Source organism: Salvelinus fontinalis, chromosome 19, assembly GCF_029448725.1.
Source record: "Salvelinus fontinalis isolate EN_2023a chromosome 19, ASM2944872v1, whole genome shotgun sequence".
NCBI lineage: Eukaryota > Metazoa > Chordata > Actinopteri > Salmoniformes > Salmonidae > Salvelinus > Salvelinus fontinalis.
Genome location: NC_074683.1, coordinates 50,100,600 through 50,218,099, shown reverse-complemented (window position 1 = coordinate 50,218,099; position 117,500 = coordinate 50,100,600). Strand labels below are relative to the sequence as shown.

The 117,500-nt window shown below is 49.3% G+C and overlaps 7 protein-coding genes and 1 pseudogene across 7 annotated transcripts in view; 7 read left to right on the top strand and 1 right to left on the bottom strand.

Annotated features, from left to right (window-relative positions):
- fam117bb (family with sequence similarity 117 member Bb) overlaps positions 1 to 5,923 on the top strand; it is a 198,547-nt gene extending 192,624 nt beyond the window's left edge. The window contains exons 6-7 of the mRNA XM_055871899.1: positions 3,219 to 3,342; positions 3,824 to 5,923. Coding sequence (XP_055727874.1) covers positions 3,219 to 3,342; positions 3,824 to 4,274 — 575 coding nt within the window. The 3' untranslated portion in view covers positions 4,275 to 5,923. The remainder of the gene's footprint in view (positions 1 to 3,218; positions 3,343 to 3,823) is intronic.
- Positions 5,924 to 23,844: 17,921 nt separating this feature from the next.
- Positions 23,845 to 56,052, top strand: carf (calcium responsive transcription factor). Its single transcript, XM_055871896.1, has 15 exons — positions 23,845 to 24,305; positions 24,847 to 24,996; positions 26,801 to 27,064; positions 27,345 to 27,462; positions 28,164 to 28,950; positions 29,054 to 29,135; positions 33,341 to 33,530; positions 39,467 to 39,587; positions 39,688 to 39,831; positions 39,934 to 40,200; positions 42,488 to 42,641; positions 45,286 to 45,349; positions 45,450 to 45,562; positions 45,667 to 46,009; positions 55,064 to 56,052. Exons 2-15 carry the CDS (start codon positions 24,874 to 24,876, stop codon positions 55,117 to 55,119), a joined length of 2,826 nt encoding a protein of 941 aa, XP_055727871.1. The 5' UTR covers positions 23,845 to 24,305; positions 24,847 to 24,873; the 3' UTR covers positions 55,120 to 56,052.
- On the top strand, positions 47,963 to 49,157 carry LOC129816921 (repetin-like). Its single transcript, XM_055871898.1, has 2 exons — positions 47,963 to 48,027; positions 48,082 to 49,157. The coding sequence occupies exons 1-2, from the start codon at positions 47,982 to 47,984 to the stop codon at positions 49,155 to 49,157; spliced, it is 1,122 nt and encodes a 373-aa protein (XP_055727873.1). The 5' UTR covers positions 47,963 to 47,981.
- Positions 51,179 to 55,039, top strand: LOC129816920 (fibrinogen alpha-1 chain-like). The gene is made up of 2 exons (XM_055871897.1): positions 51,179 to 53,137; positions 53,246 to 55,039. Exon 1 carries the CDS (start codon positions 51,372 to 51,374, stop codon positions 52,713 to 52,715), a length of 1,344 nt encoding a protein of 447 aa, XP_055727872.1. The 5' UTR covers positions 51,179 to 51,371; the 3' UTR covers positions 52,716 to 53,137; positions 53,246 to 55,039.
- A 2,892-nt stretch (positions 56,053 to 58,944) lies between the features above and the next one.
- LOC129816222 (minor curlin subunit-like) lies at positions 58,945 to 60,447 on the top strand. Its single transcript, XM_055870456.1, has 2 exons — positions 58,945 to 58,978; positions 60,053 to 60,447. The coding sequence occupies exons 1-2, from the start codon at positions 58,945 to 58,947 to the stop codon at positions 60,445 to 60,447; spliced, it is 429 nt and encodes a 142-aa protein (XP_055726431.1).
- A 22-nt stretch (positions 60,448 to 60,469) lies between these two features.
- LOC129816221 (uncharacterized) lies at positions 60,470 to 62,750 on the top strand (annotated as a pseudogene).
- Positions 62,751 to 65,227: 2,477 nt separating this feature from the next.
- On the top strand, positions 65,228 to 95,117 carry LOC129816918 (small ubiquitin-related modifier 1). Its single transcript, XM_055871895.1, has 5 exons — positions 65,228 to 65,378; positions 68,770 to 68,844; positions 69,021 to 69,098; positions 89,381 to 89,452; positions 90,565 to 95,117. The coding sequence occupies exons 1-5, from the start codon at positions 65,367 to 65,369 to the stop codon at positions 90,631 to 90,633; spliced, it is 306 nt and encodes a 101-aa protein (XP_055727870.1). The 5' UTR covers positions 65,228 to 65,366; the 3' UTR covers positions 90,634 to 95,117.
- A 17,733-nt stretch (positions 95,118 to 112,850) lies between these two features.
- fzd7a (frizzled class receptor 7a) lies at positions 112,851 to 115,863 on the bottom strand. Its single transcript, XM_055871894.1, has one exon. It carries the CDS (start codon positions 115,396 to 115,398, stop codon positions 113,722 to 113,724), a length of 1,677 nt encoding a protein of 558 aa, XP_055727869.1. The 5' UTR covers positions 115,399 to 115,863; the 3' UTR covers positions 112,851 to 113,721.
- Positions 115,864 to 117,500: the final 1,637 nt, after the last annotated feature.

Here is a 117,500-nt window from a genome sequence, read left to right as displayed (position 1 = left end):
ATGCACAGAGATACCGTGACGAGATCCTAAGGTCCATTGTCGTGCCATTTATCAGCCTCCATCACCTCATGTTTCAGCATGATAATACACGGCCCCATGTCGCAAGGATCTGGACACAATTCCTGGAAGCAGAAAAGGTCCCAGTTCTTCCATGGCCTGCATAATCACCAGACATGTCACCCATTGAGCATGTTTGGGATGCTCTGGATCGACCTGTACGACAGCGTGTTCCAGTTCCCGGCAATATCCAACAACTTTGCACAGCCATTGAAGAGGAGTGGGACAACATTCCACAAGCCACAATCAACAGCCTGATCAACTCTATGTGAAGGAGATGTGTCACGCCGCATGAGGCAAATGGTGGTCACACCAGATACTGACTGGTTTTCTGATCCACCTGATCCACCCCCCTACTTTTGTTTTTAAAGTGTCTGTGACCAACAGATGCATATCTGTATTTCCAGTCATGTTAAATCCATAGATTAGGGCCTAAGTAATTTATTTAAATTGACTGATTTCCATAAATACATTTTCTGCAACTCAGAAAAACTTTGACATTTTTGTTCAGTGTATAAAGCCCTTATTACATCAGCAGTTTACAGTAACCCCACTAGCAACTAATGGTACATTCAAAGCAGCCAGAATAATTACAGAGAGCAACGTGAAATACCTAAATACTCATCATAAAACATTTATGAAAAATACATGTTGTACAGCAAATGAAAGATAAACATCTTGTGAATCCAGCCAATATTTCAGATTTTTTAAGTGTTTTAACAGCGAAAACACAATATAGCATTATATTAGCTTACCACAATAGCAAAACACACAACCGCATTTATTCGCCGCATAGATAGCAAAAACCAGCAAAATATATAAAATGAATCACTAACCTTGACCAACTTCATCAGATGACAGTCTTATAACATCAGGTTATACAATACACTTATGTTTTGTTCGAAAATGTGCATATTTAGAGCTGCAAACCGTGGCTATACATTGTGAATACGTGGCATCGATTCACCAGAATGTCCGGAGCTATTTTGGACACTCACCTAATCTGACCAAAGAACTCATCATAAACTTTACATAAAAATACTTGTTGGACAGCAAATGAAAGATACACTGGTTCTTAATGCAACCGCCGTGTTAGATTTTTTAAAATAACTTTACCATAACAAACAGCTTACGTTATTGCAAGACAGCGCCCGCCAAAACGGCAGAGAATAGAAATAACATTTTCCACAGAAATACGAAATAACATCATAAATTGTTCTTACTTTTGCTGAGCTTCCATCAGAATCTTGTACAAGGAGTCCTTGGTCCAGAATAAATCGTTGTTTGGTTTTAGAATGTCCTTTTCTCCTGTCGAATTAGCAACCTTAGCTAGCCATGTGGCGCGAACATGCCCTTCTTCTCTTGGGGCAAAGAACGGAAAATTCCAAAAGTCCCAATAAACGTTGAATAAACTGATACAACTCGGTTGAAAAAAACTACTTTATGATGTTATTATCACATCTATCAAATAAAATCAGAGCCGGAGATATCCGCCGTGTATACCGAACGCTTTTCAGAAGACAATGTCAACGTACTTCGCGCGCCAGAGAAGACAAAGACATTTCCAGACCTGTCACTCCAAAAGCTCTTGTTCGGCCTCAGATCAAGCTAGACACCCCATTCAACATTCCACTGCCAGTTGACATCTAGTGGAAGGCGTATGAAGTGCATGCATATCGATAAATATTAGGCAATTGAATAGGCAGGCCCTGGAACAGAGCATCGTTTTCAGATTTTTCACTTCCTGTATGGAAATTTGCTGCAAAATGAGTTCTGTTTTACTCACAGATATAATTCAAACAGTTTTAGAAATTTGAGAGTGTTTTCTATCCAATAGTAATAATAATATGCATATTTTACGATCTAGAATAGAGTACGAGGCAGTTTAATTTGGGCACGATTTTTTCCGAAGTGAAAACAGCACCCCCCTATTGACAAGAAGTTGTGACGTTAACGTGAGTGACTCGTCAGTAGCTTTAGAAACGGTTAAGAGACGTTATTTTGACTCTCTAATTTGCATACCAGTAGGCTTTTTGGCATTTACCTGCAGATAAGTTATGAAAACATTTAAATGAGTATGGTGAATCCTCCTCAGCACAGGAGGCTGGTGAGGGGAGGACGGCTCGTATTAATGTCCGGAACGGAGCAAATGGAACGGCATCAAAACACCTGGAAACCATGGAAACCAGGTGTTTGATGTATTTGATACCATTCCACTGATTCCGATCCATTCATTACCACGAGCCAGTCCTCCCCGATTTAATGTGTCACCAGCCTCCTGTGGTCCTCACTGCAGGAACAATAGGTAGGCTAGTGGAGATATAGCCTCACACTCTGGTCCAAAATATGATCAAAGAAAACAGATGTAATGTGTTTTAAAAGCTAATGATACTCTTATGGCATTTACAGATATTTCTATAAGGTTTACTGATTTAATAAGCAACGTGTTGACAATGGAGCCTGTCAACTGCTGTTTTCTGTGTAGCAAGGCTCATGATTAACACCAGCTTCGTTCTTCAATCATACCTGTATTACAGATAGCTGAAAAAATACATCTTAAAAGGAAGCTTTAAGCAGACTCCCACAGGAAGTCAGCAGAGAAAATATTCCTAATCATATAGGGCTGGACGATATCCAAAACAAACAAAAAAATACATTGAATTCATACATTTTCAGTCATTGAAATTGTTAACACAATAACAAAAATTTTCCAATCTGGGAGGTATACTTAAAACAATTTTCTATATTTTCTCTGTGTATTTTGGATGGAATCAAGGCATTAAAATGTGCCAGAGGCCATCAAAATAGAGCTTGTTCGACAAAAATGTGTCATGTCCTGACCTTCGTTCCTTTTCTGTGTCTCTATTTTAGTTTGGTCAGGCCGTGAGTTAGGGTGGGTGATTAATTTCTGTTTAGTGTGTGTTGCACCTGACGGAGCTGTTTTCGGTTGTCACTTTGTTGTTTTGCTTTGTAGTGTTCAGTTTACCATTAAAATGACGAAGACTTACCACGCTGCGTTTTGGTCCTCTCCTTCTCCAGACGACAATCGCTTTTTTATTTGACCTGGCTACTCCATGTGCTTGTGGAAAACACTGTGCCGCCCAGGCTGATAACTGGTCATGTGTGTTATAATTACTCATAATAACAATGACTTTTCCCAGACCTCGGGCCCAGCTCTCCGCTCCCTAAATACGCCTCCTCTCCTAAACCCAACAACAGCTACATGTTCAAACGAGAGCCTCCCGAGGGCTGCGAGAGAGTCAAGGTCTTCACCGAGGAAACACAGTCAGTACTTTTTTTTTACTCCTGCTCATTTCAATGATCACGTTGTTGTTTCTTAACGTCTTCTTCTTCTTCTCTCTCTCAGTAGTGCCGGAGCCTGCAGAGCACTAAGCCGTGAGATTATGATAATGACCTCAGACTAGCTGAGTCAGAATGTGCTGTTTATGTTTAGTGACACTTCTGTTCTCTCTGTGTGTTCGCCGCTGTCCTCCTCTCCTCTCTTCTTGCCTCCACTCCTTTCCCCTCCTTTCCCCTCCTCTCCCCTCCTCTCATTTGCTCTCTTCTCCCCCCCTCTCCTCTCTTCTACCCTCCTCTCCCCTCCTCTCCCCCCCTCTCATTTGCTCTCTTCTCCCCCCCTCTCCTCTCTTCTACCCCCCTCTCCTCTCTTTTCCTCTCCCCTCCTCTCTTCTCCTCTCATTTGCTCTCTTCTCCCCCCCTCTCCTCTCCTGTCCCCCCCCCCCCCCCCCCCCCCCCCCCTCCGCAGGTCCAAGCCTCCCCAGCAGGTCCCTCAGTTCCTCACAGGTCCAGACAGGAACAAGGTCAACTTCATCCCCAACAGTGGCTCGGCCTTCTGCCTCGTCAGCATCAAGCCCCTCCTCCCCACGACCACGCAGGAACTAAACCTCAAGCCCCTCCTCCCCACGACCACGCAGGAACTAAACCTCAAGCCCCTCCTCCCCACGACCACGCAGGAACTAAACCTCAAGCCCCTCCTCCCCACGACCACGCAGGAACTAAACCTCAAGCCCCTCCTCCCCACGACCACTCAGGAGCTCAGCCTGAAGAGCCCCGGGGCCGGGCCAAACCTTACCTCGTCCCCCGTCAGCACACCTCTTACTGGGGCTTCCCTCAGCCTTTCTCCCCTGACCCTGGAGCAGCAGGAGCAGTCCCCTACCAACATACCAGCTAGAGTCCCTTACCAACAGACCAACTAGAGTCCCCTACCAACAGACCAGCTAGAGTCCCCTACCAACAGACCAGCTAGAGTCCCTTACCAACAGACCAGCTAGAGGCCCTTACCAACAGACCAACTAGAGTCCCTTACCAACAGACCAACTAGAGTCCCTTACCAACAGACCAACTAGAGTCCCCTACCAACAGACCAGCTAGAGTCCCTTACCAACAGACCAGCTAGAGCCCACTACCAACAGACCAGCTAAAGTCCCCTACCAACAGACCAGCTAGAGTCCCCTACCAACAGACCAGCTAGAGTCCCCTACCAACAGACCAGCTAGAGTCCCTTACCAACAGACCAGCTAGAGGCCCTTACCAACAGACCAGCTAGAGTCCCCTACCAGCAGACCAGCTAGAGTCCCTTACCAGCAGACCAGCCAGAGTCCCCTACCAGCAGACCAGCCAGAGTCCCCTACCAGCAGACCAGCCAGAGTCCCCTACCAGCAGACCAGCCAGAGTCCCCTACCAACAGACCAGCTAGAGTCCCCTACCAACAGACCAGCTAGAGTCCCCTACCAACAGACCAGCTAGAGTCCCCTACCAGCAGACCAGCTAGAGTCCCCTACCAGCAGACCAGCTAGAGTCCCCTACCAGCAGACCAGCTAGAGTCCCCTACCAGCAGACCAGCTAGAGTCCCCTACCAGCAGACCAGCTAGAGTCCCCTACCAGCAGACCAGCTAGAGTCCCCTACCAGCAGACCAGCTAGAGTCCCCTACCAACAGACCAGCTAGAGTCCCCTACCAACAGACCAGCTAGAGCCCACTACCAACAGACCAGCTAAAGTCCCCTACCAACAGACCAGCTAGAGTCCCCTACTAACAGACCAGCTAGAGTCCCCTACCAACAGACCAGCTAGAGTCCCCTATCAACAGACCAGCTAGAGTCCCCTACCAGCAGACCAGCCAGAGTCTCCTACCAGCAGACCAGCCAGAGTCCCCTACCAGCAGACCAGCCAGAGTCCCCTACCAGCAGACCAGCCAGAGTCCCTTACCAACAGACCAGCTAGAGTCCCCTACCAACAGACCAGCTAGTCCCCTACCAACAGACCAGCTAGAGTCCCCTACCAACAGACCAGCTAGAGTCCCCTACCAACAGACCAGCTAGAGTCTCCTACCAACAGACCAGGTAGAGTCCCCTACCAACAGACTAGCTAGAGTCCCCTACCAACAGACCAGCTAGAGTCCCCTACCAAAAGACCAGCTAGAGTCCCCTACCAACAGACCAGCTAGAGTCCCCTACCAACAGACCAGCTAGAGTCCCCTACCAACAGACCAGCTAGAGTCCCCTACCAACAGACCAGCTAGAGTCCCCTACCAACAGACCAGCTAGAGTCCCCTACCAACAGACCAGCTAGAGTCCCCTACCAACAGACCAGCTAGAGTCCCCTACCAACAGACCAGCTAGAGTCCCCTACCAACAGACCAGCTAGAGTCCCCTACCATCAGACCAGCTAGAGTCCCCTACCATCAGACCAGCTAGAGTCCCCTACCAGCAGACCAGCTAGAGTCCCCTACCAGCAGACCAGCTAGAGTCCCCTACCAGCAGACCAGCCAGAGTCCCCTACCAGCAGACCAGCCAGAGTCCCCTACCAGCAGACCAGCCAGAGTCCCCTACCAGCAGACCAGCCAGAGTCCCCTACCAGCAGACCAGCCAGAGTCCCCTACCAGGAGACCAGCCAGAGTCCCCTACCAGCAGACCAGCCAGAGTCCCCTACCAGCAGACCAGCCAGAGTCCCCTACCAGCAGACCAGCCAGAGTCCCCTACCAGCAGACCAGCCAGAGTCCCCTACCAGCAGACCAGCCAGAGTCCCCTACCAGCAGACCAGCCAGAGTCCCCTACCAGCAGACCAGCCAGAGTCCCCTACCAGCAGACCAGCCAGAGTCCCCTACCAGCAGACCAGCCAGAGTCCCCTACCAGCAGACCAGCCAGAGTCCCCTACCAGCAGACCAGCCAGAGTCCCCTACCAACAGACCAGCTAGTCCCCTACCAACAGACCAGCTAGAGTCCCCTACCAACAGACCAGCTAGAGTCCCCTACCAACAGACCAGCTAGAGTCCCCTACCAGCAGACCAGCTAGAGTCTCCTACCAACAGACCAGCTAGAGTCCCCTACCAACAGACCAGCTAGAGTCCCCTACCAACAGACCAGCTAGAGTCCCCTACCAACAGACCAGCTAGAGTCCCCTACCAACAGACCAGCTAGAGTCCCCTACCAACAGACCAGCTAGAGTCCCCTACCATCAGACCAGCTAGAGTCCCCAACCAACAGACCAGCTAGAGTCCCCTACCAACAGACCAGCTAGAGTTCCCAACCAACAGACCAGCTAGAGTCCCCTACCAACAGACCAGCTAGAGTCCCCTACCAACAGACCAGCTAGTGTCCCCTACCAACAGACCAGCTAGAGTCCCCAACCAACAGACCAGCTAGAGCCCACTACCAACAGACCAGCTAGAGTCCCCTACCAACAGACCAGCTAGAGTCCCCTACCAACAGACCAACTAGAGTCCCTTACCAACAGACCAGCTAGAGTCCTTACCAGCAGACCAGCTAGAGTCCCCTACCAACAGACCAGCTACAGTCCCCAACCACCAGACTAGCTAGAGTCCCCTACCAACAGACCAGCTAGAGTCCTCTACCAACAGACCAGCTAGAGGTACCAACCACCAGACCAGCTAGTGTCCCCTACCAACAGACCAGCTAGAGTCCCCTACCAACAGACCAGCTAGAGTCCCCTACCAACAGACCAGCTAGAGTCCCCTACCAACATACCATCTAGAGTCCCCTACCAACAGACCAGCTAGAGTCCCCTACCAACAGACCAGCTAGAGTCCCCTACCAACAGACCAGCTAGAGTCCCCTACCAACAGACCAGCTAGAGTCCCCTACCAACAGACCAGCTAGAGTCCCCTACCAACAGACCAGCTAGAGTCCCCTACCAACAGACCAGCTAGAGTCCCCTACCAACAGACCAGCTAGAGTCCCCTACCAACAGACCAGCTAGAGTCCCCTACCAACAGACCAGCTAGAGTCCCCTACCAACAGACCAGCTAGAGTCCCCTACCAACAGACCAGCTAGAGTCCCCTACCAACAGACCAGCTAGAGTCCCCTACCAGCAGACCAGCTAGAGTCTCCTACCAACAGACCAGCTAGAGTCCCCTACCAACAGACCAGCTAGAGTCCCCTACCAACAGACCAGCTAGAGTACCCTACCAACAGACCAGCTAGAGTCCCCTACCAACAGACCAACTAGAGTCCCCTACCATCAGACCAGCTAGAGTCCCCAACCAACAGACCAGCTAGAGTCCCCTACCAACAGACCAGCTAGAGTTCCCAACCAACAGACCAGCTAGAGTTCCCAACCAACAGACCAGCTAGAGTCCCCTACCAACAGACCAGCTAGAGTCCCCTACCAACAGACCAGCTAGAGTCCCCTACCAACAGACCAGCTAGAGCCCACTACCAACAGACCAGCTAGAGTCCCCTACCAACAGACCAGCTAGAGTCCCCTACCAACAGACCAACTAGAGTCCCTTACCAGCAGACCAGCTAGAGTCCTTACCAGCAGACCAGCTAGAGTCCCCTACCAACAGACCAGCTACAGTCCCCAACCACCAGACTAGCTAGAGTCCCCTACCAACAGACCAGCTAGAGTCCTCTACCAACAGACCAGCTAGAGGTACCAACCACCAGACCAGCTAGTTTCCCCTACCAACAGACCAGCTAGAGTCCCCTACCAACAGACCAGCTAGAGTCCCCTACCAACATACCATCTAGAGTCCCCTACCAACAGACCAGCTAGAGTCCCCTACCAACAGACCAGCTAGAGTCCCCTACCAACAGACCAACTAGAGTCCCTTACCAACAGACCAACTAGAGTCCCTTACCAACAGACCAACTAGAGTCCCCTACCAACAGACCAGCTAGAGTCCCTTACCAACAGACCAGCTAGAGCCCACTACCAACAGACCAGCTAAAGTCCCCTACCAACAGACCAGCTAGAGTCCCCTACTAACAGACCAGCTAGAGTCCCCTACCAACAGACCAGCTAGAGTCCCCTACCAACAGACCAGCTAGAGTCCCCTACCAGCAGACCAGCTAGAGTCCCTTACCAGCAGACCAGCCAGAGTCCCCTACCAGCAGACCAGCCAGAGTCCCCTACCAGCAGACCAGCCAGAGTCCCCTACCAGCAGACCAGCCAGAGTCCCCTACCAACAGACCAGCTAGAGTCCCCTACCAACAGACCAGCTAGAGTCCCCTACCAACAGACCAGCTAGAGTCCCCTACCAGCAGACCAGCTAGAGTCCCCTACCAGCAGACCAGCTAGAGTCCCCTACCAGCAGACCAGCTAGAGTCCCCTACCAGCAGACCAGCTAGAGTCCCCTACCAACAGACCAGCTAGAGTCCCCTACCAACAGACCAGCTAGAGCCCACTACCAACAGACCAGCTAAAGTCCCCTACCAACAGACCAGCTAGAGTCCCCTACTAACAGACCAGCTAGAGTCCCCTACCAACAGACCAGCTAGAGTCCCCTACCAGCAGACCAGCCAGAGTCTCCTACCAGCAGACCAGCCAGAGTCCCCTACCAGCAGACCAGCCAGAGTCCCCTACCAGCAGACCAGCCAGAGTCCCTTACCAACAGACCAGCTAGAGTCCCCTACCAACAGACCAGCTAGAGTCCCCTACCAACAGACCAGCTAGAGTCCCCTACCAACAGACCAGCTAGAGTCTCCTACCAACAGACCAGCTAGAGTCTCCTACCAACAGACCAGCTAGAGTCCCCTACCAACAGACCAGCTAGAGTCCCCTACCAACAGACCAGCTAGAGTCCCCTACCAACAGACCAGCTAGAGTCCCCTACCAACAGACCAGCTAGAGTCCCCTACCAACAGACCAGCTAGAGTCCCCTACCAACAGACCAGCTAGAGTCCCCTACCAACAGACCAGCTAGAGTCCCCTACCAACAGACCAGCTAGAGTCCCCTACCAACAGACCAGCTAGAGTCCCCTACCAACAGACCAGCTAGAGTCCCCTACCAACAGACCAGCTAGAGTCCCCTACCATCAGACCAGCTAGAGTCCCCTACCAGCAGACCAGCTAGAGTCCCCTACCAGCAGACCAGCTAGAGTCCCCTACCAGCAGACCAGCCAGAGTCCCCTACCAGCAGACCAGCCAGAGTCCCCTACCAGCAGACCAGCCAGAGTCCCCTACCAGCAGACCAGCCAGAGTCCCCTACCAGCAGACCAACCAGAGTCCCCTACCAGCAGACCAGCCAGAGTCCCCTACCAGCAGACCAGCCAGAGTCCCCTACCAGCAGACCAGCCAGAGTCCCCTACCAGCAGACCAGCCAGAGTCCCCTACCAGCAGACCAGCCAGAGTCCCCTACCAGCAGACCAGCCAGAGTCCCCTACCAGCAGACCAGCCAGAGTCCCCTACCAGCAGACCAGCCAGAGTCCCCTACCAGCAGACCAGCCAGAGTCCCCTACCAGCAGACCAGCCAGAGTCCCCTACCAGCAGACCAGCCAGAGTCCCCTACCAGCAGACCAGCCAGAGTCCCCTACCAGCAGACCAGCCAGAGTCCCCTACCAACAGACCAGCTAGTCCCCTACCAGCAGACCAGCTAGAGTCCCCTACCAGCAGACCAGCTAGAGTCTCCTACCAACAGACCAGCTAGAGTCCCCTACCAACAGACCAGCTAGAGTCCCCTACCAACAGACCAGCTAGAGTACCCTACCAACAGACCAGCTAGAGTCCCCTACCAACAGACCAGCTAGAGTCCCCTACCATCAGACCAGCTAGAGTCCCCAACCAACAGACCAGCTAGAGTCCCCAACCAACAGACCAGCTAGAGTCCCCTACCAACAGACCAGCTAGAGTTCCCAACCAACAGACCAGCTAGAGTCCCCTACCAACAGACCAGCTAGAGTCCCCTACCAACAGACCAGCTAGAGTCCCCTACCAACAGACCAGCTAGAGTCCCCAACCAACAGACCAGCTAGAGCCCACTACCAACAGACCAGCTAGAGTCCCCTACCAACAGACCAGCTAGAGTCCCCTACCAACAGACCAACTAGAGTCCCTTACCAACAGACCAGCTAGAGTCCTTGCCAGCAGACCAGCTAGAGTCCCCTACCAACAGACCAGCTACAGTCCCCAACCACCAGACTAGCTAGAGTCCCCTACCAACAGACCAGCTAGAGTCCTCTACCAACAGACCAGCTAGAGGTACCAACCACCAGACCAGCTAGTGTCCCCTACCAACAGACCAGCTAGAGTCCCCTACCAACAGACCAGCTAGAGTCCCCTACCAACATACCATCTAGAGTCCCCTACCAACAGACCAGCTAGAGTCCCCTACCAACAGACCAGCTAGAGTCCCCTACCAGCAGACCAGCTAGAGTCTCCTACCAACAGACCAGCTAGAGTCCCCTACCAACAGACCAGCTAGAGTCCCCTACCAACAGACCAGCTAGAGTACCCTACCAACAGACCAGCTAGAGTCCCCTACCAACAGACCAGCTAGAGTCCCCTACCATCAGACCAGCTAGAGTCCCCAACCAACAGACCAGCTAGAGTCCCCTACCAACAGACCAGCTAGAGTTCCCAACCAACAGACCAGCTAGAGTCCCCTACCAACAGACCAGCTAGAGTCCCCTACCAACAGACCAGCTAGAGTCCCCTACCAACAGACCAGCTAGAGTCCCCAACCAACAGACCAGCTAGAGCCCACTACCAACAGACCAGCTAGAGTCCCCTACCAACAGACCAGCTAGAGTCCCCTACCAACAGACCAACTAGAGTCCCTTACCAACAGACCAGCTAGAGTCCTTACCAGCAGACCAGCTAGAGTCCCCTACCAACAGACCAGCTACAGTCCCCAACCACCAGACTAGCTAGAGTCCCCTACCAACAGACCAGCTAGAGTCCTCTACCAACAGACCAGCTAGAGGTACCAACCACCAGACCAGCTAGTGTCCCCTACCAACAGACCAGCTAGAGTCCCCTACCAACAGACCAGCTAGAGTCCCCTACCAACATACCATCTAGAGTCCCCTACCAACAGACCAGCTAGAGTCCCCTACCAACAGACCAGCTAGAGTCCCCTACCAACAGACCAGCTAGAGTCCCCTACCAACAGACCAGCTAGAGTCCCCTACCAACAGACCAGCTAGAGTCCCCTACCAACAGACCAGCTAGAGTCCCCTACCAACAGACCAGCTAGAGTCCCCTACCAACAGACCAGCTAGAGTCCCCTACCAACAGACCAGCTAGAGTCCCCTACCAACAGACCAGCTAGAGTCCCCTACCAACAGACCAGCTAGAGTCCCCTACCAACAGACCAGCCAGAGTCCCCTACCAGCTGACCAGCTAGAGTCCCCTACCAACAGACCAGCTAGAGTCCCCTACCAACAGACCAGCTAGAGTCCCCTACCAACAGACCAGCTAGAGTCCCCTACCAACAGACCAGCTAGAGTCCCCTACCAACAAACCAGCTAGAGTCCCCTACCAACAGACCAGCTAGAGTCCCCAACCATCAGACCAGCTAGAGTCCCCTACCAACAGACCAGCTAGAGTCCCCAACCAACAGACCAGCTAGAGTCCCCAACCAACAGACCAGCTAGAGTCCCCTACCAACAGACCAGCTAGAGTCCCATACCAACAGACCAGCTAGAGTCCCCAACCAACAGACCAGCTAGAGCCCACTACCAACAGACCAGCTAGAGTCCCCTACCAACAGACCAGCTAGAGTCCCCTACCAACAGACCAACTAGAGTCCTTACCAACAGACCAGCTAGAGTCCTTACCAGCAGACCAGCTAGAGTCCCCTACCAACAGACCAGCTACAGTCCCCAACCACCAGACCAGCTAGAGTCCCCTACCAACAGACCAGCTAGAGTCCTCTACCAACAGACCAGCTAGCGGTACCAACCACCAGACCAGCTAGTGTCCCCTACCACCAGACCAGCTAGAGTCCCCTACCAACAGACCAGCTAGAGTCCCCTACCAACAGACCAACTAGAGCCCCCTATCAACAGACCAGCTAGAGCCCCCTACCAACAGACCAGCTAGAGTCCCTTACCAACAGACCAGCTAGAGTCCCCTACCAGCAGACCAGCTAGAGTCCCCTACCAACAGACCAGCTAGAGTCCCCTACCAACAGACCAACTAGAGTCCCCTACCAACAGACCAGCTAGAGTCCCCTACCAACAGACCAGCTAGAGTCCCCTACCAACAGACCAGCTAGAGTCCCCTACCAACAGACCAGCTAGAGTCCCCTACCAACAGACCAGCTAGAGTCCCCTGCCAGCAGACCAGCTAGAGTCCCCTACCAACAGACCAGCTAGAGTCCCCTACCAACAGACCAGCTAGAGTCCCCTACCAACAGACCAGCTAGAGTCCCCTACCAACAGACCAGCTAGAGTCCCCTACCAACAGACCAGCTAGAGTCCCCTACCAACAGACCAGGTTGAGTCCCCTACCAACAGACCAGCTAGAGTCCCCTACCAACAGACCAGCTAGAGTCCCCTACCAACAGACCAGCTAGAGCCCCCTACCAACAGACCAGCTAGAGTCCCCTACCAACAGACCAGCTAGAGTCCCCTACCAACAGACCAGCTAGAGTCCCCTACCAACAGACCAGCTAGACTCCCCTACCAACAGACCAGCTAGTCCCCTACCAACAGACCAGCTAGAGTCCCCTACCAACAGACCAGCTAGAGTCCCCTACCAACAGACCAGTTAGAGTCCCCTACCAACAGACCAGCTAGAGTCCCCTACCAACAGACCAGCTAGAGTCCCCTACCAACAGACCAGCTAGAGGTACCAACCATCAGACCACCACAACAACCATCAACACCAGACCCATTCAGGTCAGAACCACCAGAATCCTGGTGCACAAACTCCCAGCTGATCCTTTTCTAATCATATGGCAGAAAAAACATGTCTTCTGAAATGTTCCTCCTGGAAGACAAAAAGGACTTTTGCTCTGCAGCTTTGTAGTTGATAAAGAACTAGCAAGCAGACGTTGTAGGGTAACACCCTTCTGTTGCGATGTTTATTCAGGATAGAGGTAGATCTGTTTACTACTACCACTCTATAACCTCTGACCCTGTGACCTCTGAGGGTTGACAGGACAACGGACACATGGCCCTGCCACTCCTCTCCGTTCTCACTCCTCGTAGGGAGCAGACAAAATGGACACCCCGCAGCCAGTGGTTTGAAGTGAACTGGTCTAAACAACAGAGACTCTCATTAATCTTAGAGATGAATCTAAACCTAAAGATTGTTCCGTACCCCGTTCATGTTTACCCGTGACAGTGGTAGTAGCCATCTGCATCTTTCCTGGAAAGAAAATAAGTAGTCTGTATTTTGTCATATTTTTTTGCAGTGGAGCTTTTATATCAGAAATGTATTTTTATGTAATGCGTGTAATAAACAAACAATGATATGACTGTTTGTTTTTTTCAGTTCAGTTCTCAGTGAGACCAGGAGACCTGGTGACGATCACAATGCTCTCAGGTTGATAAAGGTCCTAGATCTCCTCAGTGACTCAGACGCAGAGCAGCGTATTATGTGGTGGAGGTGGTTCCATAGCTTTCCAAGAGTTCTTGGACCTTCCAAGAGTTCTAGAACCTTCCAAGAGTTCGAGAAACTTCAAAGAGTTCTAGAACCTTTAAAGAGCTCCAAGAGTTCTTGGACCTTCCAAGAGTTCTAGAACCTTCCAAGAGTTCGAGAAACTTCAAAGAGTTCTAGAACCTTTAAAGAGCTCCAAGAGTTCTTGAACCTTCCAAGAGTTCTAGAAACTTCCAAGAGTTCTAGAAACTTCCAAGAGAAGTAAAGAGGAAAGTGAATGTGCCTGTTTTCCAACCTGGCCCATCGAGGGTCAAGAGTGTAAAATGTCCTTAGCCTCGTCTGTCTGTCTGTCTGTCTGTCTGTCTGTCTGTCTGTCTGTCTGTCTGTCGACAGGGAGAGAAACCGAGTTGTTTGAATATTGTCTGTCTTATCTGTTGGACACACAACCAGTGTCACCATGCTGGAGAGTTTGTGTCCCAAACGGTACCCTATTCCCTATATATAGTGCGCTACTTTTGACGAGAGCCCATAGGGTAGTGCACTACATAGGGAATAGTGTGCCGTTCATGACGCATACTGACCTTTCAGATACATCAGGGAACCAAGGGAGAGATGGGGAGTAGCAGAGCAGCATAGACCTCCACACGTTTCTTCTGTTTCTTTAAAAGGGAATAGAAAATGACGGAAGGAATGGAAGGTACCTCGACCCTACAAGAGAAAGGTTGAAATAAAGAATATAGAATATGGTTCAGCTGTAACAATTTGTATGATAAGTAACCAATTAGATTTAACAGGAAATGTGGCTGTTGCTGCACTAGCTAACCAGATTCCATTGGCTCCAGGATGAAGTTTCCCCTAGGTACAGATCTAGGATCAGCTTCCCCTCACCTTAATCCTAACCAGTTAGAAGCACGGTGGCTAGGAAAAACTCCCTAGAAAGGCCAGAACTTAGGAAGAAACCTAGAGAGGAACCAGGCTATTAGGGGTGGCCTATGAGGGATAACAGAACATGGCCAAGATGTTCAAATGTTCATAAATGAACAGCAGGGTCAAAGATATACATTCACTAGACTGGCTGCTGGGCCATAGATATACATTCACTGGACTGGCTGCTGGGCCATAGATATACATTCACTAGACTGGCTGCAGAGCCATAGATATACATTCACTGGACTGGCTGCTGGGCCATAGATATACATTCACTAGACTGGCTGCTGGGCCATAGATATACCTTCACTAGACTGGCTGCTGGGCCATAGATATACATTCACTAGACTGGCTGCTGGGCCATAGATATACATTCACTAGACTGGCTGCTGAGCCATAGATATACATTCACTAGACTGGCTGCTGGGCCATAGATATACATTCACTAGACTGGCTGCAGAGCCATAGATATACATTCACTAGACTGGCTGCTGGGCCATAGATATACATTCACTAGACTGGCTGCTGGGCCATAGATATACATTCACTAGACTGGCTGCAGAGCCATAGATATACATTCACTAGACTGGCTGCTGGGCCATAGATATACATTCACTGGACTGGCTGCTGGGCCATAGATATACATTCACTAGACTGGCTGCTGGGCCATAGATATACATTCACTAGACTGGCTGCAGAGCCATAGATATACATTCACTGGACTGGCTGCTGGGCCATAGATATACATTCACTAGACTGGCTGCTGGGCCATAGATATACATTCACTAGACTGGCTGCAGAGCCATAGATATACATTCACTAGACTGGCTGCTGGGCCATAGATATACATTCACTAGACTGGCTGCAGAGCCATAGATATACATTCACTAGACTGGCTGCTGGGCCATAGATATACATTCACTAGACTGGCTGCTGGGCCATAGATATACATTCACTAGACTGGCTGCTGGGCCATAGATATACATTAACTAGACTGGCTGCTGGGCGATAGATATACATTCACTAGACTGGCTGCTGGGCCATAGATATACATTCACTAGACTGGCTGCTGGGCCATAGATATACATTAACTAGACTGGCTACTGGGCCATAGATATACATTCACTAGACTGGCTGCTGGGCCATAGATATACATTCACTAGACTGGCTGCTGAGCCATAGATATACATTCACTAGACTGTCTGCTGGGCCATAGATATACATTCACTAGACTGGCTTCTGGGCCATAGATATACATTCACTAGACTGGCTGCTGGGCCATAGATATACATTCACTAGACTGGCTGCTGGGCCATAGATATACATTAACTAGACTGGCTGCTGGGCGATAGATATACATTCACTAGACTGGCTGCTGGGCCATAGATATACATTCACTAGACTGGCTGCTGGGCCATAGATATACATTAACTAGACTGGCTACTGGGCCATAGATATACATTCACTAGACTGGCTGCTGGGCCATAGATATACATTCACTAGACTGGCTGCTGAGCCATAGATATACATTCACTAGACTGTCTGCTGGGCCATAGATATACATTCACTAGACTGGCTTCTGGGCCATAGATATACATTCACTAGACTGGCTGCTGAGCCATAGATATACATTCACTAGACTGGCTGCTGGGCCATAGATATACATTCACTAGACTGGCTGCAGAGCCATAGATATACATTCACTAGACTGGCTGCTGGGCCATAGCTATACATTCACTAGACTGGCTGCTGAGCCATAGATATACATTCACTAGACTGGCTGCAGAGCCATAGATATACATTCACTAGACTGGCTGCAGAGCCATAGATATACATTCACTAGACTGGCTGCTGGGCCATAGATATACATTCACTAGACTGGCTGCTGGGCCATAGATATACATTCACTAGACTGGCTGCAGAGCCATAGATATACATTCACTAGACTGGCTGCTGGGCCATAGATATACATTCACTGGACTGGCTGCTGGGCCATAGATATACATTCACTAGACTGGCTGCTGGGCCATAGATATACATTCACTAGACTGGCTGCAGAGCCATAGATATACATTCACTGGACTGGCTGCTGGGCCATAGATATACATTCACTAGACTGGCTGCTGGGCCATAGATATACATTCACTAGACTGGCTGCAGAGCCATAGATATACATTCACTAGACTGGCTGCTGGGCCATAGATATACATTCACTAGACTGGCTGCAGAGCCATAGATATACATTCACTAGACTGGCTGCTGGGCCATAGATATACATTCACTAGACTGGCTGCTGGGCCATAGATATACATTCACTAGACTGGCTGCTGGGCCATAGATATACATTAACTAGACTGGCTGCTGGGCGATAGATATACATTCACTAGACTGGCTGCTGGGCCATAGATATACATTCACTAGACTGGCTGCTGGGCCATAGATATACATTCACTAGACTGGCTGCTGGGCCATAGATATACATTCACTAGACTGGCTGCTGGGCCATAGATATACATTCACTAGACTGGCTGCTGAGCCATAGATATACATTCACTAGACTGTCTGCTGGGCCATAGATATACATTCACTAGACTGGCTTCTGGGCCATAGATATACATTCACTAGACTGGCTGCTGAGCCATAGATATACATTCACTAGACTGGCTGCTGGGCCATAGATATACATTCACTAGACTGGCTGCAGAGCCATAGATATACATTCACTAGACTGGCTGCTGGGCCATAGCTATACATTCACTAGACTGGCTGCTGAGCCATAGATATACATTCACTAGACTGGCTGCAGAGCCATAGATATACATTCACTAGACTGGCTGCTGGGCCATAGATATACATTCACTGGACTGGCTGCTGGGCCATAGATATACATTCACTGGACTGGCTGCTGGGCCATAGATATACATTCACTGGACTGGCTGCTGGGCCATAGATATACATTCACTAGACTGGCTGCAGAGCCATAGATATACATTCACTAGACTGGCTGCTGGGCCATAGATATACATTCACTAGACTGGCTGCTGGGCCATAGATATACATTCACTAGACTGGCTGCTGGGCCATAGATATACATTCACTAGACTGGCTGCTGGGCCATAGATATACATTCACTAGACTGGCTGCAGAGCCATAGATATACATTCACTAGACTGGCTGCAGAGCCATAGATATACATTCACTGGACTGGCTGCTGGGCCATAGATATACATTCACTGGACTGGCTGCAGAGCCATAGATATACATTCACTAGACAGGCTGCTGGGCCATAGATATACATTCACTAGACTGGCTGCAGAGCCATAGATATACATTCACTAGACTGGCTGCTGGGCCATAGATATACATTCACTAGACTGGCTGCTGGGCCATAGATATACATTAACTAGACTGGCTGCTGGGCCATAGATATACATTCACTAGACTGGCTGCTGGGCGATAGATATACATTAACTAGACTGGCTGCTGGGCGATAGATATACATTCACTAGACTGGCTGCTGGGCCATAGATATACATTCACTAGACTGGCTGCTGAGCCATAGATATACATTCACTAGACTGGCTGCTGAGCTATAGATATACATTCACTAGACTGGCTGCTGGGCTATAGATATACATTCACTAGACTGGCTGCTGGGCCATAGATATACATTCACTAGACTGGCTGCTGAGCCATAGATATACATTCACTAGACTGGCTGCAGAGCCATAGATATACATTCACTAGACTTACTGCTGAGCCATAGATATACATTCACTAGACTGGCTGCTGGGCCATAGATATACATTCACTAGACTGGCTGCAGAGCCATAGATATACATTCACTAGACTGGCTGCTGGGCCAAAGATATACATTCACTAGACTGGCTGCTGAGCCATAGATATACATTCACTAGACTGGCTGCTGAGCCATAGATATACATTCACTAGACTAGCTGCTGGGCCATAGATATACATTTTCTAGACTGGCTGCTGGGCCATAGATATACATTCACTAGACTGGCTGCTGGGCCATAGATATACATTCACTAGACTGGCTGCTGGGCCATAGATATACCTTCACTAGACTGGCTGCTGGGCCATAGATATACATTCACTAGACTGGCTGCTGAGCCATAGAGATACATTCACTAGACTGGCTGCTGGGCCATAGATATACATTCACTAGACTGGCTGCTGAGCCATAGATATACATTCACTAGACTGGCTGCTGAGCCATAGATATACATTCACTAGACTGGCTGCTGGGCCATAGATATACATTCACTAGACTGGCTGCTGGGCCTTAGATATACATTCACTAGACTGGCTGCTGAGCCATAGATATACATTCACTAGACTGGCTAATGAGGGAGCTTTAACTCTGATAAAACACAGAGGAACCCAGTTACAGACCAGTCCCTTTTTTTTTTAAAGCCCCATTCAATCTCGGTTTACATTGTCTAATAAAGTTCTTTCAAATATTTTGTAATAGTGGGAATCTGCTGCCTGGACCTCTAGTTGAAGCTGTAATAGTGGGAATCTGCTGCCTGGACCTCTAGTTGAAGCTGTAATACTGGGAATCTGCTGCCTGGACATCTAGTTGAAGAAGTAATAGTGGGAATCTGCTGCCTGGACCTCTAGTTGAAGCTGTAATACTGGGTATCTGCTGCCTGGACCTCTAGTTGAAGAAGTAATACTGGGAATCTGCTGCCTGGACATCTAGTTGAAGCTGTAATACTGGGAATCTGCTGCCTGGACATCTAGTTGAAGCTGTAATACTGGGAATCTGCTGCCTGGACCTCTAGTTGAAGCTGTAATACTGGGACTCTGCTGCCTGGACATCTAGTTGAAGCTGTAATACTGGGACTCTGCTGCCTGGACATCTAGTTGAAGCTGTAATACTGGGAATCTGCTGCCTGGACCTCTAGTTGAAGCTGTAATACTGGGAATCTGCTGCCTGGACTTCTAGTTGAAGCTGTAATACTGGGAATCTGCTGCCTGGACCTCTAGTTGAAGCTGTAATACTGGGAATCTGCTGCCTGGACCTCTAGTTGAAGCTGTAATACTGGGAATCTGCTGCCTGGACATCTAGTTGAAGAAGTAATACTGGGAATCTGCTGCCTGGACCTCTAGTTGAAGCTGTAATACTGGGAATCTGCTGCCTGGACCTCTAGTTGAAGCTGTAATAGTGGGAATCTGCTGCCTGGACCTCTAGTTGAAGCTGTAATACTGGGAATCTGCTGCCTGGACCTCTAGTTGAAGAAGTAATACTGGGAATCTGCTGCCTGGACCTCTAGTTGAAGCTGTAATACTGGGTATCTGCTGCCTGGACCTCTAGTTGAAGCTGTAATACTGGGAATCTGCTGCCTGGACCTCTAGTTGAAGCTGTAATACTGGGAATCTGCTGCCTGGACCTCTAGTTGAAGCTGTAATACTGGGAATCTGCTGCCTGGACCTCTAGTTGAAGCTGTAATACTGGGAATCTGCTGCCTGGACCTCTAGTTGAAGAAGTAATACTGGGAATCTGCTGCCTGGACCTCTAGTTGAAGCTGTAATACTGGGTATCTGCTGCCTGGACCTCTAGTTGAAGCTGTAATACTGGGAATCTGCTGCCTGGACCTCTAGTTGAAGCTGTAATACTGGGAATCTGCTGCCTGGACATCTAGTTGAAGCTGTAATAGTGGGAATCTGCTGCCTGGACCTCTAGTTGAAGCTGTAATACTGGGAATCTGCTGCCTGGACCTCTAGTTGAAGAAGTAATACTGGGAATCTGCTGCCTGGACCTCTAGTTGAAGCTGTAATACTGGGTATCTGCTGCCTGGACCTCTAGTTGAAGCTGTAATACTGGGAATCTGCTGCCTGGACATCTAGTTGAAGCTGTAATACTGGGAATCTGCTGCCTGGACCTCTAGTTGAAGCTGTAATACTGGGAATCTGCTGCCTGGACATCTAGTTGAAGCTGTAATACTGGGAATCTGCTGCCTGGACCTCTAGTTGAAGCTGTAATACTGGGAATCTGCTGCCTGGACCTCTAGTTGAAGCTGTAATACTGGGAATCTGCTGCCTGGACCTCTAGTTGAAGCTGTAATACTGGGAATCTGCTGCCTGGACCTCTAGTTGAAGCTGTAATACTGGGAATCTGCTGCCTGGACCTCTAGTTGAAGCTGTAATACTGGGAATCTGCTGCCTGGACCTCTAGTTGAAGCTGTAATACTGGGAATCTGCTGCCTGGACCTCTAGTTGAAGCTGTAATACTGGGAATCTGCTGCCTGGACATCTAGTTGAAGCTGTAATACTTGGAATCTGCTGCCTGGACATCTAGTTGAAGCTGTAATACTTGGAATCTGCTGCCTGGACATCTAGTTGAAGCTGTAATACTGGGAATCTGCTGCCTGGACCTCTAGTTGAAGCTGTAATACTGGGAATCTGCTGCCTGGACATCTAGTTGAAGCTGTAATACTGGGAATCTGCTGCCTGGACATCTAGTTGAAGCTGTAATACTTGGAATCTGCTGCCTGGACCTCTAGTTGAAGCTGTAATACTGGGAATCTGCTGCCTGGACCTCTAGTTGAAGCTGTAATACTGGGAATCTGCTGCCTGGACATCTAGTTGAAGCTGTAATACTGGGAATCTGCTGCCTGGACATCTAGTTGAAGCTGGAATACTGGGAATCTGCTGCCTGGACCTCTAGTTGAAGCTGTAATACTTGGAATCTGCTGCTGGTAGACTCTGGTCTACAGTAGTGCACTATATAGAGAATAGGGCTCTGGTCTATAGTAGTGCACCATATAGGGAATAGGGCTCTGGTCTATAGTAGTGCACTATATAGGGAATAGGGTTCTAGTCTAAAGTAGTGCACTATATAGGGAATAGGGCTCTGGTCTATAGTAGTGCACTATATAGGGAATAGGGCTCCGGTCTAAAGTAGTGCACTATATAGGGAATAGGGCTCTGGTCTAAAGTAGTGCACTATATAGGGAATAGGGCTCTGGTCTATAGTAGTGCACTATATAGGGAACAGGGCTCTGGTCTATAGTAGTGCACTATGTAGGGCATGGGGCTCTGGTCTAAAGTAGTGCACTATAAAATGGAATAGGGCTCTGGTCTAAAGTAGTGCACTATAAAATGGAATAGGGTGCCATCTCCTGCCCATCCACTCCACATGATCTCCTGCCCAGACCCTCCGCTCCACATGATCTCCTGCCCAGACCCTCCACTCAACATGATCTCCTGCCCTGACCATCCACTCCACATGATCTCCTGCCCAGACCATCCACTCCACATGATCTCCTGCCCAGACCATCCACTCCACATGATCTCCTGCCCAGACCATCCACTCCACATGATCTCCTGCCCAGACCACCCACCCACATGATCTCCTGCCCAGACCACCCACATGATCTCCTGCCCATCCACTCCACATGATCTCCTGCCCAGACCACCCACTCCACTTGATCTCCTGCCCAGACCATCCACTCCACATGATCTCCTGCCCTGACCATCCACTCCACATGATCTCCTGCCCAGACCATCCACTCCACATGATCTCCTGCCCAGACCATCCACTCCACATGATCTCCTGCCCAGACCATCCACTCCACATGATCTCCTGACCAGACCCTCCATTCCACATGATCTCCTGCCCTGACCATCCACTACACATGATCTCCTGCTCAGACCATCCACTACACATGATCTCCTGCCCTGACCATCCACTCCACATGATCTCCTGCCCAGACCACCCACATGATCTCCTGCCCATCCACTCCACATGATCTCCTACCCAGACCATCCACATGATCTCCTGCCCAGACCATCCACCCACATGATCTCCTGCCCAGACCATCCACTCCACATGATCTCCTGCCCAGACCCTCCACTCCACATGATCTCCTGCCCAGACCATCCATTCCATATGATCTCCTGCCCTGACCATCCACTCCACATGATCTCCTGCCCAGACCACCCACATGATCTCCTGCCCATCCACTCCACATGATCTCCTACCCAGACCATCCACATGATCTCCTGCCCATCCACTCCACATGATCTCCTACCCAGACCATCCACATGATCTCCTGCCCAGACCCTCCACTCCACATGATCTCCTGCCCTGACCATCCACTCCACCACTGCTTTGATCACCCATCAGGTCGGAGAAATCAGACAATTCTCTTGGGGAATAGTTTCATCCCTGGGGCTATCACTATTATGAACAACTCCTGATATGTGCAGGTGTGTGGTGGCGTGGGATAGGAGGGTAGGAAAGGTATCTGTGTGTTCCTATTTTTTGTTTCCTGCTCTGTTTTCTAAGTTTTGTTTAGGCTTTGATGTGTGACTGAAGTGCTAAGATTTAATCTTGTAGACAAACGTGAATCTGAATCGGGAATTGTTTTCAGTTTTCCATCATATGACCGTCATGATTAAAATGCATTGATATAGTTCAATGAATTATTTAAAGTTGAATGTTGGTATTGTTTTCTCCTTCATGGCACGAGGAGTGCAATAGCTCAATAGCATGAGGAGTGCAATAGCTGCGTTTCACACCTTCCCAACCCAGACCCAAAATGGAGACTTCATTATCATAGGGTTAGATGTGATGGGTATGGTCCTCTCTATTCGCTACAGAACATTGTTAAGGAATATAGAGACAGAGAGAAGAGAACAAGGGGAGAGGGTTCCACTCTAAAAAGTTCCACTTATTTGTTGATTTTGTTGTGTTTTTAAAGGATTTTTAAATTTGTTTTTAAATTAAATCTTAACAGCCTTTATTATTTTTGTCATCTCTCGTACCATATTCCCATTGTTAACGTTTTGTTATTGCTATTCCGTTGCTATAGTTTCTGTAGTCTGGTGGCCAGGTAGTATATGAAAAGAAAGAAGAGAACAGTATGTCCATTCCTTCCATCACGGACTGGTAGAGCTGCGACACCAGGTGGGTGCAATAACGGTCAAGTAGAACAGAAAAACAGCAATACTCAGAACCTCCATCCATGGACCATTGGCCTTTGTCATCTAAATTCTACTAGAGCAAAATTACTAGCTGATAACACAATTCATGTTTGTATTTACATCATGTAATGTAGTGCTCAGCAGAAAGTATATTTATTGGCGAATTGTAGCAAGCTTTTCCCCCAATGGTTCCGTTAGCTAGCAAATTATTTATGTGGGAAATCAAGTCCAGTCTGCTGTAGAACTCGACGCTGCGTAAAACGGAAACTCGATGTAGTGAACCGGACTGTAGCGTAACTTTTACAAAATCGGTATCCCTTCTAGCCATCACCACCAGTTCATTCTCTGTATGTTCTTTAGGTGGAAATCAGCAACTCGGCGTCACTTCCTGAAAGATGTGGAAATTGCGCCTCTCTGTGGTGAAAATATATAGTACCAGAAGTTAAATATGCCTTCGACGGCGTCCTCCGAGGATCAAATATTTTTCATACCGGATGAAAGGAAAAATCGCGTTTGTTGGTCGAGAACGAGGCGAGCAGAAGTCTGGGCGAAGACGAGGTTGAGTAGACTCGTTTTGAATTTCCAATCCTTGTCCCCCATACCCACAACGCTGTAGCTACACAGTCAGACTAGAGAGGGCTATGTAAAGAGGTAGACTATCCTAAATCATGAGAATTGTTTGACTCAACTAGATATTCTCCTTTACTAGCTAGGCTAGCCAAATAAGCTAACGATAGCTAGCTTGCTACACAGACATTTTAATCCAACATGGCGCTTTAAAGAATGTTTTATGACCAAGACCAGGGATGATGATATGTTTGGGTAGCTAGGAGACTACTCCAGCAATCAATCAAAAACAATCACAAACGACTCTTATAGAAATGCCCCCAGAGTCGAGCATTGAATAAACCGTCTTGCTGTGCACCAGCTGTCTTTGTTATGGTTAACTAGCTAGCAATCTAGATCCAGTGACCATTCTGAAAATGCCAATGAATGGATTTGCAATTACAATACTGATTGATGTTGACACACTTTGCACCCATTTAATTACCTGTACCTGGTCACTCTCTAATAGGGTTATATTGGTTTGTGTATGTAGCTAGTTAGCTGACTGTCTGCTTGGGAGATGGAGGAGCAGGAGAGAGCTATGGAAGAGGATGCTCTGGACTCAAAGCCTCCACTGACCACTGAAGAGGATGAGCCCAAGCATACAGACCTCCACTGGTCTCATATCACTGAAACACAACAGGTGGGACTTGACCCTATGAGTCGGTGGGACTTGACCCTATGAGTTGGTGGGACTTGACCCTATGAGTTGGTGGGACTTGACCCTAGGAGTTGGTGGGACTTGACCCTAGGAGTTGGTGGGACTTGACCCTAGGAGTTGGTGGGACTTGACCCTAGGAGTTGGTGGGACTTGACCCTAGGAGTTGGTGGGACTTGACCCTAGGAGTTGGTGGGACTTGACCCTAGGAGTTGGTGGGACTTGACCCTAGGAGTTGGTGGGACTTGACCCTAGGAGTTGGTGGGACTTGACCCTAGGAGTTGGTGGGACTTGACCCTAGGAGTTGGTGGGACTTAAAACCTAGGAGTTGGTGGGACTTGACCCTAGGAGTTGGTGGGACTTGACCCTAGGAGTTGGTGGGACTTAAAACCTATGATTTGGTGGGACTTGACCCTAGGAGTTGGTGGGACTTAAAACCTATGAGTTGGTGGGACTTAAAACCTATGAGTTGGTGGGACTTAAAACCTATGAGTTGGTGGGACTTTAAACCTATGATTTGGTGGGACTTAAAACCTATGAGTTGGTGGGACTTAAAACCTATGAGTAGGTGGGACTTTAAACCTATGAGTTGGTGGGACTTAAAACCTATGAGTTGGTGGGACTTAAAACCTATGAGTTGGTGGGACTTAAAACCTATGAGTTGGTGGGACTTGACCCTAGGAGTTGGTGGGACTTGACCCTAGGAGTTGGTGGGACTTGACCCTAGGAGTTGGTGGGACTTGACCCTAGGAGTTGGTGGGACTTAGACCCTGTGAGTTGGTGGGACTTGACCCTATGAGTTGGTGGGACTTGACCCTATGAGTTGGTGGGACTTGACCCTATGAGTTGGTGGGACTTGACCCCAGGAGTTGGTGGGACTTGACCCCAGGAGTTGGTGGGACTTGACCCCAGGAGTTGGTGGGACTTGACCCTAGGAGTTGGTGGGACTTGACCCTAGGAGTTGGTGGGACTTGACCCTAGGAGTTGGTGGGACTTGACCCTAGGAGTTGGTGGGACTTGACCCTAGGAGTTGGTGGGACTTGACCCTAGGAGTTGGTGGGACTTGACCCTAGGAGTTGGTGGGACTTGACCCTAGGAGTTGGTGGGACTTGACCCTAGGAGTTGGTGGGACTTGACCCTAGGAGTTGGTGGGACTTGACCCTAGGAGTTGGTGGGACTTGACCCTAGGAGTTGGTGGGACTTGACCCTAGGAGTTGGTGGGACTTGACCCTAGGAGTTGGTGGGACTTGACCCTAGGAGTTGGTGGGACTTGACCCTAGGAGTTGGTGGGACTTGACCCTAGGAGTTGGTGGGACTTGACCCTAGGAGTTGGTGGGACTTGACCCTAGGAGTTGGTGGGACTTGACCCTAGGAGTTGGTGGGACTTGACCCTAGGAGTTGGTGGGACTTGACCCTAGGAGTTGGTGGGACTTGACCCTAGGAGTTGGTGGGACTTGACCCTAGGAGTTGGTGGGACTTAAAACCTATGATTTGGTGGGACTTGACCCTAGGAGTTGGTGGGACTTGACCCCAGGAGTTGGTGGGACTTGACCCCAGGAGTTGGTGGGACTTAGACCCTAGGAGTTGGTGGGACTTAGACCCTAGGAGTTGGTGGGACTTAGACCCTAGGAGTTGGTGGGACTTGACCCTATGAGTCGGTGGGACTTAGACCCTATACATTTCAAAATGATTTGTGATGATAAAGAATAATACAGTCCAGATATCAGGAGACCAAATCAATGTAAATGAGCATAATCACATGCATGTGAAGTATTGTATTGTGTTCCAGGAGCCCAGTGAACCTGAAGAGAAAGAGAAGAAGCCACAGTCCTCAGAGCTCCTTGTCATCAACAGCCTAGCTCCTCTAGACAGCTGGGAACCAGTCCACACTGAAATCAAACCTGAGGAACTGACAAAGACAGAAATGCTGATACTGTCACAGACAGAGAATCAGGCAACGATACAGACACAGGACCAGACACAGACATTATCACAGACAGATGAGTTTATCATAGTTGATCAGAATGGACAGCCCCTACAATGTGAACGCATGGTGAGTAGAGGGGGGGGGGGGGGGGGGGGGGTGGTTTCACAAGAGCATAGAAGCAGATCCAGGCAGCTGCCAAATGGTATCCTGGTGATCCCAGATCTGTTTATGCTGAATAGCCAACTTGTTATCGCCCGATTGGCTAGTCAGCTCAAACAGATCTGTTCAGCATCAGGCTAGACTAGTCAATTCGTTGTTTTTTGTTTTGTTCCATGCTTCTTAAACACAGCCTATGAACTGTTGAGTTTAGGGTCTTTGTGTAACCTAAAGATCTTTGTTCCTCTAGGTGCTAGTGACCAGTCAGTCAGACAACGGAGAGATGTATGTTATCCCCTCTAATCAGCTAGGAGGGGCTCAGGTGTTACTTCCTAGAGGACACCTACTGGACATCATAGACCCTACAGGTATTGTTAACCTGAAAACTCAGCTGCTTCTACAGATACCCTATTCCCTATTATAGTGCACTACTTTAGACCAGAGCTGGCCTACAAAATGACTTCAGGTCAGACTGATGTATGGAGCGATCGACAGAGCAGCAGAGTTCAATTCAGGATGAGTCGTCAGGCAAGCAGGATGAGTCGTCAGGCAAGCAGGACGAGTCGTCAGGCAAGCAGGACGAGTCGTCAGGCAAGCAGGACGAGTCGTCAGGCAAGCAGGACGAGTCGTCAGGCAAGCAGGACGAGTCGTCAGGCAAGCAGGACGAGTCGTCAGGCAAGCAGGACGAGTCGTCAGGCAAGCAGGACGAGTCGTCAGGCAAGCAGAAGTCTGCATTTCTGATGTTCCGTCTGGAAATATACTAGTTATTATATTTCATGTTAGACAGTGTCAAGGAATTTTAACAGAAATCCTTGTACAGTGTTTGGTGTTACAGAATTGAATAGAACACTATCTCTATCAGAGGAGGCTGGTGAGGGGAGGACGGCTCATAATAATGTCTGGAACGGCGCAAACGGAACGGCATCGAACACCTGGAGACCAATGTGATTTGATACCATTCCGCTCCAGTCATTGCCACGAGCCAGTCCTCCCCAAATTGAAGGTGCCACCAGCCTCCTGTGCTCTCTATAGTTTGGTGTATGAAGGTGAGATTGTCTGATCTGTTTAGGATCCTGCGGGGAGGAAGAGCTTCACTCCGTCCCGTTAACGGCTGTTACGGATGACAGAGGCGGTTTGACTACAGTATCAACGGCTGTAACGGATGACAGCGGCAGTTTGACTACAGTCTCATCGGCTGTTACGGATGACAGGGGCAGTTTGACTACAGTCACATCGGCTGTTACGGATGACAGGGGCAGTTTGACTACAGTCTCATCGGCTGTTACGGATGACAGCGGCGGTTTGACTACAGTCACATCGGCTGTTACGGATGACAGGGGCAGTTTGACTACAGTATCAACGGCTGTAACGGATGACAGCGGCAGTTTGACAACATCCACATCGGCTGTTACGGATGACAGAGGCGGTTTGACTACAGTCTCATCGGCTGTTACGGATGACAGGGGCAGTTTGACTACAGTCTCATCGGCTGTTACGGATGACAGCGGCAGTTTGACTACAGTCACATCGGCTGTTACGGATGACAGCGGCAGTTTGACAACAGTCTCATCGGCTGTTACGGATGACAGGGGCAGTTTGACAACAGTATCATCGGCTGTTACGGATGACAGGGGCAGTTTGACTACAGTCTCATCGGCTGTTACGGATGACAGCGGCGGTTTGACTACAGTCTCATCGGCTGTTACGGATGACAGCGGCAGTTTGACAACATCCACATCGGCTGTTACGGATGACAGGGGCAGTTTGACTACAGTATCATCGGCTGTTACGGATGACAGCGGCAGTTTGACTACATCCACATCCACATCGGCTGCAGCTAAGACCTCGGCACAGAGGTGAGCTCACATCTTCTTCTTAGAGTTAAACTCAGTAACTCTTCAAGGAATATTAAGGTTCATTTGACAATAGTTGTAACTGCTACTGTTGTGTTGTGTGTAGCTCTCAGGACTCTTTCACCTCTCTTCTGAAACCTCTCCCATCCAACGCCCCGAACTGGGCCATGAGGCTTCATAATGCTGAGGTACGTCTACCAACTGGGCCCTGAGGCTTCATAATGCTGAGGTACGTCTACCAACTGGGCCCCGAGGCTTCATAATGCTGAGGTACGTCTACCAACTGGGCCCTGAGGCTTCATAATGCTGAGGTACGTCTACCAACTGGGCCCTGAGGCTTCATAATGCTGAGGTACGTCTACCAACTGGGCCCTGGGGCTTCATAATGCTGAGGTACGTCTACCAACTGGACCCTGAGGCTTCATAATGCTGAGGTACGTCTACCAACTGGGCCCCGAGGCTTCATAATGCTGAGGTACGTCTACCAACTGGGCCCTGAGGCTTCATAATGCTGAGGTACGTCTACCAACTGGGCCCTGAGGCTTCATAATGCTGAGGTACGTCTACCAACTGGGCCCTGGGGCTTCATAATGCTGAGGTACGTCTACCAACTGGGCCCTGAGGCTTCATAATGCTGAGGTACGTCTACCAACTGGGCCCTGAGGCTTCATAATGCTGAGGTACGTCTACCAACTGGGCCCTAAGGCTTCATAATGCTGAGGTACGTCTACCAACTGGGCCCTGAGGCTTCATAATGCTGAGGTACGTCTACCAACTGAGCCCTGGGGCTTCATAATGCTGAGGTACGTCTACCAACTGGGCCCTGAGGCTTCATAATGCTGAGGTACGTCTACCAACTGGGCCCTGAGGCTTCATAATGCTGAGGTACGTCTACCAACTGGGCCCTAAGGCTTCATAATGCTGAGGTACGTCTACCAACTGGGCTCTGAGGCTTCATAAAGCTGAGGTACGTCTACCAACTGGGCCCTGGGGCTTCATAATGCTGAGGTACGTCTACCAACTGGGCCCTGAGGCTTCATAATGCTGAGGTACGTCTACCAACTGGGCCCTGGGGCTTCATAATACTAAACTGAATTACACTGCTCCCAACCTAACACATTCTAACACATCACATTTTATTTGTCACATGCGCCGAATACAACAGTAGACCTTACTGTGAAATGCTTACTTACAAGCCCTTAACCAACAATGCAGTTTAATGAAAAATAAGAGGTTAAGAAAAAGATTGACTAAATAAACTAAAGTAGAAAATTGAAGAGTAATATTTAAAATAACAATAACGAGACTATATACACAGGTTAGTCGAGGTAATTTGTACATGTAGGTAGGGGTAAAGTGACTATGTATAGATAATAAATAGGATAGGGGGGGGATAGGATAAAGCAATCCTTCTGCCCCCCCCCCCCCCCTTAAAAGATTTAGATGCACTGTTGTAAAGTGGCTGTTCCACTGGATGTCATAAGGTGAATGCACCAATTTGTAAGTCGCTCTGGATAAGAGCGTCTGCTAAATGACTTAAATGTAAATGTATATAAACAGAGTAGCAGCAGAGTAAAAAAAGGTGTGGTGGGGGGGACGCGATGTAAATAGTCCGGGTAGCCATTTTGATTAATTGTTCACGAGTCTTATGGCTTGGGGGGTAGAAGCTGTTTAGAAGCCTCTTGGTCCTAGACTTGGCACTCCGGTACCGCTTGCTGTGCGGCAGCAGAGAGAACAGTCTATGACTTGGGTGACTGGAGTCTTTGGCAATTTTAGGGCCTTCCTCTGACACCGCCTGGTATAGAGGTCCTGGATGGCAGGAAGCTTGGCCCCAGTGATGTACTGGGCCGTTCGCACTACCCTCTGTAGAGCCTTGTGGTCGGAGGTCGAGCAGTTGCCATACCAGGCGGTGATGCAGCCAGTCAAGATGCTCTCGATGGTGCAGCTGTAGAACCTTTTGAGGATCTGAGGACCCATGCCAAATCATTTCATATTCCTGAGGGGGAATATGTTTAGTCGTGCCCTCTTCACGACTGTCTTGGTGAGCTTGGACAATGTTAGTTTGTTGGTGATGTGGACACCAAGGAACTTGAAGCTCTCAACCTGCTCCACTACAACCCTGTCGATGAGAATGGGGGCGTGCTCGGTCCTCCTTTTCCTGTAGTCCACAATCATCTCCTTTGTCTTGATCACGTTGAGGGAGAAGTTGTTGTCCTGGCACCACACGGCCAGGTCTCTGACCTCCTCCCTGTAGGCTGTCTCGTCGTTGTCGGTGATCAGGCCTACCACTGTTGTGTCATCGGCAAATTTAATGATGGTGTTGGAGTTGTGCCTGGCCACGCAGTCATGAGTGAACATGGAGTACAGGAGGGGTCTGAGTACGCACCCCTGGGGAGCTTGAGGATCAGCGTGGCGGATGTGTTGTTACCTACTCTTACCACTTGGGGGCGAACTGTCAGGAAGTCCAGGATCCAGTTGCAGAGGGAGGTGTTTAGTCCCAGGGTCCTTAGCTTATTGATGAGATTTGTGGACACTATGGTGTTGAACGCTGAGCTGTAGTCAATGAATAGCATTCTCATATAGGTGTTCCTTTTGTCCAGGTGGGAAAGGTCAGGGTGGAGAGTAGCACCTGAACACACGGTGACACACGTTCACACCCCGACACTCGTTGACACCCCGACACTCGTTGACACCCCGACACTCGTTGACACCCCGACACACCCCGACACACCCCGACACCCCGACACTCGTTGACACCCCGACACACGTTGACACCCCGACACACCCCGACACCCCGACACTCGTTGACACCCCGACACACGTTCACACCCCGACACCCCGACACTCGTTGACACCCCGACACTCGTTCACACCCCGACACCCCGACACTCGTTGACACCCCGACACACCCCGACACCCCGACACCCCGACACTCGTTGACACCCCGACACACGTTGACACCCCGACACACGTTGACACCCCGACACACGTTGACACCCCGACACACGTTGACACCCCGACACACGTTGACACCCCGACACTCGTTGACACCCCGACACACGTTGACACCCCGACACCCCGACACACGTTGACACCCCGACACTCGTTGACACCCCGACACACGTTGACACCCCGACACACGTTGACACCCCGACACTCGTTGACACCCCGACACACGTTGACACCCCGACACTCGTTGACACCCCGACACTCGTTGACACCCCGACACCCCGACACTCGTTGACACCCCGACACACGTTGACACCCCGACACTCGTTGACACCCCGACACACGTTGACACCCCGACACACGTTGACACCCCGACACACGTTGACACCCCGACACTCGTTGACACCCCGACACACGTTGACACCCCGACACCCCGACACACGTTGACACCCCGACACTCGTTGACACCCCGACACACGTTGACACCCCGACACTCGTTGACACCCCGACACACGTTGACACCCCGACACTCGTTGACACCCCGACACACGTTGACACCCCGACACTCGTTGACACCCCGACACACGTTGACACCCCGACACCCCGACATACGTTGACACCCCGCCACTCGTTGACACCCCGCCACTCGTTCACACCCCGACACTCGTTGACACCCCGACACACGTTGACACCCCGACACCCCGACACTCGTTGACACCCCGACACACGTTGACACCCCGACACACGTTGACACCCCGACACACGTTGACACCCCGACACACGTTGACACCCCGACACACGTTGACACCCCGACACTCGTTGACACCCCGACACTCGTTGACACCCCGACACACGTTGACACCCCGACACACGTTGACACCCCGACACACGTTGACACCCCGACACACGTTGACACCCCGACACACGTTGACACCCCGACACACGTTGACACCCCGACACACGTTGACACCCCGACACACGTTGACACACGTTGACACCCCGACACACGTTGACACCCCGACACTCGTTGACACCCCGACACACGTTGACACCCCGACACTCGTTGACACCCCGACACTCGTTGACACCCCGACACTCGTTGACACCCCGACACTCGTTGACACCCCGACACTCGTTGACACCCCGACACACTGTAGCCTGAGGATGCTAACAGGAAAGGATTGTGAGAGGTAGCGTCCTCAGGTTTATAGCTTTGCACATTTCTGAGAAGGAAGGACCTCAACAGTCCTCCATGTTGACTTTCTTTGATTTCTTCTTCTCCTTCTTCCTACTCCTCCTGTTCTCTCCCCCCCTCTCTCTGCCCCTCCCCCTCTCTCTCTCTCTGTCCCCCCCCTCTCTCTCTGTCCCCCCCTCTACCTCTCTCTCTCTGTCCCCCCCCTCTCTCTCTGCCCCCCCCTCCCTCTCTCTGTGTCTCCTGGAGCAGAAGATAGGCGACTCGTACCGTGGCTACTGTAACACCGACACGGAGCTGGAGACCGTCCTCCTGCTCCACAAGCAGCAGACCAACAGTGTGTTTGGGACACGCCAGTCCCCCTCGCCTGCCAAGCCTGCCAGCCGTCTGATGTGGAAGTCACAATACGTACCGTACGATGGCGTCCCTTTTGTCAATGCAGGTATACGGTCACAGTACTGGTTCGGTAGCCGACGATGGCGTCCCTTTTGTCAATGCAGGTATACGGTCACAAAACTGGTTCGGTAGCCGTACGATGGCGTCCCTTTTGTTAATGCAGGTATACGGTCACAAAACTGGTTCGGTAGCCGTACGATGGCGTTCCTTTTGTCAGTGCAGGTATACGATCACAGTACTGGTTCGGTAGCCGACGATGGCGTCCCTTTTGTCAGTGCAGGTATACGGTCACAGTACTGGTTCAGTAGCCGACGATGGCGTCCCTTTTGTCAGTGCAGGTATACGATCACAGTACTGGTTCAGTAGCCGACGATGGCGTCCCTTTTGTCAGTGCAGGTATACGGTCACAGTACTGGTTCAGTAGCCGACGATGGCGTCCCTTTTGTCAATGCAGGTATACGATCACAGTACTGGTTCAGTAGCCGACGATGGCGTCCCTTTTGTCAATGCAGGTATACGATCACAGTACTGGTTCGGTAGCCGTACGATGGCGTTCCTTTTGTCAGTGCAGGTATACGATCACAGTACTGGTTCAGTAGCCGACGATGGCGTCCCTTTTGTTAATGCAGGTATACGATCACAGTACTGGTTCAGTAGCCGACGATGGCGTCCCTTTTGTTAATGCAGGTATACGATCACAGTACTGGTTCGGTAGCCGTACGATGGCGTTCCTTTTGTTAATGCAGGTATACGGTCACAGTACTGGTTCAGTAGCCGACGATGGCGTCCCTTTTGTTAATGCAGGTATACGGTCACAGTACTGGTTCGGTAGCCGACGATGGCGTCCCTGAACATAAACATGTATCTCCAGGCCTCTGATAACGAGCCTTCTGGAACATCTACATTTAAAAAAAGCATAATGAATCTATTGAATATACACCATCACAATAAAGCCATGATTTATTTTAGGCAGGTATAAAGAAACATGATATGAAGATATCTTTATGAAGAAGAGAATCTGTATGTTACCTGGCTATGATATAGACTGTAGGCTTGTTCATTTATCAGACTAGATACTGTATGTTATCTATGATATAGACTGTAGGCGTGTTCATTTATCAGACTAGATACTGTATGTTATCTGGCTATGATATAGACTGTAGACTTGTTCATTTATCAGACTAGATACTGTATGTTATCTATGATATAGACTGTAGGCTTGTTCATTTATCAGACTAGATACTGTATGTTATCTGGCTATGATATAGACTGTAGACTTGTTCATTTATCAGACTAGATACTGTATGTTATCTATGATATAGACTGTAGGCTTGTTCATTTAGCAGACTAGATACTGTATGTTATCTATGATATAGACTGTAGGCTTGTTCATTTATCAGACTAGATACTGTATGTTATCTGGCTATGATATAGACTGTAGACTTGTTCATTTATCAGACTAGATACTGTATGTTATCTATGATATAGACTGTAGGCGTGTTCATTTATCAGACTAGATACTGTATGTTATCTATGATATAGACTGTAGGCGTGTTCATTTATCAGACTAGATACTGTATGTTATCTATGATATAGACTGTAGACTAGTTCATTTATCAGACTAGATACTGTATGTTATCTATGATATAGACTGTAGACTTGTTCATTTATCAGACTAGATACTGTATGTTATCTATGATATAGACTGTAGGCTTGTTCATTTATCAGACTAGATACTGTATGTTATCTGGCTATGATATAGACTGTAGGCTTGTTCATTTATCAGACTAGATACTGTATGTTATCTATGATATAGACTGTAGGCTTGTTCATTTATCAGACTAGATACTGTATGTTATCTATGATATAGACTGTAGGCTTGTTCATTTATCAGACTAGATACTGTATGTTATCTATGATATAGACTGTAGACTTGTTCATTTAGCAGACTAGATACTGTATGTTATCTATGATATAGACTGTAGGCTTGTTCATTTATCAGACTAGATACTGTATGTTATCTATGATATAGACTGTAGACTTGTTCATTTAGCAGACTAGATACTGTATGTTATCTGGCTATGATATAGACTGTAGGCTTGTTCATTTATCAGACTAGATACTGTATGTTATCTGACTATGCTCCATGCCATAGGCTGTAGGCTTGTTCATTTAGCAGACTAGATAGGCTTATAAGTCCAATGACATTTTTTTACATTAATGAAGGAGAGAGAGAGAGGAGATGGACACTCACGTGGTGAGATATAAGGAATGAAGGAGAGAGAGAGGAGATATCCTGTAACTAAAGGAATGAAGGAGAGAGAGGAGATATCCTGTAACTAAAGGAATGAAGGAGAGAGAGAGGAGAGATATCCTGTAACTAAAGGAATGAAGGAGAGAGAGGAGATAACCTGTAACTAAAGGAATGAAGGAGAGAGAGAGATATCCTGTAACTAAAGGAATGAAGGACAGAGAGAGGAGAGATATCCTGTAACTAAAGGAATGAAGGAGAGAGAGATATCCTGTAACTAAAGGAATGAAGGAGAGAGAGGAGAGATATCCTGTAACTAAAGGAATGAAGGAGAGAGAGAGATATCCTGTAACTAAAGGAATGAAGGACAGAGAGAGGAGAGATATCCTGTAACTAAAGGAATGAAGGAGAGAGAGAGATATCCTGTAACTAAAGGAATGAAGGAGAGAGAGAGGAGAGATATCCTGTAACTAAAGGAATGAAGGAGAGAGAGAGCTATCCTGTAACTAAAGGAATGAAGGAGAGAGAGGAGATATCCTGTAACTAAAGGAATGAAGGAGAGAGGAGAGATATCCTGTAACTAAAGGAATGAAGGAGAGAGAGAGGAGAGATATCCTGTAACTAAAGGAATGAAGGAGAGAGAGAGGAGAGATATCCTGTAACTAAAGGAATGAAGGAGAGAGAGGAGATATCCTGTAACTAAAGGAATGAAGGAGAGAGAGGAGATATCCTGTAACTAAAGGAATGAAGGAGAGAGAGGAGATATCTTGTAACTAAAGGAATGAAGGAGAGAGAGGAGATATCCTGTAACTAAAGGAATGAAGGACAGAGAGAGGAGAGATATCCTGTAACTAAAGGAATGAAGGAGAGAGAGGAGAGATATCCTGTAACTAAAGGAATGAAGGAGAGAGAGAGGAGAGATATCCTGTAACTAAAGGAATGAAGGAGAGAGAGGAGATATCTTGTAACTAAAGGAATGAAGGAGAGAGAGGAGATATCCTGTAACTAAAGGAATGAAGGAGAGAGAGGAGATATCCTGTAACTAAAGGAATGAAGGAGAGGGAGAGGAGAGATATCCTGTAACTAAAGGAATGAAGGAGAGAGAGAGAGAGAGAGGAGAGATATCCTGTAACTAAAGGAATGAAGGAGAGAGAGAGAGATATCCTGTAACTAAAGGAATGAAGGAGAGAGAGAGAGATATCCTGTAACTAAAGGTAATGTGTCAGTCTATTAATGATGGTAAGTACCAGTAAGGCATGTACAGAGGAGATTACCGTGACTCAACGGTCATGTAGATGTCTACTGCGATCATGACTCATGACTGCCGGTGTGGCCGTACTACGGTCACCGCAACAGCCCTGCTCATCCATGCTCATAACAAGTAATAAAGCATTATACCTGCAGGCTTTCAGGAAAGTGTTACCAATGTAATGACTGGATCATATGAATGAAAGGTTTCTCAGGTCATATTCAGAGTTATAATGGTTTCTCAGGTCATATTCAGAGTTATAATGGTTTCTCAGGCCATATTCAGAGTTATAATGGTTTCTCAGGCCATATTCAGAGTTATAATGGTTTCTCAGGTCATATTCAGAGTTATAATGGTTTCTCAGGTCATATTCAGAGTTATAATGGTTTCTCAGACCATATTCAGAGTTATAATGGTTTCTCAGGCCATATTCAGAGTTATAATGGTTTCTCAGGTCATATTCAGAGTTATAATGGTTTCTCAGGTCATATTCAGAGTTATAATGGTTTCTCAGGTCATATTCAGAGTTATAATGGTTTCTCAGGTCATATTCAGAGTTATAATGGTTTCTCAGGTCATATTCAGAGTTATAATGGTTTCTCAGGTCATATTCAGAGTTATAATGGTTTCTCAGGCCATATTCAGAGTTATAATGGTTTCTCAGGTCATATTCAGAGTTATAATGGTTTCTCAGGTCATATTCAGAGTTATAATGGTTTCTCAGGTCATATTCAGAGTTATAATGGTTTCTCAGGCCATATTCAGAGTTATAATGGTTTCTCAGGCCATATTCAGAGTTATAATGGTTTCTCAGGTCATATTCAGAGTTATAATGGTTTCTCAGGTCATATTCAGAGTTATAATGGTTTCTCAGGCCATATTCAGAGTTATAATGGTTTCTCAGGCCATATTCAGAGTTATAATGGTTTCTCAGGTCATATTCAGAGTTATAATGGTTTCTCAGGTCATATTCAGAGTTATAATGGTTTCTCAGGCCATATTCAGAGTTATAATGGTTTCTCAGGCCATATTCAGAGTTATAATGGTTTCTCAGGTCATATTCAGAGTTATAATGGTTTCTCAGGTCATATTCAGAGTTATAATGGTTTCTCAGGCCATATTCAGAGTTATAATGGTTTCTCAGGCCATATTCAGAGTTATAATGGTTTCTCAGGCCATATTCAGAGTTATAATGGTTTCTCAGGTCATATTCAGAGTTATAATGGTTTCTCAGGTCATATTCAGAGTTATAATGGTTTCTCAGACCATATTCAGAGTTATAACGACTGCGTACTAGCACTGCGGACCCCGGTCAAAATATGTGCACTAAATAGGGAATGGCGTGCCATTTGGAGGGACTAGGGTGCCATTTGGAGGGACTAGGGTGCCATTTGGAGGGACTAGGGTGCCATTTGGAGGGACTAGGGTGCCATTTGGAGGGACTAGGGTGCCATTTGGAGGGACTAGGGTGCCATTTGGAGGGAATAGGGTGCCATTTGGAGGGACTAGGGTGCCATTTGGAGGGACTAGGGTGCCATTTGGAGGGACTAGGGTGCCATTTGGAGGGACTAGGGTGCCATTTGGGAGGCAGACTTCATCTACTATAGGGATGGAATCATCTGCTTTCTCCATCTGTATCCAGGCAGTAGAGCTATAGTGATGGAATAATCTACTTTCTCCATCTGTATCCAGGCAGTAGAGCTATAGTGATGGAATCATCTACTTTCTCCATCTGTATCCAGGCAGTAGAGCTATAGTGATGGAATCATCTACTTTCTCCATCTGTATCCAGGCAGTAGAGCTATAGTGATGGAATCATCTGCTTTCTCCATCTGTATCCAGGCAGTAGAGCTATAGTGATGGAATCATCTACTTTCTCCATCTGTATCCAGGCAGTAGAGCTATAGTGATGGAATAATATACTCTCTCCATCTGTATCCAGGCAGTAGAGCTATAGTGATGGAATCATCTACTTTCTCCATCTGTATCCAGGCAGTAGAGCTATAGTGATGGAATCATCTACTTTTTCCATCTGTATCCAGGCAGTAGAGCTATAGTGATGGAATCATCTACTCTCTGTATCCAGGCAGTAGAGCTATAGTGATGGAATCATCTACTTTCTGTATCCAGGCAGTAGAGCTATAGTGATGGAATCATCTGCTTTCTCCATCTGTATCCAGGCAGTAGAGCTATAGTGATGGAATCATCTACTTTCTGTATCCAGGCAGTAGAGCTATAGTGATGGAATCATCTGCTTTCTCCATCTGTATCCAGGCAGTAGAGCTATAGTGATGGAATCATCTACTTTCTGTATCCAGGCAGTAGAGCTATAGGAATGGAGTCATCTGCTTTCTCCATCTGTATCCAGGCAGTAGAGTCATCTACTTTCTCCATCTGTATCCAGGCAGTAGTCATCTACTTTCTGTATCCAGGCAGTAGTGCTATAGTGATGGAATCATCTGCTTTCTCCATCTGTATCCAGGCAGTAGAGCTATAGTGATGGAATGTCAGTATGGACCAAGGAGGAAAGGCCTCCAGCCCAAGAAGACTGCAGAGCAGAACATCAGTCAGAGCATTGATTACAAAGCGACATGCCCTGCCAGGTAGACACACATCCATACAAACCCCCATCTGTCTACGCTGACAAAACAATATGCTACCAACTCTGTGGACATATTTTCTGACATTGCTCTCCTTCTTCAGGATCTACATCAAGAAGGTGTGTAAGTTTCCCCAGCACCGGGTACCTACGGACCCTAAGGTAGACAAGAGGGTTGTTCGTCAGGAACAGGAGAAAGCCTTCTTCAACCTCCGGAAGACCCTGTGGGACGTGGGCGGAGTCCTGAGGCATTGATTGATTCTGCTATTTATACTTGGATTTGATATATGATTGATTGACGTATTGGTTGATTGACTTGGGTTTCTTTGTTTATTCTCTCTCGTTAACAGGTACTACATGCAGCTCCCCACCCAGAAAGCTCACCTCTATCATGACACGGAAGCTCTCCTCCCGCCTCCTCCTCCAGACCTCCTCTTCCTCCCCATGGAGGAGGAGGTGAAGCAGCAGGAGGAGGAGGAGAGGGGATGTGTCTGTGATGGAGGTGCGGAGGATGGTGGAACCATACCATCTCGCCTCCACCCCAGGGTGGCAGAGAAGATCAGGGAGTTGGTGGAGCAGGGATATCATCAGGTGTACCAGGTCCGCAAACAGCTCAGGTAAGGAGGCCTTCAGGGGCCGTATATCAAACAGCTCAGGTAAGGAGGCCATCAGGGGCCGTATATCAAACAGCTCAGGTAAGGAGGCCTTCAGGGGCGGTAATCAAACAGCTCAGGTAAGGAGGCCTTCAGGGGCCGTATATCAAACAGCTCAGGTAAGGAGGCCTTCAGGGGCCGTATATCAAACAGCTCAGGTGAGGAGGCCTTCAGGGGCCGTATATCAAACAGCTCAGGTGAGGAGGCCTTCAGGGGCCGTATATCAAACAGCTCAGGTAAGGAGGCCTTCAGGGGCAGTATATCAAACAGCTCAGGTAAGGAGGCCTTCAGGGGCCGTATATCAAACAGCTCAGGTAAGGAGGCCTTCAGGCCGTATATCAAACAGCTCAGGTAAGGAGGACCTCAGGGGCCGTATATCAAACAGCTCAGGTAAGGAGGCCTTCAGGGGCCGTATATCAAACAGCTCAGAGTAGGAGGACCTCAGGGGCCGTATATCAAACAGCTCAGGTAAGGAGGCCTTCAGGGGCCGTATATCAAACAGCTCAGGTAAGGAGGCCTTCAGGGGCCGTATATCAAACAGCTCAGGTAAGGAGGCCTTCAGGGGCCGTATATCAAACAGCTCAGGTAAGGAGGCCTTCAGGGGCCGTATATCAAACAGCTCAGGTAAGGAGGCCTTCAGGGGCCGTATATCAAACAGCTCAGGTAAGGAGGACCTCAGGGGCCGTATATCAAACAGCTCAGGTAAGGAGGACCTCAGGGGCCGTATATCAAACAGCTCAGGTAAGGAGGCCTTCAGGGGCCGTATATCAAACAGCTCAGGTAAGGAGGCCTTCAGGCCGTATATCAAACAGCTCAGGTAAGGAGGACCTCAGGGGCCGTATATCAAACAGCTCAGGTAAGGAGGCCTTCAGGGGCCGTATATCAAACAGCTCAGAGTAGGAGGACCTCAGGGGCCGTATATCAAACAGCTCAGGTAACGAGGCCTTCAGGGGCCGTATATCAAACAGCTCAGAGTAGGAGGACCTCAGGGGCCGTATATCAAACAGCTCAGGTAAGGAGGCCTTCAGGGGCCGTATATCAAACAGCTCAGGTAAGGAGGACCTCAGGGACTGATGTACAGGTCATCATGGTCCCCTGTATAACCACTGTCCCTGGTGTTAACCTCTATCATGGTCCCCTGTATTACCACTGTCCCTGGTGTTAACCTCTACCACTGTCCCTGGTGTTAACCTCTACCACTGCCCCTGGTGTTAACCTCTATCATGGTCCCCTGTATTACCACTGTCCCTGGTGTTAACCTCTACCACTGTCCCTGGTGTTAACCTCTACCAATGTCCCTGGTGTTAACCTCTACCACTGCCCCTGGTGTTAACCTCTACCACTGTCCCTGGTGTTAACCTCTACCACTGCCCCTGGTGTTAACCTCTACCACTGTCCCTGATGTTAACCTCTACCACTGTCCCTGGTGTTAACCTCTACCACTGCCCCTGGTGTTAACCTCTACCACTGCCCCTGGTGTTAACCTCTACCACTGTCCCTGGTGTTAACCTCTACCACTGTCCCTGGTGTTAACCTCTACCACTGCCCCTGGTGTTAACCTCTACCACTGTCCCTGGTGTTAACCTCTACCACTGTCCCTGGTGTTAACCTCTACCACTGTCCCTGGTGTTAACCTCTACCACTGCCCCAGGTGTTAACCTCTACCACTGTCCCTGGTGTTAACCTCTACCACTGTCCCTGGTGTTAACCTCTACCACTGTCCCTGGTGTTAACCTGTATCATGGTCCCTGGTGTTAACCTCTACCACTGCCCCTGGTGTTAACCTCTACCACTGCCCCTGGTGTTAACCTCTACCACTGTCCCTGGTGTTAACCTCTACCACTGTCCCTGGTGTTAACCTCTACCACTGCCCCTGGTGTTAACCTCTGCCATTGTCCATGGTGTTAACCTCTACCACTGTCCCTGGTGTTAACCTCTACCACTGTCCCTGGTGTTAACCTCTACCACTGTCCCTGGTGTTAACCTCTACCACTGCCCCTGGTGTTAACCTCTACCACTGCCCCTGGTGTTAACCTCTACCACTGCCCCTGGTGTTAACCTCTACCACTGCCCCTGGTGTTAACCTCTACCACTGTCCCTGGTGTTAACCTCTACCACTGTCCCTGGTGTTAACCTGTATCATGGTCCCTGGTGTTAACCTCTATCATGGTCCCCTGTATTACCACTGTCCCTGGTGTTAACCTGTATCATGGTCCCTGGTGTTAACCTGTCTTCCTGTCTTTTTTTCCAGGCGGTTTGTGGAGCGGGAGATGTTTAGATCAGAGGAGGTCCCAGAGAGACATAACCTCTGCTACTTCCCAACCGTCAACGACATAAAGAACCACATCCACGAGGCCCAGAAGACCTTGCAGCAGGCTGGGGGGGTCACCACTGATCTAACACAGGTAACTAGGGAGACCTTCCAACAAGCTGGGGGGGGGGGGGGTCACCACTGATATAACACAGGTAACTAGGGAGACCTTCTAGCAGGCTGGGGGGGGGGGGGGGTCACCACTGATATAACACAGGTAACTAGGGAGACCTTCTAGCAGGCTGGGGGGGGGGGGGGGGGGTCACCACTGATATAACACAGGTAACTAGGGAGACCTTCCAACAGGCTGGGGGGATCACCACTGATATAACACAGGTAACTAGGGAGACCTTCTAGCAGGCTGGGGGGGGGGGGGGGGGTCACCACTGATATAACACAGGTAACTAGGAAGACCTTCTAGCAGGCTGGGGGGGGGGGGGGGGTCATCACTGATATAACACAGGTAACTAGGGAGACCTTCTAGCAGGCTGGGGGGGGGGGTCACCACTGATCTAACACAGGTAACTAGGGAGACCTTCTAGCAGGCTGGGGGGGGGGGGGGGGATCACCACTGATATAACACAGGTAACTAGGGAGACCTTCTAGCAGGCTGGGGGGGGGGGGGGGGTCACCACTGATATAACACAGGTAACTAGGGAGACCTTCTAGCAGGCTGGGGGGGGATCACCACTGATATAACACAGGTAACTAGGGAGACCTTCTAGCAGGCTGGGGGGGGGGGGGGGGGGTCACCACTGATATAACACAGGTAACTAGGGAGACCTTCCAACAGGCTGGGGGGATCACCACTGATCTAACACAGGTAACTAGGGAGACCTTCTAGCAGGCTGGGGGGGGGGGGGGGGGTCACCACTGATATAACACAGGTAACTAGGGAGACCTTCCAACAGGCTGGGGGGATCACCACTGATCTAACACAGGTAACTAGGGAGACCTTCCAGCAGGCTGGGGGGGGGGGGGGGGGGTCACCACTGATCTAACACAGGTAACTAGGGAGACCTTCTAGCAGGCTGGGGGGGATCACCACTGATCTAACACAGGTAACTAGGGAGACCTTCTAGCAGGCTGGGGGGGATCACCACTGATCTAACACAGGTAACTAGGGAGACCTTCTAGCAGGCTGGGGGGGATCACCACTGATAGAACACAGGTAACTAGGGAGACCTTCTAGCAGGCTGGGGGGGGGGGGGGGGGGTCACCACTGATATAACACAGGTAACTAGGGAGACCTTCTAGCAGGCTGGGGGGGGGGGGGGGTCACCACTGATATAACACAGGTAACTAGGGAGACCTTCCAACAGGCTGGGGGGATCACCACTGATAGAACACAGGTAACTAGGGAGACCTTCTAGCAGGCTGGGGGGGGGGGGGTCACCACTGATATAACACAGGTAACTAGGGAGACCTTCTAGCAGGCTGGGGGGGTCACCACTGATATTACACAGGTAACTAAGGAGACCTTCCAGCAGGCTGGGGGGGGGATCACCACTGATATAACACAGGTAACTAGGGAGACCTTCCAGCAGGCTGGGGGGGGGATCACCACTGATATAACACAGGTAACTAGGGAGACCTTCTAGCAGGCTGGGGGGGGGGGGGGGGGGGGTCACCACTGATATAACACAGGTAACTAGGGAGACCTTCTAGCAGGCTGGGGGGGGGGGGGATCACCACTGATATAACACAGGTAACTAGGGAGACCTTCTAGCAGGCTGGGGGGATCACCACTGATATAACACAGGTAACTAGGGAGACCTTCTAGCAGGCTGGGGGGGGGGGGGTCACCACTGATATAACACAGGTAACTAGGGAGACCTTCTAGCAGGCTGGGGGGGGGGGGGGTCACCACTGATATAACACAGGTAACTAGGGAGACCTTCCAACAGGCTGGGGGGATCACCACTGATAGAACACAGGTAACTAGGGAGACCTTCTAGCAGGCTGGGGGGGTCACCACTGATAAAACACAGGTAACTAGGGAGACCTTCTAGCAGGCTGGGGGGGGGGGGGGGGGGTCACCACTGATATAACACAGGTAACTAGGGAGACCTTCTAGCAGGCTGGGGGGGGGGGGGATCACCACTGATATAACACAGGTAACTAGGGAGACCTTCCAGCAGGCTGGGGGGATCACCACTGATAGAACACAGGTAACTAGGGGGACCTTCCAGCAGGCTGGGGGGGGGGGGGGGATCACCACTGATATAACACAGGTAACTAGGGAGACCTTCTAGCAGGCTGGGGGGGGGGGGGGTCACCACTGATATAACACAGGTAACTAGGGAGACCTTCTAGCAGGCTGGGGGGGGGGGGGGGGTCACCACTGATATAACACAGGTATCTAGGGAGACCTTCTAGCAGGCTGGGAGGGGGGGGGGTCACCACTGATATAACACAGGTAACTAGGGAGACCTTCTAGCAGGCTGGGAGGGGGGGGTCACCACTGATATAACACAGGTAACTAGGGAGACCTTCTAGCAGGCTGGGAGGGGGGGGGTCACCACTGATATAACACAGGTAACTAGGGAGACCTTGTTCCCAGCTCTTTCAGCTAAAACTTGTTTTTCTCCATGTCTGCTTCTACACCTGCATTCTAGCTGTTTGGGGTTTTAGGCTGGGTCTCTGTACAGCACTTCGAGATATTAGCTGATGTACGAAGGGCTATATAAAATAAACTTGATTGATTGATTGATTGATGTCTGCTGTTTCACCTCCAGTGGACTGAAGTGGACCCAATGACTGAGACTGTGACTCTGACCCTCACGCCAGCCCCTGCTGAAGGTAGTAACATTACAGGTCACCTCTAGTCACCATCAAAGACCGGCTCTTATCGTTATCGTTACTCGCTCTGTGTTTCCCCAACTTTATTTGGTCTGTCCAGGTGCCTTCCAGAGAGTAGGAGTGTTGGAGGGGACGGACACGTTGTCTCCCGAGGCCGTACAACTCTTCAGCTCTCTCACCTCCCTGCAACCCAAGATCTTTGCCCAGCTACAGGTGAGGACTACTGTCTGACGTTCTGCATATGTCTTACACACTGATGAATTCCAGTCCAATCTCTTAGGCCCTCGGCAAAAACCGACTATCTGTTTCATTTCCAGGGTATCCAGCTCCAACCAGACCTGTGTTCTTTTGACGGAGGTCTGTCTCAGTCATCTACAGTCACTACAGACTTCCTGGGGCTGCCCAGCCCCTCACCCCCACAGCCTCTCCTGGTCAGCCCCACACAGTTCCTCCAGTCCAGCCCCTCTCTGGGGGAAGCTATGACCCTAGCGGACACCTCAGTGGTTCTGAGCATGGGTCAGGTGGTCCTGTTGTCATCGTTAGGGGACGGCCAGGTGGTCGGCGTGTCATCTCTAGGGGACGAGAGCGTGGGGACACACCATATACTGTTGGAGGACGGACAAACCATCCCTTTTCAGATAGTGGCTCCTGCTAATATTGGTGAGACAGGAGTTGACCTGAGATATTACTGCTGTAGACTTCCTGTGGTGTGCCTCCTACATCGCAAATGGCACCCTATTCCCTATATAGTGCACTACTATTGATGACAGTCCTGATCGAAAGTATCGCACTATATAGGGAATGGGATTTCCATTTGGGATACAGAGAGTCTCAGGGCAAAGTCAGGAGTAGGTAGCCATGGTGACTGGAACACTACAGATCACAGACAGAGTCTCAGGAGTAGGTAGCCATGGTGACTGGAACACTACAGATCACAGACTGAGAGTCTCAGGAGTAGGTAGCCATGGTAACTGGAACACTACAGATCACAGACTGAGAGTCTCAGGAGTAGGTAGTCATGGTGACTGGAACACTACAGATCACAGACTGAGAGTCTCAGGAGTAGGTAGCCATGGTGACTGGAACACTACAGATCACAGGCTGAGAGTCTCAGGTGTAGGTAGCCATGGTGACTGGAACACTACAGATCACAGGCTGAGAGTCTCAGGAGTAGGTAGCCATGGTGACTGGAACACTACAGATCACAGACTGAGAGTCTCAGGAGTAGGTAGCCATGGTAACTGGAACACTACAGATCACAGACTGAGAGTCTCAGGAGTAGGTAGCCATGGTGACTGGAACACTACAGATCACAGACTGAGAGTCTCAGGAGTAGGTAGCCATGGTGACTGGAACACTACAGATCACAGACTGAGAGTCTCAGGAGTAGGTATCCATGGTAACTGGAACACTACAGATCACAGACAGAGTCTCAGGAGTAGGTAGCCATGGTAACTGGAACACTACAGATCACAGGCTGAGAGTCTCAGGAGTAGGTAGCCATGGTGACTGGAACACTACAGATCACAGACTGAGAGTCTCAGGAGTAGGTAGTCATGGTGACTGGAACACTACAGATCACAGACTGAGAGTCTCAGGAGTAGGTAGCCATGGTGACTGGAACACTACAGATCACAGGCTGAGAGTCTCAGGAGTAGGTAGCCATGGTGACTGGAACACTACAGATCACAGACTGAGAGTCTCAGGAGTAGGTAGCCATGGTGACTGGAACACTACAGATCACAGACTGAGAGTCTCAGGAGTAGGTAGCCATGGTGACTGGAACACTACAGATCACAGACTGAGAGTCTCAGGAGTAGGTAGCCATGGTAACTGGAACACTACAGATCACAGACTGAGAGTCTCAGGAGTAGGTAGCCATGGTGACTGGAACACTACAGATCACAGGCTGAGAGTCTCAGGAGTAGGTAGCCATGGTGACTGGAACACTACAGATCACAGACTGAGAGTCTCAGGAGTAGGTAGCCATGGTAACTGGAACACTACAGATCACAGACTGAGAGTCTCAGGAGTAGGTAGCCATGGTGACTGGAACACTACAGATCACAGACTGAGAGTCTCAGGAGTAGGTAGCCATGGTGACTGGAACACTACAGATCACAGACTGAGAGTCTCAGGAGTAGGTATCCATGGTAACTGGAACACTACAGATCACAGACAGAGTCTCAGGAGTAGGTAGCCATGGTAACTGGAACACTACAGATCACAGGCTGAGAGTCTCAGGAGTAGGTAGCCATGGTGACTGGAACACTACAGATCACAGGCTGAGAGTTTCAGGAGTAGGTAGCCATGGTGACTGGAACACTACAGATCACAGACAGAGTCTCAGGAGTAGGTAGCCATGGTGACTGGAACACTACAGATCACAGGCTGAGAGTCTCAGGAGTAGGTAGCCATGGTGACTGGAACACTACAGATCACAGGCTGAGAGTCTCAGGAGTAGGTAGCCATGGTGACTGGAACACTACAGATCACAGGCTGAGAGTCTCAGGAGTAGGTAGCCATGGTGACTGGAACACTACAGATCACAGGCTGAGAGTCTCAGGAGTAGGTAGCCATGGTGACTGGAACACTACAGATCACAGACTGAGAGTCTCAGGAGTAGGTAGCCATGGTGACTGGAACACTACAGATCACAGACAGAGTCTCAGGAGTAGGTAGCCATGGTAACTGGAACACTACAGATCACAGACTGAGAGTCTCAGGAGTAGGTAGCCATGGTGACTGGAACACTACAGATCACAGGCTGAGAGTCTCAGGAGTAGGTAGCCATGGTGACTGGAACACTACAGATCACATGCTGAGAGTCTCAGGAGTAGGTAGCCATGGTGACTGGAACACTACAGATCACAGACTGAGAGTCTCAGGAGTAGGTAGCCATGGTGACTGGAACACTACAGATCACAGACTGAGAGTCTCAGGAGTAGGTAGCCATGGTGACTGGAACACTACAGATCACAGGCTGAGAGTCTCAGGAGTAGGTAGCCATGGTGACTGGAACACTACAGATCACAGACTGAGAGTCTCAGGTGTAGGTAGCCATGGTGACTGGAACACTACAGATCACAGACTGAGAGTCTCAGGAGTAGGTAGCCATGGTGACTGGAACACTACAGATCACAGACTGAGAGTCTCAGGAGTAGGTAGCCATGGTGACTGGAACACTACAGATCACAGACTGAGAGTCTCAGGAGTAGGTAGCCATGGTGACTGGAACACTACAGATGACAGACTGAGAGTCTCAGGAGTAGGTAGCCATGGTGACTGGAACACTACAGATGACAGACTGAGAGTCTCAGGAGTAGGTAGCCATGGTGACTGGAACACTACAGATGACAGACTGAGAGTCTCAGGAGTAGGTAGCCATGGTGACTGGAACACTACAGATCACAGACTGAGAGTCTCAGGTGTAGGTAGCCATGGTGACTGGAACACTACAGATCACAGACTGAGAGTCTCAGGAGTAGGTAGCCATGGTGACTGGAACACTACAGATCACAGACTGAGAGTCTCAGGAGTAGGTAGCCATGGTGACTGGAACACTACAGATCACAGACTGAGAGTCTCAGGAGTAGGTAGCCATGGTGACTGGAACACTACAGATGACAGACTGAGAGTCTCAGGAGTAGGTAGCCATGGTGACTGGAACACTACAGATGACAGACTGAGAGTCTCAGGAGTAGGTAGCCATGGTGACTGGAACACTACAGATCACAGGCTGAGAGTCTCAGGAGTAGGTAGCCATGGTGACTGGAACACTACAGATCACAGACAGTCTCAGGAGTAGGTAGCCATGGTGACTGGAACACTACAGATCACAGACTGAGAGTCTCAGGAGTAGGTAGCCATGGTGACTGGAACACTACAGATCACAGACTGAGAGTCTCAGGAGTAGGTAGCCATGGTGACTGGAACACTACAGATCACAGACTGAGAGTCTCAGGAGTAGGTAGCCATGGTGACTGGAACACTACAGATCACAGACTGAGAGTCTCAGGAGTAGGTAGCCATGGTGACTGGAACACTACAGATCACAGACTGAGAGTCTCAGGAGTAGGTAGCCATGGTGACTGGAACACTACAGATCACAGACTGAGAGTCTCAGGAGTAGGTAGCCATGGTGACTGGAACACTACAGATCACAGACAGAGTCTCAGGAGTAGGTAGCCATGGTGACTGGAACACTACAGATCACAGGCTGAGAGTCTCAGGAGTAGGTTGCCATGGTGACTGGAACACTACAGATCACAGACTGAGAGTCTCAGGAGTAGGTAGCCATGGTGACTGGAACACTACAGATCACAGACTGAGAGTCTCAGGAGTAGGTAGCCATGGTGACTGGAACACTACAGATCACAGACTGAGAGTCTCAGGAGTAGGTAGCCATGGTGACTGGAACACTACAGATCACAGACTGAGAGTCTCAGGAGTAGGTAGCCATGGTGACTGGAACACTACAGATCACAGACTGAGAGTCTCAGGAGTAGGTAGCCATGGTGACTGGAACACTACAGATCACAGGCTGAGAGTCTCAGGAGTAGGTAGCCATGGTAACTGGAACACTACAGATCACAGGCTGAGAGTCTCAGGAGTAGGTAGCCATGGTGACTGGAACACTACAGATCACAGACAGAGAGTCTCAGGAGTAGGTAGCCATGGTAACTGGAACACTACAGATCACAGACTGAGAGTCTCAGGAGTAGGTAGCCATGGTGACTGGAACACTACAGATCACAGACTGAGAGTCTCAGGAGTAGGTAGCCATGGTGACTGGAACACTACAGATCACAGACTGAGAGTCTCAGGAGTAGGTAGCCATGGTGACTGGAACACTACAGATCACAGACTGAGAGTCTCAGGAGTAGGTAGCCATGGTGACTGGAACACTACAGATCACAGGCTGAGAGTCTCAGGAGTAGGTAGCCATGGTGACTGGAACACTACAGATCACAGGCTAAGAGTCTCAGGAGTAGGTAGCCATGGTGACTGGAACACTACAGATCACAGACTGAGAGTCTCAGGAGTAGGTAGCCATGGTGACTGGAACACTACAGATCACAGACTGAGAGTCTCAGGAGTAGGTAGCCATGGTGACTGGAACACTACAGATCACAGACTGAGAGTCTCAGGAGTAGGTAGCCATGGTGACTGGAACACTACAGATCACAGACTGAGAGTCTCAGGAGTAGGTAGCCATGGTGACTGGAACACTACAGATCACAGACAGAGTCTCAGGAGTAGGTAGCCATGGTGACTGGAACACTACAGATCACAGGCTGAGAGTCTCAGGAGTAGGTAGCCATGGTGACTGGAACACTACAGATCACAGACTGAGAGTCTCAGGAGTAGGTAGTCATGGTGACTGGAACACTACAGATCACAGGCTGAGAGTCTCAGGAGTAGGTAGCCATGGTGACTGGAACACTACAGATCACAGACTGAGAGTCTCAGGAGTAGGTAGCCATGGTGACTGGAACACTACAGATCACAGACAGAGTCTCAGGAGTAGGTAGCCATGGTAACTGGAACACTACAGATCACAGACTGAGAGTCTCAGGAGTAGGTAGCCATGGTGACTGGAACACTACAGATCACAGACTGAGAGTCTCAGGAGTAGGTAGCCATGGTGACTGGAACACTACAGATCACAGACTGAGAGTCTCAGGAGTAGGTAGCCATGGTGACTGGAACACTACAGATGACAGACTGAGAGTCTCAGGAGTAGGTAGCCATGGTGACTGGAACACTACAGATGACAGACTGAGAGTCTCAGGAGTAGGTAGCCATAGTGACTGGAACACTACAGATCACAGGCTGAGAGTCTCAGGAGTAGGTAGCCATGGTGACTGGAACACTACAGATCACAGGCTGAGAGTCTCAGGAGTAGGTAGCCATGGTGACTGGAACACTACAGATCACAGACTGAGAGTCTCAGGAGTAGGTAGCCATGGTGACTGGAACACTACAGATCACAGACTGAGAGTCTCAGGAGTAGGTAGCCATGGTGACTGGAACACTACAGATCACAGACAGAGTCTCAGGAGTAGGTAGCCATGGTGACTGGAACACTACAGATCACAGACTGAGAGTCTCAGGAGTAGGTAGCCATGGTGACTGGAACACTACAGATCACAGACTGAGAGTCTCAGGAGTAGGTAGCCATGGTGACTGGAACACTACAGATCACAGACTGAGAGTCTCAGGAGTAGGTAGCCATGGTGACTGGAACACTACAGATCACAGACTGAGAGTCTCAGGAGTAGGTAGCCATGGTGACTGGAACACTACAGATCACAGACTGAGAGTCTCAGGAGTAGGTAGCCATGGTGACTGGAACACTACAGATCACAGGCTGAGAGTCTCAGGAGTAGGTAGCCATGGTAACTGGAACACTACAGATCACAGGCTGAGAGTCTCAGGAGTAGGTAGCCATGGTGACTGGAACACTACAGATCACAGACAGAGAGTCTCAGGAGTAGGTAGCCATGGTAACTGGAACACTACAGATCACAGACTGAGAGTCTCAGGAGTAGGTAGCCATGGTGACTGGAACACTACAGATCACAGACTGAGAGTCTCAGGAGTAGGTAGCCATGGTGACTGGAACACTACAGATCACAGACTGAGAGTCTCAGGAGTAGGTAGCCATGGTGACTGGAACACTACAGATCACAGACTGAGAGTCTCAGGAGTAGGTAGCCATGGTGACTGGAACACTACAGATCACAGGCTGAGAGTCTCAGGAGTAGGTAGCCATGGTGACTGGAACACTACAGATCACAGGCTAAGAGTCTCAGGAGTAGGTAGCCATGGTGACTGGAACACTACAGATCACAGACTGAGAGTCTCAGGAGTAGGTAGCCATGGTGACTGGAACACTACAGATCACAGACTGAGAGTCTCAGGAGTAGGTAGCCATGGTGACTGGAACACTACAGATCACAGGCTGAGAGTCTCAGGAGTAGGTAGCCATGGTGACTGGAACACTACAGATCACAGGCTAAGAGTCTCAGGAGTAGGTAGCCATGGTGACTGGAACACTACAGATCACAGACTGAGAGTCTCAGGAGTAGGTAGCCATGGTGACTGGAACACTACAGATCACAGACTGAGAGTCTCAGGAGTAGGTAGCCATGGTGACTGGAACACTACAGATCACAGACTGAGAGTCTCAGGAGTAGGTAGCCATGGTGACTGGAACACTACAGATCACAGACTGAGAGTCTCAGGAGTAGGTAGCCATGGTGACTGGAACACTACAGATCACAGACTGAGAGTCTCAGGAGTAGGTAGCCATGGTGACTGGAACACTACAGATCACAGACAGAGTCTCAGGAGTAGGTAGCCATGGTGACTGGAACACTACAGATCACAGGCTGAGAGTCTCAGGAGTAGGTAGCCATGGTGACTGGAACACTACAGATCACAGACTGAGAGTCTCAGGAGTAGGTAGCCATGGTGACTGGAACACTACAGATCACAGACTGAGAGTCTCAGGAGTAGGTAGTCATGGTGACTGGAACACTACAGATGACAGACAGAGTCTCAGGAGTAGGTAGCCATGGTGACTGGAACACTACAGATCACAGACTGAGAGTCTCAGGAGTAGGTAGCCATGGTGACTGGAACACTACAGATCACAGGCTGAGAGTCTCAGGAGTAGGTAGCCATGGTGACTGGAACACTACAGATCACAGACAGAGTCTCAGGAGTAGGTAGCCATGGTGACTGGAACACTACAGATCACAGACAGAGTCTCAGGAGTAGGTAGCCATGGTGACTGGAACACTACAGTTTACAGGCTGAGAGTCTCAGGAGTAGGTAGCCATGGTGACTGGAACACTACAGATCACAGACTGAGAGTCTCAGGAGTAGGTAGCCATGGTGACTGGAACACTACAGATCACAGGCTGAGAGTCTCAGGAGTAGGTAGCCATGGTGACTGGAACACTACAGATCACAGGCTGAGAGTCTCAGGAGTAGGTAGCCATGGTGACTGGAACACTACAGATCACAGACTGAGAGTCTCAGGAGTAGGTAGCCATGGTGACTGGAACACTACAGATCACAGACTGAGAGTCTCAGGAGTAGGTAGTCATGGTGACTGGAACACTACAGATGACAGACTGAGAGTCTCAGGAGTAGGTAGTCATGGTGACTGGAACACTACAGATCACAGACTGAGAGTCTCAGGAGTAGGTAGCCATGGTGACTGGAACACTACAGATCACAGACTGAGAGTCTCAGGAGTAGGTAGCCATTGTGACTGGAACACTACAGATCACAGGCTGAGAGTCTCAGGAGTAGGTAGCCATGGTGACTGGAACACTACAGATCACAGGCTGAGAGTCTCAGGAGTAGGTAGCCATGGTGACTGGAACACTACAGATCACAGACAGAGTCTCAGGAGTAGGTAGCCATGGTGACTGGAACACTACAGATCACAGGCTGAGAGTCTCAGGAGTAGGTAGCCATGGTGACTGGAACACTACAGATCACAGGCTGAGAGTCTCAGGAGTAGGTAGCCATGGTGACTGGAACACTACAGATCACAGACAGAGTCTCAGGAGTAGGTAGCCATGGTGACTGGAACACTACAGATCACAGGCTGAGAGTCTCAGGAGTAGGTAGCCATGGTGACTGGAACACTACAGATCACAGGCTGAGAGTCTCAGGAGTAGGTAGCCATGGTGACTGGAACACTACAGATCACAGACAGAGTCTCAGGAGTAGGTAGCCATGGTGACTGGAACACTACAGATCACAGGCTGAGAGTCTCAGGAGTAGGTAGCCATGGTGACTGGAACACTACAGATCACAGACTGAGAGTCTCAGGAGTAGGTAGCCATGGTGACTGGAACACTACAGATCACAGGCTGAGAGTCTCAGGAGTAGGTAGCCATGGTGACTGGAACACTACAGATCACAGACTGAGAGTCTCAGGAGTAGGTAGCCATGGTGACTGGAACACTACAGATCACAGACAGAGTCTCAGGAGTAGGTAGCCATGGTGACTGGAACACTACAGATCACAGGCTGAGAGTCTCAGGAGTAGGTAGCCATGGTGACTGGAACACTACAGATCACAGACTGAGAGTCTCAGGAGTAGGTAGCCATGGTGACTGGAACACTACAGATCACAGGCTGAGAGTCTCAGGAGTAGGTAGCCATGGTAACTGGAACACTACAGATCACAGACTGAGAGTCTCAGGAGTAGGTAGCCATGGTGACTGGAACACTACAGATCACAGACTGAGAGTCTCAGGAGTAGGTAGCCATGGTGACTGGAACACTACAGATCACAGGCTGAGAGTCTCAGGAGTAGGTAGCCATGGTGACTGGAACACTACAGATCACAGGCTGAGAGTCTCAGGAGTAGGTAGCCATGGTGACTGGAACACTACAGATCACAGACAGAGTCTCAGGAGTAGGTAGCCATGGTGACTGGAACACTACAGATCACAGGCTGAGAGTCTCAGGAGTAGGTAGCCATGGTGACTGGAACACTACAGATCACAGACTGAGAGTCTCAGGAGTAGGTAGCCATGGTGACTGGAACACTACAGATCACAGGCTGAGAGTCTCAGGAGTAGGTAGCCATGGTGACTGGAACACTACAGATCACAGACTTCTATTAAAATAAGATATACTGACTGGTTTTTCTCTTCCTGTTTGCTGTGTTCTATTCCTCAGCTCTGAACAGTCCAGATGAGGCCAAGGAGGAGGACACTGTCAACCCTGTAGATTGACACCAGGCCCTGCAGGGGTGTACCGTACTCCAGGGGTGTACTCCAGGGGTGTACTCCAGCCCTCACAGGGGTGTATCTCATTCCTCACAAGGGTGTACTTCAGCCCTCACGGGAGTGTACTTCAACCCTCACAGGAGTGTACTTCAACCCTCACAGGTGTGTACTTCAGCCCTCACAGGGGTGTACTTCAGCCCTCACAGGGGTGTACTTCAGCCCTCACAGGGGTGTACTTCAGCCCTCACAGGGGTGTACTTCAGCCCTCACAGGAGTGTACTTCAGCCCTCACAGGGGTGTACTTCAGCCCTCACAGGGGTGTACTTCAGCCCTCACAGGGGTGTACTTCAGCCCTCACAGGGGTGTATTTCAGCCCTCACAGGGGTGTACTTCAGCCCTCACAGGGGTGTACCCCATCTTCACCATATACTTATTGTAAGAGCTGTTGGTTTTACCTCAGGACGGTCATGTTTATTGATCACGTTTATTGTACAATTGACTGAAAGTGCAATTTATCCAGTGTTTTCTCCTGATATCATCATGAGGAACTTGTTTGCTATCGCTTTAAAATCATGGAATCCAACGAATATTGTATAATTACAGATTTTAAAAAAGACAACTACGAGAACCCTGGATGTAGTAACAAGATATCGTGTATATATTAGTGCATAGGAAATGTATTTTTAATAGTATTTCTAAACCTGTTGCATCGTCTTCTGAAATGATCATGTAATTCAATAAAGGTTTATTTTATTTGTTTAAATTAATTAATTCCTTAATTCAATTGTTTTAAGTGGTTTACGGACTGTTCTATTCATTTGCCAATAAAGATCCATTCATTCTAGTGGGACTTTGTCACAACAATTAAGATTCAATCAGAAGGACAGTAGTCAGATTTGAATGTATTCCCATAAAATAAATAAAAAGGTAAAAATGGAACACTATTTTGGGTATATTCCACAAGACTGAAAATCCACCACTTGAGGTATATGAACAGAACCCACCAGCTACAAATGATTTACCCAGCATCCTTTGCGTGAACGTGACCGGGTCCTCACTAGTTGCCAAAGTCATACACCCCGAAAATTTCTACAATTTCTCTTCTTCAAATGCATTTTTTAAAGATAACCTTAACCACACTGCTAACCTTATGCCTAACCTTAAACTCAAGTTAAGACCAGAAAGAAACAACGAATTCCTGCACGATGTAGGCCATGTTGACATTGTGGCTGTGGTGTCGAGTGGAAACTGGAGATCCGTAAGCGCCTGGTGCCCAGAAGGATGACGAATAGAGTCGGTTCAGTCAGTTGTCCTGAGAGCCCTTCCCCGCTACTTTATGCTGGCAACAACCGTAGCATGGCGCTAGTTATTAAAACTATTAAAGTAACTTGTAGTATTTATCACCAGCTCCAATTTGTCCCAACAAACACTTGATTATATTTCGAGTAGGATAGGCGTATATTCACCTCAACGAAATTGAATAGCTAGTTAGCAAAAGAGACGACTTCAGCAAGACTACTAATTAATCTCTAGCCGATACGGTCAGCTACCGTCCGTGATCAGTGATCCGTGATGAATCCATGTGCTGTATTGAAATTAGTTGAACCTCTTCCGTCTCCTTTCTCTGTCTTAGCTAGCCACTAACTACACTTTAGCTAGCTAGTTAGCAGAGCAGTAGAAACAAAAATAATGTTGTATTACTTCGCCTTAAAGGAAGGAGGCTGCTGAGGGGAGGACGGCTCATAATAATGTCTGGAATGGAGTCGATGCAATAGCATGTGTTTGATGTATTTGACAATATTCCACTGATTCTGCTCTAGCCATTAGCACAAGCCCACTATCAGTCTGGCCATGTGGAGAAGACCACTATCAGTCTGGCCATGTGGAGAAGACCACTATCAGTCTGGCCATGTGGAGAAAACCACTATCAGTCTGGCCATGTGGAGGAGACCACTATCAGTCTGGCCATGTGGAGAAGACCACTATCAGTCTGGCCATGTGGAGAAGACCACTATCAGTCTGGCCATGTGGAGAAAACCACTATCAGTCCGGCCATGTGGAGGAGACCACTATCAGTCTGGCCATGTGGAGGAGACCACTATCAGTCTGGCCATGTGGAGAAGACCACTATCAGTCTGGCCATGTGGAGAAGACCACTATCAGTCTGGCCATGTGGAGGAGACCACTAGAGGTCTGGCCATGTGGAGGAGACCACTATCAGTCTGGCCATGTGGAGGAGACCACTATCAGTCTGGCCATGTGGAGGAGACCACTATCAGTCTGGCCATGTGGAGGAGACCACTAGAAGTCTGGCCATGTGGAGGAGACCACTATCAGTCTGGCCATGTGGAGGAGACCACTAGAAGTCTGGCCATGTGGAGGAGACCGCTAGAAGTCTGGCCATGTGGAGAAGACCACTAGAAGTCTGGCCATGTGGAGGAGACCACTAGAAGTCTGGCCATGTGGAGAAGACCACTAGAAGTCTGGCCATGTGGAGGAGACCACTATCAGTCTGGCCATGTGGAGGAGACCACTAGATGTCTGGCCATGTGGAGGAGACCGCTAGAAGTCTGGCCATGTGGAGGAGACCACTATCAGTCTGGCCATGTGGAGGAGACCACTATCAGTCTGGCCATGTGGAGGAGACCACTATCAGTCTGGCCATGTGGAGAAGACCACTAGAAGTCTGGCCATGTGGAGAAGACCACTAGAAGTCTGGCCATGTGGAGGAGACCACTATCAGTCTGGCCATGTGGAGGAGACCACTAGAAGTCTGGCCATGTGGAGAAGACCACTAGAAGTCTGGCCATGTGGAGGAGACCACTAGAAGTCTGGCCATGTGGAGGTGTGCAGCTATAGTGAGGGACAACCTAGCGGTTAGGTCTGGGCCAGCATGAGGGATAACGTTCATCGTCGGTGAGTATCGCAATTAAGTTAAGTTTGAGCATCTTAACAATATAATGTGTTCTATACAGCTGTTCAACATTCTACAAGGAAAGAGACACCTAATCTATTATATAATGATGCACCAGATTACCACGGTTACCAGACTTAGATGAGTGACAACTCCGTTCTAGAATGTTGTCATTGTTGAGAATGAATCTAAACATCTGTTGACATTCAGAACTGACTTGGTTTAGACATCCAGCCTGTATTGTAGTTTTATGATCAGAGACACATCCTCAAAGGCACGGTGTTTATTTATTCAGAGTGGTACATGGATTCACACTGTTTTGACTTATAGGATCCCTCCCCACTGTATGATTGAAGTGATGAAACCCCAAGTAATCAATTAAAAACTGCACTGCAGTTTATTAAATATTCTACAGCTATAATGTCATCAATCAAATCAAACTTTATTTATATAGCACGTTTCTTACAACAAATGTATTTCAAAGGTTCAAAGTCTTGCATTGAAAGGCATGTAGCTCTTAACCTCCTTCCTGTTGGCAGGTCTCTATAGGTGACCACTTCCTGTTGGCAGGCCTCTATCGGTGACCACTTCCTGTTGACAGGTCTCTATAGGTGACCACTTCCTGTTGGCAGGCCTCTATCGGTGACCACTTCCTGTTGACAGGTCTCTATAGGTGACCACTTTCTGTTGGCAGGTCTCTATAGGTGACCACTTCCTGTTGGCAGGTCTCTATAGGTGACCACTTCCTGTTGGCAGGTCTCTATAGGTGACCACTTCCTGTTGGCAGGTCTCTATAGGTGACCACTTCCTGTTGGCAGGGGATTCTCTCTGCCACATGTGAATGCCACCATGGAGCTCATCAGTGGAGCCATGCAGCCTACTTTGGCGGTTCACAATATTGGCCTTACGAACGTGGAATGCGAGTGGAGGAAGCCAGCCGTGCCCAACGAGGTGCAGTCAGTGGAGGACGTGTAACCCGGACGAAGACTACTCCATATTAGCTGAAGTAACGTCATAGTCAGCATAACTAATAGAACTAACGCGTTAGTAAACCCGCTACAATCATGCAGTAACGTTACAGTGTACAGTCAGTAAGCAGTTACACCGGCGGGCCCCGGGGGCAATAAATTAGTAATACCAAAAGCTTACCTTGGCTTGGAAGAGTTCCAGTGTTGTGTTGGATATTCAGTCACAGCCAGCTAGCTAACATAGCATCCCTCTGTTATAGCCAGCTAGCTAACATAGCATCCCTCTGTTATAGCCAGCTAGCTAACATAGCATCCCTCTGTTATAGCCAGCTAGCTAACATAGCATCCCTCTGTCATAACCAGCTAGCTAACATAGCATCCCTCTGTTTGAGCAGGGTGTTTGAGTAGGCTAAACTAGCTAGCTGCATTTGCTAGCTAATTAAGTGAAACTGGGGGGAAAAAATGACTAAAACTCTCTCTCTCGCTTCTCTTTCAGTTTGGAAGAAATAATTTGTTCAAAACTGTTCAATTATTGTCTCTCTGAGTCAACTGCTCACCACATTTTATTCACTGCAGTGCTAGCTAGCTGTAGCTTATGCTTTCAGTACTAGATTCTTTCTCTGATCCTTTGATTGGGTGGACAACATGTCACTTCATGCTGCAAGAGCTCTGACAGGTTGGAGGACGTCCTCCGGAAGTTGACAGAATTACTGTGTAAATCTATGGAAGGGGGTGAGAACCATGAGCCTCCTAGGTTTTGTATTGAAGTCAATGTGCCCAGAGGAGGACGGAAGCTAGCTGTCCTCCGGCTACACCATGGTGCTACCCTACAGAGTGCTGTTGAGGCTACTGTAGACATTCATTGCAAAACAGTGTGTTTAATCAGTTATTTGTCGACATGATTATATATAGTATAGTTTTCTCTAAAAAAAAAATGTTTAATGTTGTACAATTTTAATTTGTATGAAATTCATAGAGGAGGATGGTCCTCCCCTTTCTCCTCTGGGTGTTAAGCAGTGGAGGCTCCTCAATCATAAGTAATGAGAACCATACACAGAGTATGGATCCTCCTCCACTGTCACGGTGGATGAGTCTGGATCCTCCTCTTCTATCACGGTGGACGAGTCTGGATCCTCCTCTTCTATCATGGTGGATGAGTCTGGATCCTCTTCTGTCACGGTGGATGAGTCTGGATTCTCCTCTTCTGTCACGGTGGATGAGTCTGGATCCTCCTCTTCTGTCATGGTGGATGAGTCTGGATCCTCCTCTTCTGTCATGGTGGATGAGTCTGGATCCTCCTCTTCTGTCATGGTGGATGAGTCTGGATCCTCCTCTTCTGTCACGGTGGATGAGTCTGGATCCTCCTCTTCTGTCACGGTGGATGAGTCTGGATCCTCCTCTTCTGTCACGGTGGATGAGTTTGGAACCCTCCTCTTCTGTCATGGTGGATGAGTCTGGATCCTCCTCTTCTATCATGGTGGATGAGTCTGGATCCTCCTCTTCTGTCACGGTGGATGAGTCTGGATCCTCTTCTGTCACGGTGGATGAGTCTGGATCCTCCTCTTCTGTCATGGTGGATGAGTCTGGATCCTCCTCTTCTGTCACGGTGGATGAGTCTGGATCCTCCTCTTCTGTCACGGTGGATGAGTCTGGATCCTCCTCTTCTATCAGGGTGGATGAATATAGATCCTCTTCTGTCACGGTGGATGAGTTTGGAACCTCCTCTTCTGTCACGGTGGATGAGTCTGGATCCTCCTCTTCTGTCATGGTGGATGAGTCTGGATCCTCCTCTTCTGTCACGGTGGATGAGTCTGGATCCTCTTCTGTCACGGTGGATGAGTCTGGATCCTCCTCTTCTATCAGGGTGGATGAATATAGATCCTCTTCTGTCACGGTGGATGAGTCTGGATCCTCCTCTTCTGTCACGGTGGATGAGGCTGGATCCTCCTCTTCTGTCACGGTGGATGAGTCTGGATTCTCCTCTTCTGTCACGGTGGATGAGTCTGGATCCTCCTCTTCTGTCATGGTGGATGAGTATAGATCCTCCTCTTCTGTCAGGGTGGATGAGTCTGGATCCTCCTCTTCTATCATGGTGGATGAGTACAGATCCTCCTCTTCTGTCAGGGTGGATGAGTCTGGATCCTCCTCTTCTATCATGGTGGATGAGTCTGGATCCTCCTCTTCTGTCACGGTGGATGAGTCTGGATCCTCTTCTGTCATGGTGGATGAGTCTGGATCCTCCTCTTCTGTCACGGTGGATGAGTCTGGATCCTCTTCTGTCACGGTGGATGAGTCTGGATCCTCCTCTTCTATCAGGGTGGATGAATATAGATCCTCTTCTGTCACGGTGGATGAGTCTGGATCCTCCTCTTCTGTCACGGTGGATGAGTCTGGATCCTCCTCTTCTGTCACGGTGGATGAGTCTGGATCCTCTTCTGTCACGGTGGATGAGTCTGGATCCTCCTCTTCTGTCATGGTGGATGAGTCTGGATCCTCCTCTTCTGTCACGGTGGATGAGTCTGGAACCTCCTCTTCTGTCATGGTGGATGAGTCTGGATCCTCCTCTTCTGTCATGGTGGATGAGTCTGGATTCTCCTCTTCTGTCATGGTGGATGAGTCTGGATCCTCCTCTTCTGTCACGGTGGATGAGTCTGGATCCTCCTCTTCTGTCACGGTGGATGAGTCTGGATCCTCCTCTTCTGTCACGGTGGATAAGTCTGGATCCTCCTCTTCTGTCAGGGTGGATGAGTCTGGATCCTCCTCTTCTGTCATGGTGGATGAGTCTGGATCCTCCTCTTCTGTCATGGTGGATGAGTCTGGATCCTCCTTCTGTCATGGTGGATGAGTATAGATCCTCTTCTGTCATGGTGGATGAGTATAGATCCTCTTCTGTCATGGTGGATGAGTCTGGATCCTCCTCTTCTGTCAGGGTGGATGAGTCTGGATCCTCCTCTTCTGTCACGGTGGATGAGTCTGGATCCTCCTCTTCTGTCACGGTGGATGAGTCTGGATCCTCCTCTTCTGTCACGGTGGATGAGTCTGGATCCTCCTCCACTGTCACGGTGGATGAGTCTGGATCCTCCTCTTCTGTCACGGTGGATGAGTCTGGATCCTCCTCCACTGTCACGGTGGATGAGTCTGGATCCTCCTCTTCTGTCACGGTGGATGAGTCTGGATCCTCCTCTTCTGTCATGGTGGATGAGTCTGGATCCTCCTCTTCTGTCATGGTGGATGAGTCTGGATCCTCCTCTTCTGTCACGGTGGATGAGTCTGGATCCTCTTCTGTCACGGTGGATGAGTCTGGATCCTCCTCTTCTGTCATGGTGGATGAGTCTGGATTCTCCTCTTCTGTCATGGTGGATGAGTCTGGATCCTCCTCTTCTGTCATGGTGGATGAGTCTGGATCCTCCTCTTCTGTCACGGTGGATGAGTCTGGATCCTCCTCTTCTGTCATGGTGGACGAGTCTGGATCCTCCTCTTCTGTCACGGTGGATGAGTCTGGATCCTCCTCTTCTATCATGGTGGATGAGTTTGGATCTTTCCGGTTTCCCAATTAACAGTCTGGATCTTTCCGGTTTCCCAATCAACAGTCTGGATCTTTCCGGTTTCCCAATCAACAGTCTGGATATTTCCGGTTCCCCAATCAACAGTCTGGATCTTTCCGGTTCCCCAATTAACAGTCTGGATCTTTCCGGTTTCCCAATCAACAGTCTGGATCTTTCCGGTTCCCCAATCAACAGCTACTTCTCTGCTGAGTGGGTCTTTGAGGTTTACAAGCACAGAAAGTCTGCCCCAGCACATTACTATAACAACGCAGATAAGGTGGCATGAATCTCAGGATTTTTTTATCGTTTAGTCGAGGATTTTCACTCTCAACATGGATCCTGTTTCTCGCTACGTCTGAGATGTATCTCACTCTCTGCGAACCTTCCGTGGTTCAGGAATGGAGGAAAGTTCACAGTGACTACTGCAGGCATCAAGCTCTGTATCAAGAAGCCCTTTGTCTGCCAAAAATCACGTCTCCAGACGCGAAGAGCTTCTCAGACCCAGACTTCTAGACAATGGCACAGATCCTGGACACAGATCACTGCAGTGTGTTATCATTATCCTGGACACAGATCACTGCAGTGTGTTGTCATTATCCTGGATACAGATCACTGCAGTGTGTTATCATTATCCTGGATACAGATCACTGCAGTGTGTTATCATTATCCTGGATACAGATCACTGCAGTGTGTTATCATTATCCTGGATACAGATCACTACAGTGTGTTATCATTATCCTGGATACAGATCACTGCAGTGTGTTATCATTATCCTGGATACAGATCACTGCAGTGTGTTATCATTATCCTGGATACAGATCACTGCAGTGTGTTGTCATTATCCTGGATACAGATCACTGCAGTGTGTTATCATTATCCTGGATACAGATCACTGCAGTGTGTTATCATTATCCTGGATACAGATCACTGCAGTGTGTTATCATTATCCTGGATACAGATCACTGCAGTGTGTTGTCATTATCCTGGATACAGATCACTGCAGTGTGTTATCATTTTCCTGGACACAGAGGGTTTATTGAGAGTTACCTACAGTTGAAGTCGGAAGTTTACATACACTTAGGTTGGAGTCGTTAAAACTTGTTTTTCAACCACTCCACACATTTCTTGTTAACAAACTATAGTTTTGGCAAGTCGGTTAGGACATCTACTTTGTGCATGACACAAGTAATTTTTCCAACAATTGTTTACAGACAGATTATTACACTTATAATTCACTGTATCACAATTCCAGTGGGTCAGAAGTTTACATACACTAAGTTGACTGTGCCTTTTAAACAGCTTGGAAAATTCCAGACCTTCAAACTCATAGGTGTGGGGTGGCATTTCTTTGTGGGGCCGCACAGCCCTCCATGTGCTCGCCAGAGGGTTTATTGAGAGAAGTGTGATTGACTTGGAGTTACATTGTGTTGTTTAAGTGTTCCCTTTATTTTTTTGAGCAGTGTATATTTGGCTAAAGTGTATGTAAACTTCTGACTTCAACTGTATCTATTAGAACACAGAGGGTTTTCGTTAATGGAAGCCTCTTTCAATGCAAATTCAGTTGAGTGTGGTTTACCGCAGGGCAGCAGGTTAAATCATCATTTTTGGAACAAATCACTCGCCCGACGCTGAACTATTATTGAATAATGTGGCTATTGAGCAAGTGGAGAAGACTAAACTGGTGGGTGTAACCCTAGATAGCAAGCTGTCATGGTCAAAACAGATAGACTCAATGGTTGCTCAAATGTGAAGAGGTCTGTCCATGATAGGGCGTTGCTTTGCCTTCTTGACATCTCAGTCGACCAGACAGGTCCTTACAGGCCCTAGTTTTGTCGCACCTGGACTACTGCCCAGCTGTGTTGTCATGTGTGGCAAAGAAGGACATCGGTGAATTGCAGTTGGTCCAGAACAAAGCAGCACGTATCGCCCTTAGATGTAAACGGAGGGTGAATGTCAAGAACATTCATGTCAATCTCTCCTATTGAGGAGAGAGGACTATTGTTCTGGTGATGGTTGTTGTGTTGGAGGTACCGAACTGTCTGTTCAAGCAGTTGGCACACAGTTCAGACACTCATCGTTACAACACAAGACATGCAACCAGAGGTCTCTTCACAGTCCCCAGGTCCAGAACAGAGGCTGGGAAACACACAGTATTAAAGAGTTATTAGGTTATTAAATTATTGCATCGGAGCTCCTAGAGTTCGTGGCTCTCCTCTTCTTTTTCAAGTGTTCTGAAAACACCTCGGCTGAACAGGTGTGCGTTTCTTCCAGAGGAGCCATTGGAGTCAACATGGGCCAGCATCCATGTAGAAGGCTTTTACAGAAAAGTTGACTAACTAATAGCAGAAACATATCTAAATCAGGAAAAACAATGTCTGCACCCCCCCTGTTAAGAATCGTTTAGCCGTCTCCGACTGTAGACTACGGGTCCTTTTTTATATTAGCGGCGTATGTCTCAGATTTTCACATTATCACATAGGCTATAGTCGGACAGTTACTGATGGGTTATTAGCAATTGTGTGGTCGGGTCCGGGTGAACAAACAGCTGACCTGCGCACCACTACAAGGCAGCTATATAGCCTCTCCCCCATCAGGACTGAGTGAACTGAATCCGTTCATCTCCACTCGACTCTCGCAGCGCGACAAAACGTCTTCAATTTGGACACCAGGCGTGTCCGTATAGCCTCTTCCGGGAGATCCTCCTCTTCCGGATGACGTCGCGGAGCTACCGTTCTGGGAGGCATAGGGTTTGTCGAAGAAAAGCGACGAGGTTGTTGTCAACACCACGGGTTTCTACACTGCCCCAGCTAATTTACAGAGAACAACATGTCAGATACAGTAAGTGATAACTATAACCTATACCAGTTACCAACCAAACAGTACAGTTACACCACGAGTGAGTCACACAACTTATACCAGTTCGCACAGACCGCTAGCAATGTTTAACCACAATGGTAGCTGTCGTGTTAGCAGCTAACAAATACATTGCTGCTAGGTTATCAAGCTAGTTCGATAGTAGCTAACTTAACTAGGTAGTTAGAGCAGTGGGCTCATAGTTTTTGTCATTTTAGCTAGCCAGACATGTTAGTTTTCAACTAGAGGACATAAATAGCCAACTATCTATATGTTTCGGCTGAAGTGAAGAGTTTTCAGAGGGAAACAGGTCCATTGTTAGCTGACTGTCGCTAACTAACTAGTATGCGTATCGTTACATCACCGGGTTTCCATCCAACCTTTTTATGCGAGAGTGAAGTGCATGTCGGATAAAAAGTCATGACAGGCCTGATGGAAACTATCCCCCCCCCCCGGTAAACTTTCCAAATGTCGACAAAACAAAATATGTTAAAAAAGATTGGATCTTTTTTTTTTATCGGTAAAATGAATTATGCGAGAAATGTCGGCGGAAACGTTTTTATGCGCAAATATTGACACGACCATCATATCTCTAAGTAAACTTGGAGTCACAAGACATTGTTGTGTGGATCGGTAAACGTGTAGTTACAGATTAAGCTACAGATTAAATAAATTATGTAGTAGTTACAGAATAGGCTACAGAATAAATAAATTCTGATTAACTTCAAGGGGTGGTGAAAGTGAAAGGTGATGAGTTGGCTTCTTTCCAATAAATATTGAGGGTATTATTCTGGTGTCATATCATCGATGCATGCCTGCCATTTTGAAAAATGTAAAATAATTTCGCTCTATTGTCCATAATCCCATATGCCAGAGAAAAGCTATACATGTGCCCCCCTAGCCAACAGCACGCAAATACTTAAGCAAAATAAGGAACGGAAGGGTGTGGTATATGGCCAATATACCACGGCTAAGGGCTGTTCTTAGGCCTGCAACCTGCCATGATAAATCAGACCTAGATCAGATATTTAATTAGGCAAGTCAATTAAGAAAAAAATTCTTATTTACATTGACAGCCATGGTATCGGTAGGCAGTCAGCCAATCAGCATTCAGGACTCGGAACAACCCAGTTTATAAAGTACTTTATAACCATGGCATTGTTGAATACTCATATCTGATTGGCTTGAAGGGCATTCTAGAGTGTACAGGCAAAGGGGGTGTGGTATATGGCCAAAACACCATGGCTAGCTAAGGGCTGTTCTGAAGCACAATGTGCCTGGACACAGCCCTTAGCCGCGGTATATTGGTCATATACCACAATGTGCCTGGACACAGCCCTTAGCCGCGGTATATTGGCCATATACCACAACCGCCCCGAGGTGCCTTAATGTAATTATAAACTGGTTACAAACTTAATTAAAACGTAATACTTTTTTGGGGGTAATATCTTTGGTATACGGTCTGATATGTCGTGTGGTCAGGTGCCACAAAGAGGCACTTAGGGAAAATTGCAATTGTCTCAGAACAGGGCAGCACGGCTGGCCCTTGGATGTACACAGAGAGCTAATATTAATAATATGCATGTCAATCTCTCCTGGCTCAAAGTGGAGGAGAGATAGACTTCATCACTACTTGTTTTAATCAGAGGTATTGACATGTTGAGCTGTCTGTTTAAACTACTGGCACACAGCTCAGACACCCATGCATACCCTACAAGACATGCCACCAGAGGTCTCTTCACAGTCCCCAAGTCCAGACCAGACTATGGGAGGGGCACAGTACTACATAGAGCCATGACTACATGGAACTCTATTCCACATCAGGTAACTGATACAAACAGTAGAATCAGATTTTAGAAAACAGATAAAAATACACCTTATGGAACAGCAGGGACTGAGAAGAGACACACACGATAACATACTGACTATACACACATGTACACATGGATTTAGTGTTATAGATATGTGGTAGTAGAATAGAGGCCTGAGGGCACACACTAAATATGTTGTGAAATCTGTTCTGAATGTATTGTAACTGAAAGATGATGTGTAGCTAATGGAATAATAAATAGCAATATGTCACGGCTGTCAGGTATTCGGTTAATAATTCCCTTTTTTAAACTGGGTGGTTCCAGCCCTGAATGATGATTGGCTGACAGCTGTGGTAAATGAGATCGTATATACCGTGGGTATGACAAAACATTATTATTTTTTAATGTTCTACCGGTAATTATGTTTGTAACCAGTTTATAAAAGCAAAAAGCACATTGGTGGTTTGTTAGCCAATGGGGTGTGCAGGCCGAGGGGGTGTGGTATATAGCCAATATACCACGGCTAAGGGCTGTGTCCAGGCACTCAGCATTGTGCTTAAGAACAGCCCTTAGCTGTGGTATATTGGGCATATACCACACCCCCTCGGCCTGCACGCTCTAGAATGCCCTTCAAGCCAATCGGATATGAGTATTCAACAACGCCATGGTTATAAAGTACTGGATCTGTGCACTCTATAAAATAATGTGTTTCGGTGTCAGTATGACTTATTCTGTCGGACCAAACCTCAAATGCAAATAGCGACCTGAAACCGGTTGTCAGAGGAAGGTGTGAGCTCTCATCTTTGTTGTGGTAAGTGGCAGAGGGGGAGGGGCTTGATGTGGCGGGGGGAGGGGTGTGTGGTTGGGGCAGGGGAGGGGCTTGATGTGGAGGGGTGTGTGGTTGGGGCAGGGGAGGGGCTTGGTGTGGAGGGGTGTGTGGTTGGGGCAGGGGAGGGGCTTGGTGTGGCGGGGGGAGGGGTGTGTGGTTGGGGCAGGGGAGGGGCTTGATGTGGAGGGGTGTGTGGTTGGGGCAGGGGAGGGGCTTGGTGTGGAGGGGTGTGTGGTTGGGGCAGGGGAGGGGCTTGGTGTGGTTGGGGCAGGGGAGGGGCTTGGTGTGGCGGGTGGAGGGGTGTGTGGTTGGGGGAGGGGCTTGATGTGGCGGGTGGAGGGGTGTGTGGTTGGGGCAGGGGAGGGGCTTGGTGTGGCGGGTGGAGGGGTGTGTGGTTGGGGCAGGGGAGGGGCTTGGTGTGTGTATAAATAGGAAGGTGCACAGAAAGAGTGAAGGAGACTAATTAGCTAGCTATGCACGGCAGATGTCATCTGTAATTCCCTTCCCCATAACGCTCCTTTTGCCCAGAGATAATGTTATCAAACTGTCAACAACATACTGTGATGATGTTTCCTATATAGGAAAGAGCTCACAACTTATTTGTGGATTTATGGCCTGGTCCATTATAGTAAATGGAAACAAAAGCCGTTGGGCGATAACGTCTGCAGACCTAACTAAAACAGTTACACGTTGAGTTAAAATATAATCCCGGCTTCGTGTCCTTTCTCTCTTGAAGGACACGAAACCTTCAAGTCAGGGTGGAGGAGACCAAAAGGACGGAGAGTACATCAAACTGAAAGTGATCGGTCAGGTAAGAAGACGTTTGGAGTCGGAGAGTTATACTGAAGATGCTGGTGATACGTAGCTAGTTTACATAGCTCGGTTGGTTTATCATAGTGAATTATTTATTTGATTTTTTTATATATCAGTTGACCCACAATTTTGAAACGTTTAACTTGGAATCTATTCATTCTTTTCCCACCTCAGGACAACAGTGAAATTCACTTCAAAGTGAAAATGACCACCCATCTGAAGAAGCTGAAGGAATCTTATAGCCAGAGACAGGTAATAATCACATCTCATTCGCAATGTTATTAAAGGTTTTCTGCCCATTCTTGGTGAGCAACTAGTTGGTGTGTGTGTGTGTATGTGTGTCTCAAATTGAACCCTATTCCCTATGTAGTGCACTACTTTTGACCAGGGCACATAGGGATAATATTAGGGAATAGGGAGCCATTTGGCATCTAGTCTAAAGTAGTGCACACTATAAAGAATAGGGAGCCATTTGGCATCTAGTCTAAAGTAGTGCACACTATAAAGAATAGGGAGCCATTTGGGACTCACACTGTGTGTTGTGTTCCTTACCCGACACTGTGTTCCTTACCCGACGCTGTGTGTTGTGTTCCTTACCCGACGCTGTGTGTTGTGTTCCTTACCCGACGCTGTGTGTTGTGTTCCTTACCCGACGCTGTGTGTTGTGTTCCTTACCCGACGCTGTGTGTTGTGTTCCTTACCCGACGCTGTGTGTTGTGTTCCTTACCCGACGCTGTGTGTTGTGTTCCTTACCCGACGCTGTGTGTTGTGTTCCTTACCCGACGCTGTGTGTTGTGTTCCTTACCCGACGCTGTGTGTTGTGTTCCTTACCCGACGCTGTGTGTTGTGTTCCTTACCCGACGCTGTGTGTTCCTTACCTGACGCTGTGTGTTGTGTTCCTTACCTGACGCTGTGTGTTCCTTACCTGACGCTGTGTGTTCCTTACCCGACGCTGTGTGTTCCTTACCCGACGCTGTGTGTTCCTTACCCGACGCTGTGTGTTCCTTACCCGACGCTGTGTGTTGTGTTCCTTACCCGACGCTGTGTGTTGTTCCTTACCCGACGCTGTGTGTTGTGTTCCTTACCCGACGCTGTGTGTTCCTTACCCGACGCTGTGTGTTCCTTACCTGACGCTGTGTGTTCCTTACCCGACGCTGTGTGTTGTGTTCCTTACCCGACGCTGTGTGTTCCTTACCCGACGCTGTGTGTTCCTTACCCGACGCTGTGTGTTCCTTACCCGACGCTGTGTGTTCCTTACCCGACGCTGTGTGTTCTTTACCCGACGCTGTGTGTTCCTTACCCGACGCTGTGTGTTCCTTACCCGACGCTGCGTGTTGTGTTCCTTACCCGACGCTGCGTGTTGTGTTCCTTACCCGACGCTGCGTGTTGTGTTCCTTACCCGACGCTGCGTGTTGTGTTCCTTACCCGACGCTGCGTGTTGTGTTCCTTACCCGACGCTGTGTGTTGTGTTCCTTACCCGACGCTGTGTGTTCCTTACCCGACGCTGTGTGTTCCTTACCCGACGCTGTGTGTTGTGTTCCTTACCCGACGCTGTGTTCCTTACCCGACGCTGTGTGTTCCTTACCCGACGCTGTGTGTTCCTTACCCGACGCTGTGTGTTGTGTTCCTTACCCGACGCTGTGTGTTGTGTTCCTTACCCGACGCTGTGTGTTGTGTTCCTTACCCGACGCTGTGTGTTGTGTTCCTTACCCGACGCTGTGTGTTGTGTTCCTTACCCGACGCTGTGTGTTCCTTACCCGACGCTGTGTGTTCCTTACCCGACGCTGTGTGTTCCTTACCCGACGCTGTGTGTTCCTTACCCGACGCTGTGTGTTCTTTACCCGACGCTGTGTGTTCCTTACCCGACGCTGTGTGTTCCTTACCCGACGCTGCGTGTTGTGTTCCTTACCCGACGCTGCGTGTTGTGTTCCTTACCCGACGCTGCGTGTTGTGTTCCTTACCCGACGCTGCGTGTTGTGTTCCTTACCCGACGCTGCGTGTTGTGTTCCTTACCCGACGCTGTGTGTTGTGTTCCTTACCCGACGCTGTGTGTTCCTTACCCGACGCTGTGTGTTCCTTACCCGACGCTGTGTGTTGTGTTCCTTACCCGACGCTGTGTTCCTTACCCGACGCTGTGTGTTCCTTACCCGACGCTGTGTGTTCCTTACCCGACGCTGTGTGTTGTGTTCCTTACCCGACGCTGTGTGTTGTGTTCCTTACCCGACGCTGTGTGTTGTGTTCCTTACCCGACGCTGTGTGTTGTGTTCCTTACCCGACGCTGTGTGTTGTGTTCCTTACCCGACGCTGTGTGTTCCTTACCCGACGCTGTGTGTTCCTTACCCGACGCTGTGTGTTCCTTACCCGACGCTGTGTGTTCCTTACCCGACGCTGTGTGTTCCTTACCCGACGCTGTGTGTTCCTTACCCGACGCTGTGTGTTCCTTACCCGACGCTGTGTGTTCCTTACCCGACGCTGTGTGTTCCTTACCCGACGCTGTGTGTTCCTTACCCGACGCTGTGTGTTCCTTACCCGACGCTGTGTGTTCCTTACCCGACGCTGTGTGTTGTGTTCCTTACCCGACGCTGTGTGTTGTGTTCCTTACCCGACGCTGTGTGTTGTGTTCCTTACCCGACGCTGTGTGTTGTGTTCCTTACCCGACGCTGTGTGTTGTGTTCCTTACCCGACGCTGTGTGTTGTGTTCCTTACCCGACGCTGTGTGTTGTGTTCCTTACCCGACGCTGTGTGTTCCTTACCCGACGCTGTGTGTTCCTTACCCGACGCTGTGTGTTGTGTTCCTTACCCGACGCTGTGTGTTCCTTACCCGACGCTGTGTGTACCTTACCCGACGCTGTGTGTTCCTTACCCGACGCTGTGTGTTCCTTACCCGACGCTGTGTGTTCCTTACCCGACGCTGTGTGTTCCTTACCCGACGCTGTGTGTTCCTTACCCGACGCTGTGTGTTCCTTACCCGACGCTGTGTGTTCCTTACCCGACGCTGTGTGTTCCTTACCCGACGCTGTGTGTTCCTTACCCGACGCTGTGTGTTCCTTACCCGACGCTGTGTGTTCCTTACCCGACGCTGCGTGTTGTGTTCCTTACCCGACGCTGCGTGTTGTGTTCCTTACCCGACGCTGCGTGTTGTGTTCCTTACCCGACGCTGCGTGTTGTGTTCCTTACCCGACGCTGCGTGTTGTGTTCCTTACCCGACGCTGCGTGTTGTGTTCCTTACCCGACGCTGCGTGTTGTGTTCCTTACCCGACGCTGCGTGTTGTGTTCCTTACCCGACGCTGCGTGTTGTGTTCCTTACCCGACGCTGCGTGTTGTGTTCCTTACCCGACGCTGTGTGTTCCTTACCCGACGCTGTGTGTTCCTTACCCGACGCTGTGTGTTGTGTTCCTTACCCGACGCTGTGTGTTCCTTACCCGACGCTGTGTGTTCCTTACCCGACGCTGTGTGTTCCTTACCCGACGCTGTGTGTACCTTACCCGACGCTGTGTGTACCTTACCCGACGCTGTGTGTTCCTTACCCGACGCTGTGTGTTCCTTACCCGACGCTGTGTGTTCCTTACCCGACGCTGTGTGTTCCTTACCCGACGCTGTGTGTTCCTTACCCGACGCTGTGTGTTCCTTACCCGACGCTGTGTGTTCCTTACCCGACGCTGTGTGTTCCTTACCCGACGCTGTGTGTTCCTTACCCGACGCTGCGTGTTGTGTTCCTTACCCGACGCTGCGTGTTGTGTTCCTTACCCGACGCTGCGTGTTGTGTTCCTTACCCGACGCTGCGTGTTGTGTTCCTTACCCGACGCTGCGTGTTGTGTTCCTTACCCGACGCTGCGTGTTCCTTACCCGACGCTGCGTGTTCCTTACCCGACGCTGCGTGTTGTGTTCCTTACCCGACGCTGCGTGTTCCTTACCCGACGCTGCGTGTTCCTTACCCGACGCTGCGTGTTCCTTACCCGACGCTGCGTGTTCCTTACCCGACGCTGCGTGTTGTGTTCCTTACCCGACGCTGTGTTCCTTACCCGACGCTGTGTTCCTTACCCGACGCTGTGTTCCTTACCCGACGCTGTGTTCCTTACCCGACGCTGTGTTCCTTACCCGACGCTGTGTTCCTTACCCGACGCTGTGTTCCTTACCCGACGCTGTGTGTTCCTTACCCGACGCTGTGTGTTCCTTACCCGACGCTGTGTGTTCCTTACCCGACGCTGTGTGTTCCTTACCCGACGCTGTGTGTTCCTTACCCGACGCTGCGTGTTGTGTTCCTTACCCGACGCTGCGTGTTGTGTTCCTTACCCGACGCTGCGTGTTCCTTACCCGACGCTGCGTGTTGTGTTCCTTACCCGACGCTGCGTGTTGTGTTCCTTACCCGATGCTGCGTGTTCCTTACCCGACGCTGCGTGTTCCTTACCCGACGCTGCGTGTTCCTTACCCGACGCTGTGTTCCTTACCCGACGCTGCGTGTTGTGTTCCTTACCCGACGCTGTGTTCCTTACCCGACGCTGTGTTCCTTACCCGACGCTGTGTGTTCCTTACCCGACGCTGTGTGTTCCTTACCCGACGCTGTGTGTTCCTTACCCGACGCTGTGTGTTCCTTACCCGACGTTGTGTGTTGTGTTCCTTACCCGACGCTGCGTGTTCCTTACCCGACGCTGCGTGTTCCTTACCCGACGCTGCGTGTTCCTTACCCGACGCTGCGTGTTCCTTACCCGACGCTGCGTGTTCCTTACCCGACGCTGCGTGTTCCTTACCCGACGCTGCGTGTTGTGTTCCTTACCCGACGCTGCGTGTTGTGTTCCTTACCCGACGCTGCGTGTTCCTTACCCGACGCTGCGTGTTGTGTTCCTTACCCGACGCTGCGTGTTGTGTTCCTTACCCGACGCTGTGTTCCTTACCCGACGCTGTGTTCCTTACCCGACGCTGTGTGTTCCTTACCCGACGCTGTGTGTTCCTTACCCGACGCTGTGTGTTCCTTACCCGACGCTGTGTGTTCCTTACCCGACGCTGTGTGTTCCTTACCCGACGCTGTGTGTTCCTTACCCGACGCTGTGTGTTCCTTACCCGACGCTGTGTGTTGTGTTCCTTACCCGACGCTGTGTGTTGTGTTCCTTACCCGACGTTGTGTTCCTTACCCGACGCTGTGTGTTCCTTACCCGACGCTGTGTGTTCCTTACCCGACGCTGTGTGTTCCTTACCCGACGCTGTGTGTTCCTTACCCGACGCTGTGTGTTCCTTACCCGACGCTGCGTGTTGTGTTCCTTACCCGACGCTGCGTGTTGTGTTCCTTACCCGACGCTGCGTGTTCCTTACCCGACGCTGCGTGTTGTGTTCCTTACCCGACGCTGCGTGTTGTGTTCCTTACCCGATGCTGCGTGTTCCTTACCCGACGCTGCGTGTTCCTTACCCGACGCTGCGTGTTCCTTACCCGACGCTGTGTTCCTTACCCGACGCTGCGTGTTGTGTTCCTTACCCGACGCTGTGTTCCTTACCCGACGCTGTGTTCCTTACCCGACGCTGTGTGTTCCTTACCCGACGCTGTGTGTTCCTTACCCGACGCTGTGTGTTCCTTACCCGACGCTGTGTGTTCCTTACCCGACGTTGTGTGTTGTGTTCCTTACCCGACGCTGCGTGTTCCTTACCCGACGCTGCGTGTTCCTTACCCGACGCTGCGTGTTCCTTACCCGACGCTGCGTGTTCCTTACCCGACGCTGCGTGTTCCTTACCCGACGCTGCGTGTTCCTTACCCGACGCTGCGTGTTGTGTTCCTTACCCGACGCTGCGTGTTGTGTTCCTTACCCGACGCTGCGTGTTCCTTACCCGACGCTGCGTGTTGTGTTCCTTACCCGACGCTGCGTGTTGTGTTCCTTACCCGACGCTGTGTTCCTTACCCGACGCTGTGTTCCTTACCCGACGCTGTGTGTTCCTTACCCGACGCTGTGTGTTCCTTACCCGACGCTGTGTGTTCCTTACCCGACGCTGTGTGTTCCTTACCCGACGCTGGGTGTTCCTTACCCGACGCTGTGTGTTCCTTACCCGACGCTGTGTGTTCCTTACCCGACGCTGTGTGTTGTGTTCCTTACCCGACGCTGTGTGTTGTGTTCCTTACCCGACGTTGTGTTCCTTACCCGACGCTGTGTGTTCCTTACCCGACGCTGTGTGTTCCTTACCCGACGCTGTGTGTTCCTTACCCGACGCTGTGTGTTCCTTACCCGACGCTGCGTGTTGTGTTCCTTACCCGACGCTGTGTGTTCCTTACCCGACTCTGTGTGTTGTGTTCCTTACCCGACGCTGTGTGTTCCTTACCCGACGCTGTGTGTTCCTTACCCGACGCTGCGTGTTCCTTACCCGACGCTGCGTGTTCCTTACCCGACGCTGCGTGTTGTGTTCCTTACCCGACGCTGCGTGTTCCTTACCCGACGCTGCGTGTTCCTTACCCGACGCTGTGTGTTCCTTACCCGACGCTGCGTGTTCCTTACCCGACGCTGCGTGTTGTGTTCCTTACCTGACGCTGTGTGCTCCTTACCCGACGCTGCGTGTTGTGTTCCTTACTCGACGCTGTGTGTTGTGTTCCTTACCCGACGCTGTGTGTTGTGTTCCTTACCCGACGCTGTGTTCCTTACCCGACGCTGCGTGTTCCTTACCCGACGCTGCGTGTTCCTTACCCGACGCTGCGTGTTCCTTACCCGACGCTGCGTGTTCCTTACCCGACGCTGCGTGTTCCTTACCCGACGCTGCGTGTTCCTTACCCGACGCTGCGTGTTCCTTACCCGACGCTGCGTGTTCCTTACCCGACGCTGCGTGTTCCTTACCCGACGCTGCGTGTTCCTTACCCGACGCTGCGTGTTCCTTACCCGACGCTGCGTGTTCCTTACCCGACGCTGCGTGTTCCTTACCCGACGCTGCGTGTTCCTTACCCGACGCTGCGTGTTCCTTACCCGACGCTGCGTGTTCCTTACCCGACGCTGCGTGTTCCTTACCCGACGCTGCGTGTTCCTTACCCGACGCTGCGTGTTCCTTACCCGACGCTGCGTGTTCCTTACCCGACGCGGTGTGTTCCTTACCCGACGCGGTGTGTTCCTTACCCGACGCTGTGTGTTCCTTACCCGACGCTGTGTGTTCCTTACCCGACGCTGTGTGTTCCTTACCCGACGCTGTGTGTTCCTTACCCGACGCTGTGTGTTCCTTACCCGACGCTGTGTGTTGTGTTCCTTACCCGACGCTGTGTGTTGTGTTCCTTACCCGACGCTGTGTGTTGTGTTCCTTACCCGACGCTGTGTGTTGTGTTCCTTACCCGACGCTGTGTGTTGTGTTCCTTACCCGACGCTGTGTGTTGTGTTCCTTACCCGACGCTGTGTGTTGTGTTCCTTACCCGACGCTGTGTGTTGTGTTCCTTACCCGACGCTGTGTGTTCCTTACCCGACGCTGTGTGTTCCTTACCCGACGCTGTGTGTTCCTTACCCGACGCTGTGTGTTACTTACCCGACGCTGTGTGTTACTTACCCGACGCTGTGTGTTCCTTACCCGACGCTGTGTGTTCCTTACCCGACGCTGTGTGTTCCTTACCCGACGCTGTGTGTTCCTTACCCGACGCTGTGTGTTCCTTACCCGACGCTGTGTGTTCCTTACCCGACGCTGTGTGTTCCTTACCCGACGCTGTGTGTTCCTTACCCGACGCTGTGTGTTCCTTACCCGACGCTGTGTGTTCCTTACCCGACTCTGTGTGTTCCTTACCCGACGCTGTGTGTTCCTTACCCGACGCTGTGTGTTCCTTACCCGACGCTGTGTGTTCCTTACCCGACGCTGTGTGTTCCTTACCCGACGCTGCGTGTTCCTTACCCGACGCTGCGTGTTCCTTACCCGACGCTGCGTGTTCCTTACCCGACGCTGCGTGTTCCTTACCCGACGCTGCGTGTTCCTTACCCGACGCTGCGTGTTCCTTACCCGACGCTGCGTGTTCCTTACCCGACGCTGCGTGTTCCTTACCCGACGCTGCGTGTTCCTTACCCGACGCTGCGTGTTCCTTACCCGACGCTGCGTGTTCCTTACCCGACGCTGCGTGTTCCTTACCCGACGCTGCGTGTTCCTTACCCGACGCTGCGTGTTCCTTACCCGACGCTGCGTGTTCCTTACCCGACGCTGTGTGTTGTGTTCCTTACCCGACGTTGTGTTCCTTACCCGACGCTGTGTGTTGTGTTCCTTACCCGACGCTGTGTGTTCCTTACCCGACGCTGTGTGTTGTGTTCCTTACCCGACGTTGTGTTCCTTACCCGACGCTGTGTGTTGTGTTCCTTACCCGACGCTGTGTGTTGTGTTCCTTACCCGACGCTGCGTGTTCCTTACCCGACGCTGCGTGTTCCTTACCCGACGCTGCGTGTTCCTTACCCGACGCTGCGTGTTCCTTACCCGACGCTGCGTGTTGTGTTCCTTACCCGACGCTGCGTGTTGTGTTCCTTACCCGACGCTGCGTGTTGTGTTCCTTACCCGACGCTGCGTGTTCCTTACCCGACGCTGCGTGTTCCTTACCCGACGCTGCGTGTTCCTTACCCGACGCTGCGTGTTGTGTTCCTTACCCGACGCTGCGTGTTGTGTTCCTTACCCGACGCTGTGTTCCTTACCCGACGCTGTGTTCCTTACCCGACGCTGTGTGTTCCTTACCCGACGCTGTGTGTTCCTTACCCGACGCTGTGTGTTCCTTACCCGACGCTGTGTGTTCCTTACCCGACGCTGTGTGTTCCTTACCCGACGCTGTGTGTTGTGTTCCTTACCCGACGTTGTGTTCCTTACCCGACGCTGTGTGTTGTGTTCCTTACCCTACGCTGTGTGTTCCTTACCCGACGCTGTGTGTTCCTTACCCGACGCTGCGTGTTGTGTTCCTTACCCGACGCTGTGTGTTCCTTACCCGACTGTGTGTGTTGTGTTCCTTACCCGACGCTGCGTGTTCCTTACCCGACGCTGCGTGTTCCTTACCCGACGCTGCGTGTTCCTTACCCGACGCTGCGTGTTGTGTTCCTTACCCGACGCTGCGTGTTGTGTTCCTTACCCGACGCTGCGTGTTCCTTACCCGACGCTGCGTGTTCCTTACCCGACGCTGCGTGTTCCTTACCCGACGCTGCGTGTTCCTTACCCGACGCTGCGTGTTCCTTACCCGACGCTGCGTGTTGTGTTCCTTACCCGACGCTGTGTGTTCCTTACCCGACGCTGTGTGTTGTGTTCCTTACTCGACGCTGTGTGTTGTGTTCCTTACCCGACGCTGTGTGTTGTGTTCCTTACCCGACGCTGTGTGTTCCTTACCCGACGCTGTGTGTTCCTTACCCGACGCTGTGTGTTCCTTACCCGACGCTGTGTGTTCCTTACCCGACGCTGTGTGTTGTGTTCCTTACCCGACGCTGTGTGTTGTGTTCCTTACCCGACGCTGTGTGTTGTGTTCCTTACCCGACGCTGTGTGTTGTGTTCCTTACCCGACGCTGTGTGTTGTGTTCCTTACCCGACGCTGTGTGTTGTGTTCCTTACCCGACGCTGTGTGTTCCTTACCCGACGCTGTGTGTTCCTTACCCGACGCTGTGTGTTGTGTTCCTTACCCGACGCTGTGTGTTACTTACCCGACGCTGTGTGTTACTTACCCGACGCTGTGTGTTCCTTACCCGACGCTGTGTGTTCCTTACCCGACGCTGTGTGTTCCTTACCCGACGCTGTGTGTTCCTTACCCGACGCTGTGTGTTCCTTACCCGACGCTGTGTGTTGTGTTCCTTACCCGACGCTGTGTGTTGTGTTCCTTACCCGACGCTGTGTGTTCCTTACCCGACGCTGTGTGTTCCTTACCCGACGCTGTGTGTTCCTTACCCGACGCTGTGTGTTGTGTTCCTTACCCGACGCTGTGTGTTCCTTACCCGACGCTGTGTGTTGTGTTCCTTACCCGACGCTGTGTGTTCCTTACCCGACGCTGTGTGTTCCTTACCCGACGCTGTGTGTTCCTTACCCGACGCTGTGTGTTCCTTACCCGACGCTGTGTGTTCCTTACCCGACGCTGTGTGTTCCTTACCCGACGCTGTGTGTTCCTTACCCGACGCTGTGTGTTCCTTACCCGACGCTGTGTGTTCCTTACCCGACGCTGTGTGTTCCTTACCCGACGCTGTGTGTTCCTTACCCGACGCTGTGTGTTCCTTACCCGACGCTGTGTGTTCCTTACCCGACGCTGTGTGTTGTGTTCCTTACCCGACGCTGTGTGTTGTGTTCCTTACCCGACGCTGTGTGTTCCTTACCCGACGCTGTGTGTTCCTTAACCGACGCTGTGTGTTGTGTTCCTTAACCGACGCTGTGTGTTGTGTTCCTTACCCGACGCTGTGTGTTGTGTTCCTTACCCGACGCTGTGTGTTGTGTTCCTTACCCGACGCTGTGTGTTGTGTTCCTTACCCGACGCTGTGTGTTGTGTTCCTTACCCGACGCTGTGTGTTGTGTTCCTTACCCGACGCTGTGTGTTGTGTTCCTTACCCGACGCTGTGTTCCTTACCTGACGCTGTGTGTTCCTTACCCGACGCTGTGTGTTGTGTTCCTTACCCGACGTTGTGTTCCTTACCTGACGCTGTGTGTTGTGTTCCTTACCCGACGCTGTGTGTTCCTTACCCGACGCTGTGTGTTCCTTACCCGACGCTGTGTGTTCCTTACCCGACGCTGCGTGTTGTGTTCCTTACCCGACGCTGCGTGTTGTGTTCCTTACCCGACGCTGTGTGTTCCTTACCCGACTCTGTGTGTTGTGTTCCTTACCCGACGCTGTGTGTTGTGTTCCTTACCCGACGCTGTGTGTTCCTTACCCGACGCTGTGTGTTCCTTACCCGACGCTGCGTGTTGTGTTCCTTACCCGACGCTGCGTGTTGTGTTCCTTACCCGACGCTGTGTGTTCCTTACCCGACGCTGTGTGTTCCTTACCCGACGCTGCGTGTTGTGTTCCTTACCCGACGCTGTGTGTTCCTTACCTGACTCTGTGTGTTGTGTTTCTTACCCGACGCTGTGTGTTGTGTTCCTTACCCGACGCTGTGTGTTCCTTACCCGACGCTGCGTGTTGTGTTCCTTACCCGACGCTGTGTGTTCCTTACCCGACGCTGTTTGTTCCTTACCCGACGCTGTGTGTTCCTTACCCGACGCTGTGTGTTCCTTACCCGACGCTGTGTGTTCCTTACCCTACGCTGTGTGTTCCTTACCCTACGCTGTGTGTTCCTTACCCGACGCTGTGTGTTCCTTACCCGACGCTGTGTGTTCCTTACCCGACGCTGTGTGTTGTGTTCCTTACCCGACGCTGTGTGTTGTGTTCCTTACCCGACGCTGTGTGTTGTGTTCCTTACCCGACGCTGTGTGTTGTGTTCCTTACCCGACGCTGTGTTCCTTACCTGACGCTGTGTGTTCCTTACCCGACGCTGTGTGTTCCTTACCCGACGCTGTGTGTTGTGTTCCTTACCCGACGTTGTGTTCCTTACCCGACGCTGTGTGTTGTGTTCCTTACCCGACGCTGTGTGTTCCTTACCCGACGCTGTGTGTTCCTTACCCGACGCTGTTTGTTGCGTTCCTTACCCGACGCTGTGTGTTGCGTTCCTTACCCGACGCTGTGTGTTGCGTTCCTTACCCGACGCTGTGTGTTCCTTACCCGACGCTGTGTGTTCCTTACCCGACGCTGTGTGTTCCTTACCCGACGCTGTGTGTTCCTTACCCGACGCTGTGTGTTCCTTACCCGACGCTGTGTGTTCCTTACCCGACGCTGTGTGTTCCTTACCCGACGCTGTGTGTTCCTTACCCGACGCTGTGTGTTCCTTACCCGACGCTGTGTGTTCCTTACCCGACGCTGTGTGTTCCTTACCCGACGCTGTGTGTTCCTTACCCGACGCTGTGTGTTGTGTTCCTTACCCGACGCTGTGTGTTGTGTTCCTTACCCGACGCTGTGTGTTGTGTTCCTTACCCGACGCTGTGTGTTCCTTACCCGACGCTGTGTGTTCCTTACCCGACGCTGTGTGTTCCTTACCCGACGCTGTGTGTTCCTTACCCGACGCTGTGTGTTCCTTACCCGACGCTGTGTGTTCCTTACCCGACGCTGTGTGTTCCTTACCCGACGCTGTGTGTTCCTTACCCGACGCTGTGTGTTCCTTACCCGACGCTGTGTGTTCCTTACCCGACGCTGTGTGTTCCTTACCCGACGCTGTGTGTTCCTTACCCGACGCTGTGTGTTCCTTACCCGACGCTGTGTGTTCCTTACCCGACGCTGTGTGTTCCTTACCCGACGCTGTGTGTTCCTTACCCGACGCTGTGTGTTCCTTACCCGACGCTGTGTGTTCCTTACCCGACGCTGTGTGTTCCTTACCCGACGCTGTGTGTTCCTTACCCGACGCTGTGTGTTCCTTACCCGACGCTGTGTGTTCCTTACCCGACGCTGTGTGTTCCGTTCCTTACCCGACGCTGTGTGTTCCGTTCCTTACCCGACGCTGTGTGTTCCGTTCCTTACCCGACGCTGTGTGTTGTGTTCCTTACCCGACGCTGTGTGTTCCTTACCCGACGCTGTGTGTTCCTTACCCGACGCTGTGTGTTCCTTACCCGACGCTGTGTGTTCCTTACCCGACGCTGTGTGTTCCTTACCCGACGCTGTGTGTTCCTTACCCGACGCTGTGTGTTCCTTACCCGACGCTGTGTGTTCCTTACCCGACGCTGTGTGTTCCTTACCCGACGCTGTGTGTTCCTTACCCGACGCTGTGTGTTCCTTACCCGACGCTGTGTGTTCCTTACCCGACGCTGTGTGTTCCTTTCCTTACCCGACGCTGTGTGTTCCTTACCCGACGCTGTGTGTTCCTTTCCTTACCCGACGCTGTGTGTTGTGTTCCTTACCCGACGCTGTGTGTTCCTTACCCGACGCTGTGTGTTCCTTACCCGACGCTGTGTGTTCCTTACCCGACGCTGTGTGTTCCTTACCCGACGCTGTGTGTTCCTTACCCGACGCTGTGTGTTCCTTACCCGACGCTGTGTGTTCCTTACCCGACGCTGTGTGTTGTGTTCCTTACCCGACGCTGTGTTCCTTACCTGACACTGTGTGTTCCTTACCCGACGCTGTGTGTTCCTTACCCGACGTTGTGTTCCTTACCTGACGCTGTGTGTTGTGTTCCTTACCCGACGCTGTGTGTTCCTTACCCGACGATGTGTGTTGCGTTCCTTACCCGACGCTGTGTGTTGCGTTCCTTACCCGACGCTGTGTGTTGCGTTCCTTACCCGACGCTGTGTGTTCCTTACCCGACGCTGTGTGTTCCTTACCCGACGCTGTGTGTTCCTTACCCGACGCTGTGTGTTCCTTACCCGACGCTGTGTGTTCCTTACCCGACGCTGTGTGTTCCTTACCCGACGCTGTGTGTTCCTTACCCGACGCTGTGTGTTCCTTACCCGACGCTGTGTGTTCCTTACCCGACGCTGTGTGTTCCTTACCCGACGCTGTGTGTTCCTTACCCGACGCTGTGTGTTGTGTTCCTTACCCGACGCTGTGTGTTGTGTTCCTTACCCGACGCTGTGTGTTGTGTTCCTTACCCGACGCTGTGTGTTGTGTTCCTTACCCGACGCTGTGTGTTGTGTTCCTTACCCGACGCTGTGTGTTGTGTTCCTTACCCGACGCTGTGTGTTGTGTTCCTTACCCGACGCTGTGTGTTGTGTTCCTTACCCGACGCTGTGTGTTGTGTTCCTTATCCGACGCTGTGTGTTGTGTTCCTTACCCGACGCTGTGTGTTGTGTTCCTTACCCGACGCTGTGTGTTGTGTTCCTTACCCGACGCTGTGTGTTCCTTACCCGACGCTGTGTGTTCCTTACCCGACGCTGTGTGTTCCTTACCCGACGCTGTGTGTTCCTTACCCGACGCTGTGTGTTCCTTACCCGACGCTGTGTGTTCCTTACCCGACGCTGTGTGTTCCTTACCCGACGCTGTGTGTTCCTTACCCGACGCTGTGTGTTCCTTACCCGGCGCTGTGTGTTCCTTACCCGGCGCTGTGTGTTCCTTACCCGGCGCTGTGTGTTCCTTACCCGACGCTGTGTGTTCCTTACCCGACGCTGTGTGTTCCTTTCCTTACCCGACGCTGTGTGTTCCTTACCCGACGCTGTGTGTTGTGTTCCTTACCCGACGCTGTGTGTTCCTTACCCGACGCTGTGTGTTCCTTACCCGACGCTGTGTGTTCCTTACCCGACGCTGTGTGTTCCTTACCCGACGCTGTGTGTTCCTTACCCGACGCTGTGTGTTCCTTACCCGACGCTGTGTGTTGTGTTCCTTACCCGACGCTGTGTGTTCCTTACCCGACGCTGTGTGTTCCTTACCCGACGCTGTGTGTTCCTTACCCGACGCTGTGTGTTCCTTACCCGACGCTGTGTGTTGTGTTCCTTACCCGACGCTGTGTGTTCCTTACCCGACGCTGTGTGTTCCTTACCCGACGCTGTGTGTTCCTTACCCGACGCTGTGTGTTGTGTTCCTTACCCGACGCTGTGTGTTCCTTACCCGACGCTGTGTGTTCCTTACCCGACGCTGTGTGTTGTGTTCCTTACCCGACGCTGTGTGTTCCTTACCCGACGCTGTGTGTTCCTTACCCGACGCTGTGTGTTCCTTACCCGACGCTGTGTGTTCCTTACCCGACGCTGTGTGTTGTGTTCCTTACCCGACGCTGTGTGTTCCTTACCCGACGCTGTGTGTTCCATACCCGACGCTGTGTGTTGTGTTCCTTACCCGACGCTGTGTGTTGTGTTCCTTACCCGACGCTGTGTGTTCCTTACCCGACGCTGTGTGTTCCTTACCCGACGCTGTGTGTTGTGTTCCTTACCCGACGCTGTGTGTTCCTTACCCGACGCTGTGTGTTCCTTACCCGACGCTGTGTGTTCCTTACCCGACGCTGTGTGTTGTGTTCCTTACCCGACGCTGTGTGTTGTGTTCCTTACCCGACGCTGTGTGTTGTGTTCCTTACCCGACGCTGTGTGTTCCTTACCCGACGCTGTGTGTTCCTTACCCGACGCTGTGTGTTCCTTACCCGACGCTGTGTGTTGTGTTCCTTACCCGACGCTGTGTGTTGTGTTCCTTACCCGACGCTGTGTGTTGTGTTCCTTACCCGACGCTGTGTTCCTTACCCGACGCTGTGTTCCTTACCCGACGCTGTGTGTTCCTTACCCGACGCTGTGTGTTCCTTACCCGACGCTGTGTGTTCCTTACCCGACGCTGTGTGTTGTGTTCCTTACCCGACGCTGTGTGTTGTGTTCCTTACCCGACGCTGTGTGTTGTGTTCCTTACCCGACGCTGTGTGTTCCTTTCCTTACCCGACGCTGTGTGTTCCTTACCCGACGCTGTGTGTTGTGTTCCTTACCCGACGCTGTGTGTTCCTTACCCGACGCTGTGTGTTCCTTACCCGACGCTGTGTGTTCCTTACCCGACGCTGTGTGTTCCTTACCCGACGCTGTGTGTTGTGTTCCTTACCCGACGCTGTGTGTTGTGTTCCTTACCCGACGCTGTGTGTTGTGTTCCTTACCCGACGCTGTGTGTTGTGTTCCTTACCCGATGCTGTGTGTTCCTTTCCTTACCCGACGCTGTGTGTTCCTTACCCGACGCTGTGTGTTGTGTTCCTTACCCGACGCTGTGTGTTCCTTACCCGACGCTGTGTGTTCCTTACCCGACGCTGTGTGTTCCTTACCCGACGCTGTGTGTTCCTTACCCGACGCTGTGTGTTCCTTACCCGACGCTGTGTGTTGTGTTCCTTACCCGACGCTGTGTGTTGTGTTCCTTACCCGACGCTGTGTGTTGTGTTCCTTACCCGACGCTGTGTGTTCCTTACCCGACGCTGTGTGTTCCTTACCCGACGCTGTGTGTTCCTTACCCGACGCTGTGTGTTCCTTACCCGACGCTGTGTGTTCCTTACCCGACGCTGTGTGTTCCTTACCCGACGCTGTGTGTTGTGTTCCTTACCCGACGCTGTGTGTTCCTTACCCGACGCTGTGTGTTCCTTACCCGACGCTGTGTGTTCCTTACCCGACGCTGTGTGTTGTGTTCCTTACCCGACGCTGTGTGTTCCTTACCCGACGCTGTGTGTTCCTTACCCGACGCTGTGTGTTCCTTACCCGACGCTGTGTGTTGTGTTCCTTACCCGACGCTGTGTGTTCCTTACCCGACGCTGTGTGTTCCTTACCCGACGCTGTGTGTTGTGTTCCTTACCCGACGCTGTGTGTTCCTTACCCGACGCTGTGTGTTCCTTACCCGACGCTGTGTGTTCCTTACCCGACGCTGTGTGTTCCTTACCCGACGCTGTGTGTTGTGTTCCTTACCCGACGCTGTGTGTTCCTTACCCGACGCTGTGTGTTCCATACCCGACGCTGTGTGTTGTGTTCCTTACCCGACGCTGTGTGTTGTGTTCCTTACCCGACGCTGTGTGTTCCTTACCCGACGCTGTGTGTTCCTTACCCGACGCTGTGTGTTGTGTTCCTTACCCGACGCTGTGTGTTCCTTACCCGACGCTGTGTGTTCCTTACCCGACGCTGTGTGTTCCTTACCCGACGCTGTGTGTTCCTTACCCGACGCTGTGTGTTCCTTACCCGACGCTGTGTGTTGTGTTCCTTACCCGACGCTGTGTGTTGTGTTCCTTACCCGACGCTGTGTGTTGTGTTCCTTACCCGACGCTGTGTTCCTTACCCGACGCTGTGTTCCTTACCCGACGCTGTGTGTTCCTTACCCGACGCTGTGTGTTCCTTACCCGACGCTGTGTGTTCCTTACCCGACGCTGTGTGTTGTGTTCCTTACCCGACGCTGTGTGTTGTGTTCCTTACCCGACGCTGTGTGTTGTGTTCCTTACCCGACGCTGTGTGTTGTGTTCCTTACCCGACGCTGTGTGTTCCTTACCCGACGCTGTGTGTTGTGTTCCTTACCCGACGCTGTGTGTTCCTTACCCGACGCTGTGTGTTCCTTACCCGGCGCTGTGTGTTCCTTACCCGGCGCTGTGTGTTCCTTACCCGGCGCTGTGTGTTCCTTACCCGACGCTGTGTGTTCCTTACCCGACGCTGTGTGTTCCTTACCCGACGCTGTGTGTTCCTTACCCGACGCTGTGTGTTCCTTACCCGACGCTGTGTGTTCCTTACCCGACGCTGTGTGTTCCTTTCCTTACCCGACGCTGTGTGTTCCTTTCCTTACCCGACGCTGTGTGTTCCTTTCCTTACCCGACGCTGTGTGTTGTGTTCCTTACCCGACGCTGTGTGTTCCTTACCCGACGCTGTGTGTTCCTTACCCGACGCTGTGTGTTCCTTACCCGACGCTGTGTGTTCCTTACCCGACGCTGTGTGTTCCTTACCCGACGCTGTGTGTTGTGTTCCTTACCCGACGCTGTGTGTTGTGTTCCTTACCCGACGCTGTGTGTTCCTTACCCGACGCTGTGTGTTCCTTACCCGACGCTGTGTGTTCCTTACCCGACGCTGTGTGTTCCTTACCCGACGCTGTGTGTTCCTTACCCGACGCTGTGTGTTCCTTACCCGACGCTGTGTGTTCCTTACCCGACGCTGTGTGTTCCTTACCCGACGCTGTGTGTTCCTTACCCGACGCTGTGTGTTCCTTACCCGACGCTGTGTGTTGTGTTCCTTACCCGACGCTGTGTGTTCCTTACCCGACGCTGTGTGTTCCATACCCGACGCTGTGTGTTGTGTTCCTTACCCGACGCTGTGTGTTGTGTTCCTTACCCGACGCTGTGTGTTCCTTACCCGACGCTGTGTGTTCCTTACCCGACGCTGTGTGTTCCTTACCCGACGCTGTGTGTTGTGTTCCTTACCCGACGCTGTGTGTTCCTTACCCGACGCTGTGTGTTCCTTACCCGACGCTGTGTGTTGTGTTCCTTACCCGACGCTGTGTGTTGTGTTCCTTACCCGACGCTGTGTGTTCCTTACCCGACGCTGTGTGTTCCTTACCCGACGCTGTGTGTTGTGTTCCTTACCCGACGCTGTGTTCCTTACCCGACGCTGTGTTCCTTACCCGACGCTGTGTGTTCCTTACCCGACGCTGTGTGTTCCTTACCCGACGCTGTGTGTTCCTTACCCGACGCTGTGTGTTCCTTACCCGACGCTGTGTGTTCCTTACCCGACGCTGTGTGTTGTGTTCCTTACCCGACGCTGTGTGTTGTGTTCCTTACCCGACGCTGTGTGTTGTGTTCCTTACCCGACGCTGTGTGTTGTGTTCCTTACCCGACGCTGTGTGTTCCTTACCCGACGCTGTGTGTTCCTTACCCGACGCTGTGTGTTCCTTACCCGACGCTGTGTGTTCCTTACCCGACGCTGTGTGTTGTGTTCCTTACCCGACGCTGTGTGTTGTGTTCCTTACCCGACGCTGTGTGTTCCTTACCCGACGCTGTGTGTTCCTTACCCGACGCTGTGTGTTCCTTACCCGACGCTGTGTGTTCCTTACCCGACGCTGTGTGTTCCTTACCCGACGCTGTGTGTTCCTTACCCGACGCTGTGTGTTCCTTACCCGACGCTGTGTGTTCCTTACCCGACGCTGTGTGTTGTGTTCCTTACCCGACGCTGTGTTCCTTACCTGACGCTGTGTGTTCCTTACCCGACGCTGTGTGTTGTGTTCCTTACCCGACGCTGTGTGTTGTGTTCCTTACTCGACGCTGTGTGTTCCTTACCCGACGCTGTGTGTTCCTTACCCGACGCTGTGTGTTCCTTACCCGACGCTGTGTGTTCCTTACCCGACGCTGTGTGTTCCTTACCCGACGCTGTGTGTTGTGTTCCTTACCCGACGCTGTGTTCCTTACCTGACGCTGTGTGTTCCTTACCCGACGCTGTGTGTTGTGTTCCTTACCCGACGCTGTGTTCCTTACCTGACGCTGTGTGTTCCTTACCCGACGCTGTGTGTTGTGTTCCTTACCCGACGCTGTGTTCCTTACCCGACGCTGTGTGTTGTGTTCCTTACCCGACGCTGTGTGTTCCTTACCCGACGCTGTGTGTTCCTTACCCGACGCTGTGTGTTGTGTTCCTTACCCGACGCTGTGTGTTCCTTACCCGACGCTGTGTGTTGTGTTCCTTACCCGACGCTGTGTGTTGTGTTCCTTACCTGACGCTGTGTGTTCCTTACCTGACGCTGTGTTCCTTACCTGACGCTGTGTTCCTTACCTGACGCTGTGTGTTCCTTACCTGACGCTGTGTGTTCCTTACCCGACGCTGTGTGTTGTGTTCCTTACCCGACGCTGTGTGTTGTGTTCCTTACCCGACGCTGTGTGTTGTGTTCCTTACCCGACGCTGTGTGTTCCTTACCCGACGCTGTGTGTTCCTTACCCGACGCTGTGTGTTCCTTACCCGACGCTGTGTGTTGTGTTCCTTACCCGACGCTGTGTTCCTTACCTGACGCTGTGTGTTCCTTACCCGACGCTGTGTGTTGTGTTCCTTACCCGACGCTGTGTTCCTTACCTGACGCTGTGTGTTCCTTACCCGACGCTGTGTGTTGTGTTCCTTACCCGACGCTGTGTTCCTTACCCGACGCTGTGTGTTGTGTTCCTTACCCGACGCTGTGTGTTGTGTTCCTTACCTGACGCTGTGTGTTCCTTACCTGACGCTGTGTTCCTTACCTGACGCTGTGTTCCTTACCTGACGCTGTGTGTTCCTTACCTGACGCTGTGTGTTCCTTACCCGACGCTGTGTGTTGTGTTCCTTACCCGACGCTGTGTGTTGTGTTCCTTACCCGACGCTGTGTGTTGTGTTCCTTACCCGACGCTGTGTGTTGTGTTCCTTACCCGACGCTGTGTGTTCCTTACCCGACGCTGTGTGTTGTGTTCCTTACCTGACGCTGTGTGTTCCTTACCTGACGCTGTGTGTTCCTTACCTGACGCTGTGTGTTCCTTACCTGACGCTGTGTGTTCCTTACCTGACGCTGTGTTTTCCTTACCTGACGCTGTGTGTTTCTTACCCGACGCTGTGTGTTCCTTACCTGACGCTGTGTGTTCCTTACCCGACGCTGTGTGTTGTGTTCCTTACCCGACGCTGTGTTCCTTACCTGACGCTGTGTGTTCCTTACCCTACGCTGTGTGTTGTGTTCCTTACCCGACGCTGTGTGTTCCTTACCCGACGCTGTGTGTTGTGTTCCTTACCTGACGCTGTGTGTTCCTTACCTGACGCTGTGTGTTCCTTACCTGACGCTGTGTGTTCCTTACCTGACGCTGTGTGTTCCTTACCCGACGCTGTGTTCCTTACCTGACGCTGTGTGTTCCTTACCCGACGCTGTGTGTTGTGTTCCTTACCCGACGCTGTGTGTTCCTTACCCGACGCTGTGTGTTCCTTACCCGACGCTGTGTGTTGTGTTCCTTACCCGACGCTGTGTGTTCCTTACTTGACGCTGTGTGTTGTGTTCCTTACCTGACGCTGTGTGTTCCTTACCCGACGCTGTGTGTTGTGTTCCTTACCTGACGCTGTGTGTTGTGTTCCTTACCTGACGCTGTGTGTTCCTTACCCGACGCTGTGTGTTGTGTTCCTTACCCGACGCTGTGTGTTCCTTACCTGACGCTGTGTGTTCCTCCTCTCTGTAGGGTGTTCATATGAGTACCTTACGGTTTCTATTTGAGGGACAAAGAATCTCAGACAACCACACTCCAAAAGAGGTAGCTATGCTTTCTGTTGTGTTCTGTCTGACCCGTAGCCGAGTCGTTCCGCCTGGCCCGTAGCCGCGTCGTTCCGCCTGGCCCGTAGCCGCGTCGTTCCGCCTGACCCGTAGCCGCGTCGTTCCGTCTGACCCGTAGCCGCGTCGTTCCGTCTGACCCGTAGCCGCGTCGTTCCGTCTGACCCGTAGCCGCGTCGTTCCGTCTGACCCGTAGCCGCGTCGTTCCGTCTGACCCGTAGCCGCGTCGTTCCGTCTGACCCGTAGCCGCGTCGTTCCGTCTGACCCGTAGCCGCGTCGTTCCGTCTGACCCGTAGCCGCGTCGTTCCGTCTGACCCGTAGCCGCGTCGTTCCGTCTGGCCCGTAGCCGCGTCGTTCCGTCTGGCCCGTAGCCGCGTCGTTCCGTCTGGCCCGTAGCCGCGTCGTTCCGTCTGGCCCGTAGCCGCGTCGTTCCCTCTGGCCCGTAGCCGCGTCGTTCCCTCTGACCCGTAGCCGCGTCGTTCCCTCTGGCCCGTAGCCGCGTCGTTCCCTCTGACCCGTAGCCGCGTCGTTCCCTCTGACCCGTAGCCGCGTCGTTCCCTCTGACCCGTAGCCGCGTCGTTCCCTCTGACCCGTAGCCGCGTCGTTCCCTCTGGCCCGTAGCCGCGTCGTTCCCTCTGGCCCGTAGCCGCGTCGTTCCCTCTGGCCCGTAGCCGCGTCGTTCCCTCTGGCCCGTAGCCGCGTCGTTCCCTCTGGCCCGTAGCCGCGTCGTTCCCTCTGGCCCGTAGCCGCGTCGTTCCCTCTGGCCCGTAGCCGCGTCGTTCCCTCTGGCCCGTAGCCGCGTCGTTCCCTCTGGCCCGTAGCCGCGTCGTTCCGCGTGACCCGTAGCCGCGTCGTTCCGCGTGACCCGTAGCCGCGTCGTTCCGCGTGACCCGTAGCCGCGTCGTTCCGCGTGACCCGTAGCCGCGTCGTTCCGCCTGACCCGTAGCCGCGTCGTTCCGCCTGACCCGTAGCCGCGTCGTTCCGCCTGACCCGTAGCCCATAATTGGGCAAAAGATCAGAAGTGGTCTGCCTTTGTAAACACAGCCATTGTGCCTCCCATCTTAACATCTCTGTCCCTCCCTCTCTCTCTCGTAGCTGGGGATGGAAGATGACGACGTCATCGAGGTCTATCAGGAACAGACTGGAGGACTTCGGAATAATTAGTCTACCTGGATTTAACTTTTTCTTTGTTTTTTTACTGATTATATTGTATTTTATATTTGTACAATTACTGAGTGATTTTGTTTTGGCTTTGTGTTCCTCTCAGTGGTAGAGATCTCTGCCAGAGAGGAGAAGAATAACTGTCTGACACATCTCCTGTTGTCTTATCGTCACCTGGTCCCTGGTCTGTTTGTGCTGTTTGGCCAACTTGCGTGACAAAAAATGTTGGCACCAACAGACTGGCACTCGGGCTGTATCTGTTGTGTGCTGTTTTGAAAACTCTCATGAAGGTGTGACGATGACTGTAGAAGTTGGCAAGACGGCACAAACAGGGTCTGAATACATTTCAGAGTACGAGTGCTGATCAGGGATCAGTTTAGCCTTTTAAAGGTTTGAAAAAATATATATATATATTTAACCAGGCAGGTCAGTTAAGAACAAATTCTTATTTACAATGACGGCCTACTGGGGAACAGTGGGTTAACTACCTTGTTCAGGGGCAGAAGGGACAGATTTTTACCTTGTCAGCTCTGGAATTCAATCCGGTTACTGGCCCAACGATCTAACCACTAGGCTACCTGTCGCCCCCCATTGACTACATGAACAAGAGGGACCTTATCCTACATCAGCACTCTTCCTGCTTTACGGTTACGGCCACCGGAAACGAGCCTAATATGATCCAGCCATGTGGTCCATCAGAAGACTCATTAGGTTGGATAGATACACGATGTTTTCTTCAGACCCCCCCCCTAGCTTCAGTTTGGTTGATTGGCATCCGTCCCCATATATAGCTTTCGACAGTATATATTTTATTAGCTATAAATCCATACCATACCATTTATTCAAGATCCAGGTAACTGCCAAAGTAAAGGAAACACCAACAAACAGTGTCTTAACAGGACGCTGGGGGCACCACGAGACAGAACGGCTTCAACGCTCCTTGACATAGATTATACAAGTGTCTGGACCTCTATTGGAGAGACACCATTATTCCATTAGAAATTCCATCGTTTTGTTAACGGTGGGTGTAAAACGTTTTCTCAGGCACCGCTCCAGAATCTCCCGTAAGTGTTCAGCTGGGTTTGAGATCTGGTGACTGAGATGGTCGTGGTATATGGGTTTTTATCGTTTTAATACTCGTCAAACCATTCAGTGACCTCTCGTGCCCTGTGGATAGGGAGGGGGGGGGGGGCATTGTCATCCTATGGGGGCATTGCCATGGTAGCCAAAATAATGGCCATGCGCAGATTTTTTTTTTACATGACCCTAAGCATGATGGGATGTTAATTGATTAATTAATTTGGGAACCACACCTGTGTGGAAGCATCTGCTTTCAATATACTTTGTATCCCCTCATTTACTCAAATGTTTTGTTTTGGCAGTTACCTGTAGCTAGCATGCCACTGTTATTTCCTGACGTTATGTCTAGGTGTTATCCAGACGTTGTTACTTTACAGATGGGTATGTAATACGACGTCAATAATGTCTCATCCTCGGGTTCATTCAATACGCTTGTCCACAGTCTTAAGTAACACACCAGGGGTATTTAATAACCATCCAAGTTCCCATTCACTGCCCGTCTCTCTGTTAGAGAACTTGTAAAATACCTTACTAAAGGGCTCTATTCAATCTGCATCGTCGAAGTTCAGCTTTTACAGCGTGATTTGAAATATAAAGACAACGTTCACGCTTTATCGGAGACTTCATTCCCGGTAAACGCCGGCCGTGTCCCGTGTCGTCGGCTCAACCGGAGAGACATCATTCCCGGTAAACGCCGCCCGTGTCGTCGGCTCAACCGGAGAGACATCATTCCCGGTAAACGCCGCCCGTGTCGTCGGCTCAACCGGAGAGACATCATTCCCGGTAAACGCCGCCCGTGTCGTCGGCTCAACCGGAGAGACATCATTCCCGGTAAACGCCGCCCGTGTCGTCGGCTCAACCGGAGAGACTTCATTCCCGGTAAACGCCGCCCGTGTCCCGTGTCGTCGGCTCAACCGGAGAGACATCATTCCCGGTAAACGCCGCCCGTGTCGTCGGTTCAACCGGAGAGACTTCATTCCCGGTAAACGCCGCCCGTGTCCCGTGTCGTCGGCTCAACCGGAGAGACTTCATTCCCGGTAAACGCCGCCCGTGTCGTCGGCTCAACCGGAGAGACTTCCTTTTACATTTCCAGCACGGAATCTCTTAAACTTTCCAGATTGAAGAGAGCTTTTAATCCATAGTACATCATTCGTACTCTGAACTGTATAGTACTCTGTAGTATTGATTACTGTACATTGATCTGAACTGTATAGTACTCTATAGTACTGATTACTGTACATTGATTACGTTAAAGGCCCAGTACAGTCAAAAACTAGATATTCCTTTGTTTTGTATATATTTCCACACTGAGGTTTGATTCATATTTTGAAAATAGTGATAATGCCCTTTTAGTGTAAGAGCTGATTGAAATTCCAGCCTGTTTTTGTTTTGGTGGGATGGAGTTTTCGCCTAGTAAATTAGTTAATGGACCTGAAATGAGAGTTCCAAACCTCTCTGCCAATAACAGCTAGGTTCCCTCCCCACTCAGACCCTCTCTGCCAATAACAGCTAGGTTCCCTCCCCACTCAGACCCTCTCTGCCAATAACAGCTATGTTCCCTCCCCACTCAGACCCTCTCTGCCAATAACAGCTAGGTTCCCTCCCCACTCAGACCCTCTCTGCCAATAACAGCTAGGTTCCCTCCCCACTCAGACCCTCTCTGCCAATAACAGCTATGTTCCCTCCACACTCAGAACCTCTCTGCCAATAACAGCTATGTTCCCTCCCCACTCAGACCCTCTCTGCCAATAACAGCTATGTTCCCTCCCCACTCAGACCCTCTCTGCCAATAACAGCTATGTTCCCTCCCCACTCAGACCCTCTCTGCCAATAACAGCTAGGTTCCCTCCCCACTCAGAACCTCTCTGCCAATAACAGCTATGTTCCCTCCCCACTCAGACCCTCTCTGTCAATAACAGTTATGTTCCCTCCCCACTCAGACCCTCTCTGCCAATAACAGCTAGGTTCCCTCCACACTCAGACCCTCTCTGCCAATAACAGCTATGTTCCCTCCCCACTCAGACCCTCTCTGCCAATAAACAGCTAGGTTCCCGCCCCACTCAGACCACTCCTAGACAGTCCTTGCAAAATTCTTGCTTGAGAAATTGCTCTTTGCTAAGAAGCTATTTTGTTTCTTTCTGACCATTATTTAATTCAAAAACAATCGCAGTAAGGTACTCCATTGTTACTCAGAAATGATTTTGATATTGCGTTACATCCTTTCATCCATGTTCTCTTTTGTAAAAAAAAAAATGACTGGTCAATTTAACACGGTGTTAAACATATTGACATACCTTTCAATCCCACAAAACCCATCACCACTGTACTTATTCATGACAGGATAAAGGCTGTGAGTTCCCAGCCAAAAATACTGAGCAGTTTCTTAATTCTGACAAACCTTGTATAGCAAACGTTAGCATTGTACACAGTTCATATTTTCTAAAAGAAAATCGTGCATTCACATGTTACCCCTCTTTTATATTTTGTATATGTCTTTTTATATATATATATTATTTGAGTAAGACTCTTTTTTTTATTGTATTATTGCACAGCATCTCATGTTTATTAGTTATTAGTTATTTGTCTCATTTAAGGAGGGGAAACCACGATATGCAGTTTGGGTATGTTCTACGCGGATGATCAGTTTTGGGTATGTTCTACGTGGATGATCAGTTTGGGTATGTTCTACGTGGATGATCAGTTTGGGTATGTTCTACGTGGATGATCAGTTTGGGTATGTTCTACGTGGATGATCAGTTTGGGTATGTTCTACGCGGATGATCAGTTTGGGTATGTTCTACGTGGATGATCAGTTTGGGTATGTTCTACGTGGATGATCAGTTTGGGTATGTTCTACGTGGATGATCAGTTTGGGTATGTTCTACGTGGATGATCAGTTTGGGTATGTTCTACGTGGATGATCAGTTTGGGTATGCTGTACGTGGATGATCAGTTCGGGTATGCTGTACGTGGATGATCAGTTCGGGTATGCTGTACGTGGATGATCAAAGCAAAGCAGAGGTCAAGCCGTAAAGGATTGTACATCCCCAAATGGCACCCTATTCTCTGATGTAGTGCACTACTTTTGACCCGGACCCTAATTAAGTGCAGACAATGTTTCACTGCGTTGAGCCATAGAATCACTTTTGATTTAAGTCACTCTTTAGAGATGTATTTTTTTTTTTAAATATTTTAGTTGCCATGGAAGTGAATGCAGTGCACACAGCGTGTATCCCGAATAGCACCTTATTCCCTTTATAGTGCGTTACTTTTGACCAGAGTCCTTGTTAATAGAGCGCCATTTTGGTGTTATTTGGGTGTGAAGACACCTGAAAGGAGGAGTTGCTCTGGAAAGGTTTGAGGTTGGAAGATATTTCTTTTTTTAAATAAAAACGTCTTTTAAAATATTTCTCTCTGACTCGTGATTATATATCATTGTAGTGGCTATAATTGTCCAATTTATAATTGTCTCAATACAGTTTCCATCCTGATCCTTTAGACACAATGGGCAGTAGTGAAATGTTTTGACTCAGACAAATCAATGTATTTTTTTGTCGCTCTTTTGGTTTCAAAAATGTAAGAAGAACTCAAATTAAACACATTCTGATAATTCAAACTAAAGAAACAGACAGTGTGGTCTGGCATGGTCAAAAGACTACTGTCGTTCCCTGTATGCCTTTTAAAATGCGCAATATGGAGAAATCGACATTTCCCGGTTGCTGAAATTCTAATGGTCTAATTTCAGTTTGTGACAAAATAATAAGCAAGTAGGGTTTCCCAAACTTGGTACTTGGGAACCCAAGGTTTTTGTTTTTGCCGTAGCGCTACACCGCTGGTCTTCAAATAATCAACTAATCATCAAGCTTGGGATCCCGAGGACCGAGTTTGGGAAACGCTGGTGTAGAGAATTATTGTACCATCTAAATGGCTATGAAATATATTTTCCATAACCAAAAAAAAATGTATTTTCAGCTGTTTTGAAGCAGACGATCAAAACTTGAAGTAATAGACGCAAAAACAAAACGTAAGAACGGGAAGCATAGAAATAGTGCACATAGAACATATATGCCGCTACTTAATATTGCTAAGTAGAAGTGCTGAGCAATTAGTGCTTTTTGAAGTTTATTTCAGTTTGATTATGTAAGGGATGATCAACGAGGGGCTATAAATTATCTGGAACATAATGAACAACGTGGAAGGTTTGTTCCGCGACTCGCTAGTGGAGTGCAACTATCTTCCAAGGAGTAGCTTTATGTCCAGATACCGCATAGAGCCCCTCGTTGATTTATCCCTTTTTATACCATGGCTATAATTGAACACATTTCGCAAGTAGAAATGTTTTCCAACATCCACTGAAGTTTACTAGATAGCGACGGTAGTTGCCGTGGTAACAAAACAGACTCGCTAGTTCAGTCCCAGATTGCTATTAAGAAAATCGGAATTCAATAATGCCATTATTTGAATATGTTGGCAATTCATTGTATAAAAGTGATAATGCCCTCGGAAGCTGGAGTTTGGAGGATATATTGGCATGGTTTGCAGGCCCTCGACAAACACCCGTGCCAATATATCCTCCAAATACCGGCTTCTCGGGCATTATCACTTAAATAATGAACTTGTGGTTTTACTTAATTCTCCATACTGGCTAGGGTTGAATATTTCCCCTGTGTTTTACAAATGTTCCATCCTAAGGATAAAATCTTTTTTTTTTTCGCCGGGTAAGACGATATTTCCCGCAAACCGAAAGTCTCATTCACAAGCATTTTAACCCTTACAAAAACAAAACAAAAACAACATATTGGAGTTGTGCAACTGCAGTAAAAGTGCCTTGACTGTAGTCCGCTGTTACGGAGTCTAGTTGATAGGTATTCGACTAGCCGGACTGTTCCCCGGACTCCACGCGTAGGGATTTGTACAATGCTTAACAAGGCTATTGAACTTGATGTCTGTCTTTAGTCCTTTATCTAACATATCATACTGAAACAATAAGTTCATACCCACTTGTTATTCCTTTATCCAACACATCATACTGAAACAATAAGTTCAAACCCACTTCCTTTATCCAACACATCATACTGAAACAATAAGTTCAAACCCACTTGTTATTCCTTTATCCAACACATCATACTGAAACAATAAGATCAAAACCACTTGTTTTGCAAAGCATAACACGTAACACACAGCTGTTTGTGCGGGTCGCTACAATATCATACTGAAACATCCACTGTGGTGTTTTGAATGCAGTAATTGCAGAATAACTTATACTGCAAAATTACTGTAGTAAAAAAATAAAATTGATTCAGTATTTGCAGCACAGGGTACTTCGACTGCACTATAACTACAGGTAACCTGCACTCTGACTGCACTATAACTACAGGTAACCTGCACTCTGACTGCACTATAACTACAGGTAACCTGCACTCTGACTGCACTATAACTACAGGTAACCTGCACTCTGACTGCACTATAACTACAGGTAACCTGCACTCTGACTGCACTATAACTACAGGTAACCTGCACTCTGACTGCACTATAACTACAGGTAACCTGCACTCTGACTGCACTATAACTACAGTTAACCTGCACTCTGACTGCACTATAACTACAGGTAACCTGCACTCTGACTGCACTATAACTACAGGTAACCTGCACTCTGACTGCACTATAACTACAGGTAACCTGCACTCTGACTGCACTATAACTACAGGTAACCTGCACTCTGACTGCACTATAACTACAGGTAACCTGCACTCTGACTGCACTATAACTACAGGTAACCTGCACTCTGACTGCACTATAACTACAGGTAACCTGCACTCTGACTGCACTATAACTACAGGTAACCTGCACTCTGACTGCACTATAACTACAGGTAACCTGCACTCTGACTGCACTATAACTACAGGTAACCTGCACTCTGACTGCACTATAACTACAGGTAACCTGCACTCTGACTCCACTATAACTACAGGTAACCTGCACCCTGACTGCACTATAACTACAGGTAACCTGCACTCTGACTGCACTATAACTACAGGTAACCTGCACCCTGACTGCACTATAACTACAGTTAACCTGCACTCTGACTGCACTATAACTACAGGTAACCTGCACTCTGACTGCACTATAACTACAGTTAACCTGCACTCTGACTGCACTATAACTACAGGTAACCTGCACTCTGACTGCACTATAACTACAGGTAACCTGCACTCTGACTGCACTATAACTACAGGTAACCTGCACTCTGACTGCACTATAACTACAGGTAACCTGCACTCTGACTGCACTATAACTACAGGTAACCTGCACTCTGACTGCACTATAACTACAGGTAACCTGCACTCTGACTGCACTATAACTACAGGTAACCTGCACTCTGACTGCACTATAACTACAGGTAACCTGCACTCTGACTGCACTATAACTACAGGTAACCTGCACTCTGACTGCACTATAACTACAGGTAACCTGCACTCTGACTGCACTATAACTACAGGTAACCTGCACTCTGACTGCACTATAACTACAGGTAACCTGCACTCTGACTGCACTATAACTACAGGTAACCTGCACTCTGACTGCACTATAACTACAGGTAACCTGCACTCTGACTGCACTATAACTACAGGTAACCTGCACTCTGACTGCACTATAACTACAGGTAACCTGCACTCTGACTGCAATATGTTTTCGTAAGGGAAAGCAAGTAAAGGTCTGGATTGGAATACAGCTTTTATCAGCCTGAAAATGCAAACCTGATGCTACTTGAGCCAGATGAGCCATATATTAAATATATTTTATGAGCCCTACATAAACATTTTAATGAGCCTAAGCCTTAAAAAAATGATGTACCGTTATCTAAAAGATATATGATATAGGCACATTAGAACAAGACAGAAAAACACAAAAGCCCATAGATGGAGCTAGCTATATGCTCTCTTGGGTAAATAAACGAAACTAGCCAGTAGGGTCATCTTTTTGAGTGTGAACTGTGTAACTTTTTAATGTATTGAATTATATGGACTGGAAATACGCACGTCATTCAAACCATGATAAAGGTGCAGCACGTGCGGCCTACACATGTACAAGTATAGGCTAGATAAGTATGCATTTTTAATATTGAAATATAATAGGGCCTATTTGTATAATTAGTAGGCCAATGCATATACTGTACGGATTAGCCTACCTCCTCTCTTGTTCTATTGTTGCTTCATTTCTTCCTCGTTTTCAAAAATGTCAATAAAGTTTCGCTGTCCATATTTTCATCATTTTAATGACATCCTTGAATAATATTATATATTATATATATTATTCTGCATCTATAATATATAGATGCAGAAGGTTTTCACTTCTCTTCACTAAGATTGAATGGTTATGGGTCTGAATTAATAACTGCTATAGTCTACCACCATCTGAATGGTTATGAGTCTGAATTAATAACTGCTATAGTCTACCACCATCTGAATGGTTATGGGTCTGAATTAATAACTGCTATAGTCTACCACCATCTGAATGGTTATGGGTCTGAATTAATAACTGCTATAGTCTACCACCATCTGAATGGGTCTGAATTAATAACTGTTATAGTCTACCACCATCTGAATGGGTCTGATTTAATAACTGCTATAGTCTACCACCATCTGAATGGGTCTGAATTAATAACTGCTATAGTCTACCACCATCTGAATGGGTCTGAATTAATAACTGCTATAGTCTACCCCCATCTGAATGGGTCTGAATTAATAACTGCTATAGTCTACCACCATCTGAATGGTTATGGGTCTGAATTAATAACTGCTATAGTCTACCACCATCTGAATGGTTATGGGTCTGAATTAATAACTGTTATAGTCTACCACCATCTGAATGGTTATGGGTCTGAATTAATAACTGCTATAGTCTACCACCATCTGAATGGTTATGGGTCTGAATTAATAACTGCTATAGTCTACCACCATCTGAATGGTTATGGGTCTGAATTAATAACTGCTATAGTCTACCACCATCTGAATGGTTATGGGTCTGAATTAATAACTGTTATAGTCTACCACCATCTGAATGGTTATGGGTCTGAATTAATAACTGTTATAGTCTACCACCATCTGAATGGTTATGGGTCTGAATTAATAACTGTTATAGTCTACCACCATCTGAATGGTTATGGGTCTGAATTAATAACTGTTATAGTCTACCACCATCTGAATGGTTATGGGTCTGAATTAATAACTGCTATAGTCTACCACCATCTGAATGGTTATGAGTCTGAATTAATAACTGCTATAGTCTACCACCATCTGAATGGTTATGGGTCTGAATTAATAACTGTTATAGTCTACCACCATCTGAATGGTTATGGGTCTGAATTAATAACTGCTATAGTCTACCACCATCTGAATGGTTATGAGTCTGAATTAATAACTGCTATAGTCTACCACCATCTGAATGGGTCTGAATTAATAACTGCTATAGTCTACCACCATCTGAATGGTTATGGGTCTGAATTAATAACTGCTATAGTCTACCACCATCTGAATGGGTCTGAATTAATAACTGCTATAGTCTACCACCATCTGAATGGTTATGGGTCTGAATTAATAACTGCTATAGTCTACCACCATCTGAATGGTTATGGGTCTGAATTAATAACTGTTATAGTCTACCACCATCTGAATGGTTATGGGTCTGAATTAATAACTGTTATAGTCTACCACCATCTGAATGGTTATGGGTCTGAATTCATAACTGCTATAGCCTACCACCATCAATGGTTATGGGTCTGAATTAATAACTGTTATAGTCTACCACCATCTGAATGGTTATGGGTCTGAATTAATAACTGCTATAGTCTACCACCATCTGAATGGTTATGGGTCTGAATTAATAACTGCTATAGTCTACCACCATCTGAATGGTTATGGGTCTGAATTAATAACTGCTATAGTCTACCACCATCTGAATGGTTATGGGTCTGAATTAATAACTGTTATAGTCTACCACCATCTGAATGGTTATGGGTCTGAATTAATAACTGTTATAGTCTACCACCATCTGAATGGTTATGGGTCTGAATTCATAACTGCTATAGCCTACCACCATCAATGGTTATGGGTCTGAATTAATAACTGCTATAGTCTACCACCATCTGAATGGTTATGGGTCTGAATTAATAACTGCTATAGTCTACCACCATCTGAATGGTTATGGGTCTGAATTAATAACTGCTATAGTCTACCACCATCTGAATGGTTATGGGTCTGAATTAATAACTGCTATAGTCTACCACCATCTGAATGGTTATGGGTCTGAATTAATAACTGCTATAGTCTACCACCATCTGAATGGTTATGGGTCTGAATTAATAACTGTTATAGTCTACCACCATCTGAATGGGTCTGAATTAATAACTGTTATAGTCTACCACCATCTGAATGGTTATGGGTCTGAATTAATAACTGCTATAGTCTACCACCATCTGAATGGGTCTGAATTAATAACTGCTATAGTCTACCCCCATCTGAATGGGTCTGAATTAATAACTGTTATAGTCTACCACCATCTGAATGGTTATGGGTCTGAATTAATAACTGCTATAGTCTACCACCATCTGAATGGTTATGGGTCTGAATTAATAACTGATATAGTCTACCACCATCTGAATGGGTCTGAATTAATAACTGTTATAGTCTACCACCATCTGAATGGGTCTGAATTAATAACTGTTATAGTCTACCACCATCTGAATGGTTATGGGTCTGAATTAATAACTGCTATAGTCTACCACCATCTGAATGGTTATGGGTCTGAATTAATAACTGTTATAGTCTACCACCATCTGAATGGTTATGGGTCTGAATTAATAACTGCTATAGTCTACCACCATCTGAATGGTTATGGGTCTGAATTAATAACTGTTATAGCCTACCACCATCTGAATGGTTATGGGTCTGAATTAATAACTGCTATAGTCTACCACCATCTGAATGGTTATGGGTCTGAATTAATAACTGCTATAGTCTACCACCATCTGAATGGGTCTGAATTAATAACTGTTATAGTCTACCACCATCTGAATGGGTCTGAATTAATAACTGCTATAGTCTACCACCATCTGAATGGTTATGGGTCTGAATTAATAACTTCTATAGCCTACCACCATCTGAATGGTTATGGGTCTGAATTAATAACTTCTATAGCCTACCACCATCTGAATGGTTATGGGTCTGAATTAATAACTGCTATAGTCTACCACCATCTGAATGGGTCTGAATTAATAACTGCTATAGTCTACCACCATCTGAATGGTTATGGGTCTGAATTAATAACTGCTATAGTCTACCACCATCTGAATGGTTATGGGTCTGAATTAATAACTGTTATAGTCTACCACCATCTGAATGGTTATGGGTCTGAATTAATAACTGTTATAGTCTACCACCATCTGAATGGGTCTGAATTAATAACTGCTATAGTCTACCACCATCTGAATGGTTATGGGTCTGAATTAATAACTTCTATAGCCTACCACCATCTGAATGGTTATGGGTCTGAATTAATAACTTCTATAGCCTACCACCATCTGAATGGTTATGGGTCTGAATTAATAACTGCTATAGTCTACCACCATCTGAATGGGTCTGAATTAATAACTGCTATAGTCTACCACCATCTGAATGGTTATGGGTCTGAATTAATAACTGCTATAGTCTACCACCATCTGAATGGTTATGGGTCTGAATTAATAACTGTTATAGTCTACCACCATCTGAATGGTTATGGGTCTGAATTAATAACCGCTATAGTCTACCACCATCTGAATGGTTCTGGGTCTGAATTAATAACCGCTATAGTCTACCACCATCTGAATGGTTCTGGGTCTGAATTAATAACTGTTATAGTCTACCACCATCTGAATGGGTCTGAATTAATAACTGCTATAGTCTACCACCATCTGAATGGTTATGGGTCTGAATTAAAAACCGCTATAGTCTACCACCATCTGAATGGTTCTGGGTCTGAATTAATAACCGCTATAGTCTACCACCATCTGAATGGTTCTGGGTCTGAATTAATAACTGTTATAGTCTACCACCATCTGAATGGGTCTGAATTAATAACTGCTATAGTCTACCACCATCTGAATGGTTATGGGTCTGAATTAATAACTGCTATAGTCTACCACCATCTGAATGGTTATGGGTCTGAAGTAATAACTGCTATAGTCTACCACCATCTGAATGGGTCTGAATTAATAACTGCTATAGCCTACCACCATCTGAATGGTTATGGGTCTGAATTAATAACTGCTATAGTCTACCACCATCTGAATGGGTCTGAATTAATAACTGCTATAGTCTACCACCATCTGAATGGTTATGGGTCTGAATTAATAACTGCTATAGTCTACCACCATCTGAATGGTTATGGGTCTGAATTAATAACTGCTATAGTCTACCACCATCTGAATGGGTCTGAATTAATAACTGCTATAGTCTACCACCATCTGAATGGTTATGGGTCTGAATTAATAACTGCTATAGTCTACCACCATCTGAATGGGTCTGAATTAATAATTGTTATAGTCTACCACCATCTGAATGGGTCTGAATTAATAACTGCTATAGTCTACCACCATCTGAATGGTTATGGGTCTGAATAAATAACTGCTATAGTCCACCACCATCTGAATGGTTATGGGTCTGAATTAATAACTGCTATAGTCTACCACCATCTGAATGGGTCTGAATTAATAACTGCTATAGTCTACCACCATCTGAATGGTTATGGGTCTGAATTAATAACTGCTATAGTCTACCACCATCTGAATGGTTATGGGTCTGAATTAATAACTTCGGTCGCTCTTCTTTCAAACCCCTGAGTTCTGTTGGCTGCTGTATCAACACAATCTCACATTCAATTCGTGCAAATATGTACAAAAAGTATTTCAGCAGGTCTCCGTGCGTTTTTGTGTGGCTTAATTTAATAGGAAAATTAATTTTGTGAGTCTGGACTCTGATCAATTAAGACATGTCTATAACGAGTCTGGACTCTGATCAATTAAGACATGTCTATAACGAGTCTGGACTATGATCAATTGAGACATAACTGTAACGAGTCTGGACTACGATCAATTAAGACATATCTATAACGAGTCTGGACTACGATCAATTAAGACATGTCTATAACGAGTCTGGACTATGATCAATTGAGACATAACTGTAACGAGTCTGGACTATGATCAATTAAGACATGTCTATAACGAGTCTGGACTCTGATCAATTAAGACATGTCTATAACGAGTCTGGACTATGATCAATTAAGACATAACTGTAACGAGTCTGGACTACGATCAATTAAGACATATCTATAACGAGTCTGGACTCTGATCAATTAAGACATAACTGTAACGAGTCTGGACTATGATCAATTAAGTCATATCTATAACGAGTCTGGACTCTGATCAATTAAGACATGTCTATAACGATTCTGGACTATGATCAATTAAGTCATATCTATAACGAGTCTGGACTCTGATCAATTAAGACATGTCTATAACGAGTCTGGACTATGATCAATTAAGACATAACTGTAACGAGTCTGGACTCTGATCAATTAAGACATATCTATAACGAGTCTGGACTACGATCAATTAAGACATATCTATAACGAGTCTGGACTATGATCAATTAAGTCACATCTATCTACAGGCGCTACTAAAAAAACTGGAGCCCTGGATTTCCAAACACACCAAGAAAGTTGTGAAGAGGACACGACAAAGCCTATTCCCCCTCAGGGAACTAAAAAGATTTGGCATGGGTCCTCAGATCCTCAAAAGGTTCTACAGCTGCACCATCGAGAGCATCCTGACGGGTTGCATCACTGCCTGGTACGGCAATTGCTCGGCCTCCGACTGCAAGGCACTACAGAGGGTAATGCGTACGGCCCAGTACATCACTGGGGCCAAGCTTCCTGCCATCCAGGTCCTCTATACCAGGCGGTGTCAGAGGAAGGACCTAAAAATTGTCAAAGACTACAGCCAGCCCAGTCATAAACTGTTCTCTCTACTACCGCATGGCAAGCGGTACCGGAGTGCCAAGTCTAGGACCAAAAGGCTTCTCAACAGTTTTTACCCCCAAGCCATAAGACTTCTGAACAGGTAGTCAAATGGCTACCCGGACTATTTGCATTGTGTGCCCCCCACCCCAACCTCTCATTTACGCTGCTGCTACTCTCTGTTTATCATATATGCATAGTCATTTTAACTATACATTCATGTACATACTACCTCAATTGGGCCGACCAACCAGTGCTCCCGCACATTGGCTAACCGGGCTATCAGCATTGTGTCCCGCCACCCGCCAACCCCTCTTTTACGCTACTGCTACTCTCTGTTCATCATATATGCATAGTCACTTTAACCATATCCACATGTACATAATACCTCAATCAGCCTGACTAACCGGTGTCTGTATATAGCCCCGTTACTGTATATAGCCTGGCTACTGTATATAGCCTCACTACTGTATATAGCCTGGCTACTGTATATAGCCTCTCTACTGTATATAGCCTCACTACTGTATATAGCCTCTCTACTGTATATAGCCTCTCTACTGTATATAGCCTCTCTACTGTATATAGCCTCTCTACTGTATATAGCCTCACTACTGTATATAGCCTCTCTACTGTATATAGCCTCTCTACTGTATATAGCCTCTCTACTGTATATAGCCTCACTACTGTATATAGCCTGGCTACTGTATGTATCCAACAGAACAGGCCCTGTTTAGAGGTCCAGACAGTTGTAGTCCAACAGAACAGGCCCTGTTTAGAGGTCCAGACAGTTGTAGTCCAACAGAACAGGCCCTGTTTAGAGGTCCAGACAGTTGTAGTCCAACAGAACAGGCCCTGTTTAGAGGTCCAGGCAGTTGTAGTCCAACAGAACAGGCCCTGTTTAGAGGTCCAGACAGTTGTAGTCCAACAGAACAGGCCCTGTTTAGAGGTCCAGACAGTTATAGTCCAACAGAACCGGCCCTGTTTAGAGGTCCAGACAGTTGTAGTCCAACAGAACCGGCCCTGTTTAGAGGTCCAGACAGTTGTAGTCCAACAGAACCGGCCCTGTTTAGAGGTCCAGACAGTTGTAGTCCAACAGAACCGGCCCTGTTTAGAGGTCCAGACAGTTGTAGTCCAACAGAACCGGCCCTGTTTAGAGGTCCAGACAGTTGTAGTCCAACAGAACCGGCCCTGTTTAGAGGTCCAGACAGTTGTAGTCCAACAGTACAGGCCCTGTTTAGAGGTCCAGACAGTTGTAGTCCAACAGTACAGGCCCTGTTTAGAGGTCCAGACAGTTGTAGTCCAACAGTACAGGCCCTGTTTAGAGGTCCAGACAGTTGTAGTCCAACAGAACAGGCCCTGTTTAGAGGTCCAGACAGTTGTAGTCCAACAGAACCGGCCCTGTTTAGAGGTCCAGACAGTTGTAGTCCAACAGAACAGGCCCTGTTTAGAGGTCCAGACAGTTGTAGTCCAACAGAACCGGCCCTGTTTAGAGGTCCAGACAGTTGTAGTCCAACAGAACAGGCCCTGTTTAGAGGTCCAGACAGTTGTAGTCCAACAGAACCGGCCCTGTTTAGAGGTCCAGACAGTTGTAGTCCAACAGAACCGGCCCTGTTTGGAGGTCCAGACAGTTGTAGTCCAACAGAACAGGCCCTGTTTGGAGGTCCAGACAGTTGTAGTCCAACAGAACCGGCCCTGTTTAGAGGTCCAGACAGTTGTAGTCCAACAGAACCGGCCCTGTTTAGAGGTCCAGACAGTTGTAGTCCAACAGAACCGGCCCTGTTTAGAGGTCCAGACAGTTGTAGTCCAACAGAACCGGCCCTGTTTAGAGGTCCAGACAGTTGTAGTCCAACAGAACAGGCCCTGTTTGGAGGTCCAGACAGTTGTAGTCCAACAGAACCGGCCCTGTTTGGAGGTCCAGACAGTTTTAGTCCAACAGAACCGGCCCTGTTTAGAGGTCCAGACAGTTGTAGTCCAACAGAACAGGCCCTGTTTAGAGGTCCAGACAGTTGTAGTCCAACAGAACCGGCCCTGTTTAGAGGTCCAGACAGTTGTAGTCCAACAGAACAGGCCCTGTTTAGAGGTCCAGACAGTTGTAGTCCAACAGAACAGGCCCTGTTTGGAGGTCCAGACAGTTGTAGTCCAACAGAACCGGCCCTGTTTAGAGGTCCAGACAGTTGTAGTCCAACAGAACCGGCCCTGTTTAGAGGTCCAGACAGTTATAGTCCAACAGAACCGGCCCTGTTTAGAGGTCCAGACAGTTGTAGTCCAACAGAACAGGCCCTGTTTGGAGGTCCAGACAGTTGTAGTCCAACAGAACCGGCCCTGTTTGGAGGTCCAGACAGTTTTAGTCCAACAGAACCGGCCCTGTTTAGAGGTCCAGACAGTTGTAGTCCAACAGAACAGGCCCTGTTTAGAGGTCCAGACAGTTGTAGTCCAACAGAACAGGCCCTGTTTAGAGGTCCAGACAGTTGTAGTCCAACAGAACCGGCCCTGTTTAGAGGTCCAGACAGTTGTAGTCCAACAGAACCGGCCCTGTTTAGAGGTCCAGACAGTGATAGTCCAACAGAACCGGCCCTGTTTAGAGGTCCAGACAGTTGTAGTCCAACAGAACCGGCCCTGTTTAGAGGTCCAGACAGTGATAGTCCAACAGAACCGGCCCTGTTTAGAGGTCCAGACAGTTGTAGTCCAACAGAACCGGCCCTGTTTGGAGGTCCAGACAGTTGTAGTCCAACAGAACCGGCCCTGTTTAGAGGTCCAGACAGTTGTAGTCCAACAGAACCGGCCCTGTTTAGAGGTCCAGACAGTTGTAGTCCAACAGAACCGGCCCTGTTTGGAGGTCCAGACAGTTTTAGAGGAAGCGTACAAATTGCATCTCGTTGTATCTGCCAGTGGAACTGAAGAATTAAAGATAACTGTGATCGTAACAAACCTTTTTTATTTTATACCTGAGCTGTCAGTTTTAATCTTGTTTTTTATTAATACTCTATTAGCTGGTAGTTGGTCATTTATTACCAAGGTCCAATCTGACACGCGCCAAACGGCAGATAGGTGGCGCCAACAACGTATCAGGAAGTGACAAAAAAATCCAAAGAAAATCAGACGGCATCAGGAAAGGTCAATCACACCACAGATTGAATCTACATAAATGTGATGTCCATGTAGGTTGTGCTTCTGTAACAGATTAACTTTCCGTCCGTCCCCTCGCCCCGACCCGGGCGCGAACCAGGGACCCTCTGCACAACGTGGCTGTTTCAGGTCATTTCAGGCCATGGTGGACACGGCCCAACAAACCTATGCTCACCTTTTTATATTCCCACGCTGACTTCGTATGTTGGGAGAACAATAGACTATTAGAAATATCACATAGACAGACCATTATTACGGTTCCAGCAGGCTGATAGGCATGAATAAGTAGCACTGAAAATTTTTTGACCATCCTTTTAATTATTAATAATTCCTCAATTCCCAACTTGGAAGACAACACATGTCTTTTTTTAATTTATGTTTTATTTGTACCTTTTATTTAACGAGGCAAGTCAATTAAGAACAAATTCTTATTTTCAATGACTGGCCTAGGAACAGTGGGTTAACTGCCTTGTTCAGGGGCAGAACGACAGATTTTTACCTTGTCAGCTCGGGGATTCGATTTTGCAATCTTTCGGTTACTAGTCCAATGCTCTAACCACTAGGCTACCTGCCTCCTCTGACCACTAGGCTACCTGCCTCCTCTAACCACTAGGCTACCTGCCTCCTCTAACCACTAGGCTACCTGCCTCCTCTAACCACTAGGCTACCTGCCTCCTCTAACCACTAGGCTACCTGCCTCCTCTAACCACTAGGCTACCTGCCTCCTCTGACCCCTAGGCTACCTGCCTCCTCTGACCACTAGGCTACCTGCCTCCTCTAACCCCTAGGCTACCTGCCTCCTCTGACCACTAGGCTACCTGCCTCCTCTGACCACTAGGCTACCTGCCTCCTCTGACCACTAGGCTACCTGCCTCCTCTAACCACTAGGTTACCTGCCTCCTCTAACCACTAGGTTACCTGCCTCCTCTGACCACTAGGCTACCTGCCTCCTCTAACCACTAGGCTACCTGCCGCCTCTAACCACTAGGCTACCTGCCTCCTCTGACCACTAGGCTACCTGCCTCCTCTGACCACTAGGCTACCTGCCTCCTCTAACCACTAGGCTACCTGCCTCCTCTAACCACCAGGCTACCTGCCTCCTCTAACCACCCAGGCTACCTGCCTCCTCTAACCACTCTAACCACTAGGCTACCTGCCTCCTCTAACCACTCTAACCACTAGGCTACCTGCCTCCTCTAACCACTAGGCTACCTGCCTCCTCTAACCACTAGGCTACCTGCCTCCTCTAACCACTAGGCTACTTGCCTCCTCTAACCACTAGGCTACCTGCCTCCTCTAACCACTAGGCTACCTGCCTCCTCTAACCACTAGGCTACCTGCCTCCTCTAACCACTAGGCTACCTGCCTCCTCTAACCACTAGGCTACCTGCCTCCTCTAACCACTAGGCTACCTGCCTCCTCTGACCCCTAGGCTACCTGCCTCCTCTGACCACTAGGCTACCTGCCTCCTCTAACCCCTAGGCTACCTGCCTCCTCTGACCACTAGGCTACCTGCCTCCTCTGACCACTAGGCTACCTGCCTCCTCTGACCACTAGGCTACCTGCCTCCTCTAACCACTAGGTTACCTGCCTCCTCTAACCACTAGGTTACCTGCCTCCTCTGACCACTAGGCTACCTGCCTCCTCTAACCACTAGGCTACCTGCCGCCTCTAACCACTAGGCTACCTGCCTCCTCTGACCACTAGGCTACCTGCCTCCTCTGACCACTAGGCTACCTGCCTCCTCTAACCACTAGGCTACCTGCCTCCTCTAACCACCAGGCTACCTGCCTCCTCTAACCACCCAGGCTACCTGCCTCCTCTAACCACTCTAACCACTAGGCTACCTGCCTCCTCTAACCACTCTAACCACTAGGCTACCTGCCTCCTCTAACCACTAGGCTACCTGCCTCCTCTAACCACTAGGCTACCTGCCTCCTCTAACCACTAGGCTACTTGCCTCCTCTAACCACTAGGCTACCTGCCTCCTCTAACCACTAGGCTACCTGCCTCCTCTAACCACTAGGCTACCTGCCTCCTCTAACCACTAGGCTACCTGCCTCCTCTAACCACTAGGCTACCTGCCTCCTCTGACCCCTAGGCTACCTGCCTCCTCTGACCACTAGGCTACCTGCCTCCTCTAACCCCTAGGCTACCTGCCTCCTCTGACCACTAGGCTACCTGCCTCCTCTGACCACTAGGCTACCTGCCTCCTCTGACCACTAGGCTACCTGCCTCCTCTAACCACTAGGTTACCTGCCTCCTCTAACCACTAGGTTACCTGCCTCCTCTGACCACTAGGCTACCTGCCTCCTCTAACCACTAGGCTACCTGCCGCCTCTAACCACTAGGCTACCTGCCTCCTCTGACCACTAGGCTACCTGCCTCCTCTGACCACTAGGCTACCTGCCTCCTCTAACCACTAGGCTACCTGCCTCCTCTAACCACCAGGCTACCTGCCTCCTCTAACCACCCAGGCTACCTGCCTCCTCTAACCACTCTAACCACTAGGCTACCTGCCTCCTCTAACCACTCTAACCACTAGGCTACCTGCCTCCTCTAACCACTAGGCTACCTGCCTCCTCTAACCACTAGGCTACCTGCCTCCTCTAACCACTAGGCTACTTGCCTCCTCTAACCACTAGGCTACCTGCCTCCTCTAACCACTAGGCTACCTGCCTCCTCTAACCACTAGGCTACCTGCCTCCTCTAACCACTAGGCTACCTGCCTCCTCTAACCACTAGGCTACCTGCCTCCTCTAACCACTAGGCTACCTGCCTCCTCTGACCCCTAGGCTACCTGCCTCCTCTGACCACTAGGCTACCTGCCTCCTCTAACCCCTAGGCTACCTGCCTCCTCTGACCACTAGGCTACCTGCCTCCTCTGACCACTAGGCTACCTGCCTCCTCTGACCACTAGGCTACCTGCCTCCTCTAACCACTAGGTTACCTGCCTCCTCTAACCACTAGGTTACCTGCCTCCTCTGACCACTAGGCTACCTGCCTCCTCTAACCACTAGGCTACCTGCCGCCTCTAACCACTAGGCTACCTGCCTCCTCTGACCACTAGGCTACCTGCCTCCTCTGACCACTAGGCTACCTGCCTCCTCTAACCACTAGGCTACCTGCCTCCTCTAACCACCAGGCTACCTGCCTCCTCTAACCACCCAGGCTACCTGCCTCCTCTAACCACTCTAACCACTAGGCTACCTGCCTCCTCTAACCACTCTAACCACTAGGCTACCTGCCTCCTCTAACCACTAGGCTACCTGCCTCCTCTAACCACTAGGCTACCTGCCTCCTCTAACCACTAGGCTACTTGCCTCCTCTAACCACTAGGCTACCTGCCTCCTCTAACCACTAGGCTACCTGCCTCCTCTAACCACTAGGCTACCTGCCTCCTCTAACCACTAGGCTACCTGCCTCCTCTAACCACTAGGCTACCTGCCTCCTCTAACCACGAGGCTACCTGCCTCCTCTAACCACGAGGCTACCTGCCTCCTCTAACCACTAGGCTACCTGCCTAATTTAACCACTAGGCTACCTGCCTCCTCTAACCACTAGGCTACCTGCCTCCTCTAACCACTAGGCTACCTGCCTCCTCTAACCACTAGGCTACCTGCCTCCTCTAACCACTAGGCTACCTGCCTCCTCTAACCACTAGGCTACCTGCCTCCTCTAACCACTAGGCTACCTGCCCCCCTCCTCTAACCACTAGGCTACCTGCCCCCCTCCTCTAACCACTAGGCTACCTGCCCCCCTCCTCTAACCACTAGGCTACCTGCCCCCCTCCTCTAACCACTAGGCTACCTGCCCCCCTCCTCTAACCACTAGGCTACCTGCCCCCCTCCTCTAACCACTAGGCTACCTGCCCCCCTCCTCTAACCACTAGGCTACCTGCCCCCCTCCTCTAACCACTAGGCTACCTGCCCCCCTCCTCTAACCACTAGGCTACCTGCCCCCCTCCTCTAACCACTAGGCTACCTGCCCCCCTCCTCTAACCACTAGGCTACCTGCCCCCCTCCTCTAACCACTAGGCTACCTGCCTCCTCTAACCACTAGGCTACCCGCCTCCTCTAACCACTAGGCTACCTGTCTCCTCTAACCACTAGGCTACCCGCCTCCTCTAACCACTAGGCTACCTGTCTCCTCTAACCACGAGGCTACCTGCCTCCTCTAACCACTAGGCTACCTGCCTCCTCTAACCACTAGGCTACCTGCCTCCTCTAACCACGAGGCTACCTGCCTCCTCTAACCACCAGGCTACCTGCCTCCTCTAACCACTAGGCTACCTGCCTCCTCTAACCACTAGGCTACCTGCCTCCTCTAACCACTAGGCTACCTGCCTCCTCTGACCACTAGGCTACCTGCCTCCTCTAACCACTAGGCTACCTGCCTCCTCTAACCACTAGGCTACCTGCCTCCTCTAACCACTAGGCTACCTGTCTCCTCTAACCACTAGGCTACCTGTCTCCTCCAACCACTAGGCTACCTGCCTCCTCTGACCACTAGGCTACCTGCCTCCTCATTCTAAATGTCCACGTCTAGTTGCAGGGGGTGTCATCATGACATGTGACACTTTGGAGTGGACACCCACCTGTCTCAATCAATGAGAGAAGATTTTAAATAGACAAGATGGTGACATACACATTGTTGGATAACTGCATTTTTCACACATCATGTATAAGTGACTTAGTTGAGCTTCACAATCAATTTTAGATACTTTTCTATGTTTTGAACACGAAAAATGCTAATATCGGTACAAGGACTTGAATGGGATTTGTGTCCACAAATGCTAAAAACATTAGCATTTGTAAACAGTGGCAGGGAAATAAAACCGAAGCATGGATTGCTGTCCTACCTTGCCATGTAAACAGTCTATGGACATCGACTTACAATAAGTTATTCCTCTAAATATAAACTATTCTTATCGGCTACACATTGACCACAAAAGCAAGACATTTAAAAAATAAAATCATTTTAATCCGTGAAACTGTACAAAATGGTACCGTTAACAGCATTAAAAAATAGTAAAAAATTGCATGATTATTTTCCTAATTACATATAATCTTTGGAAGGGGAAAAAAAACAGTTTTTACAAGATATGTATAGTGCAGTAGTTTGCATAATTCCACAGCTACACACATGCCTATTGTATCTCATTTCTAAACTCAATGTCTGTCAGTCTTACTGTGCCACAAAAATATACATGATTGTCACTGCTTGGCTGTGAATGTCAAACAAATGACCACAAAAACAAAAAAAAGCGAGTATAAATTCATACGGTCAAACGTGTTCTTTCTTCAACTGAAGCCAGTAGCGTTACACGGTGTAGTAGTAGTAGCTCTATAGTGTGAAAAGGGTCATTCATTGTATAAAATCGTTACAGGATCACCTCTGTAATGAAAACCACTTTCATACAAAGACACAGAGGCTCTACATGATTCAGAATTTGACCTACATTGCGATACACTAGGGAACGATCCGTTTCTCCGTATTCCTCTTCAGATGATCATTGCACAATAAAGTGTCCGTATGAGCTTTTTCGTAACAACAAACCTGGAATCTGGGAATCCACAATGTCTTTTTACAGGCTGCTGAAAGGGTTCTGATGGTACAGTTCGGGAGGCAGACGGGCTGCACGAGCCACGGACCCCCATGTTGAACTCATCATACGTCTTATTCCATGCGTTATGATCCCAAATTGCAATCCTACTCCCTTAATAGTGCACTACTTTATGGACCCTGGCCAAAAGTAGTGCACTAAATAGGGCGTAGGGTGGCATTTGGGACACACAGTCCATTATATTATCATTCCCATGTCATTGTTGTTCATACTGTCGTTTCTCCCTGGTTGCTGGTACTCAGTCTCTTATAGAACGTGCGCCATGATTGCAGTGTTTTCCCTGACCATATCCAAAACCCGGACGTGATGCCGACAATCAAAGTCATCAAATACTTGATCATGAAGACAGTAAAGTCTGGGGTCATGAGCGCAAAATTGTTTGGTGGACAAGGCACCGCAAACCTCTTACAGATCTGTGTATGCCAAGTTTTCTCCCACTGTTCACGGAACGCCTGCTCGTAGAAGCAGCAGGCTATGACGATAGTGGCTGGAACGGTGTAGAGGACACTGAACACTCCGATACGAACCATAAGCTTCTCCAGCTTCTCCGTCTTGGTTCCGTCGTGTTTCATGATAGTTCTGATCCGGAACAGAGAGACAAATCCCGCGAGAAGGAACGACGTCCCTATAAACAAGTAGACAAAAAGAGGTGCCAGAACAAAACCACGCAAGGAATTCACACTGTTGATGCCTACATAGCACACGCCTGTGAGCAGGTCTCCATCCACCTGTCCCATGGCCAGGATGGTAATAGTTTTAACAGCGGGTACAACCCAGGCAGCGAGGTGGAAATACAGAGAGTTGGCCTCTATGGCTTCATGCCCCCACTTCATACCGGCAGAGAGGAACCACGTGAAGGACAGAATCACCCACCATATAGAACTGGCCATGCCGAAGAAATACAGAATCATAAAGAGAATAGTACAACCCTCCTTCTTAGTTCCCTGAGCTACAGTCTTATAACCAGTGTCCTTGAATTGATCAATACACACCACTTTATCCTCTAAGAGGAACCCGGCCACGTAGGCAGTGGCCACCATGAAGTAACAGCCAGAGAGGAAGATGATAGGCCTCTCTGGGTAGCAGAACCGTCTCATGTCCACTAGATAGGTCAGCACTGTGAACAGGGTGCTCACACAGCACAGAACGGACCAGATCCCGACCCAGAGCCTGCCAAACTTCACCTCCTCCTCCTGAAAATACATCAACCCGTTGGGCTTGGTGGGCTCGCAAGGCGCGCCGCAGTCCTTTACCCCCATAAAATAGTAGTTCAGATAGTTGGGCACCTGCAGTTGTAGCGGGCAGGAGAACTCCCGGTGTTGGTTCGGTCGGCCCATATTGGGGGATAGAGTCATGAGCTCAGGAACGTAGGGTGTTGGGTAAGAGGTGGGGCTACCGGTGTCCGAAGTGTTTTGACCCACACAGATCTCCCCTGCTCCGTGGACGGGGAAGTTCTCACAGCGGAGCCTCTCCGGCCACTGGAAACCAAACTTATTCATCAGAGCCTCGCAGCCTTGTCTCGCCCGCTCACACAGGGACCTGCACGGCGGGATAGCCTGCTCGAGGACCGTACAGACCGGCGCGTACATTGAACACAGGAAGAACTTCAGGTCCATGGAACACTGGACCTTGACGAGCGGGTAGAACTGGTGCACCTCCAGCCCGGCGTCGTCCTGGTTCGTGTGGCCGAGGAGATTCGGCATGATGGTCTGGTTATAGGCGATGTCCGTACAGAGGGGTATGGAGATGGGCTGGCAGAAGCCGTGTTCGGGTATAGAGATGCCCTTCTCACCGTGGTACTGGCCTGAACACAACGGGAAAAGCGCACACAAGATCACCAGCGCACAACGCGCCGTACCTGCCCAAGTAGCCGATTCCGCCATTGTTAAAATAAAAAACGTTGAATAAACTCCGAAATGTAAAAAAAAAAATAGTAACTTTTCAAAAACTCGAGTTTCATATATACCAGAAAAATTATCTCTTACATAGAAAAGCAAAAACCGTTTTATATCTCGAACCTAAACTGCTTGTTACAAGTCCACAAAACCGTGCGCATGGTCTCGGTATTCTCATGACTTCTTGGTCTCAGCTGTAAATAGTTGTAAAAAATCCGTTAGAAAGAGGTACTCCTTTGCGTTTCCTTCTCGGGATCACCAGTTTAAAAAGTAATTCACTGTCTCCTTAGTTAAAAGGAAGGTTCCACAGCGCGCATCTCCTCGCTTGTGTTGGAAATCGTTACGCATGTAGATGTATTAAATATTGTTGAAATAAGTTGCAATCTTCTTATTGTGCACACTGTCCATAGCGTTGCCTTGCTGGACACTACAAAGTTGGAGCTGTGACACACACTAAAGATCACAAGATGATGTGACGTCGGTTTCTAGTTACCCCTCATTCACAAGCCACACCGTAAGGGCGGGGCGCCTGAAAACCATGGCGTCTCCCGACTAATCACAGGGTTTGTTTTCCTTTGCGTCTCCTTGCTGATTGGATTGTGGGAATTATGGCAAACATGTTAATAACTTTTTTCCCATTTTTTTTTCTCCAGAATTATTATTATTTTTTTTTAAATTGAATTTAAAAAAGACCCTTCCTGAAATATTTTTGGTGCATAATCTCAAATTAAAATCACATTTTATTTGTCACATGCTTCATAGACAAAAGTTGTACTGTAGACAAACAGTGAAATGCTGCTTACTTATGGGTCCATTTCCAACGGTGCAGAGTTAAAGATAAAACATTAACATACAAATAGTGGCACGGTGAATAAGAATAAAAATAAAGAGTAAAAAAGATCAATTATTTTATTTAACCTTTATTTAACCAGGTAGACCTGGCCAAGATAAAGCAAAGCAGTGCGACAAAAACAACAACATAGAGTTACACATAAACAAACATACAGTGAATAACACAAGAGAGAAATCTATAAATCTATGTACAGTGTGTGCAAATGTAGAAGAGTAGGGAGGTAAGGCAATAAATAGGCCCTAGAGGTGAAATAATTACAATTTACCATTAACACTGGAGCGATAGATGTGCAGATGATGATGTGCAAGTGTGAGATACTGGGGTGCAAAAGAGCAAGAGGATAAGTAACAATATGGGGATGAGGTAGTTGGATGGGCTATTTACAGATGGGCTATGTACAGGTACAGTGATCGGTAAGCTGCTCTGACAGCTGATGCTAAAAGTTAGACAGGGAGATATAAGACTCCAGCTTCAGGGAATTTTGCAATTCGTTCCAGTCATTGGCAGCAGAGAACTGGAAGCAAAGGCGGCCAAAGGAAGTGTTGGCTTTGAAGATGACCAGTGAAATATACCTGCTGGAGCAGGTATATTTTTACAGGGGCTAGAAAATAACATGGCTATATACAGGGAGTAGAAAATAACATGGCTATATACAGAGAGTAGTAATAACATGGCTATATACAGAGAGTACCAGGTAATAACATGGCTATATACAGGGAGTAGTAATAACATGGCTATATACAGGGAGTAGTAAATAACATGGCTATATACATGGAGTACCAGGTAATAACATGGCTATATACAGAGAGTAGTAATAACATGGCTATATACATGGAGTACCAGGTAATAACATGGCTATATACAGAGAGTAGTAATAACATGGCTATATACAGGAAGTACCAGGTAATAACATGGCTATATACAGAGAGTAGTAATAACATGGCTATATACAGGAAGTACCAGGTAATAACATGGCTATATACAGGGAGTAGTAAATAACATGGCTATATACAGAGAGTACCAGGTAATAACATGGCTATATACAGGAAGTACCAGGTAATAACATGGCTATATACATGGAGTACCAGGTAATAACATGGCTATATACAGGAAGTACCAGGTAATAACATGGCTATATACAGGGAGTACCAGGTAATAACATGGCTATATACAGGGATTACCAGGTAATAACATGGCTATATACAGAGAGTAGTAAATAACATGGCTATATACAGGG

Coding starts and splice junctions, on each gene's coding strand:
- carf (XM_055871896.1), top strand. CDS start 24,874: ATGGAGGAGCAGGAGAGAGCTATGGAAGAGGATGCTCTGGACTCAAAG. Junction 29,136..33,340: donor TGAGGCTTCATAATGCTGAG/GTACGTCTACCA, acceptor CTCCTGGAGCAG/AAGATAGGCGACTCGTACCG. Junction 39,832..39,933: donor GACGTGGGCGGAGTCCTGAG/GCATTGATTGAT, acceptor TCTCGTTAACAG/GTACTACATGCAGCTCCCCA.
- LOC129816921 (XM_055871898.1), top strand. CDS start 47,982: ATGGTGACTGGAACACTACAGATCACAGACAGAGTCTCAGGAGTAG. Junction 48,028..48,081: donor AGACAGAGTCTCAGGAGTAG/GTAGCCATGGTA, acceptor TCTCAGGAGTAG/GTAGCCATGGTGACTGGAAC.
- LOC129816920 (XM_055871897.1), top strand. CDS start 51,372: ATGGTGACTGGAACACTACAGATCACAGACAGAGTCTCAGGAGTAGGT.
- LOC129816222 (XM_055870456.1), top strand. CDS start 58,945: ATGCGAGTGGAGGAAGCCAGCCGTGCCCAACGAG. Junction 58,979..60,052: donor AGCCAGCCGTGCCCAACGAG/GTGCAGTCAGTG, acceptor AACCATACACAG/AGTATGGATCCTCCTCCACT.
- LOC129816918 (XM_055871895.1), top strand. Junction 68,845..69,020: donor AACTGAAAGTGATCGGTCAG/GTAAGAAGACGT, acceptor TTCCCACCTCAG/GACAACAGTGAAATTCACTT. Junction 89,453..90,564: donor ACAACCACACTCCAAAAGAG/GTAGCTATGCTT, acceptor TCTCTCTCGTAG/CTGGGGATGGAAGATGACGA.
- fzd7a (XM_055871894.1), bottom strand. CDS start 115,398: ATGGCGGAATCGGCTACTTGGGCAGGTACGGCGCGTTGTGCGCTGGTG.